Below are 144,179 nucleotides of genomic sequence, written 5' to 3' on the forward strand. Positions count from 1 at the left end.
AATGAATTGGGTCACCAGAGGGCCCCAGAGTTTTGCTCACAAAGAATGGCAGGCTCGGCTAAGGCAAGAACTTGGGCACTAGAATAGCAAGGGCAGAGGATTCACCAGATGAGGCGGGGTTGGACTCTGGAGAAATAAATTTCCAGTGGTGCTTGATCCATTCCTGCTGGTACTGGAGAGTCCTGTGGCCTGGTTCTGTGTCCAATCCCACTTCTGACACCAATTAATAACTGGACCAAAAAGGCCTCTAACCTATGGATGTCCAGAGCTAAACAAAGCAGGCTAGAGTCAGGAGAGTTAGGAATCAAACAAAAGTTTAATTTCAAAGTGAGGGAAATGACTTGCAAGCAAGGAGGTAAATTAGATATATGTGCTGGGGCTCCACCCAGGTGGGGGACCCACTTTAGTGTAGGCAGATCTCAATACTTATACTTATGGCTACTCATTGTGCTATAGCCCTGACAATGAGGAGTTAACAGCAATAATGTGACAAGTTTGATACACAGCAGGGTTTCATGACCAGAACTTGTCTTGTGCTTGTCCAAGTTCAGAGACACCTGGCGCTGGTCAAAGAAATACAATAATTATGTGATTTTGCCAGTGGGTGAGATCATTCAGAGGGTGAGCACAAAGGAGTCTTGTCATGCCAAACTCAAGACACAGTTTGCTTGCTGGGCCTTAGCTCTGGAAAACAGGGTATATCCTAATATCTTGACAGAATGAACAAACACACATGCATATATAGACACATATAAATGTGTATTTATATACATATGTGTGTATACATATATGTATATTTATAGAATTAAAATAATTTCAATTTGCAATTTATTATAGTGTATTTTGACCCATTTTGAAATAGGTCTTAAGTCTTAGATTCTTAATATCTAGCCAATAGCTCACTAACGTTCAGACTCCTTAAGAGTCTGCCCAATATGACTGGATGTTCTAATAAACCTTGTCTTTGGCTGAAAGAAGGCTTAGGTTGAATTCTTTTGGGCAGGACTCACGTGTTGTGATTTTGGGGTCCTAGCACCCTTCAACCCCTAAAACTCATCATTTTGGTGGCCTGTATGGGGAAACTGCCTAACTCCAGTTCTCCTCTAGACAAGACTAGAAGGTATGTAAGCCTCCCCACCCCTTTCTTGCTCTGCAGTTGGTGTCGCTCTCCAAGCACCAAAGCTTGGAGGTGCTTTTTGGGCAGACAGTTAAGAGACTATCTCGCACTTGGCTTGATGCTCTCAGGCTCTCGGTCCACTGGGTCAGTTTGAGGCCATTGACCTAGGTGCACCTTCTGAAGTATAGAGGACAAGGACAGATGCCCTATCTGGAAGTGTATGCCCAATTCTGTCAGTTGTCTTGGTGCTAGCAACTGCAGTTGCTTCTTGGTTCCTTGAGGTTTACTTACTCCCTTCCCTCTACACCCCTGAATTCTACTTCATGGAGGTTACAGGAAAAGTTAGAACAGCTAAAAATATCTTGGGATATTCTAGAAGTTTAGTTATTGATCATTAAGGAGTTTGAAACTCCTCCTTACAACCCAGGTCACTCTTTTCTCCCTCCCTTCTCTTGAGTCAAGAGGGCATCTATTAACCCCTCTCATAGGAGAAGAGAGTTTCACCCTTTACCCCTCACCTTTGATTCTACCCTCACCCACTTGGGAAAGGAAAGAGGGAGGAGGGGCAGCAGCTACAGTGTGGATGCCCATGGCAATGGCCTTGGGCCCTCAGGCAATCTTTGCCTGGAAGCATCACCCAGGTTCAGCGTATCCTGCTCAGGGTAAAGAAGCTAGCCTCCGAACTTGGATAAGCACACTCTTCTTAAAGTTGTAGTTTTAAATGTTAATGATGAGATGTTGATTCTCTGGGTAAAGTAATTTGGAAATGAATTTAACAAAATTGAAGTCATCTGATTGGTAATGAGTTTATTTCAAGTTTCGAATTGGTGAACTTTTTGTATCAGTTATGTCAAGCAACTTTTCATAATTTGGTTACCGCTAAAATAATTTGGCTATTGTTGGTTATTGTTTTGATGTGTACACTAGCCAAAAAACTAGTTTAGATTATGAATGACTTGCTGAGAATTTGCAAGTGTATAGAAATCTCTAATGATTGGCTTTTTACACCAGGACAAATTTAAGTTTGAGATGTAAATCCTGGAAAAGTTTTTCCTAAGCTGTGATTAGTGAAACTTGCTGTTTGAAGTAAAAGCTCATGGGATTTTATTTTGAGTTGTTTGAAAGGTCATAATCCATCATAATCAATAATCCACCATCTGAGAGAAATGCCACAAGCTACTCAGAGAATGTGATACTGGCGGGAAGTCAGCATTGGGGAAAAAGCTGAGAGGACAATTTTAGCCTTAGTCTAAGATGGGATCCTCCTGGCTCAGTTTCCCCTTTATGCTCCTTTGAAAAAGAATGTTACCCACCTGGCTATTCCTGAGTCTGGCTATGAGGTAAATTAGATACTGCATGAATTTTCTGAATCCAAATAGAGTTAAAGATGTTTTATCCTCTCATATTTGGGCCCTAAATCTAGTTCCTGCTTTATATCTGGGCCCTGTAGTCTTTTCTGTCAGATTGGTAGACTACAGGCCATTCACCTACAGTTGGTAGCAAACAGTGGGTCCCAGCCAACATCCCATCATTCTCTGGATGCAGCCTGTGATCAGTTCCAATCAACTTCCTCTTTGGGGCCCCCTTGAGGCAGGGACAGCTCTATGCCCCTTGCCAGCAGGAAGCAGTTTCAGAAGCCAAGACCCTCACCCCTTACCCCAAAAGAATTTGGGTCTCATTTGTTTGAGAGGAGAATAATGAGGATGGGATCTGGACCCCAAAAAGTAAAAACCCTGGACTTTTCCACATTGCCAAATCTCTGTTGTTTGCCTGAGGCTATAATCCTATCAACTGGCCTTTCATTGTGGCTACACCCAATCTCCCAATTCTGTTACCCTTAATCTAGCCTAGTCCTCCATTGTCTTACCTCCCTATGGCCCCTGGCCATTTCCCACCCTAATCCTAGCTAGGCTCCATTCTCCAGGTCCCTGGCATTCTATTACCTCACAGTATCCCCGCCCCACCCCCCCCAGACTATTTGGCCACTCCTATATCCCTTCTCACAGTCTTTCTGTATATAAGGTCCATCTTGTCTCCATTAAGATGCTTAGATCCTTAAAATCTAGCCAATAGCTCACTAACATTCAGACTCCTTAAGAGTCTGACCAATATGACTGGATGTTCTAATAAACCTTGTCTTTGGCTGAAAAAATAAGAAATAAGTCTTGAGTTTTTTTTTGAATATTTGTTGGCTTTTGTGGTTAACACTTTTTAAAATAAAAAACCCTGAGATCAGTATCATTTCCCAAACCAGGTTTTAAACCCTTAAATAGGATCATTGTGAGGCAGTCATTTTGAAACCCTTTAAATAATAAATATACTTCCTATTTTATTTTTCATGGCACCTAATAGATCTATAAATCCCTCTACAGGAAGAGAGAGAAAACCAGTTAACAAGAACCAGCCAAAGCAATTCATCAGCAGCTTCATGACAGATGGCCCTAAAACAAGACAGGTCATTGTTAAAGTCTTACCATCTTAACATTTTGTCCTTTCCATGCATATCATGGAACTGGAAGTTAATGAAGGAGAGTCCACATCATAAAATAACACCCATGAATTGTGAGTTGCTCGATGCTTTCATATGAAGTTTGTTTGAAAAATGAAAGAAATGTATTTAGCAGTGTTTTTCTTAGAACTAACAATGCTGCCTTTGTCTTTGAATTCATATGGGAAAGTCATGTGAAGGTATAACATTGAATATTTCCTATGTGAATTAGTGCTTCTGCAAACTGGCAGAATGAAGAATGTTTTCTGAGCCTTAGCAGAATGTAAAAATATTTACAACATCAATGCTCTAAAAGCTGTTTCCTGAGGTAAAAATGACAGTCCAGTGTTTATTTTGCAGTTGTTTAAGGGTATGAGAAAATGTAAGAGAACAAAAGTGTGCAAATTAATTTGATATGAGAAGATATACTAGAATACAAAATGATGAAGCATAGCAATATTTAGGTTTAGGGGTGCTGGGACCCCAAAGTATCGACACACTGGTCCTGCCCAAATAAATTTGACCCAAACTTTCTTTCAGCCAAAGACAAAGTTTATTAATGATTCACCATATTGGACAGACTCTTAAGGAATCTGAACATTTGTGACAAGTGGGCTAGAGTCAGTATTGGCTAGATTTTAAGAATCTGAGCACCTTAACAGAGACAAGATGGATCTTATATACAGAAAAACTGTGGGAGGGATCTAGGAGTGGCCAGGTAGTTTGGGCTGACTGGAGGAGGGGTCTAGGGACGATCTTGATGATAGTGATTGGGAGGTAGAATGGGTTCTAGATAGGATTAAGGGTGGGAAATAGCCAGGAGTTATCCATGACAGACAATAGAGGGCTGGGCTAGGTTAAGGGTAACAGAATTGGGAGAGAATTGAGTATAGAATTGGGAGATTGGGTGTAGATGCAAGGAAAGGCCAGTTGAGTGGATTATAGCCTCAGGAGAAGGCTAGAGACTTCCTTGATCAAGTAGGAAAAATCTAGGAGAGTTGAAGGAGGGGGTTTCCATCAGTAAGGCAGAACAGGGTAAGAAGATGGCATCAGATGCTAGGTCAATGGTGAAAGAAAAGTAAGGAGGATGCCAAAAGAAAGTAGTTGAGTACACTTGAGTGTTTGCATTATGGAATTGGCTGAAATCTGTTCATTTCAGATCAAAAGCATTTGTGCAAGTTGGGTCAGCTAACGTAGAAAAAAGGCAGAAATTGTACTCTAGTGCCAGGTGATAATTACAAGTGCACAAAATGTGTTTTGATATCCCCTGTAGGAGAAAAAGTGAAAGAAATGAAAGAATGACTCATGGTTATCAGAAAGATTGAAATTTTTTTTAATCTCTACAAAGTACTTTCTTCCTTCTTCCCTTCCTTCTTTTCTTCCTTCTTCCCTTCCTTCTTTTCTTCCTTCTTTCCTGACACATTTTGTTTTGACATGTCAATCAGTTCCCAATAAATAATACCTCCAACCTTCTAGCTTCTCATAAAAAAAATAGCTAAGCAAAACTATATAATATGGTGGCTTCAAATGACAATTGATATTGCCTTCCATTCCTATAGCTTATCATTTCTTAATGGAAAGGAAGTGATTTAAAATTTCACTTCTCTTTCAGCTCTAACCCTAATTCTCCAGACCTTTCTGATATTCCCCAGTAGGCTTTTCACTTCTGTGTCCTTGAAGATCCCTCTGCATTGTAGCCCCCTGTTGTGATTGGTCAGTGCTTCCTAAACCTCCACTTTGAGAAAAGTGCCCAGGCCAGTTCCATGTATACACTTTCACTCCTTTCCATAATCCTGACTCTCTAGACTTTTCTTCCATGACTCCATTGGGTACTTCCCTCCCAGTTCAGGTCCCTTTCCTGTGCTGTTTTCCTTCCTTAAAATGTAAATTCCTTGAAAGCAAGGACTATCTTTTTTTGTTTGTTTGTTTGTTTGTTTTTGTATTCCTAGCACATTTCCTGGCACAGAATAAATACTTAATAAATGCTTGATCACTTAACCTAGGTCTTCTGGAGCCTACATTGGTCATTGTATTTGACTTGAATGCTATTTCTTTTAGGATTATCTCCATTTGCATTATTGTCATAAAAGAGGTGGGTGGGAAAGACTCTAATCAAATGGGGAGTTTTCTTAAACCAACTGCCAGCATAATAGTGGCACAATGAGCCATTTAGTTGATGAGCAGATTTAAGAAGTTTCTGAATCAACCTGCTGAGATATTTGAGGGTAGGTCATTGGAAAAGGAAACTAATGAGACATTGGAAACTTCTAATACTTGACTAAGGGGATGACCAAACCCCTTGTGGGAGACATAAAAAGGAGACTAGTACACTTCCACATAGTTGTGAAGATGTTTAATTTTAGGAGTCAACCCTAAGGGAAGGACTTAACTCTTTAGGACTCATTTGTATTTCAGGGAGGGAATTCCTTTCTCTTAGACCAGGCCTTTACAACATATGGCCCGATGGTCTGCCAAGGTATTTCAGGTGGCCCCGGGGAAAAATGTAGGGTTACCCCATGGCAACCAACCATCATCAATCTGTCTCTAGCCTAACCTATCTGCAGCCCAAAGAAGTTTAGTCTATTTTAGTTTTGGCTCCTACCTACTGCCAAGTTGTGCAGGTCTGTCTTAGACCTTTATCAGTAGTGACATCCTTCATGTGGCTGCAGGAGACATGTGCTTACCTGTAGTCTGAGAGGATAATTCCAAAATATTGCTTCCAGAACCAGGGGAAGGTTATAAGAGAAAGCTCTTGGTGACTAAGCCAGGGATCCTAATTGCTTAGGAGATAGCAAGGTTCTGAGTGAACTCCAAAGGAATAGAACTGGAGAAGCTTCCTGTTAGTCCTAGTGATGGGGTTGAGATCTAGACCCCAGAAAGGAAAAACCCTGGATTTTCCCACCAAATCTTTTCCCTGAGGCTATAATCCCATCAACTGGCCTTTCACTGTGGCTACACCCAATGTCCCTTCCATTGTCTTGCCTCCCTATGGCCCCAGGCCACTTCCCAACCTTGGTAATTCTATTATCTCATGGACTACTTGGCCACTCCTAGATCCCTCCCATAATCTTTCTGTATATAAGGTTTATCTTGTCTCCATTAAGATGCTGGGATTCTTATAATCTGCCACTGCTTAGATTCTTAAAATCTAGCCACTGCTGGGATTCTTATAATCTAGCCATGGCTCTGATTCTTAAAATCTAGCCACTGGTCAGATTCTTATAATCTAGCCAATAGTTTATTAATGTTCAGACTCTTTAAGAGTCTGCCCAATATGGTGGATGTTCTAATAAACCTTGTCTTTTGCTGAAAGAAGACTTGGGTCAAATTCTTTTGGGCAGGATCCACGTGTTGTGATTTTGGGGTCCCAAGGCCCCGAACCCCTTAACTGCATCACTAGGGTAAAGGTCCTAGTTCTTTGTGTGAGAACCTAGCCTTTCCATGCCCAAAAGGCTATAAAACTATGCATACCCTTTGACCCAACAACAGCACTTTTATGTCTATATCCCAAAGAGATCATACAAATGGGAAAAAGACTCACATGTACAAAAATATTTATAGTAGCTCTTTTTGTGGTGTCAAAGAATTGGAAATTGAGGGGAGGCCTATCAGTTGGGGAATGGCTGAACAAGTTGTGGTATATGAATGTAATGGAATACTACTGTGCTACCAGAAATGATGAGCAGGCAGAATTCAGAAAAACCTGGAAAGACTTATAAGAACTGATGCTGCTTGAAGTAAGCAGAACCAGGAAAACATTGTACACAGCAACAGCCACAGTGTGTGATGACTAACTTGACAGATTCATCTCTTCTTAAGAATGCAAGGATTCAAAACAACTCCAAAAGACTCATGATGGAAAATGCTGTCCACATCCAGAAAAAGAACTATGGAGTCTGAATGCAGATCAAAGCATATTATTTGCTCTCTCTCTTTCTTTTTTTTGTTTTTTGTTTTTTCTTTTTTCTGGTTTCTCCCATTGGCTCTAATTCTTCTTTACAACATGACTAATGTGACAATAGGTTTAATATGAATGTATATGTAGAGCCTATATGAAATTGCACACCATCTTGGGGTGGGGGAAGAAGAGAGATGGGGAGAAAATTTGGAACTCAAAATCTTATGGAAGTGAATGCTGTAAACTAAACTAAAAAAAAAAGAAGAAGAAAAAGAACCTAGCAGTTCCTTAGCTAAGGGTTTCCCTTTAGTCTATGGAGCATGTAGAAACTTTGGCTAACTAACTTGGCAATGTGCCCAGTGGAGTAGTCCTACTGAGTCTTGCAAAGAAACACACTTAGGCAAGATATCTTGCCTAGCAAGGAACATTTTATGAGACATCATGAGAAGAAATTAGGAACCAAGCATCAATTGTGTGAGATGCCCATCCACATGTGGTTATCCTTTGTGCACCCCTCTTGTGTGTTCGCTCACTCACCCCATTAATGCTATGGTTATTTGTTGGAGAGTATGCCATAAGTTTAAGGGGAGAAAAGGTTCCACTGTAGATCTTATAATTCTATTCCAGTAAATGCCTTTGCTTTGAGTTAATTTTGTTCTCTAGGTTACTATTAAAAGACGAACATATTAATGTGACCCAATATACTATAGTGTTAGGAGTTCATGCTTCAAGAGAACCTGAAACCTAAGGTAACGATTTTCTGGGGAACTTCCCCTATAAGATGAGGAGTAGCTTAAAGAGTTTCTACATAATTACATGATTATTGTGTAAATTGTTATTTTGGTTCAGCTTTGTAATGTGGCATACTGGTTAGAAAGTGTGACTTAAAAGCTGGAAGGCCTAAAGTCAAGTTCTGCCTCTGACAAATGCTGTGGAGCTCTGGGCAGGTCACTTAACTTCTCAGCACATTAGCAGTCTCTAAGACTATAATTTGCAGAAAAGATGCTGACTTGTACTGTTAGAGTTAATTTCCATATCTAGGAGTCCCTTCCAACAATTACAGTTATCTCTTCCACATTGTGAGGGTTAGGTGCATGGTACCCCTAGAAGCTGGAAAATCTGAGTAAAATTTTTTGGCCTTCCCTTTAACCCTTTTGACCCTTCCTTTTGACAGAATTCAGAGAAGAATTCTGATTTTTTTTCTTTTTCTTTTATGGGGTGTATATAGTATCTTTTAGTAAAATTTGGGTTAAGTATTTGGTTATAGCCTCTGTGTCATCTGCTGGTCTTCACATGTCATTTGCAGCTTCCACAAAACTCCTAAAAAATTCCCATTTAACTTCTTATGCCAACCCATGATATATTGAAACTATGATGGGGAAAGTTGTGATGTGGAAGGGATAACTATAAAGCAGGTCTACTCTCTATTTCTATCTTCTTGCACCAATTCATATGTCTTCCTCCATTTCTATTAATTCTTCAAAAAGAAATGTTTTGTTTTTGAAGAGGAAATTGGGATTAAGTGACTTGCCCAGGGTCACCCAGCTTGTAAGTGTCAAGTGTCTGAGGCCAGATTTGAACTCAGCTTCTCCTGACTCCAGGGCTGATGCTCTTTCCACTGCACCACCTAACTGCCCTAAGAAGTGTTTCTTAAAAGAAGAAAAAAGTACTACAAGGTAAAACCAAAAAAGACAAAGAATCCAAAGAAGAAATAGGAAATCCAGACCTGTGAGAATAGAAAGTGAATGAATATAGTAAAGAAAAAGAAGGAAAATAGAACCAATAGGCTTTTGAAACTGTGTAATAGCTTCCACACTCTTCCAACAGAAGACCTGGATCTTTGAGGAAGAAGTAGCATCATGTTGATTTTTCAAAGATATACAGAATATAGGAGTAACCACAGGTATTAGGATGAATACAAAAGAGTGGAACAGGACTGTGGGAAAAATACTTATGGGATTTTGAACAGTAAGGCACCTTAGATATCATCTAGTTCTACTCCCTAATTTTAAGGATGAGGAAACTGAGGCTGAGAGGCTAGATGATTTGGATAAGATCAACAGGTAATAAGTAGCAGAGCCAGGGTTTGAATCTGGGGTTTCTGACTTCAAAAAAAGTTCTTTTTTCCACCCAAATGGGCCAGATCTCAGAGCTTGTTCAAATTTGTGGCAGGTCCTAAGGACAAGAAAAAGGTGCTATAATTGATTTTATTAAAAGCTACAATGATGTCAGGAGGACACTGAGGTAGAATTAGCTCCATAGCATGGGGTAGATGGTACAATGATAACAAGTGATAAGAGCAGGAAGAACAACTATTTAGCTCCTATAGTACTTTGTTTCTGTTTTCTATCTATCAAAGAGAATGATCTTTATACTAGTACATACAGAGCAAAAGTTGAAAGGAATTGAAACCCAATATAAGTAATCAGATAGAGAGCACCTAGCTGTTTTCAATGATTTCAAGTTACCAGGCCCTCATGAACTACACTTCTCCAAATGCCAAAAAAATTAATCATTGGTGAGCTCCTGTCAGTGATCTTTGAAGACAAGTAGTATAGTGAAGTCAGGATAGGGACCATAAACTTACAGACAGGAAGACCTAGATTTCAATCTCACCTAAGATACTTATTAGATGTGTGACCCTGGGCTAGTCCCTCAGTCAATAAACATTTATGAACCACCTACTGTGTTCCAGGCACTGTGTTAAGTGCTGGGGATACAAAGCAAGGCCTCAGTTTCCTCATTTATGAGTTGAAATAGATAGACTTTAAGATTCCTTTCAATCTGACATCCCTGTGATCTTATGGAGCATTGTGTTTAGGAAAGATGCTATCCTAGGAAGGACAATGTCAATAAAGCAGCAAATACTTACTGAGTATATGTGTTAGAAACTGTACTAGGATCTAGCTGTCCGGAGGAGGGCACAGACAGTGTTTAAGGGGACTTGAAACTATCGCATAGGAGAACTGGCTGAAGGAACTTATGTATATTTTCTCTGAAGAACAGCACATGACATAAATCCCTTAGGGAGGGCAGAGAGTATTATGATAGTTATATTTGAATATAGGGAAGATTGTGCTATAGAATAGGGATTAGATTTGTTTTGCTTACTTTAAGAGGGCCAGAACTAGAGGTAATGCATTCAATTTGCAGAGAGGCAGACTTTGGTTTGCTCTAAGCAGAGACTTATTAACAATTAGAACTATTCAAAAGGGAAAAGGACTTCTCCATGAGAGAATGAGTTCTCTGTAGCAAAAGATAATGCAAGATAATTACTTATCAAGGATGTTTCAGAGGGAATTCCTGCTTAATGTAAGGCTTGTATTAGATGATTTCTTAGATCTCTTTCATCTCTGAAAGTCTGTGATTATGTAGTGAGAGAAGAGTCATATACTTAGAATGTCAATGGAGGGAAAATGACTATTCCACCATAATGTATTTCAATCAAGTTGCCCCAATTCGACAATTTTATATTTCAGTTATAACACCTCCTCTTCAGGCTCTCTCTCAACTAGGTAAGCACTCTATTTCACAGATTGGGACTCCAAAAAGCTGTATAACTATTCTGGATTCAAATTTTAGCCCTGAGGGCTGGATTTCTAGTACTGTCATTCACAAGCACTGGATTTTCCTGTTGATCTTAAGCCAGTAACCTGAATTAACTTTTAGCAAATATTTACTTAGGTAGTATAGTAAGAAAATTTTAAAGATATTTTCTTTAAACCCAGAAATGATTCCCTCTCAGGGATTTGATTAGAACTTTTCCATGACTAGATTGGATCTGCCACAGGACTGGAAGATTCCTAGCTGGCTTATTGTTTGACACATAGGCCTAGAAGTGTGTTTGATTTTTTTTTTAGCTAGTCACAAGATATTTACTGGGATCATCTGTCTATATCTAATTATCCCAACATTTTCTCAAACTGATTAAGCACCTGTTTGTTCATAACTGGATTATGTTTTTGATTGAATGATACAATTGAACTTTCTGTGATTACATTAATAGGAAGACATAGTATTTCAATAACTTTAATAATATTATTAAATCAACAATTGCTTTAAAAAGTATACAAATGTTCTTTAAAAGAGGAGAACTCAATGGGTAGCTAGGTGACACAGTGGACAGAGCACTGGCCCTAGAGTCAGGAAGACCTGAGTTCAAATGCAGCCTCAAACACATAATACTCACTAGCTGTGTGATTCTAGACAAGTCACTTAACCCCAATTGCCTTATCAAAAATAAAAAAAGAGTAGAGCTCAAGTGATTGTTTTTCCTAGTGCACAATATAATTCAAGAAATATTTATTAAATGCCCACTACTGAAATTTCATAAAAAAAAAAATTGGGTGAAGCACTGAAATCTTGTGTCTTGATAGTCGTTGACATTGTTCAGCTTCTGCTGAAACCTCATACTTCTATCTAGTTTTCAACAACTGTTAAATAAGCAAGAAACAAAAACCAATGAAGATAATTGCCAAACATCACACCTATTGCCATCCATCCTCACTGCTGTCTCCTTATTTCAGTGATATTTTTATGGTTTTTGTATTTGTTATAGCTTTATTATTCCTATTATCTTGGGCTATACATTTGAGAGCAATATTGTAATTTATATTATATGAAATGAAATCAATTTGCTAGTAATAAATCAGGTCTAAAAAGAGCTTGTCTTGGAAGATTTTCTGTTGATTCTAAGTGGCACTTGTATGGATTAGCTTTCCTCTTTGACTGAGGCAAATAATGTTCTACATTCAGCAATGGTTCAATGAACAACTCAACACATGTTACAGCAATATCCTTTGGGCTACTTAGAACTATTTCTCCATCATACCTTTCTCAGTTGGATATAAAATCAGTGAAATAGAACATTGTCACAGAACCCATGTTAATGACTTTAAAAAGCAAACATCTTTCAATAAACAATTGGGTCATATAATCACTGGTTTAGAAATTTTTTTTTTAAATTAGAAGCAAACATGAACTTAATTTCTGAAATTATCTCATAGCAGGAGGCCATTATCTTACAAAATTTATGTGCTTCATCATGACTGTCACTTAATTATTTAAGAAGGTACATGTTCTTGATAAATATGAATGTCCTTATACATTCTTTATTTTTTATTAAGGGGGAGCTCACATAATAAAGGAAGAGGAATTTAAAACATGAATGGATTAAATAATGTTTTTCAGGCTGGTGAATATAAACAGTTATTTGGAAGTATAACTGTTTTCTAAATAATTATTTTGTTCCAGCTTGTTAACGTTGCAAATAGGCAAATAAAGTTTCTATCCTATTTCATTTATGGTAAAATGTTCCTTCTTTTTAAAACTCATAATTGAAATAAATTGATGAAATTATGGCTTTTGAATATGCTATTAAAATTTAATACATTCATTTCTGGGGAGAATTTTTTAAATGTGAAAATAAAAATTTTATTCCTTCCCTGACATTAAAAAAAACGAAAACCACAATCTTTTGTTGTTTTCCTTTTGGTCTAGACTTGTGATTTGGTCAGCAACTCCTATATAATTTATGCTCCAAGAAAATTACCTAGGGCACTGAGAGGTTAAGTACATTGGCTGTGGTGACACTACTAGTGTCAGAGGTAGAGAAAGAAAGAAAGCTATCAAGAAGAAAGAAATTCTCAGACAATCCCAAAATCTTCAGTTAATGACTTCAATCCTGTCTCCCTGAAAAACTTTGAACAATATGGGTAACAAATATAACTAATTTAAAATTTATTTTCATTTTCAATTTTCATTCTCTGTGGATATGCTAATGGCCCAAAGGCAATTTAGAAGAAAGCAGATTTGCACAATCCATAAATTGGATAACAAGTCTTTGAATAAAACTTACAATGCTTGAAATTGGTGTTGAATGGCAGTATCTGAAATTTACCATCAGATAATATAAAAATAAATAGAAATGAGAACATCTGGGAATAATATTTACTGAAGATTTATCAGGAATGGAGTTATAACTAGCATGGAGCTAATGGGCCTTTGCCCAAGGTACTATCATGGGACAAACTGATCCAAATGGTTGCTCTTACACACCTTTCCTTTATTGTTAATTTTTTTTTTCAATTTCCATTCTCCCTACTGGGGAAAGGAAAGGAAGGGGGAGAAATGCTTATAATAAATATTCATAGTCAAGTTGAACAAATTCATTTATTGGCCATGTCCAAAATTACCTAGGGCAATCTCCCTCTGTATAATTTTGTCTATCACCTCTTGATCAACAGGGGGGTAGCACTTGTCATCATTGATCTGGAATCATGGTTAGTCATTTCATGGATCAGAGTTCTTAAGTGTTCCAAAATCATTCATTTTTACAATGCTGTTGTTTCTAACATAAATTGTTCTCCTTGTTCTACATCAACTCATACAAATCTTCCTAGATTTCCCTGAAACCATCCCTTTTGTCACTTCTTATAATACAACAGTATTGTATTACATCCATAAACTATAACATGCTTAGTTATTCCAGAATAGATTCTGACCTCTTTAGTTTTCAGTTATTTTCCACAATAAAATAAGCCGCTATGAATATTTTTGAGCATGAAACATTTTCCTATTTCTTTGATCTCTTGGGGCTCATAGAGCTAGTAATAGTATCTCTGGGTCAAAGGATATGTATTGTTTAGTAACTTTGGGGGCATAGTCTATATTGCTTTCCAAAATGGCTGGGCCAATTCACAGATCCATCACTAGTGTTCCTATTTTGTTTGTTTTCCTGCATCCCTTCCAACATTTATCATTTTCCTTTTTGGTCACCTTTGTCTACCTAATAATAACACTAATGATAGCTAGCATTTACATAGTTCTTTAATGTTTACAAAGCACTTTACACATTATCTCATTATATCCTCACAACATCTGTGGGAGATAGGTACTATTGTTATCACTATTTTACAGATGAAGAAACTGAAACAGATATAGGTTAAATGACTTACCCAGAGTCATGTATGCAGAGTAAATGCTCTATCCACTACACCACTTAGATGCCTAGCTGATGTGTTTGAGGTTGAACTTCAGAGTTGCTTTAATTTGTATTTATATAATTATTAGTAATTTGGAGCATTTTTTTCATATGGCTATTGATAGCTTGGATTTCTTTCCTTTGACCACTTGGCAATTGGGTAATGGGTCTTATCAATTTATATTAGTAGATTAAATATCTTGGAAATGAGAAGTTTATCTGACATACTTGTTTCAAAGTTTTTTTTTTTTGAGTTACCTCTCTCTCCTCTAATTTTTGCTGCATTGGTTATGTCTACACAAAAATTTTAAAATGGTGTAATATTCAAAATTGTCCATCTGTGCTTCTCTATATTCTTTTTTGGCCATTACTCTTCCCCATCTATAGATTGCAAAAATAATTTCTTCCTTACTCTCTTGTTTGTTTATGAGGTAAACTTTCAGATCTAAGCAATTTAATTCATGTATCCACCTGGATCTTATCTTGGCAAATGTACACTCCTTTCCTGAGACCCTCTTTCTTCAGGCACTATACTTGCAGGATTGTCCCTAGCTATTGCAGACTGCTCATATTATGTTGTTAGGTCCGGGGAACAATGGTGTCCAAGACACTCAGGATCAATGGCAGGAAATACAATTTTGGGTGAATACTGGCCTCCCCATCTGCAACTTCAGGATCATTGCTGTCTACTATCCCAACCAAATTTGCCCTAGTTACTATATTTCCTTAACTTCTTCACACCAGTATGTCTTATTAGTACTCTCTCCTCTCCAACTTCCAGTATTTTTAAAAATCAATTTCACTCCTTTTGAATAAAGTATACTTTTCAAAAGCCATATTATTGATCATGGGTGCCATCCCAGCAAGCCTTAATAATACCTTAATAATGTGTTCCATAGGTCAGAATGTGCCCATCTCCCCAACAAGGGACCACAGCTGAGGACTCATGTAGGTTAGTTTCATGCTAATGACTCCAAAGCAATCCAGACTAATTAATAGGTCTTCTCAATCCATAAATTGAGTAATAAGCCAAAATTTCCATTGCTTAGAAATTAGTGTTGAATGGCAATATCTAAGTTCACCAAGAAAATGATTACACAATAAGTAGAAATTAGAACATCTGGAAATATACTCTTTGAAGTTATCAGCCACAGAGCTATGACTAATATGACCCTAAAGTAAGGGGAGCAGCCTACTCTTACACTCTCTGGATGATTGAAGTCTTATGTCAATGTGTATTAGTATAGTGCATGCTCTGTGGCAACTATCTCAATCTCCACTTGCACTAACAGTCTGGATGCCCAGAGCTCAGTTGCTGCTTGTCCCCTCAGAGTCTAGAGATAGTTCTGAGCAACTGGGAGATGTTTTTTCCTAATGCATAACTCGCAAGCCTACACCAGGATGCTCTCCCCTCATGATAATCTGTTGATATTAATTATCCAAATTTAGTTACCTTTTAGAAAGTGTAGGATTTATTAAGGGGCATTTAGGGGAAGATGCAGCTAGGTGGCTCAGTGGATGGAATGCTTGGCCTAGACTCAGAAAGACCTGAGTTCAAATCTGACCTCAGACATCAGTAGCTGTGTGACTCTGGACAAGTCACTTAACCTCTGATTACCTTAGTCCAATGCTGGAGAAGCAAATGGCAAATCACTGCAGTACCTTTGCCAGGAAAACCTCAAGGCCTGTATTATTGTGCTATGCTTCACAGGGTCATGAAGAGTTGGACATGAGTGAATGACTGAACAACAATTTTGTAAAACATAAAGCACTATAAAATATAGTTGTTATTTTTAGGGCAGCCAGGTAGAGCAGTGTATAAAGTGCAATTGGAGGATGCCAGTGGCTAGCTGGAAACATATAGAATATAAGTAGGTCAGAAATTTAAATCTCATTAGGGCAAGGAAGCTAGGCAGGGCAGTAAATAGAGTGCCAGCCCTAAGTCAGGAAGACTCATTTTCCTGAGTTCAAATCTGACCTCAGACACTTACTAGCTGTGTGACCCTGAGCAAGTAACTTAACTCTTTTTGTCTCAGTTTCCTCATCTGTAAAATGAGCTGGAGAAGGAAATGGCAAACCACTCTAGTATCTTTGCTAAGAGAACCCCAAATGGGGTCACAAAGAGTCAGACACAACTGAAAAATGACTCAACAACAAAAATTTAGAGTAGAATTTAGAAATGTACTAAGTTGGTAGTATGAACAGTAAGTATCCCTCCTCCCCCAAAGTCTGTAATACACTCCCCAACCAGAACAACTTAACCAGAGGAAAGTGGACTCAGGTTTAGAGAACACATGTGACAAAGGGGTACCATAGCTCCAAGTCCCTGGAAGGGATAGTACAGTTTTCTGCTGTGCTCTTTGTAGAGCCTCTTTTCTGGTCCAATCTGTCCTTGGCTTCAGCTGCAGACATTCTTGTTGGCTGTTCTGGGAATGCTGCTAGGATGCTTATGAGAAGATGGGAAACATAAAATCCTCTGCATCTTTCAAAACTTACAAGGTCCTATTTCTACCTAAAGTGAAGAGGTGGGGAGGAGACTGAGAATACTTCCCCTTCCCCTGCCCAAGTAGTTTTTTTCTCAGGAGTTTGACAGGAACTTTCTCTCCTGTCTTACTGTTCAGTGGAATTCCAAATTCCAACTAGATCTCTGGCTTTAACCAGAGCCTACAGAGCATCACCAATCTAAACAGACTTTTGCATTTAGGGAGATATCCAGACCTGTTCACATCTAGTGATGTGTTCTCATCTGATAAATATATTAGGGTATAATGTTTTATCATTTTCTTTAAGCAGTAAAGGTGATTTGATTAATTTGCTCAATTGATTCCAACTTTAGAGTATTATTATCTGCTATAATTAATGAGGTAGAATGGGAAGGGCACAGGATTAACCACTGGAAGATTGTTGTTGTTGTCAATGACCTCTGAAGGGTGATGTGTTGACTTGCAAGTGCATTGGATTTAAGTGAGGTAGGGCTGTGCAAAGTTATCAGCCTTACTCTTTCCTCCAGAATCATCAGAGTCCAGTGGCAAGTCTTAGGTCAGGATGACTGGCTATGCCTCTAGATGCAGTGGGAGACCCTGGCCTTTTTAAGCTGAGGTCTTTCCCAGCACTGACCCTGGAATCAGGAGGACCTGTGTTTAAATCTGTCCTCAGACACTTACTAGCTGTGTGGCCCTGGGCAAGTCTCTTAGTCCTGATTGCCTCAAAAAAAAAAATTAGAAGGCCTCTGGGAGAGGATTCTGGGAAGATGGAGGAAGCCAGAAAATTCTGAGCTCTTCAGATTTCCCCCACAAACAAGACAAAATAGCATCTCAGGACAAATGTAAAGTAATAAAAATAAAAAAATAAATAAAAATTAAAAAAAGAATTGGGGCAGAACAGTGGTCCTCCTGGGATAACTGGAGAATATCTGAAGAAAAATATCATGACTGAGGTTTGGTCTCTGTGAAGTGTAAACAATTCCAGGTTAGTTCCATTGAAACAACAAGTGGCAAGCCCTGGGGCTAGCTGGGTTGGGAGGTAGCCTCAGCTCTAGCAATAGGAATTTTCACCTCCTGGACCATGTGAGGAGTCACCAGTCTGAGTGAGGGAAATTTGAGGGAACCTCTGCTGATAAGGGATGCCTGGCCCAGCTGTGCTGCCCAGATGTGGTTCTGAGCAAGAAGGAACCAATACAGGCCTGGTGAATGCAGAAGCAGTGGGAGAGAGATGCTCTTACTATGGGTACTTACAGTAGGGTGGAGCTCCAGGTTTCTGTTCCAGGCTAGAGAGGAGAACTGAAAGAGCATCTGAAGCCAGAGGCACCTTCTCCCAAGGACTAGAGGTGATTGTAATAGTAAGCTGCTACAAATAATTTTTAAAAAATGAGCAAGCAAAGGAGAAAAAAACCTAACTATAGAAAGTTATTATGTGAATAGAGAAGACCCAGGTTCAGCTTCAGAGGAGGACTCTGAAGCAAAACAAAAAAAAAAAGCTGCTCCTACCTCAAAAAGTAATGTCAAATGGTCATCTGCCCAAAAATCATTCATAGAAAACTTTTAAAAGATTTTAAAAATCAAATGAGCATGATTGAGGAAAAAAAAAAAAGAACAATCCAAGAAAAACAAGAAGATTATGAAAAGAAAGTCAAACAATTAGAAAAGGAGATCCAGAATCTTAAGGAAGAAAATAACTTCTTGAAAATTAGAATTGGGCAAGGGGAAGCCAGTGAAGTTATAAGAGACCAAGAAATAACAAAAAAATATATAAAAAATGAAAAAAATAGAAGAGAATGTGAAACATCTCATAATAAAAACTGGATCTGGAGAACAGATCAAGAAGAGAAAACATAATAATCAGACTCCCTGAAAACTAAGATAAAAAAAAAATCTCAATACAATAGTACAAGAAATAATTAAAGAAAATTGTCCTGAAGCATTAGAACAAGGGGAAAAGTAGAAGCGTAAAAAGTCCTCTGATCACCACCTGAAAGAGATCCTATGAGGAAAACTTACAGAAATATATAGTCAAATTCTGAAATCTCCAGCTCCAGGAGAAAATGTTACAAGTAAAAAAAAAAATTCAAATATAGTGGTGCCACAATTAGAATCACACAAGACCTAGCAGTGGCAACACTAGAAGATCACAGGCCATGGAACATTCTATATCAAAGAGCAAAAGAACTGGGGTTGCAACCAAAAATATCATACTCAGCAAAGTTAAGCATAATCCTGCATGAAAAAAAATTGACATTCAATGAATTTTCAGACTTTCAGGATTTTCTTGCAAATAAAAACCTGAACTTAATAGAAAATTTGACATATGGGACCCGAGAGAAATATAAGGTACACATCAAAGACTAATTACATGAGTATCAATAAGGAGAGACAGTTTACTTTTTTATGAGGAAATGTAAAGACATATGTCTGAGATTGTTTTTAGTAATTGGGTGGTTTGAAAGGAAGATTGGGGTAGATCTGAGTTTTATGTGATTATAAAAAGTAAAACCGCTTAGGAAAAAGTAAAAAGAATATCTTATACAAATGAGTTGCTTGAGCGAGAACTGACACAGAGGAATGAGATGGAGGAGGAGGGCTGGTAGCTCTGGAATCCTACTTTCATCAGGAATGGGTTAAAGAGGGAACAATACACATATACCTAGAAAAGTATAAAAATCTTCTAAATTAAGAGAGAAATAAAAAGCTCAGAGGATAGGGAGGGGAGAAAGGATAGTGGAGGGATTTTTAGAGGGAAACCTACTCACATCAGATCTGGGTTAAAGGGAGAACAATATATACATTCAGAATAGAATAAAAGTCTCCTAAATTTATAAAGACATAAAAGGGTGAGGGAATAGGATAAGGGAGGTAATAGAAGGATGTCTAGATTAATGGGAATGGCATAAAAAGGGAATAACATATATTTGGAAGGCTATAAAAATCTTCTAAATTCAGATAGAAACATGGGGAAAGGATGGGGGCAGTATAAGGGAGGGATCTTTGGGGAGAATAGGTTAAGTAAAGAAGAGCAAGGTAGCTGGTAGAGGTAAAGTAGAGGAGTCAGGAGGGATAGAAAATAGATTAAACATAAAATAAAGATCAGGAGTAGAATTTATCAGGGGAAAAAAAAGCAGGGTAGTAATCATGATCTCAGACAAAGTTAAAGTTAAAATAGATTTAATCAAAAGAGAAAAATAGGGAAACTACAGTATATGTCAGTCATATTAACCAATATTGTTTTAGACTATTTGAAATAGCTAGACAGTATATGGGTTGAAATATTGCTGTGGTGTATAAAATGATGACTTGGTAGACTTAGAAAAATATAGAGAGACTTGGATTTATGAAGGAAGATGTTATCTATCCTCAAAGAAACAGAGGACAAACAAGTATAGTACAGTCATATAAATGCATATGAATATATGTCTATATATGAAGATGATTATAGATATCTAAGTATATATATGTGTAAGTATACATATGCATGTGTATATGTATGTATATGTTTGTGTGTATATGTGTGTGTGTATATGATGTGTGTATATCTGTCCTTAATTGTAGCCTTCTTGGGGGAGGGGGAGGAGGAAGAACAAAGTTAAAAGTTCACAGCAGAGAACAAAAGAAAACTCACAAGGAAGCAAAGGAAAGATGGACAGATCTGAACACAATGTAAAGTATTTATTATATAGACTTTCTTAAAATGGAAATTTATTGCTATATCTTTTGAATCCTTTCTTACACTCTGTTGTGCATATGGCAATGCTTTTTTTCTTTTCTTATTTTGTATTTGTTTATAATATATTTCTGTTTCTTTTCTTATATGTAGTTAAGTTTTAGTATTTAAATTTAAAATAAATTAATAATAAAATAAAATCAAAGGAAGAGATCTCCTGTGACAATGACTTTGGCTCAAGAGTTGGGGCAGCTAGGTGGTGCAGTGGATAGAGCACCGGCCCTGAAGTCAGGAGTACCTGAGTTCAAATCTGGCCTCAGACCAAACACTTGATACTTAATAGCTGTGTGACCCTGGGCAAGTCACTTAACCCCAGTTGCCAAAAATAAATTAATTAATTAAATTAAATTAAAACAAACCAAAAAAAGTATTTAAAAAAAATTTTTTAAAATGGGGGCAGCTAGGTGGTGCAGTGGATAGAGCACCCGCCCTGAGTTCAAATCCGGCCTCAGACACATGACACTTACTAGCTGTGTGACCCTGGGCAAGTCACTTAACCCCCATTGCCCAACAAAAACAAAACAAAACAACAAAAAAAAGAGTCTCTGGGAATCCATTGCTTATGTGGAAAATGAGGGGGCTGAATTTGATGGACTCTGAGGTCTCTTTCAGCTCTAGATCCATGATTATTTGATTCTAAGATATAGGTTCTAGCTGTGTTACTTGACTTCTTAGGGCCCCAGTTTTCTTATTTGTAAAATGGGAACAATAGTACCAATTCCAAGGGTTAGTGTGAGGCTGGGGGTAAGACAATGGAGGTCAAGAGCCTTGCAAATATTTAAAGAATATAAAAGTGTTAGTTGTTTTGCTTGGGCCCAGAGAGAAGGAGGAGCAATGAAGTACAGTTTTAGAGAGGCACGTTTCAGCTTCATGTGACGAGAAAACTTCTTAACAATCCAAGCTGTCCAAGATGTGGAATGGATTTTTTTCAAAAGATTGTGAGTTCCCCATCTCTCTGTCTTCCAACCAAGGCCAAATGACCATATGTCAGGAATTCTGTAGAAGGATTCTTGTTCATGTAGAGTTTCTATCAGGTGAGCTCTTTAGTCCTTCCAACTCTGTATTTTGTGATAGTCTGGTCCCAGTTCTACTATTACCTTAGGGGCAAGGGGGAAGAAAACATCATTCCATTGCACCACATCTCCTGCCCTCTAGGGGAAGAGGAGAAACACCATGCCATCACATCTCCTGTCTGGTCTCTGTCTTAGGGGAAAATGAGTAATACCATTTTTTCAGCTCCCCCAACTTCTCCCTTTACCTGAGCTGCCTAAAGTCCTGAGAGAACTCTGCTCTAAGGCCAATTATGTAAGGATGTTGATAACCTACCTCAGTTCATTTCTCAGTGATTGACAAATTCCCACCTAGTCATATCCTCCCCATCCCAGTGATCCTGAATCCTTGGCTGTTATTATACAAACCACTTTTCCAACCCTCCCTGGCTTATCTCTTATTCATATTCCCTTCAACCCAACCTCTTCAATGTACCACCCTAAAGCTATCTACCTCTTTCATTGTACTCTCTAGAATGCCTGCTCCATAGATAAAAAACTTGTTTTCATCTTACAACTTTTTCTTTCCCACTCCTTATATCTTCTGACTGTCATGGACACCTGGGTCCTTCCTCATGACAAAGCCTCAGCGGTCTTCCACTCCAGCACTGGCTTCACTTTCACTCGTTTCCCCAACTCATTAGTCAAGGTAAGGGGAGTTGGTATACTGCTTCCTACCTATTTCCATGTGGGAGGAAAATAGGAACCACAATTATTTTGCTACATCTTGATGAACTAACTCCTCAACTAATATTAGAAAGTCCCCAACCACTATTGAAAAAGAAATATAATAAACTATACAAGGTATATACAAGTTATATACATAGTAAAGCAGATGGTCTCAGTCACTGATATAACAACTACTAACTGTCTTTGAGTAAAAGATCTTGCAGTTTTGCCTAAAAGGAACTCTTTCATAGTTGTAAAAGTACTTGGTCATTTCCCCTTGACTCTTGCTCTTGAGTAGGAAAAGTTTTCTTAGAATAAATCTTGCAAATTGCATTCCAAATACTTCCCTTTTCTCCCTTATCTGATCTTCCTCTTTCCCTATCCCTCCCTCTCCTGTGAAATACTTTACTAATCTATCCTAAATTGCTGCAAAATGCTGCTAATTGACTGTATATTCTAAGCAGGCCAAAGAGATTAAAAACTAAATCTGTACCTTACTATTCTGTGAGAGTAGTCTTCCTTATAATGTTAATACATATCTTTGCTTTCCATTTAGCTTCCTATCTTTGATTTATAGTTATTAAACCCCATCCCCCCCCAGGGATAGGTATGTCTTTCCCAAGAGATCCTATTCCTCTCAGTCAAGAGAAGTCCCCCTACAATCACTTTCAGGTTCTCCCTTTATCACTATCACTCAGTAACTTCTCCTCTGAGGTTCACTCAATTCATATTTATCACCCAATCAAAATTCTTGTAACTATTTTCTACCAACCTAGACTTTCTGGTCTTTTTTACATCTTACATACCTCCATGTACTCCACTGACATTGGCTTCCTTGCTGTTTCTTGCACAAGACACTCCATCTGTGCTCTGAGCATTTCTACTGCTGCCCCTCATGCCCAAAATCTTGCCCCCCCCATCTCTGCCTCCTGGCTTCCCTGGCTTCCTTCAAGTCCCAGCTAAAATACTACCTTTTATAGGAAGTCTCTTCTTTAATTGTAATGCCTTCTTCTCTCTCTTGGTTAATTCCAAGTTGTCCTCTTTATAGCTTATTTATACACAGTGATTTTCATGTCTCCTCCATTAGATTGTGAACTTCTTGAGAGTAGGGATCATCTTTTGCCTTTCTTTGTATCTGTTAGTCATGAGAACAAACCCCAAAATCTGAAATAGTTTTAGAAAGAAATGTATTAAGTCATTTGATAGGAAGAGAGTCAGAAAGGTGTGGCTCCTTCCTGAAGTCTTTGTGAGGTTACAGTATATAGAATTCAGGCAAAGGCATAAGGACATTTGCTTGATTGGCCTCAAGTAGCTAGTAGGTTATGGGAGAGAAGAGGATGGTAGTGAGAGATGTTGTGGAAGTATAATCTACAAGATTTGATAACTGAATGTGGGGGATAAAATAGAGACAAGAATGAAGGATGCTTCCAAAATTACAAACATGGATGACTAGGAGGAGGATGATGTCTTCAATAGAAGTAAAGAGGTTTAGAGCATAGGAAAGTTTAGAAGAGAGAAAATCATGAGTTTCATTTTAGACAAAGTGAATTGGAGATTCAAAAGGGATATCTAAGAGATTAGTTCATCAATTAGCTATGCTCTCTCCCCCTTGATATTTCTTAGGTCATACTTAATTTGTGCACATGTTACATCCCCCCTCCCAGAATGTATTTCTTGAAGGCAGGGATTATTTCATTTTTCTCATTGTGTTACCAATGTCTAGAACAAAGCTTTGCATATACTATATGATTAATAAATGTTTGTTGGATTGAATTTAATTGAAATATGTCACTAAAGTTCAGTAGAGTGATTAGAGCTAGATTTCAGAGTCATCTGCATACAGATAAGATGGGAGATGACAAAATCATAAAGAGAGAACCTGTAGGGAGAAAATAGAAGCATGGCCAAGGCAAAACTCTGGGGAAAACTCCAGCTAAGAGGAAGAGACAGATGATGATCCAGTAAAGAAAACTTAGAAAGTTAAATAGCCAGGAGGAGAACAAGTAGAGAGCTGTATCAAGGAAGCCAATAGAAGAAAGGATTCAAGAGGAAGGGGAGTCAATATTGACCAAAGCTTTAGAGAGGTAAAAGAGGATGGGGACTGAGAAGAGACTCTAGATTTATCAATGAAAAAATTATTGGAAGACTTTGACAGAGCACTTTCAGCATGATTAAGGCAGAAATCACATTGTAAGGATTTGAGAAGTGACTGGTTGGTAAAGAAATGGTATAGGTAACTGGATGTACATGACTCAGATAAATGATTTATAAGCATCCTATTTTCAAGGTTAGCTTTTTTTCAAAGTCATCTCTTTCTTCTCTTCTACTAAATCAGCCACTCCTGTTTTTTGTTTTTGTTTTTTAATTCCAAGTCTATTATTTTCTTCTTTCAGAATCTTTATTATTTTGGAGATACTCTGTCATGTGTCCTCTGTGATTTTTTTTGTTCATTTTTTTTTGAGAATTCTTATTTCTGACCCAGTTACTATCATAATTTCATCTTTTGAAATTCATAAGTAGCATTTCTATATTTTTACCAACAAAACTTGCAAAAGAGAGCTGTATCTGTATCTTAAAACAATCATATGCTGAAGTTTTAAGCAGAAAAGGTATTGCCTCTGGATTCCTTGTTCACCAATCATTTGAACTGGTTGTTGCATATAATAAAGACTTCATCACTTGAAATATCTGTTTCTGATCCCTCTTCTGGATCCAGCAGTCATTGTGTGACAGACAGCTGATTTGTAGCACTTTGAGTCTACTGAGGTAAGTGTCCATCAGTCTCAACTTCTCAATCAGGGAGTCCAACTAATTCACAATTGGCATGTTCTCATTGCCATTGAGGCAGTTGCTAGGGGAGGTAAGAGGCTACCTGAGTTCCAAGAAAGAAGAGAGAGAAGAGAGAGAGAGAGAGAGAGAAGTCAAAGTGAATTCAGTCCTCTTAGAATTCAGTGAGTGAGCAACTCGTGCTGGTTCTTTAACATAGCCCTAATTATGGGAAAACCCAAAGAGTAACCAGATGCCTCTGTTCATATCCTTTAGCAAGGGGCTAAGGTGTAGGTCCATCCACACACATACTTCATGAGATAGTCCCAGGCCAAAAGATCAAGATGCTACCCTGATTGTCACCATTACATCTAAGTCAAAACTGATTCCTTACCTTAGGGTGTCAAGTTCACCTCATTCACTAGCCACATTTTGTGCAATTGTTTTTAGAGATCTGAGACTAAGGGTTTTTACTGCTGACTTTTTTCTTAGACTCTTTCTTTCGTGATTTACTGAGCATCTCTATTGCTATTTTTTTCCAACATGGTAGCTATTCTTTTTAGTAACTAGCTTGATAAACATCAATAAGCAATTTTCTTCTTCTTCATTTTAAATTAAAGCCCTTTGGATTAGATTTACAAGATTCTAGACAAATGCATTTTAACCAGCCCTTGTTAGGTTTGCTGTATTCCTGACCAAGAGCCCAACATATTTTAAATCTTAAGCCACGGTCTAGATATCCAAATCTGGCCCTCAGACAACATCTTCTTAACCAGAAGTCTCCTTTTCAATTTTCCTGTTTCTTCAGAAACTTCTGTCTTAAATTGGCAGCAATGATGAAAAAACACAATGTATACTTTTGGTCTATCATTTAGAATTACCTACCCTATTCCAGATACATCCAGTGTTTCAATGATTCCTGCCACAAGCCAATCTCAAGCATGGCCTATACTTTTCAAGTCCATGTCCCCAATCATCATGAAAGTGTAGGAGGTGCTGCTGGGTTTGGGGAGGTGATTAGAACATTTCTAGTAGTTTTTTGAGTGGGATAGCTACAGGCAGAGCTAAGCAGGTAGTATGATTCAAGCAAGGGAAACAGCCTAAACAAATGAATGTAGGGAGGAGATGGAGTACTAATAGTGGGGAATAGATAATTGCATAATTTGGTTAGAATGTGGCATTCATGAACTGAATTAATATGAAATAAAGCAGGAAATGGAGGTAGGTGCCAGATATTGGAAGGCTTTAAGTACCAGGTTTATAAGTTAATGTTTATTCTAAAAGCCAAAAGGAGCCACTTATGCTTTTGGAGCAGGTGAATGACATGGCAAAACCTGTAATTTAAGAAGATTATTAAAGTGGAAGACTGATTGGAGGGTGTGGTATGGGAAGTCCAGAAGCAGAGAAACCATTTAGAAAGCTATTGCAACAGTTCAGGCAAGAGGTAATAGAGTGTAATTAAAATGCTCAGGTTGTGGGTCTACTTGAAAGTGGTAAAGTATCATTCTAGACTTCTTGATAGCAGCCAAAGATAACATTTTTTGATAAGTGTGTTTCCAAAGTCCATGTGATATGGACCATGGTAGAAAGTTCATACACTAAGAAATATTTTTACATAGTACCTTAGCAACTTTGGAAGCTTTCTATTTCCTGGTGCCACACCCATGCATGTCTAATGAAGTGGTCAGTCATCACCAATATATGACTTATGTTCTTGCTGTCTCTTTCCAAAGACAGTCAATGTAGGGAAGTTCCAAAAATTTACTAATACTTATATTTTGCAAATATGCAGCACGAGTTGGCAATTCTTTTCTTTGAACATAAGTCTCATACCTCTTGGGGATATCTGAAGCCATTTTTAGGTAAGCAAAATCTGTTTCTTAGTACCTCTCAAGTCCTTTCTTGTCCTATGTGTCCTAAATCATCATTGAAAGATTGTGGTCACAGAGATATGAATTTGGTAGCACCAACTACTTGCTGGTACTCTGTGTGTGAACATTGACCGTCCAGTCCAGTATTACATTGCATACCTCCAACTCCTGCCATTATCTCAATAGTATGATGTATTCAACTGACTAGTTTTGACTTCATGGAACTGCTTCTTGGTTAATATAACTTTATATGATCATTTATCAGCCTTTTGCTCTTTTCACCAACTATCCATTCTCTTTGCCACAGGCAACTGAGGCAAAAAGGTTGGTTACATGAAGTGAAATTCATATATGCTGCTAGTATGCAGTCTAGTTGAAGCCCCAAACTCTCATCTCTACTTCCAGTTACTTGTATATAATTCATTTCTTTGGGTGTCTCATATAGTTTTTACTAATTCTATTGGTTTCACCATAGCTTTGGTTTTATGTGGCTTACTGGATAGGAGATATACATCCACATTGGTCTTTCTTGGTTGGTAGTGAATACTCAAGTCAAAGTTGAATTCATCTCTGACAAACAGTATCCAATTAGGCACTGGTCAAAATATATCAATAGAATGCTATCAGTCCATATTTGCAACTTTGCTTCATATGTAATATTGAATTTCCCAGTAACAGCCCACACCCCATGCACGGGTAAAGATCTGTGTAATCAGGGTATAAAGCTCTAGGGGAAAAAATTCTGTCTGCAGACAGAGGTGAACAAAAAAGGGATGGGAGAAGATGCCTCAGCCTCTTGCTTATGCAAGCAAGGGTGAAAAGCCCATTACCTCTTGATTATATTTCACTCCAGATACTATTTTCCCTGAAGGCTTGAGCCTTATGTCCCTGCAGCCTAGTCTTGTTCCAATAGTCTCTTATTTCTTCATTCTGCCCAAATCCATCATCCTTCTCATCCCATCCCATCTCCTGTAGCCATGATAAAATTACCTCTCGCTGAAAAAACTATAACATCTTTCCCTGGAAGATTATAGGAAAGGCCCCATCATGAATCTAAAATAATTACAAAAGGATAGGGAATATCTAAAAAAGGAAAGATCACAATGAGACAATATGTCTTCATCAGAAACAGATAATGTCAGTTCTAAATCTAGGATCTTATATTATGTCAGACTTATCTTATTTACTTTTTTGGGGGGACAGGGCTATTAATTTAATAGACCAGCAGAATTTTGTAGATACAGTTTATCTGGAATTTAGCAAAACATTTAGTAACCTACTTTATGCTTTACTACGAAAAACATGGAGAGATGTTAGCTAGGCAATAGTTCAATTAGGTGGATTCATAGCACATTGAATGTCTGGGTTCCACAAGTCATCACTAATCATTTGATGCCATCTCAAAAGATTTCCATTGTAGGACCCCAGGGATTCGTGCTTGGCCCTTTATTACTTAAGATTACTACCAATGGCTTAAATAAAGACATGAACAGCACTCTTCTCATCTGAAGATGACCCAGGTTGGGAAGGATACCTAACACATCAAATGTTAGAGTCAGGACCCAAAAAGATCTTGAAAGGCTAGAATATTAGATTGAATATGAAAGATGAAATTTAATAGTAACAAATGTAAAGTCATACACTTGGGTTCAAAAACTTGACTTTATAAGTAAAAAAAAGGTGTGGCTAGGAACCAGTTCAGCTGAAAAAGAAGGAGATTACAAACTTGATGTGAATAAAAAGAAACTAATGTGACAGACTAGGCTATATCAAGAAAGGTAATGCTTCAACTATAATCTAACTAGGGAAGAGTATAGCAGAATGATAATTTCCTTTGTTCTGTGTTTGCTTCTATTAATTCAGCCTAAAATCACATTTGCTTTTGGGGCTATCATGTCACCTTGTAAGCTCATATTGAATTTACAGCAACTAAAACTTCCATATCTTTTCCTCATGAACTACTATCTGGCTCTGCTGCCTCCATCTTCAACTTGTATAGTAGACTTGACTCAGATACTTGAGTAGAGCAGTAGGTAAAGACAGTGATCTCCATATACTGGTAAAGCCAGCCTTAACAATTTAGGAAAATGTAATTAATATGATTCAGGAAAATGGAAGAGACTAGATAGGAATATGTCAGGACCAAGAACAGAACAGAGATCTCTAGGCAAGAGATACCTGTGAGGTAACTATAAGACAACTTAAAGACCAGGGAGAGAACCTCTCCTCCTCTTTTAAACTCCTCTTAGCCTAATTTCTAGAGAAAAAAATATTAGTTTACATTTGATATCTCCACTTGAGTTCCTCAAGTAAAAAGGGCCATGCCATTATTTAACTACCAGGTATTGTCGCTAGCTACTCACATGATTCTGTTCTGCAAAAAAGGATTTGTCTCTGGGGAGCATCATGACTATTTTAGTAGCTATTCACTTCCACTGCACTGGGCAGGGGTGCTGAAATCTTTGTAATTTAGAGAAGTATGGGGAACCTTCTAGCCCTCAGCTCACCTTTCTCTGAGGGGTTATGTCTCTTCAATATTTGTGTGTGCGCATGCATGTGTGCGTGTGTGTGTGTGTGTACTGTTGTACTATTGTGAATTTACTCGATCTGAATCAACTTCTGAATACCTGCCTCTACCAAATCCTATTTCTTCCCACTCTATTTCACAGAACCCTAATTTGTGACATAGTTCTATGTGTTGATGTAGCAGGTGAGCAGACAAACTATGTTTAAATGCAGATAGCATTTTATTCTTGACATAGAATCATTAAGAGCAAATAAACAATAAATAATAGCAATCCATAACATTTAAGGCTTGGCTGTGCTCCTATTACATCTTCCAGATTTCCCATGAACTTAAACCTGCCAAAAGGCTAAATGAAGAATGAGGAATTTAGGGGCAGCTAGGTGGTGCAGTGGATACAGATCTACTCTTGGAGACAGGAGGACCTGAATTCAAATCCAGCCTCAGACACTTGACACTTACTAGCTGTGTGACCCTGGGCAAGTCACTTAACCCAAATTATCTCACCAAAAAGCAAAAAAGAAAGAATGAGGAATTTAGGATTAAGGATCTCTTTGAGCAAGCACAATAGAATTTGGGATCTGGTGCAAATAGAACTCCTGAAGGCTAGTGCATTTCTTGATTTGGGTCATTCTGTGTCATGGAGAGACTTTACTTCTTGTGGCTGGCTTATTGTTAGTGAAGCAGAGGAATAGGCAAGCGCAACTAGACATGGAGAAAAACTCTATTCTGTTAGTCATCTTGTCTTCTCAATCCCCAATCTCCAACAATATTTAAATACTCTAACTTAAGCCTGCATAACCTGTGGCCCACCAGAAAGGATTTTGGGTGGCTGGCAAAAAATGTAAAGGAAAAGCTTTTAGCCTGCTGCAAACTGCCCATGGGCTGCAGGTTGTGTAGGCCTGCTCTAATTCCCCTTTCCCTTGGTATGTCACATCCCCTCTGTCTCTTTGACACTTAGGATTTGTCAATTTAAAGGTCAAAGCACAAAGCTTTGATATTATTGAGGCATATATTTAGCCTCCATTATACTGATTTTACTGACAATAGGGCAGGAGTAAGTTGGGAACATGTGTCCTATTCAGAGTTGATCTAAGTGGAAAGAAACCAAATTAAAAAAAAAAAAAAGATGATGACTATGGAAGAGAGTAGACAAATCAAAGGGTTCCTGGGAGACAAGAGAAAGGTGAAGCTTAAATGAGAGATAGGCCAGGACTAAGATTGTCCCCAAAGGACTTAGACTGGTGGAATTCTCCACAATTTCTTCACAGAATTCTCTTTTGAAAAAGCATGGTTATTCAATTCTAAGGTTTAAAAACTTTTTAAACATATTTTTCACCTTGGAAAAGTGAAGAATATTTTTGGCTAACTGTCACCTCTGTTTACTGGGCTTAATCTAGGCATTTCATGCTAATTAGCTGCAGCATAAACCAGAATGATTTTATAGCTAACTGGGAATTGTGTCTAGATGTTTTACTTTGACCTATTTGGGGATGGAAATTATTTCAAGACCAGCTGTAAACATTAAAAAAGCAGGGATGTACACAGAATCCACATGCAAATTCAAGTCAAAATTCAAGATCTAAACATGATTATTTTTTCATGATATGAATCAGCTATAAAAAGGCTATCAGGGACTTATAATCATTTCCTTACTGCACCCTTAACTCACTTAGATTTACTCTCTCCATCTATAAAAAGAGAATGGAAATGTTCTTTTAACTTAAGTAATTTTGATTTACTGAGTATACAACTTAGAGGCCATCAAAATCCAGTCATCTCATTTTACAGGTGAGGATATAGGCTGCGAGGTTCAGTGACTTCCCTGGAATACCACAGCTAGAAAATGTCTGTAGGGGCAGCTAGGTGGCGCAGTGGATAGAGCACTGGCCCTGAAGTCAGGAGGACCCCAGTTCAAATTTGGCCTCACACCAAACACTTGACGTTTAACTAGCTAACTAAGTGGGCAAGTCACTTAACCTCAATTGACAAAAAAAAAAAAGAAAATGTCTGTGGCAATAACTTGGGCTTGTAGAACTTCTAGGCTCAAAGCAGTCAATTTCAACTTATACTACACAGGCTAACTATACTGCATGGTTTGCTATTGTTATTTTTATAATGCAAGAAGTAATAGGAATAAAAAACAATGAATATTTACTTTTTTTTTTACAATGTCTTATATAAGCATAGACTTAATAAACATTTTAAGGTGATTCAAATTATTCATCTCTACAAGATTTTATGCTATGGAAAAAAGTATTTTATTTTTATCTTTTTTATTGTTCGTTTTAATATGAGGATTTGGAATCTGGAAGACTTGAGTTCAAATCCTGCCTCTAACACTAATTGCATGACACTTATTAATTAATTGCAAGTCACTTAATCACTGTCTGCCTCAGTTTCCTTATCTATAAAATGGGAATGATAATATAAGCACCTACCTCCCACAATGGTTGGGAGGATAAAATGAGATATATTTATAAAGTTCTTTATAAACCTTAAACCTATAAATAAGTGCTAGCTATTATTATTGATTTACCAGCTCTCTGACTGACCACAAGAGCTGTTTTACAGTAGTGTTGGTTCTTAGATGGTCAAGTTTGTTGGATTAACATTTTTTTAAGATCCATTTTAGCTGTTTACCTCTTCTATGCTGCCAAATATAGATTTATAATACTTTTTAAAAAGCAGATGCAAACACTTAAGAATCTAAAGAATGTTTTATGATCACATAAGTAGTTATCGTAAGAACGAACCAAAATGAAGGAAATATTTTAAACTAATAAGGAAAAGTTCAATTTCCATTCAAATTCACTTTTGAGATCAGAAAAAGAAAAGGAAGAATACACTTGTAGTGAAAGAAAGATTTTAGTACTATTCAATACAACTAAACAAAACTTAATAATTGTTTATTAAGCACCTACTATATGCAAAGAATTGTACTAAATGGTACCGACAAAAAGGGTAAAAACATACTAGCCCTTGGCCTTAACAAGCTTACTAACATAATATTTGTATTTTTTGGCACGGTGCCTGGCACATAATAGGTGCTTGATAAATGCTTTTCCCCTTCTCTCCTTTTTCCCCTATTTGGGGATAAAACATGCACATGGATAAATAAATACAAGTTAATTTGAAATGGAAAAGAACACTAACATCTCAGTGCATCTGGGAGGATTTCAAGATGAATGTGAAGGAATGTATTACAGCTTATACAAATGCACAGAGGAAGGAGATGCCAATTTGCCTGAAATGTGGAATGTATGAAGTGGAATAAATAGCTTGGTGTTAAGGTTTGAAAGGTAGGTGGGAGCCAATTTGTGCAGGCCTCAAGGACCAAGCTGTATATTTTCCACAGCTAGTTTAAATTGGAATCAGGAAGATCTGAGTTCAAATTTGGCCTCAGATACTTACCGTGTAATCCTAGGCAAGTCACTTCATCTCAGTTTACCTCAGTTTATTCTTCTATAAAATAGGGATAATAATAGCACCCACCTCCAAGGGTACTTATGAGGATCAAATGAAATAAGTGGAAAGTGCTTAGCACAGCACCTGGCTCATAGTAATTGCCACGTATGTTGTTGTTCAGTTGTTTTTCAGTCGTGTCTAATTGTCCAGGACCCCATTTTCTGTTACCTCTTGATAAGCTTGTATATACAGAAACCTATGTTTCTCTGGAAATGAAAAGTTTGGAAAACATTAGTTAATACAGGTTGGTGGGGGTAGAATAGTCACCAAGTCTTGTTGATTTTTCCTTCATACTCCTCAATCTATATATCCTGTTACCTTTTAGAAGGATCTGGGTTCAAGTCCCAGTACTAGCTGTGACACTGATTTAGTCAATTCACTTAACCTTTCAGGGTCCCTGGCAATTCTCTATGTCTACTATGAGTTGCAAATGAGCTGCTCATCTGCACCAGTGGAGGGAGGTTCCATACCAGTAATTCTCTAAAACAGATGACATCATAGGTCTGTATACACACACACACACACACACACACACACACACACACACACTCCAAATAAATGTGCTCCTTTTTAATTCTAATTTCCACTAGCCTAATCTAAATTCTTATTATTGGGGCTATTAAAATAGTCACCCATCAGGTCTCCTTGTCTCTGCCCACTCTTTCTTTCTCTCCCAATCCAATCTCTGTGATGTTACTAAGTAGGAAACTATAGCAAGATGAGAAATAATGAGTGTACTTAACAGAACAACTAAAAATGTTTTTTTGATATTCATAAAGGAGATAAATCCTCTGCCAAGTAGTTTGCTAAGATTAGGATGAATTGAATTTAGTAGATTTTTGAATTTTAGGTATTTTTCTTGAGAATTATCTTAATCATTCACCAGAATTAACATGAAGCATAAAAATCTGGTAGGAAAAAATATAGAAGGGCATATTCTTTTAATGTAGAAGAACAACAACAACAAAAGCAGAACCAGGAGAACGATATGCATAATGACAATAATGTGAATGAAAACAAAACTAAAAGGTAGTTGAATTCCAATTAAATGCAATGACCAATATTGCTTCCAGAGCTCAGTTGGTAAAATATACTTCCTTCCCTGATGAAGAGAAGAGAGAGCTGGGGCACATTAGGGATGATGAATGTTGTATACCATGACAGTTATACCCAACCTATCAGTTTTGGTGAACTGATTTTCTTTGTTTCAAGGTAGAACAGTATGTATATATGGGGTAGCTATATTTGTAAATAAATGTGGTATAAAAAACATGAATAAAACTTTAAAAAAAACTTTTACTGAAAAAATATAAACATTACCTAGAATTATAATTTTCTCATTTTCTTTTAACTCATTTTTTCTGAGATATAAAGACTATTCTATTAGATTTTATTTATTCTACTATAAAATTTCTATTTTTGTGCCTATGATGTCATCAGACTGCAGTGTAAGTTAAATATATTTATAAAAGGGAACTATATTTTGAATATGCAAAAATGCTATTATTTTAAATATTTTTTATTATGACTAACAATATTATTAGCAAAATAACATACATTTCAACAGAATGATTAGTTGAATATTTATAAGCCAACCTGTCAAATGAAATTAGCATTAATGAAAAGTTCTAATTTAGCAGCACAGGAGGAAACAAATGTCTATTATTTATATAAACAAAATATTAGAAAAGCTCTGTCTCATAAAAATCAATTAATAGTTGCGCCTCATTTAAAACAAATCTATGTTTATAAAAACACACTATAATTTGTGCCTCAATATCTGATCTCTGAGCACTTGATTTGATCTTGAGTGCCTCTCTCTCTCTCTCTCCCCCATCTTTATAGTTCAACCCCCACCCAGGCTTTTGCCTGGAAATGTCAGAATCTAGTTTGTGTCTTTCCCTTTAAGTCCCCCAGGCATTACTGATGCTAACAGAACAGTAAACAAAGAAGAGGGCTATTCTAGAAAAAATAGGGAGCTGAACATAGAAGTAGACCCCTTTCAAGTAGCTTCTCTTCCCCAAAGGCTCAGCTCTGTCCCTCCCAATCAACTAAGTGAATAGATCCAAGGACCTTGCCAAAGGGTCGTTGCTCTCTCACTTCCCTGCTCCCCTCCCACTACTGTTGCTTCTAGTATGCTTGACATGTCTTGGTCTATGGTCAGTTTTTCATCTCCAATCTCTCTTCAGCATTCACTTTCAGCAGGAGTGTGCTGATATACATATAATAACCTATTTTCAGAAAATAACATATTTTTAAGTTTAATCTGCATTATTAACATTTTCTTCATCACTTGCTTAAATCTAGATAATCACAAAAACAAGTCAAGCCCTAATTTGTAGGATTTGCCTATTTTTGAGGCTAATGGCATTGCAATTGCTCCCCACTTTCAAACTTCAAAATTTAATTCTCCCTCAAAAGAATGGGCTTCTGGTTTGCTCTTGGCTGGACAAAAGGAGGGGGAGGAGCTACTTGATTTAAGCTGCATGGTCCCTTCAGAGTCACACATTTCCTCCCACTGTGCATTCTGGCAAGCTGCCCCCCCAGACCTGCAATCTTCAGGTCCAGACTTCATCTTCTTCTTTCAGAACCATTATAATACAACATAAACTAAGGGATGATCACATACTTTGTCCTGTAGGGGAAAAGAATAATAATTTATATCCTTATTATTTATATTGTTATTCTATCCTCTAATACCTACTACCAGCCAAGCACTGTGCTAAGCACTTTTTACAAATATTATCTCATTTGGTCCTCAAAACAACTCTGAAAGGTAGGTGCTATTATTATCACCATTTTACAGTTGAGGAAATTGAGGCAAACAGAGGTTAAATGACTTGCCCAGAGTCACACAACTAGTGTCTGATTCAAACACAGGTCTTCCTGACTGCAGGCCCTGTGGTCTGAGGGAATGGATGTTTGACTCTAGCATCCCTGCAGGCTTTCTTTCATTGGACGGGATAGAGGTCATTAAAAATACTACACAGTTTCTCAAAAGCAATACAAGTTAATCTCTATCTCTTATTTGGTTCTGGGCAAAATTCACTGTCCATCTATAATGTGCATCCCAGCTTTATGAGTATTTATAAAATGACCTATAGCTTAGATAACTGGCCTTCTTTATTTATCCATTTGATTGCTCAAGGGTAGGTGGTTAGGCCAAACTCTTTCAAATGGTTATGATTCTCATTTAGGAGGTTCTGCAATGTTTTAGGGTTGAAGCAACCAGCAGGATGTCATCCACAAACAGTAGCATTTTAAGTATTGCATCATGTACAAGGAATTCTTCTTCCATTTAGATTCTGTACTGGATATTGCTGAGATTTGAACTCAGGAAAATTGAGACCTGGGCTCAAATCCTGCTTTAATTACTTACTGGTTGTGTGAACTTGGGCAAGTCTCTTAACCTCTGTCTGCCTCAGTTTTCTCATTTGTAAAATGGGGATAATAATAGAACCTACCTCCCAGAGCTGTTGTAAAGATATGAATGTAAAGATGTAATGAATGTAAAGATAAAAATGGAATGAGGTAATGTTTGTAAAATGTCTTTTGCAAATCATAAAGCATTACATAAACATTATTATTATTACTATTATCAATGACAAGTTCTATTCTGATGCCTCATCATATCATGCAGATAATCCTGGATTTTTGAAGGCCAAGGGAACATAAGCTTTTACTGTTCATATTGACCTGGAAAGGCTTTAAGAACAGGACTCTGGTATGTGTATAGTCCAAAGGTGGTATAATAGAAAGAGCACAGGGTTCAGAATCAAAAGACCTGGATTCAAATCCAAGTGATGAAAGTTACTAGCTGTGTGTTTGGGCAAGTCACTTAGTCTCTATGAGCCTCAGTTTCCATAATGATAAAATGGTAGCATTGGACTAGATGATCTTTGAGGTCTCTTATAGAGAGAGATACAAAATCTATGACCCTATAACCATCCTAGCTAAGTTCAGAGAGGATAATCACCAGAAGAGTTACCAAGAATTAATGAGTTTTTATGCTACAACTTGGGAGACTGACTACCATGGCATTGAAAGATTGCACTTTACATTGTTGGAAGAAGTGCAAAAAACAGAATCATAGATCCTTAAAGTATTAACATGTTTTCAGAAATATTTAAAACAGAGTCCTGTAAACCTGGAAGAAAAAGGTCTCATGAATTATATAGAGGATTTAAAAGTAATTTTTCCAAATGACTAGCAATTTTCTCAGGAAATATAATCACATATAAAAGGAAGCTAGCTATTGAAATGATATTATTCCTCATGGAAGCAGCTTGTAATTCTTATATAATTGGCTTTGGTGGTAGTGCTCAAGGCATGGAAATGTTTGTTTTTTCTTTCCTACTTGATTGTTTGAATTTTTCTTTTCTGATTCTCTTTTCTCTACTCTTCTGTCCTTACCCTTCCCTTTTTTCTCTTTCTTTTGGTAAGTGGCATTTTCCCTATATCATGGTTAAACTGTCACAACAGTGATAAGAATTATTTGTTAACAGCAATGTGAAAAGAACTCAATCTTGAAAGACCCGTAAGATTCTCTTGAACCTGGGGAGAGGGTTTTTAATGATTATTTGAATCATATTTTAAGAGACCCAGTTTTAGTTCCCAATAGCTTAAAAAAAGAGAAAGAAGCAAAAAAGGAAAAGTCTAATTTCAGATTTTGAGTAAAGACAGGGTTTTTATTGAGGCAGCAGTATAAGTGAATTAATATCATGGAACTAGTAAGATAGTTCATTGTCCTAAGAGGACAACCTGGAAACAGAACTTGAATCTACACCTGGATCTCCTACCTTTCTCTTTTCATAGTTGTACTATTTGTACCACTAACCTTAATTAGATATGAATGCTAATTTCAATATCTCTGTGTTTCCTCTGGTTTGATAAGCTAAAAGTGATTGCCAAAATCCTGCCTACTTTACTTTTATTTTTAGTTAGTCCAAGAAAAGGTATCACCCATGCACTGATCTTGCTTTATGAAGTCTGAATTACTAACAATGAAAAGAGTGCTTTTCTTCCCCAAGAATAATTCTTTGGTGAATATATTACACCTGCAACAATCACAAATAAATTATAGAATAGGATTTCTGAAGTAGAGTAAATGCATTTTAAATTCCCTAATATCCTTAGGGCCTTCAATACACTACCCACTGAACATGTAAATCTTCTATTACAGAAAACTTTCAGAATTTTTCTTCTAATCCCTAGTATAAAATTCTTCAACTAAAATATGCATGTTCTGGTCATCCTGAATGTGAGTGATTTTCAACAAACAATTTTTAAATGAATGAAGGGATTAAAATGACTAACTATGAATGTGAGAATGCTTTGACTTATCATTTCTGTAAATAAGCTGGATTTTAAAACCCCTTAAAAAATCCACATGGGTGGTTATTATCTTTTCAATGCACATGTGTAACATCTATTAACATTTACTGTAATCATTTTAGGAATCACTCCCCTCTCTATGTCAACAGATAATGCATCAGTGGAATTATTTCAGACACCAATGTACATTATAAGCAGTTTACTAAGAGGCAACAATCAAAGACAAGGTGATATAAAGGAGATTTATTTTGTGCCATTAAAAATGTGAGCACATGTTCACTGAAAATATTTACTTTTATCCCAAGAATTCATGTGTGATTACAGAGAAGATAGTCTTAAGTAAGCATTGTAAGACATGCAAGGTCACATATAGCAATAACCTGGTAGCAGATGGAAACTGGAATCCAATTCACAATATAGTGCTTTATCTAAACCAAACTATGTCTTTACCATACTAGGCATAATAAATGTTTGTTGAATTTTATTTTGGATTTTAAACAACTTTCCCCCCAGCATTCACCATTTAGTATCCATTCCTTCATGGGACCCAGATTCTCCCTTCTGTATGGATATTTTAAGGGAAATGGGAATTCTTAAAGTGAAAAGTGAACTAAATTCCTATGAACAACCAATTATGGCCTCTCTGCTTTGTGATCTATTTCTTGTCCTTCCCCCAATCCCACCTTCAGGATTTCTTTTCTGTTTGGAGCTACTTCATTCACATTAGGGAGTCAATGTGGCATATACTAAAAAGCTATGATTTAGGAGTTGAGATATTAGTGATCTTATCTTTACTAAGTAAGTGACTGGCAGTGTAACTTTTAGCAAGTTATTTAATTTCCCTAGCTTTCAGTTTTTTCATATGAGAAAAGATGAGGTTGAGTTAAATCTAGGATTTTCAAACTTTTTGCAGTCATAAAATATTTTCTTATTTCAAAAAATTAAAGCTAACCTTAACTTTGGATTTTTAGTGATCATTATAAAACAATTTGACATACCATATCTTTATATACATCATCATTTACATATGGCATTTGATATGTATGTTTATGCATTAAAAATAATGTATATGTGTAATGGAAATAAAGGAAAATCTATATTAATTTGTAACTAATGACCCATGTTAAGGAGGGGGGAAGTGGCTTGAAATATCAATTATCCTTTCTTATTAGTAAGAATATTAATAAAAATTAATTTCTCCACTTCAGTACAACAGTTACGACTCATTATGGCACAGAGATTCTCAAAGACAATGCCAGAGAAGTACAGGGTCTAGCCCATCCCATTTAGCTAGACAGGCTCTAAGTACAAGCCTTGAAAAGGATTCTATATTTTTCCAGGGACCAGTGTAGTTGAGTCTGAAGATGCTCACCACCAGAGTTAGTTGACATGATTTATTTTTTTTCAGCCACAACAATTGTTGATGACAATCAACTAAAATGGAAAGAGGTTGCATTATACCAATGCCAATAAAACTGTGGCCTTATAAAGTGTTGAACTAAGTCAATGTTAGATTAGTAGGGCTGGAGATAGAGGTTCTAGGAAATGTAGTAAAAATTCTTTCCTTATATTTTATTCTGTCTGGTTCACAATAAAACCCATTTAATAATGTTCTATGAGTTGCTAACAACATTTTTAAATATCACCTAGCAGAGTGACCAATATATGTTGATTGCAATGGGTAATAGACCAGCAGATGTTCAGCAAACATATCATTCTATTTTCCCCAAACTGTATTATTGACCATTACTACACTATGAGAGAGCTAGAGGTAGGAAAAAAAATAAAAGTACAGGGATATAAGCAGTAGCTAAATCAATGAACTGGCAAGAATGACCCATCCCTGGGTTTAGTCTACAATTTTAAAATTGTAGATTAGAAACTAAAAACAAAAATAACCTTGCTCTTAGAAAATAGTAAAGAGAGGCAAGAAAAGAATTGGGAGAAGATCTTTTCTTGCCTCTCTTTACTATTTTCTAAGAGCAGGAATTGTTTTTTCTTCCCAGTGTCTCTGGAATTAATGAAAATTGGTTGAGAAATTGGCCTTTCACACAGAACTTGTAGATTCAAACTTCTTTGCTTGTTTTCTCCCTCCCTCAGTTCTATCATAGTGCATATTTATCTTGTATTGCAAATTTTTCCTTAAAACAAAAACAAACATTTTAAAACTACTGGCTGTGACTTAAGAGTAGATTCAGTGACATCTCTTTTCTTTCTTTCTTTCTTTTTTTTTTTGGTCTAGGCAATTGGGGTTAAGAGACTTGCCCACAGTCACACAGCTAGTAAGTGTTATGTGTCTGAGGCCAGATTTGAAATCAGGTTCTCCTGATTCCACGGCCGGCTCTCTATCTCTCTATCCACTGCTTCACCTAGCTGCCCCCATTGTGACATCTCTTTTCTTATTTTTGATTGGTATTGGTATTGGTATTTTTAATATTTGTAATCTGGATTCTTAGTGGTATTGAATTACATTTCGCAGCTAGGTGACCCAGTGCGTAGAGCCCTGGACTTAGAGTCAGGAAGACCTGAGTTCAAATCCTTTCTCAACCACTTTAGGTGTGTGACACTTAACATTTCTATGCTTCAATTTCTCTATCTACAAAATGGAGATAATAATAGTACCTAGCTCACAGAGTTTTTGTGAAGATCAAGTGAGATAACATATATAAAATACTTTACAAACCTTAAAATCTTAAAATGAGATAGCATATATAAAGTGCTTTAAAACCTCTAAACTATAAAGTTATAGAAATGCCAGCTATTATTATCTTATGTTTGCACAAGTAATCCCCCAATTTAGAAAGGAGTTAGTTAACAAAAGTTCTTACATAAGTTAGCTTGGAACTTGGAACATATTTTCTCATAGAGATTATGTTATAAATGGAGTTTAGGTTTCCAAGCTATCCTATAAAACTTATTTAACCAATAATGGAGTTGAACTGTAGTATTAATAGTATTAGCCTAAACTCTGAGTCTTTCCTGGAAGAAGGGGACTATGTGGTGGAGAAGGGATGATAGAAAAAAAAAATTCTATCCCCTTTCCTGGACTTTGGTTTGTCTTTAGTAACTTTCTACCTCCTTTTCTATATCACCCTCCACCTCTTCCTTCTTTTTCAATTTTGTAGGTAGCCAGTGCCCTAATGTTGCCCTAAGACCCCAATGCCTCAGCTAATCTAGACCACTATTATCCTCAAAGTGTTCAGTGCTCTAAAATTGTGTTCCCTTCCCCCCCTTAGAGCTCCTATTATTTATCAGTACAATTGATCTCATTTAAATGTTAAAAGAAAAGTATTCTTATTGAATTGATTTATGTTAAGTGACACCTTCACAGATGGCTTATTCTGATCCCTCATCATGGTTCATAAAGCCTTACACCATTAGAGGCTATACCAGTGGAGCATAGATTCTACCAAGGTCCTACAAAACTGGAAGAAGGGCTTTGGATACTGGCCCAGTGATGGAGCACTCTAGCTAAGAACAGAGAGGATCATCACTAGAAGGTAGGTTGGACACTAAGTGAAGATTTTTTTTGGTCACAAGAACTCAAGAAAAGTAATGCTGCTTAGATTTGCATGAACCATGGGAGTACCCATAGCACTGAATTACAGATGTTTTGAAATGTTGAAGTAAGACATGAAAAGCCTCTTCACTTTTGCAGAAGTATTTGCATTTTTAAAAAGATTCCCCCCAAATGGAATGAGTAATTGGTGTAATTTCAAGAACCAAGTGAAAAATTCCAGGGAGTGTGGGGAGAGGTTTGGGGAAAGGAGTAAGTGGGAACCTGTTGTAGGTAGTTTAAGAGTCTGTCACAGGATGTTCAGCTACCATGAAGGTAGTCAGAATCTATCCCAGGGGTTAAACAATTACAACTGTCCACAATTTCCTCCCTTTTTCCAATTCCAAACCCATAGATTCCCTACATAGTGCAAGTTTATTTAAAACTATTATTAGGTCAGGGGAAGTGGAGGTACTTGGAGAGAAAGGTTGGGGAGTGGACACTTGTTTGCCTAGATCACGTGTAATTCAGGGGCTAGCTTTGGAGGCAAAACACATACTTATATAGTTCAACTTTTACAATGGGTTGGAATTTGGGATCATAGCTCTAGTTTAGAGTCGTGTACAAAATGTTCTCCATTAATAAAGAGAGGATTCATCTGACTATTCTGAGATTTTGTTTTCCAAATTTACTATTCTGTTCTACTGATCTAAAAATGAAAAGTCTGCATACTTTTTGTATTTTATTTAGCTTATCTCTATTAAACCTGATCATTCCTGCCGATGCATGCTGGACTTCCTGACAATGCCTGATATGCTCACCTGCCAACACTTGCTTGTTAAGACCTGTCAGTGGACTTGACCACTGATTGGTTATAATTTGCATTTTGTGTGTTTATTTGGAAAACAATGTAATCACTATGATTTTAATTATATTACACAACAGATGAAAAGTACAAACAGTTTTTCAAAATTTTGTTCTCTTCTCTTCTTTCTTTATGCTCCTTCAGTCCCCTTATTTTTATTCAATGTCCCCTAATTGCACCTGAAGCTACTACCACCCCCTTGGGTCATTCCAGCACCACTCAGGGAACAGTATCACCCACTTTGGGAACCTCTGAATAATGACTGTATCTACTGGATGCTATGAATCAAAGATCAATTGGGAATTGTGTTGTGTTTACTATACTCCTTTGCACATTCCCAGGAGAAGAGGTTATGGAGAAAGGAGGAAGAAGAAGAACTAAATAGCTAAACTGAACTATGTCTTTCTCATAACTTTTGAGGGTGGAGAATATCTATATATGCTTTCAAGTAGCAGCCTGAGTCTAGGAGATGCTATGAACATGCATTATTAATCCTATGCAAAAAAAAGTAAAACACTGTAGGTCTATTCACAAGACCAATTCCATTATGCCAAGGTTTTATTATTAGATTTATATTGCTAGAGTCAGAGAAGAGTCAGAAATATATGGTAGGCTGGAGTTCAGAGCTAATTCTGATTGGATAAATCCATACTAACCATACATCTTAGACTAAGGAAACAGTATGGCCATTCAGAAAAAGGTGGAGCTTGGGAAAGAAGATTGCCCAAGCTCTGAGAACCATAGAAAGGTTGGCTTTTCCCCGTGCTTCCTTTCAGTGAGTTGGAATGCATAATGACTAGTCTGAGTGCCGGACTTCCCAGAGTGTGTGTGTGTGTGTGTGTGTGTGTGTGTGAATAAAATTAGGTTAATGACCAGCAGTATCATTTAATGGTTAAAACTGCAATGTAGGAAGATGAATAAAGGCCACTTAGTCTGCAGATTGAAATCATCTCTCCCTTCTGTCAGTCCTCAGCATCCCAGGAAATAAAAGACATAGAGTTGGGCCTGATAATAGATAAGACCCCTGGTAAAGTCTCAGTTTGTTGGTAATATTTTCTCAGTTTATTTCTCTCCTTGCCACTTAGTCTTTTGAAGTTCAATTCTGTGGCTGTCAGATTTTGCCTGAGTTTAAAAGTGTTACCTAACTAATTGGAAGCAACAGTGTCTGACCAGGTGCAAATACACTCCCAAAAGCTTTAATGTAGTTTAAAGCTATTAAAGCTTAAAACTGCATTAAAACTTTTGAGACATCCTATATGTTATCGTGTCCTGATGGTGAAAAAAAAAAGGACAATATGTTGCGATAAAGCATGATCTTGCATATACTAGAAATATGGAAATTTTGTTCAATCTCCATGTTGAGAACTACTTCCCATAGTCTCAATCTCCATTCTGTTCTCCAACCTTGGTATTCCTGGCTATTTAATCATGAAAACTATTATGTGTTTTCTTCCTAATATCTTTTTAGCTGTAACTAAATCCACTATCCATTCAAATATTTTTCCAGATTAAGCAAATTTTTCTACTAAAATAACTCTGTCTTCTAGAGTGTTTTCACTAAAATGGAATGTTGGAAATTGGGGATGTCATAGGACACAGCAAGAGAGAAAGTTTTGAATATAGGGAATGTGTTAGGAAATAGTAAAAGGATGAAATAATGTTTATTAAAAATACATAGTAATTAAGCAACAATTCTATTTTTAATTTTATATTTAAATTTGATTTATTATGTAGATGACATGTTTAACTTATATTTATATTAATAATAATCAAAACATAAAGATTCAAATATTTGTTGAATAGAACAAAAAGTACGGTGGAACCAGATTCTGAATGAATAATGATGCAAACTATTCTAAAGGTATTTACAGAACACTTAATATAGTCCTACTATATGAGGGTCTATAAGAAATGCAACATTATTTTTTTATCCTCAAAGAGACTAACATATTGAATTTACAATCAATAACTTGTATTTTACAATGGGGGGGGGATAATGACTAGATAGGTAGCCTTGGAGTCAGGAAGACTTGGGTTCAAATCCTACATTTGACACATTCTGGCTATGTAACTGTGAGCAAATTTGTTTAAATTTTCAGTTTCCCAGGAAATTCTTTAAACTATAAGTTGCAGAGAGTCTCTGAGCTACATCAATGAAGAGAGTTTCTACAACAAGAGTTTCTCACACTGTTGTAATCACAGGTTGAGACCAAAATGTGTTGTCTAAGAATTAACATATAATTTTTAAAAGTAATAATAAACATTTCAAAAGTGTTAAGGATTTAAGCATACATATTATGTCTTAGTTAATTATTCCATATTGGAAAACATTGATATATAGAATAAATCAATTTTAATCAATGTAACTAAATGTTCTGATCAATAATGCTTCCAGGGTTGCACAACATAAATTTTTATAGTTTAAGGAGACTTTATTTTGTAAACAGGTTTTATGCTGAACAAAATAATGACATATTTCAGCTGATTATGAAATGTCATAAGCTAGATTACATTAGTAATAAAGGAAAATTTTTCATAATAAGTTTCTGTTTACTGAACTCAAATGTTTTTGCATAGGATTTAGTCTTTTTTGGATCAGTTATAGTAATAAGATTGATTATAATCAGCAGTACCTGAAGAGTACACATTTAATTATAGAGTAGCCAAGTCTTTCCATTTCATTGTTACCATATTTTAAAATATGTCATGGAGGTATGGTTGGCTTTATGGCTCAAGAATGCATCTGAATAGCAAATTGTGAAAGGTTATTCAAACATAATCTTTGCTTAGTCATTCATCTACCAAAAAAAAAAAAAAAACATGGTGGAATAGGGTGTAGTGGGGAGAGGGAATGGAGAATTGAAATGAGGAAGGAGAATGATTTTTTTTTAAGATAAACCTTGATCCCAAGTACCCCTTCTAATCTGAAGTTTTATTTATACATCAGGCCCTGAAACCTAAAGGGGATTCTCAAACTACCTGTAGATAAGTAAGAAACAGGCAGTTTTCTAGGAAAGCTTTTTTGGTTCAATGTGTAAAAATAATGTACTAAGCAGCAAGCAATTCAAGAGCTGGTAATTTTAATGCCTACTACTCCATCAATTCTTTTGAATGACCTTCTAACAGTTACTTACCCAAGATTTTCAACTGAAAAATTGTGGTAACATTATTTTCTAAGCTATCTCAAAGGATTATTGTTAGCAATAATTGTCCTTCATTTTGTTTTTTTTACTCATTCCATCAATTCAATAAATTCTTTTCAAGCATCTACAATATACAAGGCACTGTGTTAGGCAAATAACTAAAAATACTTTTGAATAAAATGAATTTTAATAAAATTATGACTTTGGAATTACATATGGCTACAACAAAAAAATCGCTTTTCTTAAATATAGTTAAGAGAATATAGACAAAGAAGTAGCTGTGGCACAATTGAAAGAATCTTGGACTTGGAGTCAGACATTTGTTTAAGCCTTTGCTCAGTCATTTACTATACTTATGCCTCTGTTGGAGCCTCAACTTCCTCATCTCTAAAACAAGGATAATAATATTTGTACTATCTATTTCACAGGATTGCTATGAGAAAAGAAATTTGAAAGCTGTAAGGGTAGATTTGACAGATATTCATTCAATTGAGTCATCCCACCCCACCTCCCTTGAAGTAAATTGACATGCCCAATCAATTCTGTTTGCTAATTGAGGGCTTGGAGTGAATATGACTGGACTCTCAAATTTTTTTAACTCCCTAAAACAGCAGAAGAGGGAACCATAAGGTCCTGAAGGGCCATTATATGTTCCCTAGGCTTTAAAAAAGCAAACTATTATAATTTGCTTTAATAAATGTTGTATTTGTTTTAATATATGTTCTTTAATAATGTTCTATTATAATTTGCATTAATAAAAGTACAATGAAAATGAGAGAATTATATTTTGTGATTATGACTCCAGTTAATAAAGGAACGGGAGACAGGAAGAGAGAGATAGGAGGAGTAAGAGGGAGAAAGACCAATGAATAATGAAATATGTCAATGTGATACTTTTGGTGGAATGTTGTCTGTAGAAGTGGGAAGCTGAAAGTCAAGACTATTCTGATTACATTATTATTTAAATGGAATAAATTCACTTTATTCCAGCTTTTAGAAAATGACACAAAAAATTAGTTATCTTATAATAAAGTACAATGCATGCTAATTTGGTTAATTCAGAAATTCAGTTAATTCAGTTTCTTGTGTAGGAATAATGTTTGGAGATCCCTAATTTCATTGGTGAGAGTACTCCCTTCAAAAATTCAGATGCAGTTACTCTGCCACTTTGTAGAGAATTCATGATTTGTTATAACTAAAAAGCAGTTTATCACTTAAGGGCCACCTTTCTGGAGATGAGCCTCAGAAGTCAGACAAAAGGTTTAGGGTTCTTACTGGAAGCTTTTTTATAGTAGTAAGAGATATAAGAGTTTGTACTTTCTTTTCATACTCTTCAAGAATCCAGGGTCAGCACCATGCTATCACGTTTCATAGGAGGACTTTGGTCAAGGTTCAAAAATAAACACAATGAAAATCAAACAGACTCATACCTTGTTGTAAGCATTATGAGAATGTTTTAAGCAGAGAACTTTTTCTGTATGTAAACAAGGTATCATTTCTCAAAAAGAAAAAAAAGGAGCTTCATTCTTTACTGTAATATGGGTAAATTTAATAATAAAAAAAGAGCATCAATGAAAATTCTTTAAAAATACACAAAATAGAGAAGGAATTTCAGGAGACAGCAGCAAGTTTTGTTACTACCATGTTAAATTTAATATATACTTTAAAAACTACATATAAGTTCACAGTTTCATATACAACCTTCTTTTCTATAATTATTTGTAAATTGAACTAACATACATTTATATGTAAAAAAAGGAAAGCAATGCTTTCAAAATCACATTGTTTATGACACAATTCTTCTGTGTATACTTGGTCTTTTCCAGCTACTCTTCCCAATTTCATCTTCTTGATCGACATTTCCATATCCACACTGGCTAATGAGGTATTAGAGTCCAAATGTTGTGGTTTCACGATCCTCAATTATATAGACACACTATAAAATCTATCTTATTTTTATTTCATTTGTTATCTTTCCCATTTTTCTATAAATCTCTATAAATTCCCTATAAATGCTCTTGGGATGATCTGGCTTACTTCAGTATCATATCAATTTTTCTTCAGACTTGTTTTCCTCTCTAATATTTTTCCCTGTTTTGTGAAGTGATACTGCTTATAATTTTCCACCATCTTCCTCCAAAATATGTTGCCAACTAATTTTTAAACTAGTGCTGTTCTTGGCTGCTATATCTCTTGATTTGGAAAGGAAAATGAGTCTTTGCTGGGTGAGGTGATTTCTCTGATTCTTTAGCCTCTTTGTTATGGTTCATTTATGCTATATCAGTTAACTTCTGTAGAAAATCATGATAATTCTTTACTTCCTATTTTAAAAAATCATTTATAGCTTATTTAAATTAGCTAGTTTGGAACTATTGTCAATCAGTCAGTTAGTAAACATTTATTAAGTTCCAACTATATGCCAAGCACTGTGCTAATCACTGAAGATACAAAGAAAGTTAAAAGATAGTCCCTGCTCTCTAGGTGCTTACAGTCAAATGAGAAACAACATGCAAATAACTATCTACAAACAAGCTATATACATGATAAATTATAAATATTAAACAGAGAGAAAGCATTAAAAATTAAGAAGAATTAAAAGGAATTAGGAAAGGCTTCCTGTAAAAGGTAGGATTTTAGCTTAGACTTGAAGGAAGCATGAAGTGTATTTATCATTTCTTTCAACTTCATGCAAATGTTGACTCTAATTAGTTGATGGTCTGATCAGAAATATGATGGCACTTTCAAGTAATGGGCTTCAGTTTTCTTCATTTTTAAAATAAAAAAAATTTGAACTAAATGATCTTTAAGTTCCTTTTCAGCACTATCAATCATGTCTGTGATTTTTATACTGCACACTAAAGAAACTGAACATAATAGCTGACATTTCTATAATGCCACAAGATTTATAAAGCACTTCACATATTCATATGCCATCCTCAAAATAACTTTAGGTTACGGATGAGGCAACTGAGACTTAAAGATATTAGGAGACCTGCTCATGGTCACAGAACCAGTAAACATCACAGGCAGGTAAGTATAAGTCTGCCTTATTTATAAGTCTAGCAATCTTTCCATTACACCATTCTGTGTCCCAGTAAGAGAAGCATTACCCTCATATAGTAGTCATACCTTATACAAAGACTCTTGATTATCTTTCCATTAGAAAAAATGCAACATTAAATCTCATTCTGTACTAATAAATGGGAGAGCTTAACTTTTCTTTTTCCAGAAAAATTAGTTTGGAAGGATTAAATGAGGAAGTTAAGAAATAGGATCTAAGAAAGCAGGAATCTTTCTTGAAATCAGAATGTGGAACAAGTTTTCAGACTCTGATTAGAAAAATTAATTTGTTTGTTAGTTCATTTATTTAACAAACATATACTGAAAATTTGCTATGTAGGAAACAACACGCTTAGCGTCTGAAGGTTTCAAAAGTAGATAAAGACATATTTCCTGTGTTGATGGGGCTTGCTCTCTAGTAGAGGGGATAGGGCATGTAGGTAAATAACTGTAATATAGTATGTAAAAGTACAATAGAAGATGTACAAAGTGATATGTTAGTCTAAAGGAGGAAGACAATTCTTCCTACTGGGAGGAAAGGGGAAAGCTTTTTGGGAAAGAGAACATTCTATTGGGCCTTGGAGAAAGGGTTTGACATGGACAGGTGAGCCTGGTAATAGAATGAAGGACTGACTGCACCCTACTTGGCTCCATGCCCATAGAGAATGCTTGGGTACATACAGCTCTGATGGGAACTGTTCATTCTCTGCTATATATAAAGTTACAAATTTCTCTAATGCAATAATGGCATCATGCCTGGACTACGATCATGGCTTTTAAATAATAATAATGATAATAATAACTCATTTATACAGTGTGTTAAGATTGAAGTAAATTCTAGAACTAGATTTGTTTTTAAAATATAGTATCTAAGATCTGACAATCTTTTAAAATTATAAATAGATTGATGCACTACTCTGGAAAAATTGAGACATTACTTTTTGGACTTCTTGAAAGTTTTTTTTTTTAATTTTACTCTTACAGATCTATTATATGCTTAGGACTATATTCAGGATAAGGCATTTGTCGGCTTGAAAATTTCAACTCATTCCCTGCTTTTGACAATTAGATCTGTATGTATTATTGTCTATCAGAGATTTTTGACCTATCACTGCAACAGATACAATTTGATATAAGAAATTCAATATGTCATAGGAGATATGATTATCTGGAATGAAAAATATATGTATGCATAAAAAGTAGTATTAAAATTATCCCTTTTTATAGTCCAGGTAGCTGTCTTTCCTACTCAATAACTATAGCACTGTAAATCATAGTAGTAGCTCCCATTTGCCTTTTTTCCTTTGCAAGGGAGACAATTTGCTTTTTTTTTTTTAACCATTGAGAAGGATAAACAGTTATTGAAAACAGTAACTGTTTCTAGCTATGTCTGTATATATAGCACTTGGTCTTGTTTTGTTCAATATTTTTTTTCATTGCATGGATGAAGACATGAAGGTCATGTTTTTCAAATGGATAACATAAAACTGTAACAGGTAGTTAAACACTGGATGACAAAATCGGTATCCAAAAATATCTTGACAGGATATAGCAGGTCAAATCTAAGAAGCAATAGGAGGGACAGTGACTTAATTTGCCAGATGAAAATGGGGAGGTGGTTAATAGTGAGAAAATGTGTGAATGGGAGTGGGGAGAATTTTTCTTGTCATCTATTTTGCTTTCATGTTTAAATATCTCGATTTGAAATATTTTAAATCTAGTCTATCCAGTAGAAGAATTACATCAGTGGGGGCTCAGGAGCCAGTGTTTTAAATAGATATTGACAGTTTAAATGGATGCTATCATATCCTCAAGCATAGAATAGCTTTAGGTGCACCCATATGTGAGGGGAAGCCCCAGTACTATATAATGATGAAGAGGACCAGAAAGGTTAAGTGATTTGCTCAAAGGGACAGAGTTAGTATGTAGCACAGTCAGAATGTCAGGTGTCACATGATAATAAATGATTAATAATAATTAAATGTCACCGTCCCATGGTAATTGACATTCTGATAGAACTCAAAGTCCCAAGGTAAAGGAATGAAATTCCAGGATGAATTTCAGGTATCAGTTAGTAGATAAGGTATTTGAAGTATACATAAGGACTTCTTAGTATTTCTGAATCATACCTCCACAGAAGGTCAACTTTGTAGGGGGCTTTTATTTATCAAGAAGACCCCAGTTGGATGAACTATAAATTCTTTCAGGAAGGAAGGGAGTCTTAAGATCCTGATTCCATCTACTCTTGACATTGTTTAGCACCAAGGGTGGGGAACCTGTGGCCTCGAGGCCACATGTGGCCCTCTAGGACCTCAAGTTTGGATTCAGTCAAAGGGCTGCACTTGAGGACCTAGAGGGCCACATGTAGCCTCAAGGCCGCAGGTTCCCCACCTCTGAAAGGGAATGATTCCCTACAACTCATCAGTGCCTTTGAATCAGGGCAACCCTTAATGTGACATTTCTCTTTTGTTTGCAGTACAGAGCTCTAGAGAGCTCAAAGATGAACAGAATAAGAGGTTGGAAATTGGAAAAGATAAAGGGAGCTCTTTATCATTTCAGTAGGGACTTTTTCTATTTTCTGAAGTAACAGATATCTTTCAATATACATCTTCAGGGAATTGCTAGGCTTTGCATCTATATTCATTTAATGTTATTCAACAAACATTTCTTAAATACCTTCTACATACAAGATGCTGAGGATATAAAGCTAAAAAACAATCCAGTCCCAGCCTTCGTGGAATTTGCGGTCTAATAAGATGATTGGACATACGCAAAATAAAAATGATATAAAATAAAATGTAATGAAATGAAAGAACAAATAAACATACATTGAGTTCTTAACATGTGCAAGGCACTAGGAATATAAATACAAATAGTTTCTAATCTCAAGGAACTTACATTATAAAATCATATATTTAGAGTTGGAAAGGTCCTTGGAAGCTATCACGTCCAATCTCTCATTTTACAGATAAGGAAATAAAGACTGAGAGGATGAATAACCTGCTTGAGGACACAATTAGTATGAGGCAGGATTTGAATTAAGGTCTGACTCCAAATCCAGCATGCTACCTACTGTACCACCTAGCTATCTAATGGGGCAAACAATACATATACGAAGTTTCAACTGCAATTCAGATGAAAAGGCCCAATGATTGTAGGGTACATGGCACAGCTAATGGTAATAATTATAATAGCTAACATTTATATAGTACTTACTAGGTTCCAGGTACTGTGCTAAGTGCTTTATAAATATTATCCCATTTGATCCTCACAATAAGCCTGGAAGGTCAGTTCTATTATTATTACCATTTTACAGATGAGTAAATGGTAACTTGCCTAGGGACATACAGTTAGTGTCTGAGGCCAAATTTGAATTTGTCATCCTGACTCCAAGCCCAGAACTCTATTCACTGAATTTATAAAATTATATCTGCTTCTATTGTTGGATCACTTGACAATACCAAAGATTTTGGTGTCAGTGCTTTCTTTTTCAACTTTCTTTTTCAACCCAGCTATGGCTACTGAAGAGGCAAGAGTTACAATATCTGCAGAGACAATTGCCAGGCTGCATCTTCACAAGGGTTGTTTCATTGAATGACAGCTGGTTTCATTGAATGACAGAAGGTGGTCCAATGACTTATAAGGTTTTCTAAGGATGGGGGGGAGGGATGTAGTGTTTATATTGAACAGCTAGCTCTACTCCAAAGATAAGAGACCATGCCTGGGGGATTTAACCCATTCGGTTCTGGAACACCCCCCTCTCCCCACTCCCAGGCTGTATATTGTCCTGACTCTCAAACATCTCACACGGTAGCTCTAAATTTATGTTATTTAATTATAACTAGGCCCTCACTGCAGCAAATCGATCTTTTTCTTCCGAAATAATTCTCTATCCCATTGTCCACAGTGAGTGCTCTTAACCTTTTCTTCTTTCCTTAATCATCCCAAAGTATACCCTCCTCTATCCCAGAGCTATTCTCATCTCCTACTTTATTTAAAAAATCAAGAGTTCCTTCTTGATTTTTTGTCATATATCCCCCACATACATCATCTTGCAACCTCTTGATATTATCATTTATATCATTGATATTCCCTCTTTTACTCCAGTCTCTGATGAAGAGGCAGCCCTTCTTTTTACCAAGATTAACCTCTCTACATATGCTCGTGATTCTATTCCCTCCAGTCTTCTCTAGCAGATTGTCCCCCAAATCACTACTCTCCTCTCTAATCTTCAATACTTCCCTATCTACTGGTTTCTTCCCTGTTGTCTGCAAATATTCCAAAATCTTTCTCCATCTCTAAAATACCTTCAGTTAGATCCCATCATTCCTGCTAGCTATCATCCTATATCCTCACTTTCTCAGCCAAATTCAGCCTCTACTTCCCCTCTTCTTAATCTCTTTCAAATCATTTGCAATCTGTCTTCCAACCTTACCATTAAACTGAAACTTCATTGTTTTCAAACTTACTAATGATCGTAATTGTTCATCCTTCTTGACCTTTCTACAGCATTTGACATGGTTGGCCACTCCTTCCTCCTAAATACTCTCTTCTCTTGGTTTTTGCAACACTTTCCTGATTTCTTCTTTTACCTGACTGCTCCTTCTCAGTTTCCTAAATACATTCATCATCCATGTCATGGTCTCTAACTGTGAGTATAGCCCAAGGCTCTATCTTAAGCACTTCTCTCTTTTTCTCTACAATGTTACACTTGTGGCCTTCATCAATTCCTATGGTTTCAACTGCTATCTCTATGTGGATAATTTTCATGTCTATATATCCAGCTTTAGTCTCTCTCCTGAACTCCAATTCCTCATCACTAGCTATTTATTGGACATTTCAGACTGGACATCCCCATGGCATACAAACTAAGTATATGCAAAACAGAACATTAATCTCACATTCTCCTCTCCCCCCATCCCCATCCACCCTTTTTCTGAACTTCCCTTTTCTTTGGACAGCACCACCATTCTTCCAATCACCCAGGTTTTTGCAAATTTGGTATAATCATCCCGGACTCTTCACATCATTTACCCCACTTTTCTAATTGCTAAATCTTGTAATTTCTATTTCCAGAACATGTCTTCCTTATTACTCATATAGTCACCACTCTTAGTTTAGGCCCCTCATCATCTCGTTTGGTTGGTGCAATAGCCTTCTATTTGAAGAATCTGCTGTCTTCAATCTATACTCTACATGATCACTGAAGTGGTTTTCCTAAAGCACAGGTGTGACCATGTCATCATCTTATTCAACAAATTCCAATGGCTTCCCGATACTTCTAGGACCAAATATAAATTCTTCTTTTTGGCATTTAAATCTCATCACAACTAGGACCCTTTTTACTTTTCCAAACTTATACATTATTCCTCCCTGCCCCACTTCTCATTTCCACCCCATACTCTCCTTCAGCCATAAGCTACTTGTTCTTCTACACACACAATAATCTATTTCTATGCATTTGCACTGACTGTCCTTCCGTGCCTGGTATGTCCTCCCTCCTCACGTTTGCCATTAGGAATCTCTAGTTTACTTCAAAGCTCACCTTCTATATGAAGCCTTTCTTGATACCCCCAGGTGCTAGTACACTCCCACTTGAAACTACTTTTTGTTCATCTTATAAATATTATGTATATATTCATACATGTTATCTCCCCCATTAGAATGTAAGATCCTTTAGGGTAGGAATGGTTATACTTTTGTTTTTAGCATCCCCAGGGTTTAGCATAGTGTCTGGCACATAATAGGTGCTTAATAACAACTTAATGATTGATGATAAAGTCCACCATCTTTAGCTTGCCCCAGTCATACTTCACTTGAAACTGCAGCCAACTCCACTGCCATTTCTGTGTTCTATCCCCCTCTTTTCTGGATATAGTTTCATTATCAAATCAGTACCTGTCATTACTACTGAAAAGGGTATACCAATCTACTCCTCTATGACTCCATTCATCATTCCTGATCCAAACTAAAAGAACGCTTCCTGGCCATAATCTTACTTGCTTATTTACTTGTTTTCTTTCCATATTTGTACTGTCATTCATTGAGGACTGAAACTAGCTTGACTTTCTGTTTGTATTATCAGCAGTTAGCCCAATGTTTAACATATAGTAAACAACTAATAAAGGCTTATTCTTTCATTCATTAGAGAATGAAGAAAAGGAATCAACAGACTGAATATTAGACCTAGAGGGGAGGTGATTGTGGAGGCAGTCTGCTACTAGAGATAGGAAATGATAGGATTACGTAGAGGAAGATGTCCTTGATGAGGAAATTAATTTCATTAGAGCATGGAAAAGAGGAAAGAACATAGCTTCACTGGAAGAATTATGGTATTAAAAAAAAAAGACAGGTTTTTTGTGGTAGGAGCAGCTTGAGATCTTCTTAAGTAATACCTAATTTCCCAAATGCAACTGAGGCCACTTTCCTCTTTCTATTCAATTTTAGGCTCCACTTACTGTCCTTCTATGGTACCTGCCTAAGATGGTGGACTAACTCAATGGGCTGTCCATCTAAGTACATGTCACAATCTAGATAATTATCATACTTTATACACAATTTTTTCCCTGTATGGATTGCTAAACTAATCTCTTTTGAGTGACTATGGATCGTATTGGGGAAGTCGTATAGTATTCTGAGTTTAAATGAAATCAGAAGAATGTGATCTACAAACAAGAGTATCTAGAGGGCCTCACTATCAGGGAATCCCTCTTCTATTTGGGTTAGGTGCACAATAGGACATCTTCTAAGAGAGTAGTGCTTTGGCTATTGTTTGTCTCTCAGTTTTTGTGCCTTGTTTAACATTAACAAGCAGAGGATTATTGAACAAAGCTATCTCTATGATCACTTTTAGCAAAGAATTTGTAGGATCTTAATATATGTATGGGAGATACTTTAGCGGGGGAGAATGTTAAAGGTTGCGTTCTTCTTTAAGAAGCTAAATGCTGTCCTTCAATTAATAAATAATAAATATTGCAAGATCCTGTATTCACTATAACTTTTAGTCAGTTGTGTGAAGATGTAGTTTGCTGTAGAAAATTCATTGAAGATTTTCCCATTCTTTCTTGTATTTTTATTAAGGATAACCTCTTCAAAGAGATTTTAGAGAGGTGAAATTAAACGCCTTAAAAGGTAGTAGTTTTTGGCAGCTAGGTACTATAGTATAATTGTATCAAACTAAAATAGAAAGGAGTATTCATTGAACTGTATGTAGGATCCCTGTGGACTGCATATTTAGTTTAAAAGTGTAATTTTTTATTACACCATAATTATCTACATTTTATTTTATCCTGTTAAATGGTTTCCAACTACATTAAAATGTTTAAAATTATTTATTTTTAATACTTTTAAAATTTTTAGTTCAAAATTCTCTCCCTTCTCAGCACCTTCTGCATGTACTAAGAAGGCAAGCAATATGTCAATTATATATGTGAAATCATGGAAAACATATTTTCATATTAGCCATATTTTTTAAAAAAAACAAGAAAAATAAAGTGAGAAAATTATATTTCAATTTGTCCTCAGTTCATTAGTTCTTTCTCTGAAGGTGGATAGCATTTTTTCATCATGAGTCCTTTGGAATTATCTTCGATCACTGAATTGAACAGAGTAGCCAAGTCTTTCACAGTTGATAATCATTACAACATTGCTATTACTATGTACAATGATCTCCTGGTTCTTCTCACTTCACTTTGTATTGGTTCATATAGGTCTTGCCATGTTTTTCTGAAACTGTCTCCTTTGTCATTTCCCACAGCATAATAATACTCTATTACAATTATATGCCAGAACTTGTTCAGCCATTGCCCAATTAACAGACATGCCCTCAATTTCCAGTTTTTTGCCACCACAAAGAGTTACTAGAAATGTTTCTGTATATATAGGTCCTTGTCCTTTTTCTTTGGTCTCTTTGTGATACAGACCTAGTAATGATATTGATGGGTAAAAGCATATGCACAGTTTTATAGTCCTTTGGGCCTAATTCCAAATTGTTCTCCAGAATGTTTGGACCAGTTCACTACTCCACTAACAATTCATTAGTTTACCTATTTTTCCCTCATCCTTTCTAGCATTCATCATTTCTGATAGATGTGAGATGATACCTCAGAGTTGTTTTAATTTTCCTTTCTCTGGTCAATAGTGGTTTGGGATTTTTTTTTTTCATATGACTATAGATAGCTTCAATTTCTTCTTCTCAAAACTGCCTGTTTATACCCTTTAATCATTTATCAATGGGGGAATAGTTCTTATTTTTATAAATTTGATTCAGTTCTATATTTAGTATATATTTGAGAAAAAAGAACTTTATCAGAGAAACTTGCTGTAAAAAATGTTTATTTTACTTCATTGTCTGTGATGCCTTTTTAGCAAACTGTAGTTCCCTGATTATCCCTTTAAATTAGGTCTATTTTTTGCATTTGCTTTGTCTGAGATCAAGATTGCTACAACTTTTTTTTTAAGCTCAGCTGAAGCATATTAGATTCTGCTCTAGCTTTTTAACTCTGTGTGTCTTTCTAAACAATTTATTGTTGAATTCTGGTTTCTAATCCATTCTGCTATATGCTTCTGTTTTATAGGTGAGCTCATCCCATTTACATTCACAGTTATGATTACTGTGTATTTTCCTCCATTCCATTTTCTTCTGTTTCTTCTTCTCTCCCTCTTTTCATCATGTCCCTCCTCAAAAGTCTCTTCTGCTTTTAAGTACTGCCTCCCTTAATCTGTCCTCCTTTTTATCATTTCTCAGCCCCTTTCTCAGTTTTGCTGGGTATATTATTCTTAGTTGTAATCCTAGCTCCTTTGCCTTCCAGAGTATCATATTCCAAGCCCTCTGCTCCTTAAACATGGAAACTGCTACATCTTGTGTGATCCTGACTGTGGCTCTGTTGGAGTCTAAGGGTGCTGGGAACCCTGAAATTCAAGAGCAAAAGACAAGAGTTCTGCCTGGAAAGAATTGGACTCCAGCCTTCTTTCAGTCAGAGACAGGGTTTACTGTTTAGCCAATAGAAGCAGGTGGGACTTTGAAGAACCAGCTCATTATGTTATGCTAAGGGCCAGACTTAAGGAATCTGAGTCATCTAATGGGGGCAAGATGGATACATATACAGTGGTCATGGAGTGGGTCTATATGGAATCAAGTGGTAGTGGTCTAGGCTGGGGTCAAGTGCAGACAATGAGGGCAACTATGAAAGGGCAGTTAAAAGGATTATTAGCTCATGCCTCTGTTGAATGCCAGGGATCTAAGTTCTAGGGCTGAGTTTCTGGAATTCGTGGAAAAGTTCAAAGGAGTAGGAGTCCAAAGCTCATACCCTGTCCGCTCCACAATATTTGAATTTTTTCTTTTTGGTTACTTTAAATATTTTCTCTTCCTGGGAGTTTTCATTTTGGTATCTCTTTCAGTAGGTTAATGCTGGATTCTTTCAATTTCCATTTTACTCTCTGGATCTAAGATTTTTTGACAGTTTTCCTTGATAATTTCTTGAAATATGATGTCTAGGCTCTTTCTTTGATTGTGACTTTCACTCTCCTTAATCTATTTTTTAGGTGAGTTGTTTTTCTGATATTTCACATTTCCTTTTTTTTAAAAATTCTTTTGACTTTGTCTTATTGTCTCCTAATGTTGGAGTTATTTTCTTCAGTGATATTTTGAACCTCTTTTTCCATTTGGCCACATCTGCTCTTTAAGGAGTTCTTTTCTTCAGTGAATTTTGTGCCTCTTTTACCATTTGGCAAATTACGATTTTTAAGGTGTTATTTTCTTCAGCACTTTTGTGTCTCTTTTTGCCAAGCTATTAATTCTCTTAATTTTCTAACATCACTTTCTTTTCTCCTTCCAATTTTTTCTGTACAATTCTTGTCTCTTTCTTGAATTCTTCCAGGAAATTTTGTTGGGTTGGGGTCCACAGCATTTTTCTTTGAGGCTTTGTTTGTAGCTATTTTCACATTGTTGTCTTCTTCTGAGTTTATGTCTCGAGAAATATGTTGTAAAGTGAATTTCAAACCTTAAAGTAAATGCTGTTATTATCAATTTTCTTCTATCCTTTGAAATTTGTATCAGATTTTTTTTACATTATATTGCCTTTATCCTTGCATTTATTCTACCCTTCCTTGTATTATAATTGAGTGAATATCTTCCTTCCCCATTCCTACACTCTTATTCCAGGACTGCAGAATCTTTGTTCCTTTATTTTTGTAATCCAAGTGAAGAGGAGGGGGGGTTTGGGGTGCTCCTAGATGCACAGAGGCACCCCAAGTTAGCGGGAGGTTTTGGGGTGCTGAACCCAAAATCACAGCATGGATCTGCTTGAATGAATTCAACCCAGATCTTCTTCCAGCCAGAGCAAAAGTTTATTAAAGATAAAGCATATAGGACAGACTCCCAAGGAACCCAAACATCAGTGATCTAAATGGGAGCTAAGGAGGTCAGGTGACGCTGGTAAGGAGGAACAAGCGAGGGGCATGAGAAATTCCTAGCATCTGAGTGGGGGCTGGGGTGGATAGGCCATGTGACGCCCATGAGGACTAGCGGGTGAGAGCCTCAGCCTCTAGGCTTGAGAACAGCCCAGCATCAGAATGGGGCAAACATGAGTCTTACGTACAGAAAGATTGGGGGAGGGGTCTAGGAGTGGCCAAGCAGTTTGGAGTGACGGGAGAAGGGGTCTAAGGAGATATGGATGGGAGTGGCTAGTAAGCTGGGGTGAACAGAACTCCTGAGTCCTGGCGCCTAGCTAGGACTAAGGGTGAGAAATGACCAAAGGCCATAGGAAGGTGAAACAATGGAAGGCAGATTGGGTGTAGCCACAATGCAAGGCCAGCTGAAGGGGGGAGGTGATAACGAAAAAGGGCCCAGGTGGGAGTTCTGTTTGGAATGTCTGAGAGATTTGAACAGACAATGAGAATAGATAATGAAGGGAGCTGGAAGGGGAAGTTTGCTTTCACGGGGCTTTTAAAGGGAAATAAGGCAGTTTCTAAAACTTTAAGGCATTCCTGGGACCAGCAGACAAACTGAAGCCAGGTTCTTTTTGGGGCCAGGAAGGAAAGCACATTTGAATAACATTTCAAAGAGAGAATCTAAAAGTTTTAAGGTTTTTCTGGGAATTGTAAACAAAGGAGCCTAATTCCTTTTGAAAAGGGGCAAAAAGGGAAAAAGGGCAAAGGTAAACCTCTTCCTAAGCACCTAAATTAGTGGATCCCCAGTGCTTGATTTGTTTGTTGAACTGAATTGAATGCCCCTAGTTACTTTAGTCACAAATCCTATGCACTTAATCCTCTTCAAAAGGTGTAGAAAGGTCAGAAGTCCAATACATGTAAATTGCTTTGCAAACTTTTAAAGCTAGGTAAGTATCAGTAGTTGTTATTAATAACATTTCCCAGTCACTTCAGCAATTTGTATTATAATCACCCTCTCCATCCCATACAATAACAGGTATTGGTTTATCACTAAATTAAATCAATGTCATCCTTTAAATGAAATGTAGTAACTAAAGTATATCTGAAAACACCAAACAATACTAAAAGTGACAGTACTCAACCTTGTGATTAAGAGAAACTTGTTTGCTCCAGTAGTGGTCCAATGAAATTAATCCTATATAAACTACTGAATGTGTTTTACAAATACTGAATTAAGGGTTTATCCCTTTTATAATCTTAAACCATTATGATTTCAAAGTACTCTGCGCTATTGGTTTGTTATGCAAAGGATAAAGATAAATTAGCCATTTTAAAAAATAACCAACCCCAGTACAAAAGCCCCATTTTTATACAATCATTAGTATTTTACATAATCTCAAGCCATTCAAGAAATATAATTTAAAAATCAGTAATTCTCCGATATAAATTTGAACAATTCATCTTTCATTTCTTTAATTAAAACTGTAGTATCTTGTTTACTCTACTGACACCTCAGAAAAGAACACAAGTGCAGAGGTGCCATGACTGTATATTAGGTATTAGGACCTCACCCCAGAAATACAGATTAACAGTTAAGAAAAGAAATAAGAAAGTAGACAACAAAAACACTAGAAAAAAAAATCTATTGTCGCCGTTGTTGAGGGTTGATCATCGTTTAAGTGGATCCTGACCACTGAACTAATTAACAATAAGTATAAAGGGAAGGCTGGGAAGACAAGGCTCCCCAAAAGAAAGAGGGCAGATATTGGGGGTGGGGTGGGGGGGAAGTTACCAATTTACAATTGTGATTCATGTCTGGGAATTAGTGACATATCCATTTGTAAAAGTGTATTCGTATACAACTTCTAAAATATCAAAACAAAGCAATAATACGAGGCAGAAGAAATCAATGAATTTGATAAAGCAAATTAAAAAAAGGCTATGTACTAAGCTACGGGGAATAAAAGCCTCTTTCAGCAGTGGCACCCTGTTTCAAACAGTACGCATTGTACAAGCTGTTTTCTTGCTCTCCTCCTATCTTATCCTTTCCTCCCTAACCCAGGCAGTCAATGCCTCTCTACCCACTCCAGCCCGAGCAGGTTCTGACACTGGGCGCTGGTGCTCTGAGCTGGGATGTGGCCGCTTCTGGAAAAGTCTAAGCAAGGTGCGATGAACTTGGCATTGTTGGCCCGGGTGGCTCCTGGCAGCTGGAGGTGAGGGGAAAGGGCGAGGCAGGTGATGCAGAAGGGAAGTTGGAGCTTGTAGATGGAATGAGGAGTTTTGTTTTGTTTTGTTTTGTTTTTTTTTTTTGGTGTGGCCGAGGGTAAATCAAAGAGAAGAGAGGAGGCTGAGGTAAGAAGTAGAAAATGAGGACTGGATACAAAAGGAGCTGGGGGAAAGCGTGTGCGAAACGGGACGCTCCAGCCTGAGCTCGAGGAAGGGGCCGGCCCTCCCTCCTTCTTGGCTCCCCCTCTCACCCCCCACTTCTTTTCCAGCAGCCGGGCAGAGCTGCGGGCGCGCCTCCTCCCCTGGCCCGGGCTGTCCTCTTCCTCGTCCCCGGGCCGCGTGCCCGTGAGTGCTCGCGCTCCGCCGTGGGTGCCTCCGCGCCGGGGCTGAGCCGCTGGGAGGCGGCTGCGGGCTGCCTGCCTGCGTGCCCCCCGCGCCCCTCGGGAGCGGAGGACGAGGACAGGGAAGAGAGGAGGAGGAAGGGAAGAAGGAGGAGGAGTTGAGCAAGAGGAGGAGGAGGAGGAAGAGAAGAAGGAGGAGGAAGGGAGGAGAGCAGCGGCGGCAGCAGCGCCAGCGCCGGGGCGCGGAGCCGGAGCGGGAGGAGGAGGAGGAGGAGGAGGAGGCGGAGGGAGCCGGGCGCCGGAGCCGGGCCCCGCTGCAGGGTAAGTGTCCTCCTCCCTCCTCGAGTAGCCGCGGATGGGAGGGGAGGGGAGGGGAGGCTCAGCTTAGCTCCTTCCCGTCTCCGCCGGGCGCTCGCGGCAGGGAAAGATGGACGGGATGGAAATCGGGGCGCCTGTCTGTGGGATCGGGGGAGCACGGGAGCAGCGGCGCCCCTCCACGCCGGGGCTCAGGAGCGTGCCCCAGCCGGGGCCCCGAGCTTCGGCCCTGTCCCGAGGAGCCGGGGCGGCGGCGGCGGCCCGGCGGAGTGCGGCCTGGTGCTGGCGGCGCTTCCGCTGTTTGTTTGGGTTTCGCCCCCTCCCTGCCGGGCTCCCTCCGAGGCCGCCCGCGAGGCCCGGCCTGCCGCCGTCTTGTGGCCGGCGTGCGTAGGTCTCCTTGTGGCCCGCAGGCCCCTAAGAGAGGCCGGGGCCTCGGTGCGGCCTCTGGGCCGGAGCGGGCAGGGAGCCCCGGGCTGCAGTGCGGGGCCCGAGCTGGGAGGCTTTGAGGAAGAAGGAGCAGGAGGAGGAACTAACTCTGGGGCCGGAGACTCCCCGCGCTCACCTCCTCCTCCTCTACCTCCTCACCTTGTTCCTGGGGGTATAGGAGGGAGGAAGAAAGAGCCCTCGAGAGGACGGCACAGAAGTGGAATTATTGCAATGAGAAAGTAGGGAGGACTCCCTGCACCTCCCCCCAGCTACCTGCACCCCGTATGTCTGCACACATCCCCACCCCGTGACTGCACCGCCCCCTCCCCCCATCTGCCCTGCCTTCGTGGTGACCAACCACCCTCCCCCAACACACACACACTCTCACACACTCTCACACCGTAACTACTTTGCAGATAATGTTTAAAGTGCCCAGGTAAAACTGGCTGGAGAGGCGTCCCTGATGAAAGAGCACTTTCTTTCCAGTGTAAAACTGCTCCCAGTACGTGGCTGGAAGGAACTGGGACTTAGGGGGTAGAAGTGTGTTAGTTAAACAGACGCAACACAGTTTTCGGCTGTTCTGGGAACTGAGGCAGGCATTCCTTAACACTGGGTCTCCTGGATGGTTGTAGACTTTGCATCAGTACCCTGTGTATACCTGAACTCTTGAAATTTTGATGAAGGACCTGGTACTTGGTTGGTTGTATGCCAACTTAACATTTTAAGGCCTTGTGTCAAATCGGTGTTCCCCTCCTCCTACAGATAGGATCTAAGGGAAGAGGAAGCACAAGTTGGAGCAGAGGGGTAAGAAAAAGTTGTATGATAGTCCACCAAAGCACAGCGTTCTACATGCACCTATGGAGGATTAGGGAGAGACTTGTTTTTAACTTTAGCAGTTCTCACAAAGGGAGAATCCATTTATGGCTAGTTGGGTTGAAGGAGCTGTGCTGTTGTATTTATCATTTAGGGTACTTTTTCTACGTTATCCTAGCTTCCTTTAAAGCCATAAGTGACATCTGTACAGTACCAGTTTTTAAAATATTCATAACTCAGAAAACCAGTCTCCTAGTTTCACTTGCAGATTTCAACTACTGGTATTTGTTAGTTTACGTCACATTGCCAAACCTTGCATTTTGCCCTCACCCTTTCCTACCTGTACCTTCTTCCTAATCCTTTCTTTGAAACTGAAACTAGAACCTTATAGTTGGACTGGTAGTCAGAGCTGGTCATGCTGGGTAGTCAAAACATGTTTTGATCATAAGGGGAAAGTTGATAGAGTGGTATGATTCCTTTCCATTTAAATGTTTGTTTATTTTACCCATTCATAAGCCATAAAGCTGGTAAGAAATAGTTACTTGTGTTCCAGCATCTGTGGGAAAGGTGTTCTGTCAGACAAATAGACTTGAACAGGCTGTTAGAATAGGTGAAGTGATTCCTAGCAGATCCTGTCTGTTATGATGAGCCTGAGGTAGAGGAGCTAAGGATATCTGGAAATTGCTTTTCACATTATCAGTAGGTGTAAAGGCCAGCTTTTTCAGTCACCTGGAACTTCTCCAATACTGAGGAAGCAAATACATGACTGGATTGCTGTTGATTGTGACTGAAAGAAGTATAGGATGCACACTGCAAGAATCCCTAACTTTTCTGTTCTGAGGAGCTGTCTTTCTTAACTGAAGTCTTTCAGGAAGGAGGAGGAATTATTGATAATACAGAAAGTGCTGCCTACGTTTCAGTAAGCAAGGAATAAGCAAGGTAGAATAGGCAGAAACTACTCTCTATGCCATCTGTGTGTTGATGACATTTCTGATGGCACAGTGAGCCACAGGGGTCACCTTTCCCACAGCCAGAGCTAGGGAGGGGAGGGAAAGGGAGTCTCATAATACTTGCTCAAGATAGACCAGTTGGAGATAACCTGCTTTATAGCTGTATACTGGTTATTCTCTCCCTCAACCCCTTGCCCCTTTTCTCTGTATTGTAAAACATTGCTTTAGAATTTGAGAGGATATTTTCATGAGTTGTCCTTTTTAATATAACAGTACTAAGGTACTTGGTTTATGTAATGCCAGCTATGCATATATTATCTCATGGGATCCATTTAACAGCTCTGTGAGGTAAGTAGGGAGAATATTATTTCCAAGACAAGGAAACTAAAGCTAAGAGAGGTTAAGTGGCCTTATCCAAGTTGATGTCTCTAGGCAGCTAGTGGTACAATGTGTAAGACCTCTGGTCTTGAAATCCAGAAGACCAGAGTTCAAATTTGGCCTCAGATCCTTACTAGCTGCCTGGCAAGTCACTTGACCTCTGTTTGCCTCAGGTTCTTCAACTGTAAAATAGGGATAATAGTGCCTACCTCCCAGGGTCTTTGTGAGACTCATTTTTGTTGTTGTTCAGTTGGTCTGACCCTTTGTGACCCCATTTGGAGTTTTCTTGGCAAAGATACTGGAGTGGTTTGTCACTTCCTTCTCATTTTACAAATAAGGAAACTGAGGCAAACAGGGTTAAGTGACTTGCTCAGGGTCACACTAGTAGTAAGTGTCTGAGGCTGGATTTGAACTCTGGAAGATGAGTCTTCCTGATTCCAGGCCCAGCACTCTTATCTGCTTTACCACCTAGCTGGGTCGTAGGGGACAGTAATTGTATGGCTTTTTGCACAGTATCTCGAACATTATAAACACTATATAAATGTTAGCTACTGTCAGTAGTGGTAGTGGTAATAGTAGTAGTAGTGGTGGTGGTGGTGGTGGTGGTGGTGGTGGTGGTCTTATGATAACCAAATCTAGTCTTCTTTCCACTGTGCTGGGCTATCTATGTTTTATGGAAGATTAAATTAGAACTTCAAGACTTTTCAGTAACTCTTCCTTTTCAAAATCTTTTAGTATTTCCTTGTTCTCAGAGAAAAAAGGCAATGTAATACTGCTACTTATGAGAAAACTAGTTTTTCTTAAATATTTGTATTCAAATTTGCGTGTTTATTTTGCTCAGCCCAATAGCTTTAATGCATCAAAGGTATGACATAGTAAATAATATTATATGTGTGTAAATTCTTTGGAAAAAAACTAAAAAATTTTGGTTTGGAATTTGGGGAAAAAATTTTTTTGTGTTCATTTAGGAAAGTTTTTAAATGAGATAATATTTGTAAAGTGATTAGTATAGTGCCAGGCACATAGTATGCTCTTAATAAATATTTGTTCCCTTCCCATTTAGGAATTGGTAATGTTCTTGCTATATTAATCCAGTTTGTAACAAGAACCTTATCAGTAAGAAATGATAATGAGGTATGTGATTTTACTAAATAAATAGCCAAAGGAAGACTCATAAGCTTCACTATCCTATAACAATGAACATTTATATGGTTTTTTTACAATTATAGAATGCTTTCCTCACAATGTAATACAAATCAAGCTACCCAATTGACCTGCAGCTAATAATTTACCCTCCATTTGATTCCCTCTAACTGGGGAGGAGAGGTATGGGGGGCAGCATATCTATTTCAGATTGCCCGTCTCTCTTTCTCTATTCTCCTAATCCCTCCACCATAAATATATATGTTGTTGTTTTCAGATGTGTCCAACTCTTTGTGACCCCATTTGAGGTTTGCCATTTCCTTCTCCAGCTCATTTTATAGATGTGTAAAACGGAGACAAGCAGGATTAAGTGATTTGCCCAGAGTCACACAGCTAGTAAGTTATAGTTGGACTGGTAGTCAGAGCTGGTCATGCTGGCCTAATTTGAACTCAGTTCTTGCTGACTCCAGGCCCAGTACTCTATCTACTGTGCCACCTAACTGCCCCACATACATATGTACTCCTCCCCACATTTTCTGGTGGTCTTACCAACAGCCATTAGTACCTCAGTGTTTTTGATGTCTGTAAACATTTTTGGGAAAGTGTGTATGTGTGTGTATTTTTTTTTTTTTTAAGGAGACTTAGATTGGACTTGGGGTTTTTTTTTGTTGTTTTGTTTTTTGCAATTAACGTAAGAGAGAAACTTTCTTTTGTTAATAGCTCATTTCAGTTCTTCCCTTTGAATTATAAGAGAACTAATGATGGAGTATGTTTTGGGTTATGGTCAAAAGTGGAATTGTCATGAACATTTTGAAGGAAGTTCATTATGGCTATTTAGCACTTTGAATTATTTCAGAGGGAGTAAAAATCTAAAAAGACGCATTTTACTTTGAAATGATTTCATGTCCTGTATTGGTAGACAAGCAAACACAAGTTAAGTTGGGACAATTTTAAAGTAAGTAGCTTTTATAATGATATTTGTATTCTCCAGAGTTTAGCTATTAGGTCTTTCATAAGACTGAGTCTTTTTTTTGTAATAAGAGTGGACATTCTTATCTAGTGCTTTAAAGATTTCACTTTCCATGTAAAATATATTATAGATTTTCATACAGAGTTGACCTGAGCAGTTTGGATAATTTTGAATTTTGTTTATTCATCCAAGTCTGAATTCAGCAGACCATAAAAGGGGTCTTGGTGATAACGAATGAAGCCAAAGTTATCTCCATAAGGATAGTATAACCTGAGTTACCCATCCTGTAGCCTATGATACCTAGGGCAGCTGGGAACCCATTAACATAAAACAAACAACCCTCCCCCCCCCAATCCTTTGTAGCTAAGGAAAAACAATTGAGCATAGAGCTTCAAGAAGGTAGCCAAGAGAAGTCTGGATACTGAAAATGAGCACTTTAGCTGATGGTACCCATAATAATCTATCCTTTTTGTGTGAAAGCTGAGATGCCAAGTATAAGCGGCAGAGGATAAGCTATAGGGAAATGAGGGAAGGCAGGATACAGCTACAGATAGCAAGAAGGCAATGGTGAAAGCAGCATAGGCACCTTATAAATGTAACTTTTGGGGCCATCTCCAATAGCAAAGAAGACATCAAATAACAAAGAAGATAGGAGAATTCTGAGGTTTGAGGGTGGATTGGAGTTGACGAACAGTCTCCTGTACTTAGTAGTTCTGAGGGCATGGCTGTCAGGCTGAAGGCAGACTAGCCTATGCAATCTAGCTGTGTGGAGAGGTGTTCATTGTATACTGTACTTTAGTGACAAACTCACTGAATAAATATTTATATTTATAACTCACTTTAGTTTATGTTTATGTTAATATACTATAGGAAGATGAAAATTTGCCATATATTTGAAAGGTTTACATTAAAAAATTAAGAATGAATTGATTTAGACTGTAAAAGATAATATCTTAAGCTACACAACTGCTTATTCCTTGATGGCTTTTTAATAGGAGTCTAAATAGTACCGTTTTTATATAAGATGGATAGTTCATTTAATTATTCTAGCTTTCTCTTGATATTACCTGGGCTTCTTCTAGAAACTCATGATTTAGAGCAGTGTTTCTTAGCTGTTGAACCGCAATAAATTTTTACTACTCCACACTTTTATGTTTTGTGTCATCAAGGGTACTGCTTGAAATTGTGTGCTGCTCTTCTTCTCCCCTCCTCTCCTTTCCATCCCCCCTCCCCCAGGTTTCTTCCTTCACCTAGGTTCTCAGTACTCTCTCATGGCTCCCATCAGTACTCTCAGTTGATTGGAGAACTAGAGGATAAACTACTCCTTTCGTATCCTCTCGTTATAGAAGGCACAAAGTACCAGTTACGTCTTCATTTGCCACCAGCTATTCTGCTTGGTTTTGATTCCATTATCGTCTTCATCATGTCTCTTGAAACTGGCACTCCTCTTCTCCCCACCCCCTTTAGCTGCCTTTTATGCATTGTCTTCCTCATTATATTGTAAGCTTCTTGAGGTCAAAGACTGTCTTTCTAATTTGTATCCCCAGTGCTTAACATAGTGCCTGGCACATAGCAGTTGTTTAATAAATTTTTATCATATTGCAGCCCACATTCAAGACCCTTGAACCTTCAATAAGAGAGGAGACCTGGAGTAGATAATTTTGATATTTGATATGATCAGGGATGTGAAATATTGGTTTAGAGAAAATGTAATAGTACTGAACCTTGCACATAGTAGATTTTCAATAAATGTAGATTTGAATTAAATAGTGCACATTGGAAAGAATGCTGGCTCTAGCATATGTGTTTAAAGCCTGCCTCTGATAACCTACTACCTTTTCTGCTTCAGGCAAGTCATTAAATCTCTCTGCACCACAGTTTCCTCATCTGTAAAATGAGTGGATTGACTCCAAATCTGTGATCCTATGAACCTATCTTTGATTCAATAAATCTCAAATTTTGAAGTCCTTGAAAGTATAGAATGTCCCTTGTGTGGGGGTTAGGCAATATATCACTATAATCCTTTACAAGTATATTACAGTGAAGTTACACAAGTGGATATGGATAGGGGTAGGAGTAAAACTCATTTCTTTGGCTACAGCATTTTAATGACAAGCTAAAAGTATATACTACCTTTTTTAGGAAGACCTCCATAATAGTTTCATTCATTCAGCAAGCTTTTGTATCAGCGCTTACCACATGCCAGTACTGAGGATACAAAGATAAAAGAGAAACAGGTCTTTTAAGGAGCTTATGTTTTACTCGGGGGGGAAATGTTAAAAAAAAAAAATTGAGTCATGGTCATGAGATTAGTTCTTAGAGATCCTTTAATCCATGGGTTTTTAACCTGGTATTCCTTGAATTGGTTTTTTGTTTTTTTTTTTTTTTAAATTAATAACTGCAATTCAGTATAATAGGTTTCCTTTGTAATCTTATATATTTTATGCATTTAAAAACATTTTTCTGAGAAGGGATCCATAAGCTTCATCAGAGTGCCAAAGGTGTCCATGATACAAAACAGATTAAGAAGTCCTGTTTTAACCCAGCCCGATCGTTTTGTAGAAGAAAATGAGTCCTAGAGAAGAAAAACCACCAGTTTAACTTGAATAGTGAATTTGTAGTAGAGGTAGGCTTAGAACCCATTCCTTAGAACTCCTACCTTAGAATTCAGTGATTCCCAGTCCAGTGTTCTCTCTACTGTAACATAATCCTTTTGCACTTATATTCCATTTTCTATTAATAATTTCGTTCATTCATTCATTCATTCATTTAAAGGTCTGCTGTTTGAAGAACACTTTGTCAGGTGCTCTGGGAAATACAAAGTATAGATTATTGGATCATAGATTTAGAACTAGGATGGACCATAGATGTCACCTAGTCTAATCTTCTCATTTTACATTTTAATTCTACTATTTGAAGAGGAAGTGCAACATATTGGATAAATAATCCACCTTGTAGTGAAGACTTGGGTTCAAGTTCTAGTTTTAACATGTGAATTATATGAGCCTGAGCAAGTCACTTAATTTCTTGGTGTTACACATAACTCTCAAGACCTTACGTTTCAGAAAATTTGCAGATCTGCCTTAGTAGGAGGAGTTTCCTCAGGAGGAATTATTACCTAAAGAAATGGTTCTCAAAGTTTGGTGTTGGAACCTTGGGGGTCTCCAGGGTTATTTCAGGGGGTCCACAAAGTTGTAACTATATTTGCCTAATAAGCTGTTTTAATTTCTAACATGGTAAATGTTGATAGATAACTAGTTTTGGGGAGTGGGTTCCTCAGTAATTTTTAAGAGTGAAAAGAGGTTCTGAGACCATCAACTTTGAAAAGCTACCCTAAAGCAATGACATTACAGGTCCAAACCACTAACGCTGTCACCTGTCTGGAAAATTATATTTCCATGATTTTATTCTAAGAAATTTTTTTCTATTTTTTTCTTTCTACTTCCTAAAGTTGTTCATGTAGTTATGGTGTGATATATGCTATCTGACTACTGCCGTAAAATGCTGTATAATTTCAGCATTGGGAAAAATTTGTACACTTCCTTTGAAAGGAAAATAGACAATAACAATTAGAAAGTTTTTGCATGATTTCCCTTTTTTAGTTTTATTTTTAGTTGCCTTAAGGGGGTTTTCACACCAGAAATTCCTTACACTGTTGAAATCATAGGTTCAGACCATCCTCCCCAGCACTACCCTTCCCCCCAATTTCTTTTTTCTTAAAGCAAATTAAAGTAAGAAAGTTAACATTAAAACCAGTATAGTTTTTCAGGACTCTAAGGAACTTTGTTTTGCCTAATTCACAAATACTGCAGATATCCTGTGTGTGTGTGTGTGTGTGTGTGTGTGTGTGTGTGTGTGTGTGTATACATACATATGCACTAGCACTAATTCCTAATGATATAAGAGAATTTTGTTTTAGATCTAGAAAGATTTTTATAAGATCATCTTATTATTTATTTATTAATCTGCCCCTCCCACTATGCAAGTATATTTGTCTCTTTTTGCATTGTAGTTCCTCACCTCTCTGTCAAACTGGTGTGTTTCATCCTCATTCTTTTGGATCTATTTATCATTGTTTTGATCAGAGTTCTTAAGTCTTTCAAGATTGTTTTTCTCTATGCTATATTAATTGTATGATTTGTTCTCCTAGTTTTGCTCACTTTGCTTTGCATCATTTCTCAAAGGTCTTCCCAATTTTCTCTGAAGCTGCCTATTTCATTATTTATTATGACACAATAATAATCTATTAAATAAACACCACATTTTGTTGAGGCATTCCCTAATGGAATACTCCCTTAGTGTCCAATTTTGGTTACCATGAAAAGAGCTGCTATAAACATTTTTGTGTGTATAGATCCTTTTCCTCTTTGTTTTCTTTGGGTTATAGGCCTAGTAGTGGTTTAGCTAGCTAGATCACAGAATATGCAGCACATCATATTTAATTTTTGGATGTAGTTTCAAATCATCTTCTAAAATGGTATACCATTTCAAAGCTCCACAATGAGTGCAGTATTATACCTGTTTTCTTACAGCCCCTCCAACATTTGTCACTTTCTTCTTTTGTCTTGTGTGTTTTAATTTCCATTTCTCTAGTAGTGATTTAGAACTTTTTTTCATATGATTGTTGATGACTTAGATTCCTTTTTTTGAAAATTGTTTTTATCCTTTAACTATTTATATATTGAGGAAAGGGATGAGACCGAGGCACAGAGAGATTAAATGATTTACTTAAGGTCACACAACTAGCTGGGGATTGATCCAGAACTAAATTTGTCTCTATTGACTTTTAGTTAAGTGCTTTTCTTCTGGTTTTTCCTTCTTAGAATGAACAAATGAAAAAATGAGTGTATTATAAGCATTTATGTGATTTTTTTTTTAAGGTTTGCAAAATGTTTTACATGTTATCTTATTTGATTCTGACAACAACCATGTGAAGTAGGTGCTATTATTTTCCCCATTTTACTTATGAGGGACCTGAGACTGAGAGGTTAAATGATTTGCCCAGAAACACACAGCTAGCAAATATCTGAGGTAGGATTTGAACTCAGGTCTTCCTTATTCCATATTCAACATGTTAAACACTACACCACTTAGCTGCCTCATACTAAGCACTTATTGTGTGCCAAGCACTGTGCTAAGTCCTGAGGACATAAATAGAAAAAGAAAACAGTTCCTACTCCAGGGAGCTCACATTCTAATCAGAGATGCTATGCTTATAAGAGAGTTCATCATCAGGGCAAATGGGAAGGCCTCCAGAAGTATTAAGAATAGAAATAAAGGGCAAATGGTAAGGAATTCTGAAGATGTGTTGAGGTATTTGCCTTACAGGAGCAATAAGAAGTGGGCCCAAGGGTTAGTGTGGAGAGATGTTCTGATCTGTCCAACAGTGATAGATGGAACTCAGTGCTTCAGTGAACCTGTAATCTTACTGGTAGTGTGTACTCCCTCTACTGGTGGAGATCATATGTAACCCATGGAGCCTTATGTTGCATGATTCAGAATGTTCCTGTCTTTCTGTAATAATTCTGTTGGTTCTTTTGTGGCAGAGTCCAACAGCACCTTCTTTAATAGGTCTTACATATGCTTGATGATGTTTCTTAAACTATTTCTTTAGTTTATGAAGAATATGATTGTGTCAAATATTTATAAAATTTGAAAAATATTGTGGTTATAATAATAGCTAGTATTCATATAGTACTTAAGGGTTTTCAAAGTGCTTTTCAAATATTACCTCATTTTTATTCTCACAACAACCCTGGGAAGTAGGTACTATCATTATTGCTATTTTACATATGAAAAACCAAAATATGCACAAGTGTTTAAGTGACTCTTTCAGCATCACACAGCTATTAAGTGTCTAAGGCTAGATTTGAATTTAGGACTTTCTGACTTCAATTTCAACAACCCTTTATCCATTCTACCACCAAGCTGTCTACTGATTGTTATTGTATAATGTAGTAAAAATATCACAGATAGACCACATTTTGTTGCTCTAAATGTAGGAAAACAGTTCAACGGTTAAATTATCTGATATATCCAATCATGATTTCTATAAATGATGATAGCTGTAATGGAAATGACCAGAAGATAAGTAGGACTAAAAAATAGAACCTGATTTGTCCTACAGCCTCACTCATAATAAAAGTTGGTTGTGTTATTGTTATTTCTATTGTTATTCAGGTTCAGAAGATTTAACAGTTTTTTGACTAGTACAGATTTAATTTCATTTACCAGTGCCAGAAAATAAGGAACTGATTAATTTGACCTATAAGTGTGTAGCAATTTATTATTGCAGTATTTATCACTTACTAAATACAATGTATTTAGAACATAACATTAGTCATGGACTTTATTTTTTAAAATAAAGACCCACAATTCATAAATTTCAATTGTATACCCATAATTTACAGAAAGAATTGCAATCACTTTAACTCTTTCAAATATTACCCTAGAAAACATAAATTTAGACTTAAGGTTTTAGAATTCATTCAGTGAAGTTTCCCAGCCAATACAAAAATTATATTAACAATATTCTTGATTAGTGGTTATAGACATTCTCATTGAGTACTTTAATTAATAAGGACCTCACTGGTTAACTAACACTGCCTAACAAAGCAGCCAGCCCCTTCTGTTTAAAAAAAAAAATAGTATTTTATTTTTTCCCCAGTTACATGACGAGAAAATTTTTAGTTTTCATTTTTATAAGATTTTGAGTTCCAAATTTTTCTCCCTTCCCTCCCCTCTTCTGAAAATGGTAGACAGTTTGATATAGTTTATACAAGTGCTATCATGTAAAAATATTTCCATATTATTCACAGTTGTGAAAGAAGAAACAGATCAAAAGAAAAAAAAACCATGAGAAAGTATAAAATAAGTGAAGAAATATGCTTTGATCTGCATTTGGAGTCCATCACTTCTTTATGTGGATATGGTTAGCATTTTCCTTCATGAGTCCTTTGTACTTGTCTTTGATCATTGTGTTGCTGAGAAGAGCTGAGTCATTCAGAGTTGTTCATCACAGTGTTGTTGATACTGTGTACTATGTTTTCCTGGTTCTGCTCATTTCACTTTTGTGTCAGTTCATATAAGTCTTTCCAGGTTTTTCTGAAATCTACCTGTTCATCATTTCTTATTGCAAAATAGTATTCCATTACATTCATATACCACAGCTTGTTTAGCCATTCGGGCATCCCATCAATATTTTGCCACCACGAAGAAGGTTGCTATAAATATTTTTGCACATGTAGGTCCTTTCCCCTTTGTTGTGATCTCTTTGGGATACAGATCTACTAGTGGCATTACTGGATCAAAGGGTTTGTTTGCACTTAGTTCCAAATTGCTCCCCCGAATAGTTGGATCAGTTCACAACTCCACCAACAATGCATTAGTTTTCCAACATCCCCTCCAACATTTATCTTTTTCCTTTTCTATCATATTAGCCAACCTGATAGATGTGAAGTAGTACCTCAGAGTTGTTTTGATTTGCATTTCCCTAATCACAAGTGATTTAGAGCACTTCTTCATATGCCTATAGATAGCTTTGATTTCTTTATCTGAAAGCTGCCTGTTTATATCCTTTGACCATTTATCAGTTGAGTAGCCCTCTCCATGTTTGAGCAGAGTTAACAGAAAGTTTTTCTTGTTTTATACAGAAATGTATGTTCTTATAACTTCCTTCCTGGCAACTAAGTGGCACAGTGGATAGAGTGCTGGACCTGGAGTTAGAAAGAGTTATCTTCCTCAGTTCAAATCTGGCCTCAGACACTTACAAGATGTGTGACCCTGGATAAGTCGCTTAATCTTGTTTGTCTCAGTTTCCTCATCTGTAAAATGAGCTGGAGAAGGAAATGGCAAACTACCCAGTATCTTTGCCAAGAAAACCTCAAATGGGGTCACAAAGATGTGGACACAACTGAAACCACCGAACAGCAACAAAAACTTTTTTCCATTGCAGCTAATTCATAGGATCATAAATTGTGGGTTCATAGATTTAGAGCTGGAAGGGTCCTTTCAGGCAGTCCATCAAGTTGAAGCAGGTCCATAATTTTAAACATTAGGGAACTGAGGCACAGAGAGCTTAAGTGATTTATCAAGGATCTGAAGTAGGATTTAGTACCAGGGTTTGCTGACCAGGCAAGTCCTGTGCCCTACCCATTTTGTTTTCCTGCATCCTGGGGTTATGTGGACGTTGATGAGGGAATCAGCAAATATGCTAATCAAAGCATTAGCTTCAATAAAGTTCTAGGCTGCAAAATAAATCTTCAAAAATTAGCTGCATTTTAGTATTATAATGACAAACTATCAGAGGCAGTAATGGAAAGGAATATCCCATTCCAAATAACTACAAAATGCATAAAGTATTTTGGGATTCATCTATCATAGCACACAAAAGAACTGTATAGATTCAAGTACAATATGCTCCTTAAACAAAGAACAACTTAAATAGCTGGAGGAATATTCAATGCTCATGGCTGGGCCATGCCAGTATAGTAAAAATGGTGTTACCGTAATTAATTTATACTTTTAATGCTATCCAGTTATCAAAGGAATACTATATAGAACTAGATAAAACAGCAAAATTTATTTGGAAAAAACAAAAGATCTAGAATATCAAGGGAAATGATGAAAATGTGTAGGGAAGAGGGAGGATAGCTCTTCCTCTCTAAAAGCTATATTATAGGGCAGCAGTCATCAAAATCATCTATTACTAGTTAAAAAATAGAGAGGTAAAAGATAGGTATGGAGGAGAAATAGCATTTCTTGACTTCAAACTATTTTATAAATCAAGTCACCACAACCATTTGGTGTTAGTTAAAAAATAGATCAGTGGGACAAATGAGACCAGGGAGAATCAAAAACAATGTAACTCAATAACCAAATGTTTAGGAAAGCAGAAAACAGAAATTACTTAGGAAAGTATCATCTATTTGAGAAAAACTGCTGGAAACACTAGAAAGCAGACCGATAGAAATTAGACTTAGACCAATACCAAACGCCATATTCCACAATAAATTTTAAATAGGTATATAACCTTAAGATTATGCTCCTAAAAAATTAGAAGAGGAACAGATAATATACCTTTCACACCTATCAGTCAGAAATGTCTTCTTTTACTAAATAAGAGATAGGGGCATTCATAAAAGATAAAATAGATAATTTTGATTACATGAAACTGAAAAGCTTCTACACAGACAAAATATACCTGGGGCAATAAAAGAAGTTGTAGAATGGGAAAAATCCTTGTGTCAAATTTCTCTAAGAGTTTAGTATCTGAGATATATAAATAATTAACATATGTATGTAATCACATATAAACTCATGCATACGTACATGTATGTGACCAGTAGCCATTACCTGAGTAGATAAGTGGTCAAAAGATAAGAACAAACAGTTCTCGAAAGAAAGGTTAAAAAGTATTAAGAACCACATGAGAATGTTCCAAATCACTAAAAAGAGAAATGAAAATAACCTAATTCACCTTATATCCTATAAATTGGCAAAAATGACAAAATTTTAATAGTCAATGTTGGAAGGACTGTGCAAAGGTAAGTGTACTTGGTGCATTTTAGTGACCATGTGACGTAGGATAACCATTTTGGAAAGCAATTTGGAATTAGGCAAGTAATGAGTAAAATGTCCATATTCTTTGATCCTATGATTCCATTATAGGGCATATACCCTCAAGAAATTCATTGAACAGAAGAAAGTCCTCATATGCACCAAAACAGTAATTGCAGCACTTAATTATGATAACAGAGTTAGAAATTCCCCATTGATTGGGGAATGACTAAACAAATTATAGTACTTGGATGTAATAGTAGAATATTCCTGTGCTATATATAAGAAATGATGAATTTGGTGAATTCAGAGGAATATGGAAAGATATATAAGAAGGATGGTGGGAGGTCCATAGGTGTCGTACATTCCATGTTTTTAGACTTTTTCAATGTATTGATTAGTTGTGTTTTTTTTTTAACTTTTTCTTTTTTATCTTTTAAAAATAATATTTGCTATATGGGATAATTCTCTGGCAGAGAAGGGGAAGGGTACTGGGGAAACCGATGTAAAGTAAAAAACAAAAGACATAAATAAAAACGTATTTTATTTTATTATTTATTTTAAACTTAAATACTAAAACAAATACACAATAAAAAGAAAAAGAAAAGCATTAAAAACTTAAATACAAAATGAAAAAGAAAAAAACATTGCTATGTGTATAGAACTTCAGATGATTCAAAATATCTAGCAATAAGTTTCCATTTTAAGAAAACTTATATAATAAATATTACACATTGTGTTCAGAGCTGTCTATCTTTGCTTTCTCGTGAGTTTTCTTTTGTTCTCTGCTGTGCACTTTTTACTTTGTTCTGCCTCTCACCCCCCAAGGCTGCAATTAAGTGTGGATATGTGTGTGTGTGTGTGTGTGTGTGTGTGTGTGTATACAAACATATACACATACATGCACTTATATACATATACTTAATTATCTATAATTATACAAATATATAGACATAGTACTATACTTACTTGTCATCTGTTTCTCTGGGGATGGATAACATCTTCCTTCATAAGTCCAAGTCTTACCATATTTTTCTAAGTCCATTAACTCATCATTTCTTACATCACAGCAAGATTCCAACCTTATACTCTCTAGTTATTTTAAATAGTCTAAAACAATATTGATTAATATGGTAGACATATAGTGTAGTTTCCCTATTTTCCTCTTTTGATTAAATCTATTTTAGCTTTAACTTGGCTGAGATTGTGATTACTACCCCTTCCTTTTTTTTTCTAATAAATTCTACTCCTGATCTTTATTTTATATTTATGTGTATCTCTTTGTTTCCTGTTCCTCCTTACTCTTCTACTTTGCTTCTACCCACCACCTTGCCCTCCTATTACTTAACCTACCCCCCCACAAAAGATCCCTCCCTTATCTCTTCCTTAAACTGGCCCTCCCCTCCCCTTTCCCCTTATCCTCTTCTTCTTACCTGAATTTAGAAAACTTTTATAGTCTCCCAAATATATGTTATTCCCTCTTTATCTCATTCCTGTTAATCTAGACAGCTTTCTATACCCTTCCCCTATCCTATTCCTTCACTCTCTTATTTCTTTATAAATTTAGAAGACTTTTAACCCAGGTCTGATGTGAGTAGGATTCCTTCTGAAAATCCCTCTCTCCTATGCCCTTAGCTTTTTATTTCTTTCTGAATTTAGAATTTTATACCCTTATATATGTATTGTTCCCTCTTTAACCCATTCCTGAGGAAAGGGTTCCAGAACTACCAGCCCTCCTCCTCCCATCTAATTCCTTTGTGTCAGTTCTTCCTAGAGCACCTTTTCTTAAGCAGTTTTACTTTTTAGAATCACATCATACTCAGGTCTGCCCCAATCTTTCTTTCAAATTACCCAACTACTAATAACAATCTTGGACATCCGTTTTACATTTCCTCATAAAAAGTAAACTGTCCTTATTGAGACTCTTGTAATTAGTCTTTGATGTGTTATATTTCTTTTGGATCTCGTATGTCAAATTTTCTATTAAGTTCAGGTTTTGGGGTTTTTTTGCAACAAAATCTTGAAAGTCTGGCAATTCATTCAAGGATCTTTTTGTTTTTTTTTTTGTTTGTTTGTTTTTGGCTTTTGTTGTTGTTGTTGTTCAGGATTATGCTTAACTTTGCTGGGTATGATATTTTCAGCAGCAACCTCAGTTCTTTTGTTCTTTGATACATAGTGTTCCAAGACCTGAGGTTTTTTAGTGTTACTGTTGCTAGATCTTGTGTGATTCTTTCTGATTGTGGCACCACTATATTTGAATTGGTTTGGTTGGTTTTTTTTTTTTCTTGTTGCTCTTAATATTTTCTTCTTGAGCTGGGGGTTTTGGAATTTGACTCTGATATTCCTGTAGGTTTTCCTCATAAGATCTCTTTCAGGTGGTGAGCAGTGGATTTTTTCTGCTTCTACTTTCCCCTCTTGTTCTAACACTTCAGGACAATTTTCTTTAATTATTTAATGAATTATTTTTATCAAGATTTTTTTTTTTGATTGCAGCGTTTAGGTAGTGTGATTATTCTTATGTTTTCACTTCTTGATCTATTCTCCAGATCCATTATTTTTCTTATGAGATGTTTCACATTCTTTATATTTTATTATTTCTTGGTCTCTTGTAACTTCACTGGCTTCCTGTTGCCCAATTCTAATTTTCAAGGAGCTGTTTTCTTCCTGAAGATTCTGGATCTCCTTTTCCAGTTGGTTGACTTTCTTTTCATAATCTTGTTTTCCTTGGATTTTTTAAAAAAAAATTTTGTCAGTCTCTCATTTGCTTTTGTCTTTTTAAAGCTCTTCTATTTTATTTATTTTATTGTATTTATTATAAATATTAACATATATAATTATATAAATAATTGTGGATTTATTATATATATTTAAAGTTCTTTTGGGGCAGGTGACCATTTGACATTACTCTTTGGAGTAGGAGAGGCTTTTTTTGCTTCAATATCCTCCTCTGAGGAAGAACCCTGATCTTCTCTATTCCCATAGTAACTTTCTATAGTTGGGTTCTTTCTCAGTTCACTGCTCTTTTTAAAAATTTTTAAATATAATTTTTTTATTTTTAGCAGCTTATTATTGTAATCACCTCTAGTCCTGGGGTATGGGGGATGGTGCCTCTGGCTTCAGATCCTCCTTCAATTCTCAGAAACCAAGAACTCTGTCCTCCTATAAATGCTCACAGCCAGCAGAGTTCCTGCTCCACTGCTTCTGCACTTACCAGGTGTGTGCTGATTCCTTCTTGCTCAGGGCAGCACAATTGGGCTTAGTGTACCTTACTAGCAGAGGTTCTCTCAGTCTTCCTCAGCTCAGACACTGGACTCCCCACACCGTCCTGGAGGGGAAAATTCTTGTGGCTGCGGAGGCTACCTTCCAACTCAGCTAGCCCAGGGCTCGCTACTCACTCTTTCAGCAGAATTAACCAGGAGGGTTTACGTTTCATGGGGAACAAACCTCAGTCCTGGTATTTTTCTTTAGGCCTTCTTCAGGGGGACCACTGTTCTGCCCCAACTCTTTGTTTATTTTTAGTGCTCTGTGTTTGCCCTGAGGTGCTATTTTGTCTTGTTTCTGGGAGAAATCTGGAGAGCTTGGAATTTTCTGACCTGCTCCTCCATCTTCCCAGGTCTCTCTCCTCTAAAAACTATTTTAAAAAATAGTGATTGGGTTTAACCAAGTGATGCCTTTGGAGTCAAAAGACTTGGATTCATATCTTGGTTTGACAATTTTATGGCCATGTGACCTTGCACAGATGATTTAAACTTCTTGAGAGCCTCAGTTTCCTTCTCTTTAAAATAGGTACTATACTACATGCCCTGCTTTACCTCACAGGGTATGTAGTATGTGAGAGAATTTAACATTAAGAACTTCATAAATGTCAGCTTCTATTATTTTGGAGGCAAATTGGTCTAAATGTGAACTGTAGTTGAAATCAAGAATTGTTTTAATATTTAACTTGATGGGGACTCTTTGTTGCTTAGCTTCCAAGGTATGACCTCTGTAAAAATGAGGGGAAGTCTAACTTTGTTTATGGGAGTGTTTAGTGAACTATTTGTCTGTTATTATAGGACTTCTCTCTCCTCCTTCAAATTATCTAAAAGTATATCTCTTTATCTTCAAATATCTCTTTATTCTTCACTTTGTCTTGTAGCCATTTCATTAACTTCCTGCTATACTGTAAGTAGGCAAGAATATGTTTAGTCATAAGTTTTAATATTTCCACCATGTTAAATAGCAACCTTTTCATTGTTTCCTTTTTTATATCCTTACCATTCCTTAATACTCCAAAGGATGTGTGATCTTATCAATTCTTGAGTTAATTCCAGAGATGCAGATCACAGTCCATCCATGTTTGTCCATGGAGGTCAAGGTCTTACTCACTTTTTTCACACATTGCAAGAGAATCACTGTAGTGCTTTAGCTTTTTAATCTGTTATTCCTCATTCTTTCTACCTTGTTGTTATCCCGTCCTGACTTTTTACTTAAATTGTTTTTTTTGTTGTTAATTTTTTAAATTAATTTATTTTGAATTATCAGCAATTACTTCCATAAGCTTTTGAGTTTAAAATTTTTCTCCTCCTTCCTCCCCAAGACAGCATGCAATCTGATATAGGCTATACATATATATTCCTATTAAACATATTTTCACATTAGTGATGTTGTAAGTAAGAATTAGAACCAATAGGAGGAACCACCAGAAAGAGGAAACAAAACACAACAGAAGAAAAAACATAGCAAATAGTATGCTTCTATTTGCATTCAAACTGCATAGTTCTTTCTTCTTTGTGGGTAGCATTTTCTATCGTGAGGCCTTTGGAGATCTTTTAGATCCTTGTGTTGCTGAGAAGGGTTAAGTTTATCAATATTAGTCATCGCACAACGTGGCTGTTATTGTGTACAATGTTCTCCTGGTTCTGCTCATTTCATTCAGCATCAGACCATACAAGTCTTTCCAGGTTTTTCTGAAGTCAGCCTGTTCATCATTTCTTATAGCACAATAGTATTCCATTACATCCCACAACTTGTTCAGCCATTCCCCAATAGATGGGCATCCTCTCAATTTCCAATTCTTTGCCACCACAAAAAGAGCTACTGTAAATATTTTTGTACATGTGGGTCCTTTTCCCATTTGTATGATCTCTCTGGGATGTAGCCCTAGAAGTGCTATTGCTGGATCAAAGCGTATGCACATTTTTATAGCCCTTTGGGCATAGTTCCAAATTGCTCTCCAAAATGGTTGGATCATTTCACAACTCCACCAACAATGCATTAGTGTCCCAATTTTCTCACATCTTCTCCAACATTTATCATTTTCCTGTTTTGTCATGTTGGCCAATCTGATAGGTGTGATATGGTATCTCAGAGTTGTTTTGATTTGCATTTCTCTAATCAGTAGTGATTTAGAGCATTTTTTCATATGACTATAAATGACTTTAATTTCTTCATCTGAGAACTGCCTGTTCATATCCTTTGACCATTTATCAACTGAGGAATGACTTGTATTCTCATAAATTTGACTTAATTCTCTATATATTTTAGAAATGAGACCATTATCAGAGAGACTGGTTGTAAAAATTCTTTCCCAATTTTCTACTTTCCTTCTAATCTTGGTTTCATTGGCTTTGTTTGTGCAAAAACTTTTCAATTTGATGAAATTAAAGTTATCCTTTTTGTTTTTTGTAGTGTTCTCTATCTCCTGTTTGGTCATGAATTCTTCTGCTCTCCATGAATCTGATAGGTAAACTATTCCTTGATCTCCCAGTTTGCTTACGGTATAAATTGTTTTTCTTTAAACCATGTACAACTAACTCTCTTTAGTATACTGGTGTATCTTATTTAAGCACTCCTAGTATGAAAACGTTGTTTAATAAGTCAAATTAAATTAAAGGATGATAATTTCATTTATAAATGGACTTATCACCTTATTCCTTTAACTTTCCAGTCATCTTTACAGGAATACTTATGTTGTGAGACTAGGTATAACTCGGTCAGTGTCCAGTGGATCTGTGATTTATCAAAGTGAGTATCCTCTCTAGTAATTTATATTATATCTATACTCTATCCTATGGGACTCTCATCTATGCCCTCCTATAAATTTGCAACAGAGAGTCTCCCCAGTGTGCTGAGATGCTTCTTGCTCTGGTTATATGACTAGCCCATCTTTTCTGATTATATATTTTTTGGATCAAATCCTTTATCTCACATCTGGTATTTCCTTGTTTGTAATGTATTTTGTCTGCTCATACCAAAGGTGCACCTTTCCATTGCCTTGAGCTTCAAGTCTTTGAAGGTTATAGTTTTGTATGACTCAGTCGTTTTGTATATGGCATTTCTGCAAGGGTACCAATGAATAGTCTTTGTTTCAAGGAAAAGATTGGAGTCACCAAAGAACTTTCCGCATTTCACAAGGCAAAATTTCTTTTCTGGATTGCTTTTGGGAGAGGTATATAACATTGTAAAAACTCTTTGAAAATCTCATTAAAATTTGCCTCCCTTAAGTTTAACTTTCAGATCTTGTATATATATTCTTAATATTATTTAGTTGTAGAATGTTAGAGTTGGACGTGACATTTGAAATCATCTGTCTCATGGACAAAGAAACAAAGGTGCAAGAAAAAATACGAATTATTTGCCCAAGTTCACACAGCTAATTGTGAAATGAGAACTAAAAATTTCTAACTTCTAGTCAATTGCTTTTTCTCCTGTATTGTGCTTCTTTTATAACATTTTCACATTATCAAGGTTTTTACTCCCTGGACGTTTGGAGGGTTTTACTTCCATTTTCTGAAGAACATTTTGTAGACTGTCTAGCAAAATTTAAAGACCTTTTAACTTTATCACCTTTTATTTACTTAGTTTCATTACCCTTCTATCTCTGCCATTTATAGTTTATAAGTTTACAGTTCTTTAGAGTCCCCATCTCCTCTTGTTGGAAGTACCCTTAAAAAAAAAAAGACTACTTAATTACCATCTTAAATCCCATTGAATAGTTTTTGTTTTTGTTTTGCTTTTTGGTGAAGCAGTAGGGATTAAGTGACTTGCTCAGGGTCACACAGCTAGTTAAGTGTCAAATGTCTGAGGCAGGATTTGAACTTGGGTCCTCCTGATTCCAAGGTTGGAGCTCTATCCACCGCACCACCTACCTGCATCTCTGATGGATAGTTTTAACCAGATGGGCAGTGAAATATACAGAGAAAGGACAGCAGGACTTCTTTCTGAAAAGTGCTATCTTTCTCTAACTTGGACTGAGGATCAGCAAAATGTACATGGCGGGGAGTTTCTCTTTGTCAGTCACTTACACTATGACCTTTTGGGGGGGGAATGAGGAAGAAGAGAAATTATTTTCTAGGACATCCATGTTGAAATGTAGATAGAAAAATGTTTCAAAGTCAAATACAAATCATTTCTAAATTATATTACTACTGTTGTGGAAAGAACATTGGACTAATACTTTTTTTTTTCAAAGTTTTTGTAAGGTGAGTCCTTTGTAAACAATATTTGTTTATTCACATAATAATAATTATGATGATGATAATACTTATGAACTCATGCCTATTTGACTAAGGGATTGAACCCAGAGTACTTTTAGAAACTTGCTGGTGTTTCATTCCAATGAAGCGATTAAGGTTCAAGGAACATTTTGCTTCCCTAGAAAAATGAAATATCAGCGGTACTAATAGTAACAGAAACTTACAGTCATCTTAACACTTTATAATTGCAAAACATTTTGCATATATCATTTAATTTTATTCCCTCAATAACCATCTGAAATAGGTAATCGTCATCATCATCATTTTACATATGAGAGAAATAAAACTCAAAGAAGTAAAGTGATTTGCCAGTCTTACAGCTAGTAACTTAGTTGAACCAAGTCTTTTAACTTCAGATCCAGTTCACTTAATATGTTAGAGAGACATTGTCATTGAGGTTTGGTTTTGTTTTGTTTTGTTTATGAGACTGGGTCTCCCTATCTTGCCCGGGCTGAAAGTGCGCCAGCCACTATTCACCCTCTAATCTCACTACTTTGACCTGTACTGTTTCCTGCTTGGGCTGCTTGGCTCCTTCTTTGGCAGTCTGGTGGCTTCCTGCTCCTGAGAGCTGACCATGTGGGTGCTGGGCTTAGTAGCACTGGGCCAGCTGTAGTTTTATTGCAGCCAGAACTCTTGAACTCATCAACTAGCCTCAGCCTGCCCTGGTAGCAGGGATGTGCTACTATGCCTGACTTTCAGTCTTGATAGAATTATTGTCTGAAGATAAACTGAAACTAAATTGACTGTAGAATCATAGGGTTCTATTTAGGATATATGTGGAGAGTTTTAGAGCTTCTGTGCTTTGAAGAAGTAGCAGATAAATTTGATAAGAGAATGCATTTTGTCATTAAGATTAAAGAAATAACAAATAAAAATTCTGTACCATTTTATTACATTTTCCCTTATTTTAATTATGATAACTATCAATTGCATAGAGCTTAAAAGTTTGCAAAGTGCTTCACGTATTTTTATCTCATGTTGCTTACAACAACCCTGTGAAAGTAGGTGCTAACTGAGGCTGGGAGAAGTTAAGTGAAATGGCTTGGGATCCCACAACTAGTGTCTGTCTTAGTGTTTCTTCCACTATGCCATCAGCTGCCTATTTTTAGGATCATTGTAAGTTTTACTGTAGATATTTCTGCATTGTTTGTTGAGTTTTTCTGTTAGCCTACTTTCATTTTCATTTGTTTTATAATTTGGGTTGATGGATTGGGTATATAAACCACTATATGTGAATTAATCTCTAATAGAATTTATAAAAGAATCATGGAGAGACACCTAATTATAGTGTGTGAAATCAGAAAGAGCTGGGCTCCAGTCCTTTTTCAGGGACTTAACTTTTGGAAAGTCACTTTAACCTCTTGAGCCTTAGTTTCTTTATCTGTAAAGTGAGGTTAATAGTGACTTCATGGGGTTTTTGTGAGGGTAAAGCTCTTCTCAAATCTTAAAAGTGCTATGTAGATGTGAGCTATTATTCTTTTGGTTTCTAGATGTGAAGCCCAAGTGATCATTTTGTCAGACAGTAAGTGTTTACTGTGTACCAGGAACCTTGCTAAGCTCTGGGCAAAAGACAGTTCCTGTTGTCAGGGATTTCACGGTCTAAAGGGGGAGATAACATGTAAACAATTATATACAAAGAAGCTATTTGTATACGTGATAAATAGGAAGTAATCATCAGAAGGATGGCACTAGAATTAAGAGAGATTGGGAAAAGCTTCATGTAGAAGGAGGATCTTAGCTAGGACTTTCAAGGGAATCCACAAAGTGGTGATAAGGAGGGAGAACATTATAGATATGGGGGACGGCCAGTGAAAATGCCCAAAGTTGGGTGATAGAGTGTCTTGTGTGAGGAACAGCAAAGAGGCCAATATCACTGGATTGCAGAGTATGTGGGGAAGGGGAGGGAAAGAAATGAGGGAGGTGTAATAAGTTTAGAATGTTAGAGAGTTACGGTTATAAAGTATTTTAAATACCAAACAGAGGATTTTATGTTTGATTCTGGAGGTCATTAGGAGCTACTGGAATTTATTGAGTGGGGAGTGGAACTAGTGGTTAGGTAACATGGTCAGACCTGAGCTTTAGGTTTGCTTTGAAACTTGAACAGATCACACTGCACCTGACTGGAGGATGGAATTGAGTGGGGAGAGACTTGTGGTAGGCAGAGTGACCAGCAAAATGTTGTAGTAGTCGAGGAGATGAGGACCTGTCACCAAGGTGGTGGCAGTGTCAAAAGAGAATGGGACATTTTTAGAGAGACAATTGACAGGCCTTGACAACAGATTGGATATGGGAGGATGAGAGAAACTGAGGAGTCAAGAATCATATCTAGGTTGTGAGCCTGGTTGACTGGATGGATGGAGGTACCCTCAACATTAATAGAGAAGTTAGGAAGAGGGGAGAATTTTCGGGGAAAATATTGAATTCAGTTTTGGACATGTTGAGTTTGTTGAGTTTAATATGTCTACTGAACATTCAGTTTTAGATGTCCAGTAGGCAGCTGGAGATCCAAGACTGGAGGTTATAGAGAGGTTAGGGCTGGGTAAGTAGATCTGAAAATCATCTGTGTAGAGGAAATAATTGAATCCCTGGGAACTGATGAGATCACCAAATGAAATAGAGAAAGAAGAGAAGAGTCCCCAGGACAGTGTTTTGTGGGACACATTTGGTTAATGGCTAATGCAGAAATGAAGATTCAACAAAGGATCGGAAAAGAGGATGCTAGATAGGTAGGAGGACCTGAACCAGGAGAGAGTAGTGTCATGACAACCAAGGGAGAAGAGAGCATCAAGGAAAAGAGGATGATTGGCAGTGTCAAGAGCTGCAGAGAGCTCCAGAAAGCTGAAGTTCGAAAAAAACATATTAGATTTGGTAATTAAGACATCATGAAAGACTTTGGAGAGAGCAGTTTCAATTGAATGAGGTTGATACTAATTTCTCTTCCTATTAGAAATACATTTACATAAGGTCTTTAATGTTTCATAGCATTTTCTCATCATCACCATACTTTATTCTCTCAATAACATTGTCCGAATTGAGACATAAATTAGGTTAAGCAGCTTGGCCTAAGGTCTCAGGTTAGTTTGGGTAGAGCTGGAACTAGAATACACATATTCTGTCTCTGGCAAAAGAAAGTTGGTATATGTCCAGAAATGCTGATTATCTTTACTTTTCAAAGAGAAATGGGTGCTTGACGTACTCCTATCCTGTAACATGGATGAATGTGTTCCATTAAAATTTTTATACATATTTTGCCTTTTTAATCTATGATTTCTATTATACTCTACTTGGCTTCTTTATTTCTCTACATCCACATACTCTATAACTTACAGGTTTAAAATACAAAGGGGAGGGAATTAATTCAAATTTTGTTTTAACATCTTTCACATTCTCCCATTCTTTTATTCACACTAAACCTACTCTTAACCTTATCATGAACTCTGATACCTTGATACAGGGCTATTCTAGTCTATCTCCCCTTGCCACCATATTTATCAGTGATCCAATGGACATTCATTTTAACATTTCATTGGCTACCATCTTAGAATCCTTTGACCATCTGACCTGCTGCCATTCTTCACCTCATCTTCAATCTTCATCCATGGTACAACCCCCATCCAGTTTCTTATTTTTGCTATCTACCTATGATATCTCCCCAATTTAAAAAAGAAAGGCCTTCCTTTGATCATTTTACTTCTGTTTAACTACTTTCCAGTCACTCTTCTTCCCATCATTGTCAAACTTCTTGAAAAAGTTGTCTATATCTGATGCCACCATTTCCTCCTTATCCATTTTCTTCACAGTATTGCAATTTGTATCCCTCCGTCACATCTGAGAATAAAACTAGTTTCTAATTCAATGGCCTTTTAAAAAGTCTTCATTCAATATCTTTGACATCTTTGTAACATTTGTAATCTCTCCCTTCCGTCCCACTATATGCTATTCTCCCTTGGTTTTGGAGGCAACACTCTTAGTTCTCTTCTTCTGACTCCTTTGCAGGTTTCTTATCTTCTCCTGACCTCCTAATGTGGATGTTCTTCAAGAGTGTCTCATAAGATCTCTTCATCTCAGGGGCAGCTAGGTGGCTCAGTGGATAGAGCACCAGCCCTGAAGTCAGGAGTTCCTGAGTTCAAATGCGGCCCCAGACCAAACACTTGACACTTACTAGCTGTGTGACCCTGGACAAGTCACTTAACCCCAACTGCCTAAGCAAAAAAAAAAAAAAAAATCTCTTCATCTCTCTCTCTCTCTCTCTCTCTCTCTGTGTCTCCTTTCTCCATTCTCTCCTTTGGTAATTTCTCTCACTGTCATTGATTCAGCTACCACCTATATGTAGATAATTTCAAAATCACCATCTCTGATGGCTCTTCGGAACCCCAGGATTTCTACCTGTATATTTCCCTTTTTAGCTTTTTTCCATATTACTCTTCTCACACTGCATACTTCAGGCAAACTGAATAACTTTCTGTCCCCTGAACACTTTTCTGCTTCTGTGCCTATGTTTACAGTGTTTCCCCAAGCCTTGTATGCTGCCCTTACTCTTTAATGAATTACCACCCTCCTTTAAAGCCCAACCCAAATATTATCTTTGAAAACCTCTGATTTTCAGTAACCTCCCACCTTCCTTCTATCTTGTGATAACTTTGTATAACACAGGGCTTTGAGCATAATTGGTGATTAATACATATTAATTGAAAGAAAGAAAAAGCACTTAGGAAGTATTTACTGTTTGTAAAACATTATGAGGATAAGTAGTAAGGATACAAATAGAAAAAGAGACATACCCAGTCTTCAAGAAGTTCACATTCTAATAAAGGGTAGAAATAAAATTTTGTACAGAATGTTAAACAGATTTACCACTAAAAGGTGTGTCTGTAGTACAGAATATAGAAAAAAATTCAATAATTCTAAATATACTAAAATAATACAAATGTTTGAAAAAGAAACTTGGACATCTCTATTGGGAGTGTGTGTATGAGGAGGTAGAGAGGTTAGAATACTGTGATTTCATCAATGTGGGTGAAAATACCTTCCAGGAATATAGATAAATAACTTGTCTCTCATTTACAATTTTAGAAAGTTGTCTGGGGCCCTGACAGTTTAAATGACTTGCCCATATGATCACACACCTAATATTTGGCAGAGACAGAATTTGAAATCATCTTCTAGACTCCAAGGCCAGTCTTCTATCCATTTTTTGTTTGTTTGTTTCAAGATAAGCCCTTCGCGTAGAGTTTCTCCTCATTTATCTTTGTATTGTGGTAGAAAGTGAGTATTCCTTCAGAGGAATCATCCTGGACATGTCCATTTATTAATTCCTTTGCATATCATTATTGGGCTGCTTCTCAATTCTACAAAATGCAAATAATAGATTGAATAATACTTTTCATCCAGATACTTTCACATCTTCAGTCATATGTACAAATAACATACTCTGTAGAGCAGAAATAAACTAAACCACAGATATTTCTTTCCTTGGTTTTGCTGAACCCAAGCAAAGATAGTATGAATAATCATTCTTAAGATTTCTTGATTATATCTGTATACAGCTTCTCAGTCTGTGCTTGGAATATACCCAAAGTCCAACTGTAATTCCATAGTTATTACTTATCACTTTTAATTGTATGATACTTTTAATGTATGTCCTGGAACGCACATGGGGTTTGCCTGACTAACTTTATGAAAAGGGAACACTTTTTCAAAAGTGAAAAAAACATGTTTTTCAATCTTTGTTCTACACTACAGTAGCCTAAGATGATTTTGTGTGTGTGTGTGTGTGTGTGTGTGTGTGTGTGTGTGTGTAGAACATATGACTTTCCCCAAGTTTAAGAGAGCCACACCCAAGTCTTTATGATCACAGACTTTTACTGCCGCTCCATACGGCTTTTCATAGTTCTCTCCTCCATTTATGTTTGCAGCTGCATTCTAGTTATGTTAATTATCTGGCCCTGGTAACTCTCTTTCTTATGGTATACAGCTAGTCCCTTACCATGTTTTGTCAGTCTTCATTACTTCTGGAAGTCATCACCAAGCATTCGTTAAGCTCTTACTTATGTGCTGTACTAAGTTCTGTGAATACAAAGAAAGAGAATAGTCGCTGCCCTCAAGGAGCTCACACTTTCCAAATTTTATCCCCTTAAAGATAGCCCTAATTCTGTGAAGAGGGGAATGAAGAAGATTTGGGTCTAGAGTAGGATTTATAGTGTAACTAGAAAAATATATTCCCTAGCATGTTTACTTTTCATCTGACTTAGTATTACATAAACATAGTAAAGTTTGTTGATATTTTAAATAGGATCTCTTCACAGATTCTTTTTCCTTTTTAGAAATAGTAGCTATAAATTATAGACTTAACATTTTTCCTCAAATGCTATGGTTTCAATATAGGAATGCATTAAAATTTCTCTTTAAAAAATTAAATAAGAAAATTTGTGCTTTGAAGAACCATTTCCTGTCAATACTAATTGATAGCCACATAAATATATAAATGAAAATTGTTTTTTCATTTGCCTTTTATACATGTTTTACATATATGTGTAAATTCAGACTTTTATAGTTAGAAAAGTATTAAACGTTTTGTGATTATAGTGGCATGGGACAGATAGTAAGCCTATTAAAAAGACACTGTATGTTTCTAGAAAAGCAAACAGAAAAACACAATTTAATTCCAAATAACTTTTTTTTTTTTTTTTTTTTTTTTGTGAGATAATCCAGGTTACGTGTCTTGCCAAGCATCACACAGCTAATAAGACCTGATTTGAACTCAGGTCCTGCTGACTCCAGAGTCAGTGCTCTATCCATTGCACCACCTAGTTACCCCTCAAATAACTTTTTAATGCTCTGAAAAAGCATAAAGATCATGATGAAAATCCTAATAACACTTTGATTTCTAATGTCTAGTATTCTAGAAACAGCCCATTTTATTTCCTGATAAATATTTGCTTATGTTGCATATGAATTATGAATCAGTGAATGATTACTCAATAGTTGCTTAATCTATTGTTGAATTATGAGCCTTTATGTATTCTTCTCTAGCTTGATACAGAGTGTATCTGCCTATGTGGAGGTAGAACTAATTGAACCACAGGTTTTGATTTATTAATATGTGCAGGTTGTAGGGTAGGTGGGGAAATAAATACATTTCAGCCATTTAGGTCATAATGAAGATTTGTGATGATAAATCATTGTCAACAGGTTTTTAATTGCACTTATCTTTAGTTGTGCATGTAGCACCACTGCAAAAGTTTTCAAAAAAGTGTGAAGCCCTCAAGTTTTGTATTTGTTTTGGATATGCTTTCATCCCTCTGTCATTCAGTAACAAATACTTTTGTACCTGTTCTTTGTTTGGAGCCACCTTTCCCCAATTCCTACCTCACAAGGACTCATTGCACCTCATATGCTATGCCATAGCTGCCCAGGAATTTACTGTCATATTATTGGTTTAGAGTAAGACTTTGAAGCTGTTGACCTGGAATCTATTCCATTTTCTCCTCTTTAGTAGCTGTATAACATTTTAGAAATTTTAATTTTGTTTGCTCATCTTTTGAAGAAAGTGTTGGACTCTCTGACTTCTAGGATTCCTTTTAGATTTTATCTTTCTGTGATTCTGTCTTATTGAGGGCTGCCTTTTCCACTGTTTTATGCTCTGGATCTTTTCTGTCCCTGTTAAAACTTAATCTCTTTTTCCATCCCCCCCTCTCCTGTCTTATTTTTTGCAAAATAAAAAAAAATAATTACCACAGGTTCTCACACCTTTTTGGATTTTTTTTTATGAACTCCTACATGTTTTTCAAGAAACGTTCTATCAAAGTAATTCTTAGCTTTTATTTTATTGGAATAAAATTAACAATTTATTTCTGTCCCCATGAAAACTTATCTGTATCAGTGAATCTTAGGTGCTAGAGTTGGAAGAAACTTCAAGATATCATCTGGTCCAGAATCTGACTGAGGTATAATGGAAAGAGTGAAACTTATTATTAATTGGAAGAGGAGACAGTAATCAATTACTGAAAGTTATTGGAAACTTCCTAACAATTATAGCTATCAAAAAAGTGAAATGGAATTGCTTTTGGAGGTAAGGCATTCTCTCTTCCCCCCACATTAGAAATTTTCATGCACAGCCTGGATGACCACTGCAGATGTGTTATAGTGAGCATTTTTTTGGGGGGGGGTTATTGATTCATCTAGATGCTGCTGAGGTTCCTTCTAATTTTGAAGTTCTCTGATTCTCTGAATAGACACAGGTGGCATGGTCTAGTGGATAGAGTATAGGACTTGGAATCAAGAAGACTCAGGATTGAATCCCATCAACAACTTTCTTGTTGAGTGACTGTGGACAAGTCTCAGGGCTTGGAGTTCCTTTTTCTCTAAAATGAATGAGTTGGACTTGTCTCCTCTAGTTCTAAATCTATGATCCCAGTGTAGTCAGTGTACTTTGCTCTTAATCAGATTATGCATACTTTGTCATTGGTCCACTGTTTTAGGGCTAGGTTCTCTGCTAGGACTAATTTGATAATCTTAAGATATTAAAGACTGATTAATAGGTTCATATTATTCCTCTTTCTGTATAATTTATTTGTATTTAAAAGGAGTTTTCAGTATCTTAATTCAAAGGAGAGATTGAAAGTAGGGATTTTTGGTTCCTTAGTAAGCCAGTAGGCTAGTCACTTTGGGGGCATGGTGTGCCTGTCTTTTGTGTTTCTTTAAAGCATAATGCACAGGCTGCTTCTTTTTATGTCTGTGAACAAAGCCTGCCATGAATGTGTGTTATGTGCATGCATATACTAGTTCTTCTCTGTCTAGCGGTAAAAGTTATCCACATGTACTAGTTCTTCTCCGTCTAGCGGTAAAATTTATATTTCTCTAGCATTTTGAATATGGTTGATTCTTTTTAAAAACTTACAGTGAGCAAACTTTTAACTGTATCCTTATCTGCCATTTTCCATGGTTGTAATTGCAGTGATTGCTGTGCTTAAGGCAGTGACTTCTAAATTACATTTAGTAATGCCTCTCCCAAACCTCATTTTTTTTTTAAACAAAAAAATTGTCACAGGTTCCAACACCTTATAAAAACTTTTTCTTTTTTGTTATGAACCCTCCCCACATTTTTCTAGAACAAATATATAAAAGTAATTCGTAGCTCCTGTTTTATTTGAATAAAGTTAACAATTTATTTGAATTTTCACAGCGATCAAATTTTAAACAGTAAAAACACAAGATACACAATTATTTATTGATAAAATCCTTCACAGTTTTTATATTTATAACTTTGAAAATAACTGTGAGAAATAACTCATTCGGACTCAGGAAGGATAGCCCAGTTTATTATGCAGTTGCAAAAGTGGGTGTCCTAACATACATACCAAAGCAAGAGTTCACTATTTCTAATCCCGACCACAGAATCCCTCCTCTGTTTCTTCATTGGCTGAGTACTCCAGAGTGTACAACTTTCCAGCACATCTGTTACACATTTACTCCTTGACATGTTTCTCCTCCTCCTACATACATTGCAAATTCAGAAAATAGTGTCTTAACCCCGCCCAGAGGTGGAGAAGTTAGTATTCATGAGCCTATTAAGCATGCACACTGTAAATAAAGCCTAACATTTGTCCTACTTACTGACTTCTACCAGCAAAACAAGACTGACTGTATCCAGTTTTACTTAGTTATTTTTCTAGTGGTTGTTTCAATTTTATAGAAACAAACATTTTCGTTATATCTCTCAATAACCTTTAATGTGATAAATGGACTCTGGGTAGTTTCTTAAAAAGTAGTTGCATTGACTAAGATTAGAAGGAAAGTAGAAAATTGGGAAAGAATTTTTACAACCAGTCTCTGATAAGGGCCTCATTTCTAAAATATATAGAGAATTAAGTCAAATTTATAAGAATACAAGCCATTCCCCAGGTGATAAATGGTCAAAGGATATGAACAGACAGATCTCAGATGAAGAAATTAAAGTCATCTATAGTCATATGAAAAAATGCTTAAAATCATTATTGATTAGAGAAATGCAAATCAAAACAACTCTGAGGTACCACATCACACCTATCAGAATGGCCAACATGACAAAACAGGAAAATAATAAATGTTGGAGAAGATGTGGGAAAATTGGAACACTAATGCATTGTTGGTGGAGTTGTGAAATGATCCAACCATTTTGGAGAGCAATTTGGAACTATGCCCAAAGGGCTATAAAAATGTGCTTACCTGACCCAGCAATAGCACTTCTAGGACTATATTCCAAAGAGATCACACAAATGGGGAAAGGACTCTCACATGTACAGAAATATTCATGGCAGCTCTTTTTGTGGTAGCAAAGAATTGGAAATTGAGAGGATGCCCATCAATTGGAGAATGGCTGAGCAAGTTGTAGTATGTGAATGTGATGGAATACTGTTGTGCTATAAGAAATGATGAACAGGCTGACTTAAGAAAAACCTGGAAAGACTTACATGGTCTGATGCTGAATGAAGTGAGCAGAACCAGAAGAACATTGTCCACAATTACAGCCATATTGGGCGATGACTAATATTGATAGACTTAACCCTTCTCAGCAATACAAGGATCTAAGATATCTCCAAAGGCCTTATGATGGAAAATGCTATCCACATTCAAAGGAAGAACTATGGAGTTTGAATGCAGATCAAAGCATATGCTATTTGCTGTTTTTTTCTTCTTCTGTTGTGTTTTGTTTCCTCTTTCTGGCAGTTCCTCCTATTGGTTCTAATTCTTACCTACAACATCACTAATGTGAAAATATGTTTAATATGAATGTAAATGTATAACCTATATCAGATTGTGCGCGTCTTGGGGAGGGTGGTGGGGAGGAAGGGGGAGAAAAATTTTAAACTCAAAAGTATGTGGAAGTGATTATTGATAAATCAAAATAAATTAATAAAAAAAAGTAGTTGCATTGACAGTACTACTATGAATTATTTTTCAGTATCTAATTAAAATTGATATTTTATAATAGCTGCAGCAGAAAACCCCACTTTATACAAATAATGTTTAAAATGAGAATAAAATTTGTATTACTTTATTATGTCAGAGCACCTTTAGCCAACATAGAGTAAGAGTTATTTAGGTTTTAATTGTTGTTTCAATATAATATCTATCACAAAGCAAGTCTACTAATTATTCTTCAGTTGGAATAAGAACAAATATATTTGTCCATGCCAAATGAGTTCCTTATTCATTAATATTCAGAAATAACTAGGCCTTAAAAAGAAAACATTTTAAAAATTGGGAATTAGTGTCTGTAGCTCTTTTTTATAAATTAAATCACTTCATTTTTCCAGATCAGAGTATGAATTTGAGGATGTGGCATTAATTTATTAGAAATATTTTTTATAGGGCAACTAGGTGGTGCAGTGGATAGAGCACCGGCCCTGAGGTCAGGAGGACCTGAGTTCAAATCCAGTCTCAGACCAAACACTTGACACTTACTAGCTGTGTGACCCTGGGCAAGTCACTTAACCCCAATTGCCCAAAAAAAAGAAAAGAAAAAAAAAGAAATATTTTTTTTTGAACTTACACACAAAAAAATGTGTACATAGAGTAGAACACAAAAGGAGTATTTTTTTTTTTTTTTTTTTGGTGAAGCAATTGGAGTTAAGTGACTTGCCCAGAGTCACACAGCTAGTGAGTGTTATGTGTCACCACCTAGCTGCCCCATAAGGAGGATTCTTTATGAAACTGAATCTCCATTTCATACCACATGCTTTTTTTTTAAAAAGTTCATAAATTCTACATGTTATTTTCAAAGCTGTCCAGCTTGTCTCTCTTTCCTGCTTTAACTTCTTTCTTTTCTTTGTATTTTAAAAAATTTTTCAGTGGTCCTCTTTGAGTTGGCATCTCCATTGCGAATCCCCTTTCTTCTCCACTGCCCTTCCCCCCCATTAAAAACAGAAAGAAAGAGGGGAAAAAAAACATGACAACAAGCATAGTCAAGCAAAATGAATGTACACAGTGACTATATCCAAAATGTATTTTCTCTTTGCACCTTATGTCTACCACCTCTCTCAAGGAGGTAAATAACATTATTTACCATTGGTCTTTTGGAGATGTGGTTGATCCATTGCTTTGCCCAGAGTTGTTAGGTCTTTCAAAGCATTCTTTTACTTTATAATACTGCTGTTGTATAAATTATCCCCCTGGTTCTGTTTACTTCACTTTGCGTTATTTTGTATTACCCAGGATTTTCTGAAATTGTCTCTTAATACTTTCTTACAGCACAGTAATTTTCCATTGCATTCCTGTATCACAATTTGTTTCAGTCACTCCCCAGTTGTCTAAGAGGCAGTCTTAAAACACTCCCTTAGAATTTGGTTCTTTCCTTTCCTTTTTTTCTGCCTTTAATACCTTCTTCAAAATCAGGGAGTTTCTTTTGCTTGGGACTGTTCTCTCTCTGGAATCATCCTCCCTCATAACTAACTGTCCCTTAGGCCTATCTGTTTCCCTGTTGTGTTTGATATATCTACCAAATTCTTTTTTGTGTATTTAAGATGTTTGTGTGTGTTCATTCCATTTTTGTACATTTGAGATGAGTGAGGTTCACTTAATGCACACTTCCATAACTCTTCTTTCGTGTTTGTATCCTTCTCTTGTGTGCCCCACTTACGTGAAATATCAAGTTTCACAACTTTTTTCCTACTTTCTTTACTAGTGTATTCTTTCTTTTATCCTCCCTTCTCTTTCCCCTCTTAAAACCCAAAGAACAGAACCAGTTCACCCTCAGGACCTCTGTTTTTCTCATCTAACTCCCTCAGTAACTTTTGGAGACATTAAGGTTCTAAAAAAATACTTGTTTCTCCTCCGCCTATTTAGAATGTTAGCAGTGGATCCTCACAAAGCCTCTTACAATTGCTCATATACCTTTTTGGTTTCTCTTGATTCTTTATATTTGTATTTCAAAGTTCTATCCACTGTACCACCCAGCTGCCCCTAGAAAGTCTATTTCTTGAGTAAGGTTTACCACTTTTTACTTATTTAAAATAGAAATTTGGGGGGGCAGCTAGGTGGTGCAGTTGATAGAGCACCAGCCCTGGAGTCAGAAAGACCTGAGTTCAAATCTGGCCTCAGACACATAACATTCACTAGCTGTGTGAGTATGGGCAAGTCACTAAACCCCAATTGCCTCACCAAAAAAAAATTTTTTTTGGACATCTTTTGTTTGGGCCTAGATTTTCCCCTGTATCCCTCCCAGAGAACCGTCTTATATAATAAAGAATATTTTTAAAGGAAAAAAAATAAGGAAGAAAGGAGGGGGAGGATTTAGCAAAACCAATCAGTCTAATATCCCAAAGAGATCATAAAAAAGGGAAAAGGACTCACATGTACAAAAATATTTATAGCAGCTCTTTTTGTGGTGGCAAAGAAAATGGAAATTGAGGGGATGCCCATCAATTGAGGAATGGCTGATCAAGTTGTGGTATATGAATGTAATGAAATACTATTGTTCCATAAGAAATGATAAGCAGGCGGATTTCAGAAAAACTGGGAAAGATTTGTATGGACTGATGATGAGTGAAGTGAACAGGACCAGGAGAACATTGTACGCAGCAACATTGTGTGATGACCAACTTTCATAGACTTAACTCTTCTCAGCAATGCAGTGATCTAAGATACTTCCAAAAGATTGTGATGGAGAATGCTATCCACATGTAGAGAACGAGCCATGGAGTCTGAATGCGGATAAAAGCATATGATTTTCCCTTTTTTTTTAACTTTCTTGTGGTTTTTCCCTTTTGTTCTGATTCTTCTTTCACAACATGACTAATGTGGAAATATATTCACTATGATTGTACATGTATAGCCTATATCAGATTACATTCTGTCTTGGGGAGGGGGAACAAGAGGAAGGGGGGAAATTTAGAACTCAAACTCTTATAAAAGTGAATGTTGAAAACCAAAAATTAATCAGTTAATTAAAGAAAAACCAATCAGTCTATCCAAAAAATAAAATATATACAGTTACACGTCTGTGACCTTCCACCTCTGCAAAAGAATGGGGGGGAGGGAGATGTCTTCTCATAGCTCTTTGGGGCCATACCTTTTTGTAATGTAGCATCATTGATTTTTCTATTTTAAATTTATTTTATTTTTAATTTACGGAATAAAATAAACAATATTGACTTTCATTTGCTTGGTAACCACTTTCTCTTTGGAGCTACTTATTCTAACTCATTCCTCAAGAGTTTTTATTTCATTTTTCCTTTCTTAATTTCTTCTAGGAGACCTTGTTAAAAATCCATTTTTTTCCTCCAAGTTTCAACTTGTGGTTGTTACAGTTAATCATTTATTCTTTTGAGATGTCTCTAGATTTATAATATTCTTTGATACTAGTCAGTATTTACTTTTCATTTATAATACTCACTTCACTAGCTCTGTTTGTTGAATAGGACTAGATTCTTCTCCTTAATACGCATTGGGTAAGGAGTTGGGTGTTACTCAACCTTGCTTGGTCTCAGTCTTTGTCCCTTGAGTTCTGTGATCTTCATATCTTAGAGTCAGCCCGCCCTTCCCCACCTCCCGTGCCTTAAATCTTCTGGATACATATGGCTGGATTCAGTAAGCTTTAGTGGCTCCCTGTCTCTTTCAGCATCGCCCAGGGTAAATGTGAGGATCAAATCTGCTAATAGTTGTAGGAAGTGCTATATTAAGATTATTACTATTATTATTTTGAGGTTCAAAACCTTTCATAACTTGGCCCCCTCTTACATTTTCCTGGGATTCTCTTCCTCTGCCTCTGCCTCCTGGCTTCCGTGGCTTCCTTGACTTCAAGTTCCAGCTAAAATCCTACCTTCTACAATAAATCTTCCTGACACCCTTTGATACTAGTCTCTTTGTTGATTATTTCCTATTTTGTATATAGTTTGTATGTGTATGCTGTCTTATACTATCAAAATGTGAGCTCTTTTAAAAGACGACCTTTTACCTTTCTTTGTATCCCTAGCAGTTAGCACAGTGCCTGGCACATAATAAACATTTAAACCTTTAGAGTATAGATTCTCTAATTTCAGATACCTTGAAATCTAACAAAAATTGAAAAGACATGCTGAAAAACATACCTATAGGACACACTGGTAAAAACAAGATAAGTTGTCAGGAAAATTCATTGAGCAAAAAAACCAAACAAGTACTTGTGTATCCCAATGATAAATGGGGTAGATTGTATTTTCTGGATTGGAAATTTGGCTTAAAGACTGCTGTAAAATCCTAGTACTGTGATTTATCATTGTCAGACCTTCATACACATTTTCTTATACCAGTGAAATAACCTGAGAATTTGTTTTATCTTAGTTTAAGGGTTTATGACAGGCCTGCACAGCATATGGTCCATGGGCCATTTGCAGCCTGACAAAGGAATTCGGGTGCCCCCCCCACAAATGTAGGCTTACAACTGCGCCCTTTCCTGTTTGTCACGTGACCCATAGCAACCAGCTTTCGTCAGTCTGTCTCTAGTCTGACTTGTCTGTGGCCCAAAGAAGTTTACACGTTGTGCAGGTCTGGTTTACAGTAAACAGACATAATTTTTATTGCCTTTCAATTTATTGATATATACTATGTCATTCATTATGTCATTCATTATTATTAAACTAAGCCAGAAGAGATATATGTTTCCCAAAATGTTATGTAAAATTGAGAAACACGAAAAATAGCACTTACAGGTTCAGAAAAGTATAGAATCTATAAACTTGGGCTTAGTTATAATATACAAATTAGAAATTAAACCTGCTTTTCTGTTTGGTTTACTAGATGTATGATTTCATTGATATAGATATCTCTTAGAGAAGGAATTCCCTCTATTAATGCAGGTTTATACCTTCTCTGCAACTTATCAACTTAAAGGACTAAATTGAGAGATTCAGTGGCTTTCCCAGAATCACATAGCTGGTATGTGTTATTGGAAAGACTTGGTCCTAGGTCTTCTGAACTCCAAGGTTGACGCTATATCCAGCATACATAGAGACCTTGGCTTCTGATAGAAAATTTCTTTTTTTAAAATAAGTTTTTATTAATATTGTCTATTTCTTCTATCACCATAGTATCCCATGTATCTCTCCCCAAGAACCAGTCTATATCACAAATAGATTTTTTTGGAGATTAAAAAAAAAGTCAGTACAACTGATCAGTACATTGAAAGAGTCTGAAAACATACAGTGTATAACACCTGTGGACCTCCCACCTCCATGGCAGGGAAGTTGGGAATGTCTTGTCATATCTCATTTGAATTCTACTTGGTCTTTGTAATGGTTTTACATTTACTCCTTTCTTTCTTTCTTTCTTTCTTTCTTTCTTTCTTTCTTTCTTTCTTTCTTTCTTTCTTTCTTTCTTTCTTTCTTTCTTTCTTTCTTTCTTTCTTTCTTTCTTTCTTTCTTTCTTTCTGTTTTTAGGCAGTTGGGGTTAAGTGACTTGCCCAGTGTCACACTGCTAGTAAGTGTCAAGTGTTTGGTCTGAGGCCACTTTTGAACTCAGGTCCTCCTGACTTCAGGGCCAGTGCTCTATCCACTGTGCCACCTAGCTGCCCCTACTTTTTTATTTTTTGATGTGTCATTCTTTCTGTTTATATTGTTGGAATCACCATAGTTTTGTTGTTTTTTTTTTTGCTCTGCTTACTTCACTCTATATTAGTTCTTATAGATCTTTCTTCTATGTATTCATCACACAAATCCTTTCTTATAGCATAGTAGTAATTTATTACATTAATGTGCCTCAATTTTAGATATTCCCTAGTTGATAGGCACCTACTTTGTTTCCAATTTTTAGCTGTCCCAAAAAGTTTTGCTGTAAGTATTTTTGGAGTATATGGGGACTTTTTTCTTATTAGTGGTTTCCTTGGGTTATTAGTAATGAAGTCTCAGGTTCAAAGGGTATGGACATTTTAGTCACTTTATTTGCATAGTTCCAAATTGCTTTCCAAAATGGTTGTACCATTTCACATTTCCACCAACAATGTATTAGTATGCCTGTCATTCCACCACCCCTCCAACATTGACTATTGCCTTTTTTTTTTTTTTATTTTTGCCAGTTTGCTTTGTATGAGGTGAAAACTCAGGATCATTTGATTTGCATTTCTCTTTAGAGATTTAGAGCATTTTTTTTTCATGTGGCTGTAAATGCTTTGCAGTTTTATTTGTTCATGTCTTTTGACATTTATCTATTGGCGAATGGCTGCCAGTCTTTTATATTTATTTAATTATTTATATGTCTTGGATGCCAAACTGTTGTCAGAGAAATTTGATGCAAAGATTTTTTTTTTTCCACTTAAGTCACTTCCCTTCTGTCCTTGGTTCTTAAGGACCATGCCCTAAACCCAAATCACTTTGGCTGTCATTGATTGGCCAATAGGTCACCTCCCAAGCCTTTCTTGGTCTTTGTTTGGGACCACTTAGTTCAGAGTGAGTGTAAATAGCAATTGTTTCTATTTTTGACCAGAAACCCTGAGGGTCTTCCCTTCCCAAGATTGATGATGATAGGTACAACCTATCCTACATAAAAGGTCTAGGTCTCCTAGACCTTTTTTATAGAAAAAATCTATTGGGGTTTTTTGTTTGTTTGTTTTTTGACTAGGTAAGAGAGGCCATTCTTTGCCTCATTTCTTACCTAGCCTTATTCACTGAATAGGCATTGCTTCAGTCAGACTGAGCCCTGGGAAAGACTTTAGCTTAAAAAGGTCAAGGCCTCCCCACTGCATCAGGGGCCATCTCTGGTCGTGCTGATCTATATCTTGTCACTGGACCCAGATGGCTCTGGAGGAGTGAGGCTGGTGACTTGCACAGCTCTCCTCACTTAAATCCAATTCACTTGCAAGTCATGACATCACCTTCCTGATATCATGGTCAACAACAACACGGTGTAATAATTTTGTTTGTACAGAAGCCTTTTCAGTTTTAAGTTCCCTTTTCTGCTGTAAACAATATTGTGTTCTTTCTATTACTTCAATCTTTTTATAAGGTAGCCCTGTTCCCACTGACTTTTTCCCCTGACCTCTCCCACTTGATAGTTGCCCTTCCTTTCCTCCCCTTCAGGTAGTCCTATTCTTAGTTTTTAAATTTAATTTTTTTGCATCCCTTTCCAAAGGAGTTTCTCTCACTCTCTTCATTTTCCATCTTCTCTTTATGTTTATTTACACCAGGCCTTCATTCTCTGATTCATGTCCCCTACAATTATCTCATCTTTTCTCTGTATTCTTCATGTAATCAAAACTTCTAAAGGATTCTATTTTAGACTCTACCTTTGAGTCTTTCTGCCACTACCTTATAAGGCTTGCACCATATATTTCTATTTTCCGTTGTGCCTCATTTCCAGAACAGTGCCACTTATTACAGGTGTCAGAGGACACTACCCAATGATAAGGCCCTTCCCCCACCACATCCCTTATTACGCAGCCCACTAGTGATTAATACTTTTTCCTTTGGGCCTTTTTTCCTCCTATATCTGCCTAGAAATCACTCTTTGTTTTCCCACTTTTCCAGGTGCCAGTTGCCCCCAGGGGTTCTAACTCTCTTCCTCTCAGGACAAGTAGACTTTTTAGGCACCAAATCCCCCAGGCTTTATCCAGTGTAAGGTTAGTCCTCTCCCTTCACCAAACATCTCCAATCGTTCATCAGTGGAACCCCCTTCCCCCTCCAAAGTAAGGCCTTTTACCTTGTTCCCCCATTTTCAGACTCTCCATCCACTTATTTCCCTGTAGGCTCTTCTCTTTTTGAGACCACAGAGGTCACTTTCCCCTCATTGCTAGTCCTTGATTTAATCCCAGAGCATCACTCTTCTCTATCCCCCAGCTCTACTGTACTCCCCCTCCCCTTTATGTACCCTATCATGTAGACCCACAAAGAAGCATTCAAGGCGTTGCCAGGTTCTGTCCATAATACCTCCTATCTACCTCTTCATTGTTACCTTTACCAGATTTTTACATTCACCCCTATTTTCTTGTGTACACTTAGAAAGAAGTCTCTTACTGGTCACTGTCACCCTTTTGCTATTACTGTTCTTGCCTTCTTTATTGTATTCACTCCTGCATTTCTGTTTGGGATGTTTGAGAGGCAAATAATCTCTTTGTTACTGTTTTTCTTTCTAAAAAGTATTTCAAACTCTTCTGTATAATTGAATGTTCATCTTTTGTCCTGTATGATTAGGCTAAGATTTGTAGGATAGGTCATCATCTGTATCTCCAGTACTCTTTAGAACACATTATTCCATTCACTACTCCCCTTTTTCTAGTGGATGTGGAATAGTCTTGTTATTTGGATCTCCTTTTCTTTATTTTTGTATTCTTTGTCTTACTCCTGATGACTTGCAGAACTTGTTTCAGAATTAAATTGTTAAATTTAATTACTATGTCTTTTGGACTTTGCAGCCTTGGGATTTTGTTTTTGTTTTTTCCTGGAGGCAATCTGTGAATTCTTTTCATTGGAATTTCATTTTCTAAGTTGAGAAGTTCTGGGCACTTCTCTTCTATTATTTCCTTCATTATGGTGTTAAGGATTTTTTTTCCCCCTTGTGTATTTCTGGGAAACCTAATCCTTAGGTTATCCCTATCCTATCTTAGAGTTTAGTATGTTTTGCTTGCATATAGTGAACATATGTATTTTTTTAATGTTATGTTTTTTGCGTCTCTTCTTGTAGGTTGTCCTTAATTTCTATGCAATTGCATTCCCACCCAATCTTTTGTTTTCTCTTTTGTTTCTTTGGTGAGGCTTGCCATTGCAGATTCAAGTTTTTCTTTGCTGTTTGTTATTTTTGCTGTGAAAGACATTAATTCTGCTCTTAAAATTCTTATTTCTCTTTGCACCACTCAGGAATAGTGTGTTATGATTCCATAGTTGCCTCAAATCTCATAAAGTCCTCTGTCTCATCAAGTGTTTGGATTATTTTCCTTTATTTTGTAATGCTTATTCATAGATCACTAAACTCTTACTAGATCTGGAGGCCATATTTTCTTATGTTGTTACTGTGTTTCCTCTTGTTTTATCTGTTCATGCAAGGTCATTGATTTTTCTTCTTCCTGGAATCTTTGGTACTCTCAGTCTTTTTATCCCCTTATTTTCCTTGTCATTCACTTCCTTACTCCTTCCCCTCTGATGGTGTTTTCCTTAGTGGCTAGGTTTTAGAGTATCTCAGCCCTCTCCGACACTGGGCATTTCATGGTTCATTAGTCTAGATCTCTTCCCCAACTGATATTAGGGTGGTCAGAACCCTAGCTGAATACTGTGCTCTTTTCATCAGGCTTGATGGCATGCTGCACAACATCTCACACAAATGGAAAACCATCCTGGTGATCTGTCTCACTCCATCAGTTCCTCAGTTCTCTGGCCAAACATTAGAAATTCTGAATTTTGCAGTTCTGGTACTTCCACGTTGCAGCCCCCAGAAGGTTTTTGTTCCTCAAAGGCTATGGCCAAGGTGTCAATCAAGGCCCAAGCAAACTTCTCTAGCCTAGAGCTGGGGGCTCCATAGCACTGCAAAGAGGTTAGGGGAAACCAGGTTACAGGGGTGAGTTTTGATGTAAGCTTGTGTCATGTCTTTGGGTCTTCTACTAAAATTTGCTGTTGGTAGCATGGGAGATGGGAGAGGGGTGCTAAGTGAGCTCAGGGTCAGTGATCATCAGTTCCTAGATTGTTTTTTTTAAATGGATTCTGGTTGTCTATGGAGATAGATAATGTTGTTTTATCTTTGCTGCATAATTTCTATTTTAGAAAGGTTTGAGAGATTGTGGGGATCAGAGAAAATGCCTTGGCCACCATCTTGTTGCTCATGTGACCTGGAAATCCTGACAGCTTATTTTCAATTTAAAAAATAAACTCATACCTAGCTATATGAAACTGTAATTGCTACCATACTTCCTTTTTCCTTCACATTTTACTTAAATGACTAAATGAGACTGGTTGGTTAAATAGAAACATTGTATCATATCTTTTGGGATAAAGATAGAATCATAAAAAAAATCTTTGTGTAGACAATAATTCGCAGGTTCCTTATATACTTTTATGGCAGTAGTTGTATTATATAGTAAATATAATAGGCTCGTGATGCTTTGTAATAATGTTTTCTGATTAAGAAATATCTGCATAACCAAGATAAAGTCAAAATGGGTACACAATTTAGATATAAAGGCTGATACTATAAGCAGATTGGGAGAACAAGAAATGGTTTACCTGTCAGGCCAAACAAGAGATAGAGAACATTATGAAATGCAAAATGGATAATTTTGATTACATTAAATTGAAAAGTTTTTGCACAAACAAAACCAATGCAACCAAGATTAGGAGGGAAGCAGAAAACTGGGAAAGAATTTTTACAACCAGTGTCTCCGATAAGGACCTCATTTCTAAAATATATAGAGAATTAAGTCAAATTTATAAGAATACAAGTCATTCCCCAATTGATAAATGGTCAAAGGATATGAACAGGCAGTTTTCAGATGAAGAAATTAAAGCTATCTATAGTCATATGAAAAAATGCTCTAAATAACTATTTATTAGAGAAATGCAAATCAAAATGACTCTAAGGTACCACATCACACCTAAAAGATTGGTTAATATGACAAAACAGGAAAATGGTAAGTGTTGGAGAAGATGTGGGAAAATTGGAACACTAATGCATTAATAGCACTTCTAGGACTGTATCCCAAAGAGATCATAAAAATGAGAGAAGGACCCACATGTGCAAAAATATTTATAATGGCTCTTATTGTGGTGGCAGAGAAATTGGAAATTGAGAGGGTGCCCATCAGTTGAGGAGTGGCTGAACAAGTTGTTGTACATGAATGTAATGGAATACTATTGTGCTATAAGAAATGATGAGCAAGTGGACTTCAGAAAAACCAGGAAAGACTTGTATGGACTGATGTTGAGTGAAGTGAGCAGAACCTGGAGAACATTGTACACAGTAACAGCAACATTGTGCAATGACTAACTTTGATAGACTTATCTCTTCTCAGCAATGCAGGGATCTAAGACATCTCCAAGGGACTCATGGTGGAAAGTGTTATCCATATCCAGAGAGGAAACTGTGGAAACTGGATGCAGATCCAAGTAGACTATTTGCTCTTTTTTTTTCTTCTGTTTTGTTTTGTTTATTCTTTCTTATAGTCCCTCCTATTGGTTCTAATTCTTCTTTGTGGCATGAGTAACATGAAAATATGTTTAATAGGAATGTATGTGTAGAACCTATATCAGATTGTACACCGTCTTGGGGAGGGGGGAGGGAAGGAAGGGGGAGAAAATTGGGAACTCAGAAACATAGAGGTGAATGTTGAAAATTTAAAATAAATTAATTAATAATTATAAATTATTTTTATATGTAACTGGGGAAGAATAAATTGCTAAATAAATTTTTAAAAAAGAAATATTTGCATAATCCAACTATTTTGCATGTTTTAGGCAGCCCATGCCTTATCCAAGTCAATAATTACTTTTTTGGCATCTTTCCAATAGCAATACATGTATGTGGAGGGTCTTGATTTAAGGAACCTAGGAGGAGAAATAATATGGACACGTATAACTACAGATCAATATGTGGATGGTGTCATATGTGAAGTCGAGACCAAGTTCTATAGATGTTCAAAGGAAGAAAAGAGTGCTTCTGGCTAAGTTGATCTTTGTGTTTACTTGACAACACAAAGATACCAGTGGTGCACAAAAGCAGTCCATCTTTTATTTTTCATTCCCATCGTGTGATTCTCCTCCCTCCCTTTTTTTTTTAAATCATACCTTTCTTTAATGGCATGCTTTATACCATTTCTCTTGGTGTAATTGCAATAATTCTTTCTTTGTAATGTATTGTGGCCTGTTCATGCCCACCATCTGCTGTCCATCATCCTTTGGGTTATCCTCTAACTCGATTTCTTTAGAGAGTATAGTTTTATGTGACTCACAGCTATCCAATAGCATCAAAAATGTCAGTGTTAAAAAAAAGGTGGGCTTTTGTTTTAGGGAGAAACTTGGGATTATATAAAAAACTTGGTCAATTCCTAAATGGCAATCCTGCCTTCTGTTTTCCTCTTCTTATACCGTTCTAAACCAAATTAATTGATCATTTATGGTGCTTGATCAGCTTTGTTCCAGAACTGGTAGTTACTGTATTATCCACATCAAGGGGGTCTGGAGGATCTCATCTAGATGGAATCTTTTTGACTTGATTTAATGCTGGATCTATTCCATGACAGTAGTGAACGTGTTTGGCAAACGTACATCTGTTTTATATCTTGTTTGTTATTAATAATCACCAGCAGGCTGACCACTTAATGGTGAATTCTTTGGGTATGGCAGCCCATGAAAAAGAGAAAAAACATAGCCCTAAGTACTTTGTAGCGTTTTCTGCTATTGCAGTGAGAATGGCAGATGGGTGGAAAGGGGGACCAGAAGGGACAGTTTTTAGATCATCTATACATATTATAGCTGTTGGTATTGTAAATGTGAGAGAGATCCTTGTTCAAAGAGCAGTGATTGAGCAAGCTAATGGAGGAACTTAGTCATAACAGTCTTGACATAACTATGAATGAAACCAGAACACAAAAAGAAGTTGCAGGCAAATGAGAAGAAGGCATACAGGTTCTCTAGGGACAGAGACAAAAAGAGTTGGTGTTTTTAGTTTTATCATTCATCCAAAGGCAACAAGAAGCATGATGGGCTTGGGGCAACTGGGTATTTGAGTGTTTCATCTTGTAAGGTTTCATGGAAAGTATTTGTATAAAGATCACTGTGGAAATACTTGCAGTTCATGCATCTGTTGCAGATGGAGGGGTAGAAAAACTTTAAAGAACTCGAAATGACCTAAATTAAATCAATTTATACTTGGATATTTGGCAATTTCAGTGCAGAGATTGGCATGGGGAAGAAGACAAAGATGTTTGAAAATGTGGTTCAGGAGTAAGAAATAATAGAGAAAAAACACTGTAGACTATACCAATAGGCTACCTAGATACCTCATGCTTTGTGTATCTTGAATACTTTGAGAAAAGAATTGGAAGGCTCTTGACTTTGCAAACCCTGAATAACACCACAGAAGTGGAATTGATTATAATTTATCAAATAGAAAACAATTCTTTACTGATGTGGTAGTTATTCCTGAATGAGTTGGCTCCATATTTAGATGACTAACTTGTTAGAGCAAAAATAAAGATTAATACTAAACTTGAATATAATTTTTTAAAAAGATACAGCTTGCCATTAAAACAATTCTTGTCTGACTTATTAAATATGTTATTGAAGAAAACAAAGATAGGAAAAGCAGCTGGATTAGACCAAATATATACAAAGGAAGTCCATGCTAGAGACAAAATTTTGAGGGTGTTTAGGGATTGATTCTCAAGAATGGAAAGATACCAGAGACTTGGGGAGGATGGATCTCTGACCTTATTATATTAGAAATACTGACCAGGATATCAATCACTGCCAACCCTAATTTAACAACCATATAAATTTTTTAGGGGGAGGGGTGAGGCAGTCGGAGTTAAGTGACTTGCCCAGGGTCACACAGCTAGTGTCATTGTCTAAGGTCAGATTTGAACTCAGGTCTTCCTGACTCCAGGGCTGTTGCTTATCCACTGTGCCACTTTGCTGCCCCTCATATAAATTTTTTTATGAGAATAATGTACACACACTTGAGGGCATCCTTGATAAGAATATTAGAAGGAAGTAATATTTTAAAAGTGACATTCAATCAGTCACTAAGCACTTTTTTTTTCACTAAGCACTTTTTAAGCACTTAAAATTTGCCACAAAGCCAGTGCAACCAAGATTAGAAGGGAAGCAGAAAGCTGGGAAACAATTTTTACAGCCAGTGTCTTTGATAAAGGCCTCATTTCTAAATATGTAGAGAACTGAGTCAAATTTATAAGAATACAAGTCATTCTCTAATTGATAAATGGTCAAAGAATATGAACAGGCAGTTGATGAAGAAATTAAAACTATCAATATGAAAAAATACTTTAAATCACTATTGATTAGAGAAATACAAATTAAAACAACTCTGAGGTACCACCTCACACCTAAAAGATTGGTTAATATGACATAAAAAGAAAATGATAAATGTTGGGGAAGATGTAGCAAAATAGGAACAGTAATACACTGTTGATAGAGTTGTGAACTAATCCAATCATTCTGGATAGCAATTTGGAGCTGTGCCCAAAGGGTTCTAAAAATGGTGCATACCCTTTGATCCAGTAATACCACTTCTAAGTCTGTATCCCAAAGAGATCATAAAAAAGGGGAAAGGACCCACATGTACAGAAATATTTATAGCAGCTCTTATTGTGGTGGCAAAGAAATTGGAAATTGAGGGGATGCCCATCATTTGGGGAATGGCTGAACAAATTGTGGTATGTGAGTGTAGTGGAATACTATTGTTCTATAAGAAATGATGAGCAGGCAGATTTCAGAAAAACTGGGAAAGATTTGTATGGATTGATGATGAGTGAAGTGAGCAGAACCAGGACAGCATTGTACACAGTAACAGCAACACTGTGATAACCAATTTTGATAGACTTAGTTCTTCTCAGCAATGCAATGATCTAAGACAATTCCGAAAGACAAAGACATGTGATGGAAAATACTATCCACATCCAGAGAAAGAACTATGGAGTCTGAATGCAGATTGAAGCACACTATTTTCTCTCTTTTTTTTTCTTTTTTTTTTTTGGTGGCTTTTTCCTTTTCTGATTCTTCTTTCACAGCATGACTAATGTAGAAATATGTTTAATATGATTTTACGTGTATAGCCTATATCAGATTGCATGCTGTCTTGGGGCAGGGGGAGAAAATAATTTGGAACTCAAAATTTTATAAAAGTAATGTTGAAAACTATCTTTACATGTAATTGGAAAAATAAAATTCTATTAAGGAAAAATATGTGCTAGATGCTATACATAGTTAACTGCATCTTTACTGTCTTATACCTTTCTGAAAGACATAGAAAATTTAGAAGATCTAACTCTGCTTGTTGTAATTGTAGCACGTATTAACTTTGGGAACCATTATCCCAACTCCTACTCACATTGTTGAGTCAGGTCCCCAAGGCACTCTCTCCCTTTAGGGCTATAGGGGTAGCTCTGAGGAGTTCAGGGTCTATTTCTAATGCTGTGTATAGTCATGAGTCCCCACAAGTGTGCTTCCCCCATAAGTATCAGTTAAATGCAGTCTTAGTTAGCTTTAAAAATGGTTATTTTTCTGCAGTGAAATAGTGAGAACAGTTGATATAAAAAACTCCCCCAAAAGTCTATGACACATTTTTCCACCACTTCATACAAAACCCATGGAAAATTAGGCTCAGGCTTAGAGGGTTCATGTGGCAAAAGGTTAAACCACGGTACCTGGTTGCTGGAAATTCTTTATAAGTTCCCCTTAGGCATAGTATAGCTTTTCTTTGCGACTTCTCATAGAGCCTGGAATCTGTCTTTCCTCATAGCATCTAGATTTTTCAGCTTCCAAATGCAGACACTGCTGCCAACTGTTGCTGTCCCAGGGGCACTGCTAGGATACCAAGGGAAAAGTTCAAAACCGTTGTGCTGCTAGTCCTTCAAAGTGCTTGAGATAATTTTCAACAAAGGTGGAGAAGATAGGAAGGAGAGGAGGTCAAGGCCAAAGCTCTCCTCTCTCCTCCAGTGGTTCCTTCTCAGACATTTGGCTCTGGAATATTCTGTCGCAACTCACTGCTTGCTCAGACTCCATATTCTGCTTAGCTTAGTAGTTTTGTAGAAGTCTCAGAGAATGTGACCAAGCTCCTTAGCCAATCTGAACAGACTTTTGTCACACTGATGGAGGTGTCCAGGCTATGTTCAATCTAGTGAATGATCAAGATGCTCTCTCATCAGATAAATGTATCAGGGCTAAGTGGGGTGGGATGATTTTGACCTCAACCTTACGCATATTTGACGTCACTGATATGCATAATATTTTTTTAAAAAGCGTTTGATTTAATAGAACAAAAACAAACTTTAAAGAATCATCTAAAAAGATGACTCTTTATATGGCATCCTTCATATATGCCAAAATGATAGATATAACAACAAATGATTCCCTTTCTATTTCTCCAATCAGCTTATGCTGACCTGTGATATATTGATGTCACGATGTGGAAGGGTTAACTGTACTTAAATTTTAAAACTGTAGGATTCAGATCTGAAAAGGGACATTAAAGGTCTTCTTATCCATCCTTTTTATTTTACACATCAGGAATATGAGGGAGAGGACTTATCCCCAGACCTCAGTAGCAAAGCTGGAGTTTCAAACTCAGTTTTGCTAATTCTAAAACTAGTGCCCTTTTTTTTCTTGTCTGTCTCTATCTGGCCCTCTTTGGTATATTTAAATTTTTTCTCTTATTTTCTTCAAAATCTGCTCTTTCTTTTGACTTTCCTATCTCTTTTCACTTCTTGCCTGAACTATTGTAATAATTTCTTAATTGATTTGCTTAACTCCAGTGTCTTCTCTCCAATCTACTCTTCACACAGCTGCCAAATTGATACTTCTAAAGCACCATGTTATTTCTCTGTTCAAGAAGTTTCAGTGCTAAAACCCTTCACAATCTGGCACCAAACTGATCCACTTGCTGTTTTCCTTTGGTGTAAATTCTATCTCTTGCCTCTCAGTCCTTAGCTTAGTCAATAAGCATGTATAATATGTGTACTATGTGCCATACCTGTGTTAAGCCCTCGGGATGCAAATACAAAAAAAAAAGAAAGTCCCTGTGCTCAAGGAGTTCACAATCTAATGGGGGAAGACTACACACACAGTGAAAGGGGATGGTGGGGAAAAAATGATGAAGTCCAAAGAAATGAAGCCAGGGTGAGAAAGGAAGATAGATGACTTGGACTTCCCACTTAAATGGAGATTTTTGGGAGGAGCTCCTCATTCCACCCTCCATTCAGAAAAGTACCAAGGCAAATGAACCTTGAAGGATGATGAGGTTCCTTATCAAGCTCTCACTCCCTTCAAGTCTCAGCTTAGGTGCCAAATGCCACTACCACAAGAGATGTTGATGTTTTCCCCAGTTATTAATGTTCCCTCTCCCCAGATTTCTTTGTTTTGTATTACACACCAGAACTTTATAATAAGTGTTTTTTAATTGAATACATTTTTACCAATCAACTGAACTAGCTGTATTGTGATAGTGTTGCTGTTTGATATTTGCAAAGCACAGCTCTTGAGAATATAGTATTCCCATAGATGGAATAAAACATTAGTATGAATATATATGCACAGATAGTAAAGAAAACATAGCAATGATCAATTAAGGCAAGTGATAGGGAAAAAATCTTGCATGTGAGATGATTTTCAAAATGTCATTTCAAAATTATTCGTGTTTGGTTAGGACATATATTTTTGTTTCAGAATATATCATGGGAAGAGGCAAAAAAAAGTAGAAAGTAAAAATCTTCAAAAGTAAGTTAAAGCTAAAATAGATTTAATCAAAAGAGAAAAATAGAGAAACTATATGTTAGCCATATTAATCAACATTGTTTTAGACTATTTGAAATAACTAGACAGTATAAGGTTGGAATATTGCTGTGGTGTAGGAAATGGTGAGTTGGTGGACTTATAAAACTATGGAAAGAGTTGGACATATGAAGGAAGATGTTATCCACTCCCAGAGAAACAAAAGACAGGCCAGTCTATAACCTGAGAATGCTCAGAGCTGCAAAAAGCAGGCCTAGAGAATAGTGCCAGTAATTAAGTAGTTTAATTAAAATCAGTTCCAGAGTGAGGAATATTCCTCAGCTGAAGTAAAAGCACAGGTTATATACTTAGATCACAACTGGGGAAAGAGGGGGAAAGAGAAGGTGGATTACAAACAGTTATTTAGTGGTTTTCCATGAAAAACCTGCAAGTCCCACAATACAGTTCTGGAGTCAAGTCTTTGGGAGTTCTGACCACCTCCCCTAAAGTACAGAACCAGAGTTCTGTGATGGGAACAGGTTCTTCAATTTTTGATTCGCTTCACTTAAGGCCCAGTGATTGTGAGTCTTGTCAGAGTTTGGAGTAAACAGTTTAAGCTACATTTTGAGCTCTGACAACCAAGCCAGAGTCAGCTCTTGAGAAAACTAAATTATTGGTATATTCATTACATATATCATATCAATTAATATGAAAATTATAAATTACTTTCTCAATACATATACATATATATCCAAACTTAATTGTGGTCTTCTTGGGGGAGGGGAGAAAAAGAACAAAGTAAAAAGTGCAAAACAGAGAACAAAAGAAAACCTAAAAAGAAGCAAAGAAAAGATGGACAACTCTGAACACAATGTGTAGTATTTGTTATATATAGGCTTTCTTGAAATGGAAATTTATTGCTGTATATTTTGAATTCTTTCTTATGTTCTGCTGTTCACATGGCAATGCTTTTTTTTCTTATTGTGTATTTAAGTTTAAAATTAATAATAAAAAAGTAATATTCTGATCTGTCTTGTTTCAGATTCTAAGTATAATCCTGTTATGACTGCAATTTGTAACATGCTAGAGGGACTTCCATTGGGTTCATAGAAGGGACTCAGAAGCTGCCTATCTCATCTAGTTTGAGGGAACTGAGGTCCAGGGAAGTTAAAGGGATGGCCAAAAGCCACCCTGGTAGTGATCATCAGAAGCGGAATTTTAACCCACATCCTCTCATCTAGTCCTTTCTCCACAGTACCACACTACTTCCTGAAAGAAAGGATGACAGATTTGACCTGGCCTGTGCATCTTAAAAAAAAGAAGAAGAAGAAGAAGAAGAAATATTTAGTTATTTTTAAAAAAGAAAAGAGAAGATTTTATCTCTCAACCAGTGAGTGAACATAGAGGAAAAAATGTTAAAGGGGGTAAATGGGTAAATACCAGATGTAAATAGGAAAGGGAGACAGGCAATTCACAAACAAAACAAATTGCACAACAATAATAGATAATCCAAGTTTGTATAGTGCTTTTAGGTTGCAAAGCACTATAAAGATATTATCATTTAATCCTCACAACCCTGAAATAGGAGGTAGAATAGGATTTGCTGTGTGAGAAATACTGTACTACAAACACACAAAGGCATCTTCTTAGTGGGCCATTAAAAAAGGAGTAAATGAGGGTTAGAAAAATTTGGGGTATGGTTAACTTCTGTGATATTAACTTTCTCTTCTTTTTTTAATTTCTTTATAGGACATGGCTCTGAAAGTTAAATGAAACCAAGAAAACATACTAATAGAGTGTTGCTACATATTTTGGGAAGAGCGTATCAGAAAATAATTGATCAACTGGATTTGGTAACCAGTCATAATGAAGAAAATTAGTCTTAAGACCTTTAGAAAGTCTTTTAACTTGAATAAAAGTAAGGAGGAGAATGATTTTGTGGTAGTACAACAACCATCACTAACCACTGACTTTGGAAAAGATGATTCCTTGTTTAGTAGCTGCTATGGTAAAGATTTGGCCAGCTGTGAAATCAACAGTGAAGATGAGAAGAGTGGGAAAAATCGATCCAAAAGTGAAAGCTTAATGGGTACACTAAAAAGGCGACTTTCAGCAAAACAAAAGCAGAAAGGTAAGGGCAGCCCACCATCTGTGAACTCTGCAGATGAGGATACCTTCTCTTCTTCATCAGCTCCAATAGTCTTTAAAGATGTAAGAGCTCAAAGACCATTAAGGTCAACATCCCTTCGTAGTCATCATTATAGTCCTACTCCATGGCCTCTTCGTCCAACAAATTCAGAGGAAACCTGTATCAAAATGGAAGTAAGAGTCAAGGCTTTGGTTCACTCCTCCAATCCAAGCCCAGCACTGAATGGCGTTCGAAAAGATTTTCATGATTTGCAGTCTGATAGTGTGTTCCAAGAACAAAACAGTGCATTAAAAAGTACAGAATCTCAAAATGGAGACCTGCATCTTCACATCGATGATCATGTGCCTGTAGTTATTGGACTTATGCCTCAGGACTACATTCAGTATACTGTGCCTTTAGATGAGGGAATGTATCCTTTGGAAGGATCACGTAGTTATTGCCTGGACAGTTCCTCTCCCATGGAAGTTTCAGCTGTTCCTTCTCAAGTAGGAAGGAACTCATTCCATGAGGATGAGAGCCAGGTAGACCAGGACATAGTAGTTGCCCCAGATATCTTTGTGGATCAGGCAGTTAACGGCTTGTTGATTGGCACCACAGGAGTCATGTTGCAAAGCCCAAGAGTTAATCACAGTGATGTCCCTCCACTCTCACCATTGCTACCTCCAATGCAGAATAATCAAATCCAAAGGAACTTTAGTGGACTGAACGGCACAGATACACATGTGTCTGAAAGTATGCGTTGCCATTTGAATTTTGATCCTAACACTGCTCCTGGAGTTGGAAGAGTTTATGACTCTGTACAAAATAGTGGCCCTATGGTTGTGACAAGTCTCACAGAGGAACTGAAAAAACTTGCAAAACAGGGATGGTACTGGGGACCAATTACACGCTGGGAGGCAGAAGGAAAGCTGGCAAATGTGCCTGATGGTTCTTTTCTTGTTCGTGATAGTTCTGATGACCGTTACCTTTTAAGCTTGAGCTTTCGCTCCCATGGTAAGACACTTCACACTAGAATTGAACATTCGAATGGTAGGTTTAGCTTTTATGAACAACCAGATGTAGAAGGGCATACTTCTATAGTGGATCTAATTGAACATTCAATCAGGGACTCTGAAAATGGAGCTTTTTGCTATTCACGGTCTCGGTTGCCTGGATCTGCAACCTACCCTGTCAGACTGACCAATCCTGTATCACGGTTCATGCAAGTACGTTCATTGCAGTACCTGTGTCGTTTTGTCATACGTCAATACACCAGAATAGACTTGATTCAAAAACTGCCTTTGCCAAACAAAATGAAGGATTATTTACAAGAAAAGCACTACTGAAAGTTTATGGGAATTTTGCATCTTGCACTTTGGGAACAAGAAAAAGAGATTGAAATACAGTTTACAAACTTACATTGCTATCAGAATCTTTTGCTGCCATAACTATTTCAGTTTTATGTGTAAACAAGAGTAATGCATTGTTTTATTTGGGGACGGGAGGTGTTGGCAAGGTGTCTTAAGTTTATTTTTTGCTTTTTAAAGGAAAAATCTTGAGGTTTTTAGAAGTGTGAAATCTTTCATCAATGTGCAGAATAATCACAATGTGAATTATAAGATTATACTTAGTTTCCCCTCCAAATCCTTTGCTGCTATCCACTGTGATTTTTTTGCATTAAAAGCACATTTCATGTGTATTCAACCATAAGTAAAATTGAATTAAACTTTTTACTCGTCTCTTCAAAAAGACCCATTTTCAAAAGAATCTTTAAGAAACTAGTATAAAAAAATTAAAATTGGCGTCAGTATCTTATCTCATGCTTTAAAAAAGTACTCTTAATTTGGAATATATAAAATTATGTAACTAAAGGTAAATGGAACGTAGACAATGCAGCATATCTTTTGAAACAGTCATTTTTGTTTTGTTAATTATCTCTGAGTTTTTATTTGTTTTTTGATTCCAAGAAGCTAAATACTTCATTGCTTCCATTTTCATTTTATGGTTTACTTGGCTGCCAAAAAATGGCATTCCTTTTAAAAATCTTGAAAAATATGTTACTAGTATAGGACACGAAACCTCTTCTTTACTTAAACTCGGGCACAAATTGGTTAACATCAATTTTACCATGAAAGTAGAATATTAATTGAAGAAATACTTCATGATAATAGATCACATAGGATATTCTTTGCCAACATTGATTTTTATGTTACCTACATTGCCCTCTGGCAAAAATATTTTATATGTGATTTAATTTGTTTGACATTTTCTTGGTTAGAACTTGATTGTACAAATTATTCTCATTAATTTGATTATATTTCAACTCTAAAACTGATAAAAGTTTTAAAATGTACTATTTTGTATTTGAAATTAAGGTGACATTTTTTCACATGTGATTATGGAAAGGTGCTTGATTTATACAGAATTTCATTAGATGATAAACTGTGGGAAGTATGGAGTATATGTATTTAAGAATTAGCAAGCTTATATCAGGAGTACTGAGGTCCTAATGCCTCCCATTTCTACTGCCATTCGGAAAGTGGTTTGTAAATTCAGTAATCTGGGATGAAAAGAATTCAGCATCTGCTAGTCAGTGAAATATTTCTCTTTCATGGACCCTATACTACTCTGATGTAGAATTATACATTTTGTTTAAAGAACACTAGAACCTAATTGTGTTAAATAACTTTGATGTCCAATTCATAGCAAATCAAATAATTTTCATTTTTCTTAATGATGAAGAATTCTTTCCCTTCCACCTCTCCTTCCCTCAATTTGTAATGTCTATTGTTTTATCGTTACTTGGTGTTATAATGCACTGTTTTGGAATGGCTTAGAACAGACTTAATTAATTTTTGCAAGTTAAAAAGCTTTAAAGGAAACAATCCATTATCAGATGAAGATTTGGAGGCTTTTCCCTTGTTATTAAGCTGTCGTTTTTTTCCTCCTCCTATCTCTATATACTGTAGCATTTGCTGACTTTGTCAGTTAGATATATTTATGTAAACTTGCATCCTCATTTTTTTGTTTGCTTTTGGAGAATAAGAACTTCAAAGATTTTACCCAGTAAAGATATCCATGCTATTATGGCTTTTACTTGGAGCAAGGGAAGGATGGAATTGCATTTTTATGGAATTATACCTTGTTGAGAAGAAGCCTCTTTAATTTTCTTTACTTTAAAATGTATTTCACTTAATAAAATGGAGTAGATTTTAGTAATCCAAATGTTCACGTTAGTGATTTGAATTAAGAGTGATAAAAAGTTTTTGAACTCATGCAAGATTCTGTTATGGTGTACTGTTTTCTCCCCAGAGGACTGATTTTTAAACATCACATTTAAATTGATGCAAAAGGCCTGGTTCTAAATTCCTGTTGATGATGGGAATTACTAGAGAGATAATGCAAAGAAATTCTTTAGAAAAATATTGACAATGCCTTCCTCTTAAAGAAACATTTACTCATGCTACTACATATATGCCAGTTTATTAGGCCCCACTTAGCAGAAATGCCCAGTAACTTTTAGACCACCCTATATTTCAATTTGGTCACATGGAATAATTTTGAACATAGTCTGAAGCCTGTATTTTGAAATGATTTCATGTATTTACTGTGTTTGAGATCTGGTCATTGAATTCTGAATTAAGCTTGGTTTTTTTGGTTTTTTTTTTTTTGGCTTGGTTTAGCCAAGTGTTTTTATAATCCTCTTTTATGTTTTTGGAATACAAATAGTAATAGTCTTCTAATTCATATTGCCACTTCTTGATATGCTTTCACATGTGTCCTTAATATAAAATAATATTTTAAAGTAGTTTTATCCTTAAAGCTGACCTAACTGAAATTACTATAAACTGTCCTCAAAATTTAAAAAAAAAAAACACATGCCAAGAAATTAATGTATAATCATAAACATAACGGAGATTGAAGTACATTGCAGCTATTCAGTCATTGCAGGTCGAGGAAGTACAATCTAACTAGGAAGATTGTGTCTGTTGTGTTAAAGGAGGTTGGTTGAAAATGCTAAGACAAAGCCATCAGTCACCCAGTTATTGGGTTTGCATGATGCAGTTTGACTGGTCCCCCGTCCCCCCCCTCCCCCAGCCTAAACTGACTGACTTTTGAAGAACTATATCAAATGATAGCTTGTGTTTCACGTAGGCGTAACCCAAATCTATGCTGACAAAATCTTTGCTTATGAGAAGGAAGTAAAAAGGAAAGTTCTGTCAATTTTTGCCAATAATAAGAGATGAGGAAAATGAATCCTCATGAAACGTGTTAAATGACAAACGCTATTTTCATACTTCTAGTACACTACTGTGTAAAATGAATAATAACAGAATACTATTGAAAGTACTTGAAGATGTTTTAAAAAACAAACAAACCACAAAGGAAAAATTGTTCTCATTCAACTTGGTGCAATACTCTTAAAGTTTGGAAGGCAAACCTTTAGGTTAGGAAGTGACTGTAGAATGAAAAATAATTTTTAAATCTAGAATTTCTGAACCAGCCATTTAGATCAGCCATCTTGCTCTTAAAGAAAACAATGTGCCAAAAGGCTAAATTATTGGAATATGATGAATAACATAAATTACACATTAAACATTACTTTATAATTGCTGAGCCAGTATTATTAAAACAGGATGGAAATTAGTGAAGTCTTAAGTAGGGAATGAATATGCAATGTCTCGAATTTTGCTGGTGCCACAAAAGTCTAAATATTTTTCTTAAGATCACTGCTTTCAGAAATGCCAATTTTAAAATATTGTATATTTCATAGTTTTCATGATAAGAGATATTACTTTATGACTGATTCAGAAGAATAATTTTTATTTTAATCCTAACTGCATTTCATAGTATGTGAATTATGAATTTGAAAATGGAATCACACTACCAGCAATAGATAGTATTGTTGAATACACTAATAAGGAACAATCCCCTGTTCCAGGAATAACTTTTAAATCCTAAACTAAAATTATTGGTACGGTAGTAATCGCAAATTTGGTTTCTTTTAATACTTTTTTAATCCTGTAAAGAATGTTTTTTATAAACATCCTTTTTATTAATAGTTAATCATAATATGGAAAATGTTGTGTAGTTGCTGTATCTGAAAAGTGTTCCATACTCTACACCCACAGATCATGAAAAATTCTTATAGAATTTTGTATTAAGTATACATGTTGGGTTAAAGAAATTTTATAGTGGTGATGGAGTGCCATGAAATTAATACTTGCAATCCAGATTGCTGTAGTTTACACTTTTCTGTATGTCAAACCAGGTGTGTACCATTTGTACTGAGCACACCACAGAATGAGAATTATCCAAAGTCCATTGATTTTAATATGTGTTTTGGTTTGTAAACAAAATTATAGTAATTTCTTGCACATTTTTGGAAAATAATTGTATAAGAACTTATGTATCTGCTTCTAGATACAATGTGTAAATAAAAATTTCATTCACAAAATAATCTGCTTAGTATTCTATATTTAATAATCTGAATGAAGCAAATTTTAAACTTAATTTGTGTGGTTGCCCAAATTATTTCTGAATGTGTCCTGATCAGGAAACTTAAAGTAAAGAGATGAAATGTAATCAACTATATTTTTTATTTCTTATTTATATAGAAAATAAATATATCCCCTCATTTGTAGAAAATTAGAAAGAAAGGAAAAACTAGTTCAATATAAGTAAATGTATTGCTGCTTCCTTCCACTTTTCTACACTTTAAACTTCAAAATATTTTGTTACCTATTTTCATTTATTGGAAAAGGAAAAAGTAAAATTACAATTGAAATATTTTAGGAAACAGAATTTTATTCACTGAAATAAAAAAAGCAGTTGTTTTACAGGAGTCTTTCAGAATATTTGTAAGGGTCAAAAAGAGTTGGGAACCAGAAGTGAACACAGAGGAAGGAGCAAGTGGGATGAGCAGGTAATGAATAAATTTTTAAAACGTCTATGTATTTCCTCACTAATTGAGGAAAGACAGAATGAGTGCTAGCCTGAATGAATTAGTATGAATTACAGGACATTCTCAAATACAACGTGTTATTATCAAGTACAAGCATACAAAAGTGACAAGCAGTTATCCTGCTCTTAATGATATTGCAATCTAATTATACCCAATCTAAGGGTATAAGACATATTAAAATAAAAACAATAGCAAGGTAGAATGTAATAAGAGCAAAGAGTCAAAGTCCTATAAAAATTTGAGGAGGGGTTACTTTTAGGAAGAGAGAATCACAGATCTCTATGAGAATAGTTCTGAAAGCACTGGGCAAAACAATTTTACATAAGAACAATGTTTTTTATTACACTTTTAACACCCTATGTGATAAATTGTGGAAGTAACACTCTCATATCATAGATAAGAAAATGAAACCTCAGAAATTACTTGAACTTGGGGATCATACAGTAAGTAGTACTAAGTTGAGACTAGAATCCAAGTCATCTAACTATAGATCATATATGTCAAAAATTCTTAACTTGAGGTCTGTAAACTCATTTTGATAACTTTTAATATACTTCGTTTCCTTTGTAATCCTATGTGTTTTAATTGTTTAGTCAATAAGCATTTATAAAGCACCTGTTAATGTGCCATGCATAGTAAGTCCTGGGGATACAAAAAAGCACAAGACAGGTTCTGCCTTTGGGGAACTCACAGTGTAATGGGGGAGACAATATGCAAAGAAATATGATAAACAAGCAATGGCCAGGATAAACAGGAGATAATTAGCAGAGGGGAGGCACTAGAATTAAGAGGGATCAAGAAAGGCATCTTGTAGAAGGGTTGGATTTTAGCTTGAACTTGGAAACCAGGGAATCCAGGAGGCGGAGGTGAGAAAGGAGAGCATTCCATGCATGGGGGACAGCCAGAGAAAGTGCCTGGAGCCAAGAGATGGGGTGTCTTATTCAAGGAACAGCAAGAAAGGCAGTGTCACTGGATCTTAGAGATCATATTCATCAGACAGAAGAGTCCCTAATACAAAAAGGTTAACAACCCCTGCTCTATATATAACATCCTGTTCTCTTAGGAGGCCTCCCAGCCCATTGATTGTCTGAATTGACTGTGAGTGCCAATGTTGCATAAACTAAAAGTCTTATAGGTGAATCAACCACTTGCACGCTATGGTGAATTTAAATTTTATTCTTTGAAATGTGTCTATTTCTGGTTCCTCTTCAGGAGTCGGGTGCCAAAACATACATAACTACGTCTACTGTGTTCTGTCCATACTTTACTGATAAAGTGAGTTAAACTGATATGTCACCCCTTACCTATTCTCTCTCATCTGTGGACCTCACCTGTTTTACTGTGAAGATATAAGCCATGCATAATGAACTCCATGTTAGATTTTTATTCAAAATACCTCTCCAATTCTTTTCCCCTTGACTTCATCCTAGAGACAAAGAGGTTGTTGTCAAAGCCAACCTCTCTGATAGTGGTGTTGATTATAGCTTAGCCTTTCTGTCAACCTCTAAATTTAGTGGATCTTTCCCCTCTCCTAAAAGCATTCCCATCACTCTCATCCTTAAAAACCTTCATTTACAAAAACTATTATTCTGTAATTTACTCCACATTCACATCCAAATTCCTAAAAAAAAAAACAAGTCTCCTCTTCCTCATAATGATTCGTTTTCTATCTTCTTACGCCCCCCCCCCCCACCAAAACTATGCCCTCTAGGTTTAATGACATTTAAATTGCTAAATCCAGTAGACTTAACAGTCTTTATACTCCCTGGGTTCTTCAGCTTTCATGATCATACTTAGTTCTAGCTCTCCTCTTAACCTGTCATCCTGCTCCTCATGCTCTTTTCTTGGGTTATCCTCCTCCTCTGGGCTTGCTTGAGGGTATTCCCGAAAGTTCTGTTTTAGGCTCTTTTCTCTTGAAACATACTCTCACGTGGGGATCTTATAAGTTCCACAGATTCAATTATGTTTGTACAAATGATTCCAGAACCTATCTATCTCTAGCTCCATTCTTGCCTCTCTAGCTTTCTGCTTGGCAACTCCACCTTGATGTCCCACAGGGAACTTAAACTCAAGCTTGTACAGAGCAGAAATCATCTTCCACCTAAACCCAGCTGTGTTTCCAAGTTTCCTATTTTTGTTGAAGGCACTACCCACCTTCTAGTCTCTTAAGGTTCATGGCCTTGATGCCTTCCTTACCCTTATGTCCCACCTCCTACATTTTAATTAGTTGCCAGCTTTCATAAGTTCTTCACAACATTTCTTGCATATGTCAACTGTCCACTAATATGGTTACTAACTTAGTTCTTTGGCAGGTATGAAGAGGATGGATTAGAGTAGGGAAAGGCTTGAGGCAGGAAGACCAATTTGAAAGCTCAGAGGAGAGGTGATGAGGGTCTGTACTAATGTGCTGGTTTTGTAAGTGGAGAGAGGATTAGAGGTTGGAGAGATGTAGAGATAGGAACAAGATTTGGTGCCTTGAATATGTGGGGTGAGAGTGAGGAATCAAGTATGACTGAGGTTGATTGTCAACCTTAGGGCCTGGAATGATGTTGGTGCCCTAAACAGTAATAAGAAAGTTTGGCTGAGGGGTGGGAAAAATAGCTTACCCTACTCTATTTACTCTGCTCTACCCAAAATGAAAAAGGGAGACGAGGAAGCTCTTAATCATGCCTGGAGAGCATAACCCTCACTCCAAAGGGTATCTACCACAAACCTGAGGTAATGGGGAGGGGGAGGAGTGAGTATACCAGTTCTGGAAATTTTCCTAATGGTTACTTAACTGTTGCTGTGGAATGCTTAGGTCAGGGTTGGGTTATAACTAACCTTAGAAAAGGGAGGTTGGTAAGTTACACAGCAGAGGACAGAGGGAGAAGAGAGAGACAGTTGGGGAATGTTGGAGGATAAGGGTAGATGTGATTATCATGGATACAAACCTCACAAGTGACCATTATTATAGAGAGGGCAAGATTGCAACTTGTATTTCCCTCTAATTGGTTGATCACACAACACTTGTAGTCAGGTTCTGGTCCTCCACTTTGGAGATCACTGCTCTAAACAAAGGGGAGTCACTGGAATCTGAGCAAAGGTTGCCCATTTGACCACATTTCTACCAACTTCTAGGATATCTGTAAGATATGGTACTGAAATAGCTCTGGTAGTTTTTTTTTTCATTGTCTTGGTAATAATATTAGAATTCTTACAAAAGTATAAAGTAGTATATCAGCATCAGCTAGAAAAATCTATCTTTCTGTAAATCAATGAATCAATGAATGAAAAAGAATTTAGGTGCTTATTATGGGTCAAGCCCTGCATTGAGTGCTGGGAATACAAATACAAAAGCAAAGATAGTCCCTGACCTCATGCAGCTTGTGCTCTTTAAATTTCAATTTTATTTTACTTTCACAAACATCCACTTTTTCTCCCTCCCATCTCCCTCCTCCCCATTGAAAAAGCAAGAAGAACAAAACCTCTGTTAGAAATATGTATAATCAAGCAAAAATGAATATTTCTTCATTGGTCACATCAAAAAATAATGTACAATCCAATCTGCTCTTGGTCCGTCACCTCTCTATCAGGTGAGTAGCATGTTTCATCATGAATCTCTGGAATTCCAGTTGATTAGCATTTCTAAGTCCTTTTGTGTGTGTGTGTGTTTATTAATATTTAGTTTTCAACATTTACTTCCACAAGTTTTGAGTTCCAATTTTTATCCCATCTCCTCCCCTCACCCCAAGATGGCATGCATTCTAAATACCCCTTCCCCTTCTATCCCTCCCTCCCACCCTTCTCTTATCCCCTTCCCCTTCAATTTTCCAGTAGGGAAGGATAGATTTCTATAGCCCATTTCCTGTATATATTATTTCCCAGTTGCATGTGAAAACAATTTTTTTAACATTTTTTTTTTAAAACTTTGGGTCCCAAATTTTCTCCCTTCCTCCCTCCCCACCCACCCTCATTGAGAAGGCAAGCAACTCGATACAGGTTATACACATGTAGTCATGCAAAACACTTCCATAGTAGTCATGTTGTGAAAAGCTAACTATATTTCCCTTCATCCTATTCCACCCCCCCATTTATTCTGTTCTCTCCTTTGATCCTGTCCCTCATCAAAAGTGTTTGCTTCTGATTACTCCCTCCCCCAATCTGCCCTCCTTTCTATCATCCCTCCTCCCTTATACCCTTCCCTCCTATTTTTCTGTAGGGTAAGATAGATTTCTATACCCAATTGAGTATGTATGTTATTCTCTCCTTAAGCCAAGTCTGATAAGAGTAAGATTAATTCATTCCCTTTTACCTCTCCCCTCTTTCCCTCCATGGTAAAAGCTTTTTCTTCTCTCTTTTATGTGAGATAATTTACCCCATTCTACCTCTCCCTTTCTCCTCCCAGTACAATCCTCTGTCACCCCTTAATTTTACTTTTTAGATATCATCCCTTCATATTCAATTCGCCTTGTGCCCTCTGTCTATATATATTCCCTCCAACTACCCTAATACTGAGGAAGGACTCATGAGTTACAAATATCATCTTTCCATGTAGGAATGTAAACAATTTAATTTTAATAAGTCCCTTATGATTTCTCTTTCCTGTTTACCTCTTCATACTTCTCTTCAGTCTTGTATTTGAAAGTCAAATTTTCTATTCAGCTCTGGTCTTTTCATCAAGAATGCCTGAAAGTCCTCTATTTCACTGAATATCTATTTTTTTCCCCTGAAGGATTATACTCAGTTTTGCTGGGTAGGTGATTCTTGGTTGTAATCCTAGGTCCTTTGACCTCTGGAATATTATGTTACAAGCCCTCTGATCCCTTAATGTAGAAGCTGCTAAATCTTGTGTTATCCTGATTGTGTTTCCACAATACTTGAATTGTTTCTTTCTGGCTGCTTGCTCTAGTTTCTCCTTGACCTGGGAACTCTGGAATTTAGCTGTAATATTCCTAGGAGTTTTCCTTTGGGGATCTCTTTCAGGAGGTGATTGGTGGATTCATTCAATTTCTATTTTGCCCTCTGGTTCAAAAATGTCAGGGCAGTTTTCCTTGATAATTTCTTGAAAGATGATGTCTAGGCTCTTTTTTTGATCATGGCTTTCAGATAGTCCAATAATTTTTAAGTTCTTTATCCTGGATCTATTTTCCAGGTCAGTTGTTTTTCCAATATTTCACATTGTCTTCTGTTTTTTCATTCTTTTGGTTTTGTTTTATAATTTCTTGATTTCTCATAAAGCTTTTGTACTTCCTTTTCCATTTGGCCAATTCTACTTTTGAAGGTATTCTTTTCCTCATTGGCTTTTTGGACCTCTTTTGCCATTTGGATTATCTATTTTTTTTTATTTTTTATTTTATTTTATTTATTTTATTTTTTTGGCTAGGCAGTGGGGTTAAGTGACTTGCCCAGGGTCACATAGCTAGTAAGTGTTATGGGTCTGAGAATGGATTTGAACTCAAGTCCCCCTGAATCCAAGGCCAGTGCTCTATCCACTGCACCACCTAGCTGCCCTGGATTATCTATTTTTTAAGGTCTTATTTTCTTCAGTATTTTTTTAGGTCCCCTTTAGCAAACTGTTGACTTGTTTTTCATGATTTTCTTGCATCACTCTCATTTCTTTTCCCAGTTTTTCCTCTATTTCTCTTACTTGCTCCTCAAAATCCTTTTTGAGCTTTTCCATGCCTGGGACTGATTCATATTTTTCTTGGAGGCTTTGGATGTAGGAGCTTTGACTTTGTTGTCTTCTCGTTGTATGTTTTGATCTTCTTTGTCACCAAAGAAAGATTTTATGATCTGACTTTTTTTTTTTGTGCAGTTTGCTCATGATCCCAGCCAATTTCTTGAGTTTTAAACTCTTTGTTAAGGTAGAGGTCTGCTTCCAGTGTGGAGAATGAACTGTCCCAAGCTTTGAGGGTTTTGTGCAGCTGTTTTCAGAGATACTTCTAGGGACCTGTAAGTTTTCAGTTCTTCCAAGGTGGTACCACCAAGAGCGAGGTATTTACTCCTTTCCTGGCCTGTGCTCTGATCTATGAGTGACTACAAGCCCTCTTTTCTGCCTTGGAACTGTGAGGAGGATTCTCTCTCCACTGCCACTACAAGCTCCACCACGCCAGTGCTCCTCCTCACCCTAGGACTGCCACCCAGGACTATGATTCAGATCCAAGCACAGGTGAAGCAAGAGAATCCTGCCTCAGCACTGATAAGGAGATCCCTTTAACCCCTCTCTGGTCAGCTGCTTGATCCCACCACCATCTGTGGGCCAAGAGCTCCAGAAGTAGCCACTACACTGGGTCCAGGCTGCGCTCCTCTCTTACCCAGGTCCAACAGACCTTTTCTACTGACCTTCTAAGCTGTCTTTGGTGTTTGTGGGTTGAGAAGTCTGGAAACCACTACAACTGCTTGTGATTCAGTCCCCTGAGACCTGTTTCAGGTTTTCAGGGGCCCCGTCTTTGCTGTTGTGGCCCATGCTGAACTGTGCTCTTCTGCCAGCCTGGCACAATAGACCTTCCAAGTTTCCTTGGGCTGGAAATTTGTTTCACTCTGTCTTTTTGTGGGTTCTGCTGCTCTAGAATTTGTTTAGAGCCATTTTTTACAGGTATTTGGAGGGGTTTGGGGGAAAGCTCAAACAAGTCATTGCTTTTACTTTGACATCTTGGCTCCACCCCATGCCATTTCCCAATTGATGGGCATCCCCTCAGTTTCCAGTTCTTTGCCACCACAAAAAGAGCTGCTATAAATATTTTAGAACATAGAGGTCCTTTTCCTTTCCTTCAATCACCTTGGGAAACAGATCTAATGGTGTTATTGCTGGGTTAAAGTATATGCACAGTTTTATAACTCTTTAGGCATAATTCCAGATTACTCTCCAAAATGGTCAGATCAGTTCACAGTTCCACCAATAGTGTCCCTGCAGCTAGTGTTCTAAATACCACTTTCTACATGAGGTTTTTCCTGAAGTCCCTAGGCTGCTGGTGCTTCCTCTGCCACCACAAAAATTATTCTGTATTTACTCTGGATACATTTTGCATATGTGTACTTAGTTTCTTCTCATAAGAATGAGCTCCTTGAGGACAGAAACAATTTCATTTTTGTTTTTCTATCTCTAGAACCTAGTACAGTGCCTGAAACATTGTAGGTGCTTAATAAATGTTTGTTGATTGATTTATAAAGTTGTCTTTTTTCTCTGCCCTCATCAAAAACTTGCCAACATTTAGAAGATGCTTTCTTAACAATCTTCCCACACTGCCTACTTTTGCTAGAGGTATAGGAAAGACTGGAGTCACTCAGCCTTGGATCACATATAATGTAACTAGAATAATGGATCCCATCATTGGACCATAGATTAATTTAGAGCTGGAAGAGACTGTGATCCAACCTTCTCATTTTACAAATTAGAAAACTGGGGCTCAAGAGTGGTTAAATATCTTGCCCAATGTCACATACATAGTAAGTAGGAGAACAAAGATTTGACCTTGGGCCTTCTGACTCCAAATGCTCTTTTCAGGATACTTCATTGCTTGAAGTTGAGTTGAAAGAGAGTTGAGAGTACAACTGGGTGTTGAAACATTTTTGTATCTATATTTTCATCTTGTAAGATTTACTAGAATATTTTGCAGGGCAAAAATGAACCAACTATTTCATTTTGAGAGCATTTGACAGGATGATCTCTATGCCATAATTGTGCAAGGAGGATATATTCTGGGCCCATAGTAAGTACTTAATAAATGTTTGTTTACTTCTTTATTTTTTAATTTAAATTTTTATTTATTTTGTTTTTAATTTATGGAGTAAAGCATTTCCATTACATAATATGATAAAAAATATGATTGCATATGAAACTGCACATCTATTATGTACAACTTAGCTATTCCTTTTAAATATATAATAGTTATCATGTAAATTTATTTTTTTCCTTTTTTTCTTCCCTCCCCTCTCCACCCTAGAGATGGCTACCATTAGACATAAATAGGTATGTGTATATGTATATACATATATCCTCCTATACATCTATTTATAAGTTCTTTCTCTGCATGCAAATAGCAGTTTCCTTCATAAGTTCTTTGTAGTTAATTTGGGTATTTATAATAGAATAACTTATTCTCTCAGTCATTCTTAAGACAATATTGCTGTTACTATACACAACAGTCTCTTGATTCTGTTCATTTCACTCTTTATTATTTCATGCAAATCTGTCCATGTTTTTCTAGGATCATCAAGTTCATCATTTCTTATGCCACAGTTGTATTCCATTGTAATCATGTACCACAACTTGTTTAGCCATTTCCCAATTGATGGACATCCTCCCAATTTTCAGTTCTTTGCCACCACAAAGAGAGCTGCTATAAATATCTTAGAACTATCTCATTTGAACCTTACAACAACCCTGGGAGGTAAGTACTACAGGTAACCCCTTCTATAGACAGCTATTGGAGATAGAATGTGAAGACAGCATTTCCTGACTTGAGCTCTAGCACTCAGTTTACACAGCCACACAGCTACACAGCCATACAGCCTTACATTTGAACCAACATTTGCAATGTTTTGCTTATTTTTGATGTGCATATTGTTTCAGCATCTTTGGACCTAAACATTTGTCTAATGGCTTCCCTTTCTGGAAAGAATACTGAAGAGTTCCATAACCTCCTTCCTTTCCTCCTAAAAAAAAAAAGCAGTTTTACCAGTTTTATATCTATATACCTATATATTAGGCATATCACTATATGACATGATGAGACTGATACAAGGGTAGATGATTTTGAAAGAGAACATTGGCATAGAGGAGGAAAGCAATGGTGTGCCTGGAAGAACCAGTTAGATGGACTTTAATAGTCAAGTACTGCTATTTCCCTTTGGGGAAAACTCAACAGATCTTTTCCTAGTACTAAAGGAAGGAAAGAAACAAGCACTTATTAAGCATCTACTATGTGCCAGGCACTGTGCTAAATGCTTTGCAGGTATTATCTCATCTGATCCTCAAAACAGCCTTGGGAGGTTGGTACTATTATTATCTCCATTTTACAGTTGAGGAAGCTGAGGCATACAAACTTTAAGTGACTTGCCCAGGGTCACACAGCAACTAAGTATCTGAGGCCATGTTTGATCTCTGATCTTTCTGACTCCAGGCAAAGCACTCTATTCACTGCCTCACTTTAAGATGCCTCTGAAGACAGAGATACTGACAGATGCATTAACCTGATCTCATACAAGACAGAAAAGACACCAAGCTGAGGAGAAGTGAAACTGACCAGATGAAATTCATGTTTGTTCTCCTCCAGTTATTCATTCAATAGACATTTATTAAATACCAACTATGTGCAGGATGTTGTGCTGGGCATTGGAGATAGAAAGACAAGAATGGAAGAGTCCTTGCCATGCAGGCATTTCCATTCTGTTGAGAAAGGAAAACAGCATACACACAAATAAATACATATGAAACATGCATGAAGTCAATACAAAGTGATTCAAGGAGTTGTAACTGAGGATCATCCAAAGGTCAAGAGAGATACATGATGACTATGAGCTGACTATAGTACATTACAAAGAATTTCTTAAGACTATTGATTTAAAACATACGAAAGAAATGTATGATTAAAAAAGATGAGCTACTCATGTAGTAAGAATGAGAAGAAACTAATAGTCAGGCTTAAGACTACTGGTACACTGAAGAAATTATGAGGAAGATCTCAGTATGGCTGGAAGAGCTTTTGTGGCAAATTTTTGCAGCAAACTGAGAGAAAAAAATAAAAGGAGACTCCCACAGGATGGACAGAAGTAGATGGGTTGGAATATACATCCAACTGCATACTGAAATCCCAGATTCATTGGGATATTGGAGGAAATTCAAAGTAATTATGATGTGTGTGGAGGGGGTTGAGAAGGAGGGGGATTACGGAAGGCTTACACAGGAGTGGGGAACCTGCAACAAGGCTACATGTAGCCTTCTAGGTCCTTGGGTTTGACCTTTTGACTGAGTGCAAATTTTATAGAACAAATCTTTTTATTAAGGAGATTTGTTCTGTGAAGTTTGGATTTAGTCAGGGGGCCACACTTGAGGACTTAGAGGGACATATGTGGCCTTGAAGCCACAGGTTCTTCACCCCTAGCTTAGAGTAAGAGGTTGAACTTGTGTTTAGCCTTAAAAGGAACTACGGATTCCAAGTTGAGGAGATGGAAAAAGAGAGCATTCCAGCCACAGGGACAGCCTCTGCAAAGGTGGAGATAAGGGTAATTAGTCAAATTTTAATGGAACACTTAATTTATAAGGGACAGTAATGTGAAATTGGTCTGGAAAGATGGATCAGTGATTGCAAAGGGCTTTAAGTGCCAGATGAATTTTGTTTTGTCTTAGAGGTGATAGGGAGTTGAAACTTCCTAAGAGTGACTGACATGGTCATGTTAGTATTTTATGAACATCAGCTTGGTAGTTGTACTGTAGAGAAGAGAGAACACAGTTAGTGAAATAAATTAGGAGATTATTGTAATAGTCCAGATAAAAGGTAATGAGTTTCTAAACTAGACTGGTGGTGCTTTGAGTAGAGAGAAAGGGATGGATGCAAAAGATATTGCGTAGGTAAACCATTTGGATATGAGGGGAGGGCATTGAGGTAAAGTGAAAAGTTGAGGGTGACTTCAAGGTGATGAACCTGGTGACTGGAAGGATTGTGCCTGCTAGAGAATTTAGAAAGAAGGGTAGATTTAGGGGAAAAAATTGAGTTTTATTTTGGAAATGTTGAATTTGAGCTGCCTATGGGAACTTGGTTGCAGATGTACAACTGGAAGGTGGTAACTTGGAGCTCAGGAGAGGCTAGCAGTAGGTACATAGATATGGGAATCATTTGCAATTCAGCCTATGGGAGATGATGAGATCACCAAGGATATATACAGATAAAATTGGAGGGCTCTTGGCAGAGGTTTGGGGGTTAGCTACAATTAAGGTGTGGCACATGGATGATAATTTGGCAAAGGAGAATGAGAAAGAACAGCCAGATGGGCATGAGGAGGAACAGGAGGGCAGTGCACAAAGACCCAGGAAGGAGAGAGTATCTACAAAGAGAAAGTGGTCAACAGTATTAAATGCTACAAAGAAATAAAAAAGAATGAGGACTGAAAAAAACCAATCAAGAGATAATTGGGAACCTTGGATAAAGCAATTTCAATTAAGAGATGATATCAGTAGTCAAAATGCAACTGGTTGAAAAGAGTATGGGATGAATTCAGAGAGCTTTTTCTGTGAGTTGACTGTGAAAGAAGAGCAAGATAGGGATTATAAGATCAACTGAAGGATTTTAAGGTTGGGAATGTTCTGAGCAAGTTTCTTGGCATCAGGAAAAGGGCCAGTATACAGGGAGATAGTGAGGATTAGAGAGATATGGTTGAGGGGCAAGTAAAATTACACTGCCTAAGGAGGCATTTGGAAGAAATGGAAGGTACATACTGTATTTTTCCTATATCACTTAGTGCCTCAGATATCAAGCACATCTCCTCTCCTTCATGTGAGTTCAGGTATATAAATCTGGACTGTGCACTGAACTGTGAGTCAAAAAGACCTGGGTTCAAATCCCAACTCAGCTGTGTAACCTTGGGAAAGTAACTTCACTTTTCTGGGTTTCAAGTTTCCTGATCTGCAAAATGAAGGGGTTGGGCTGGGTGTCTTTAAAGTCCCTACCAGCTCTAAATCTATGATCCTATGATCTGATAATACTTCAGACCCTTTAGTGCTAGAATAAAAACTTTTGGATTTCCCCAAAGGGAAATAGGCTGCCTGGCGATCAAAGGCCCTAGGACTATGCTCTGACCCTGAGCATACTCAGTCTGAACTGTGTGGGCTTTGACTCTGGGCATTGTCATTTTGGGGCTGTGTTAACAGCACACTATATGTCCCATGAGATTGAGGATCTAAGGAAAAAAAAAATAAGCAGTTTGAAGAGGAAAGTACTCAGTCTCTGTGGATTCAACTTAAAATTTCCTCCAAACAATGAAAGGTAAAAATAAATAATTCAAATGATTGAACTTTTGTATTAAGATTTTAAAACAATTTTTTCCTCCTTTATACAATACAGTACTTATGCACAGATGTCACAGGCACATTCCTCATATGAATAAGATAAACTAAGAAGTGAAGCTGAAAATTTACGTGTTTTCTCTGTTGTTTCTGGGTCTCCGGATAACATGCCTTTGCATAATCCTAAATCATTTACTAGATAGCTTTTAAAGACTTTGACAGCTCTTTGAACTATTAGAACAGAACATGGCAAGGGTGTCTTCCAGCCATGTCTTCTAGTAGGGACCCCATCCTCACATTGTGTCATAAGGGTACATTTGCAGAAGTCCACAAGGATATGAAATTAAACTTCACTTTTCTTTCTCTTTTAATAATGTAGAGAACACAAATATAATTCACTTTGTGGCAAGCATGTACTTTTTAGAGCTTTAACCAAAAAATACTCTAAAAGCATATATATATGTAAAAATTTAGACATATACCTTTTGGGTCACACTGTAACAACTCCTACTTCCTGACCCTTTTCACTTAGTGGTTATTATCAGCATCCTAACCAGACTTTCTCAAATAACGATGGCTGGTGTGTAAGTAGTTTTAGAAAAGTAGTTTAGTTTCCTATGTTTTTTTTTCTACCTTCTGAGGAAATCATTTTTCATTGTTTAGATTTTTAAAACAATTGGTGGAATCCAGAAATATAGCAAATGTTAAGTAGAGGGGAAAATTTAAGCTTGTTTTTTTTTCAGACAATTGAATCAAATATTGGGTCCCCCCCCCTTTTTTGGTTTTATTTACTGAGGTATACATATACTTTTGTTGTTTCTAGTCATGCACTACATTTCAGGGAAAAAATATAGTTATCCCCCAGTAGTCCGTTATAGCAATTCAGTATGAATTGTACATTTAATTCATTTCCCAGTCTAGAATTATGAAATAAAGGATATGAATGAATGCTGGGCTGTTTTGTTTATAATTCATATGGATAACCTGCATTGATGTTACTTGATTTCTGAACTCCCTCAATAAATTTCTGAACTTTTTCAGTATGGCACAGTAGGATACATGAAGGAAACTTGTATTTTAACTTTCATCAATATAAACAGAAATTACTTAAACATATTACCAAATTGAGTCCAATGGAAAGATTGCCCTTCTTTATAAACTAAAAAGGCTACAGGAGGGTGAGAATGCATTTCTAGTATTCTCAGAGGAAATTAAAATGCAAGACAGGCTCTAAATGCATATATAACTTAAAAATGAATTGAAAATTCTGCTAGTAGAGATAAAATAAGTTCACTGCTCCTGGGTTCATTCTCATATTGGCTCACAACTCCATACTCCATTTCAATTTGTCAGGTGTTTGTCACTTGGCAGGTAATAAGAGCTAATAGGTTTGAGACCTAGATCACTCCTTGGGTGGGCATATATTGAAAAGGTCCATAAGGATATTAACCTTCCCTCCCCACTCCACCCCCCAATTGCATCACCTTCTTATCCTCTGGCTCATGATTAATTCTTTCTCAGTGTGCAACTCAGATTCTAAAGAAAAATCCCAAAGGTTCTAGGACTTTGTCTGAGACATACTCAGTGGCTACTTTGAGTATTCCAGGGAGATTCATGAAGTGTTGCCAGCATTCAATATCAAAATCCCACAGAGATGACGGAATCATTTTTTCCTTCCCTTCCAAAGGCTTGAAGTGACTGCCAGAAATCTTGCCCTGCTCTCATCTCACAGAAATGGCTTTTGCAGGCCTCCAGGAAGGCTGGCAACAGGATGCTTGTCACTATGAGAAAGGACTGGGAAAAGCCACGATTGTTGATTGTGGAATAGAAGAGAGAGAGAGAAAGCCAAAACTGTTGAGAGGAGTTGGAGGTAACTTACCTGGCCTGATTATGTAACAATCTCTTGGTAGTAGGATTCTTTTTTTTAAAGAATAAAAAGGATGTTTGGCTTTCTTTTAATTTTTATTTTTTTTAAGATCTCTCTACTTCTACAATCTATGATGTCGATGTGGATAAATCTTCTGAACTTCAAGACTTTACTCAAATCACTTCATTTCCTTGTGTCTTGGCTAGAGAATTAGATTAAAACCAGAACCTCAGTGAAAAGCAGATGGTATGTTTGATCTGAGCTTTCCTGGATGAAAAAAATTAAGATTTCTCTCCTCCCACTTAGTGAACTCCACACAATGATGCCTTATGTCATATCTGTGTAAACAACTGAACACTGTGCATGGAGCAAAAGCAGAACTCATCCTTGAGCACAGAACTGCCTCTTCCTTACAAAATGAATATTTTCTGAGTATGATTTTGTGTACGAAAAGACTAGGTAGGACTAATGTCTTCTCCTTAGCACAGCCAAATTGGATAATAATGGATAGATGGTTGATCTTGGAGTTAGCAAGACCTAGGTTGAAATCTTGCTTATTATATTTGCTAGTTCTCTGACCATGAACAAATCACTTCACTTTTCTGATTCTGAGTATCCTCATCTGTAAAAAATGGGTCTGATAATAAGTGTAGTGCCTACAGAGCTGCTGTGAGGCTCAAATGACATAATGTATATAAAATGCTTCACAAACTATAAATATATACACATACATATGAGTTAGCTATTGATATTATTATTGAGAGGTAGTGAGGGGAAGCGTATCGAAAGTTATCCTGGGAGTCAAAGAAACATGAGTTCAGGATCTGCTTTTGGCATGTACTGGCTCTGTGGCCATGGACAAGTCATCAAATCTTTAGCAGGCCCAGGTAGCTCTCTAAGATGATAAATTGCAGAATAGTTACTTTTCTGTATTAAAAGAAAGAGCTTCCTCAGGTTTCCCAAACCAATAAAATCACAAGGTCCAAACAAAAATAAAATACTATTATATTATATTAATCTGGTTATTTACATATTTTAATATATTATAAGAATATTGGCAAAGAACCTCTACTTGAACCACACTACCTCCCAAACACACTATACTCATTTCTGACTCTATGTCTTGCTCCTCCTTAAAATGCTCTTCTTTCCTTTTTTCTCTGTAAATTCCTATTGCTTCTTTAAGTCCACCTTAAACACAAGTGCTATATGTACAGTGAGGCCTTCCCCAAGCACTCCAGCCCTTGAGAATCTCTGGTGGATTCCTATAGCTCTTAATGTCTCTATCAATCATTTTGGCACTTAATCCCATGCTCACTCCTATTGTTATTTAGAATTTTCCTTTGTTTAAGTAATTTCCCCAACTACATTGTAAATGCCTATGAAAGAACCGCCTCTTCCCCTTTTCTCCCCAACCCCTCAGTACAACAACTTTCCCTTTGGCGTAGAATAGAGCTAATCATCTAAAAATAACTTGTTGAATCAGTTGTAACCCAGAAGACAAACCTCTTGAAATTTAGAGTTCTAAATTCATTGTCCTCTCTTAATCATTGAATCAAAGAATCACCAACTTTTAATGGTGGGAGGAGCCAGAGAGATTTTTTTCAATGGCTTCAAGAAACCCAAAGCTTAAAATGGGGATAAAGTCTTTGGTGCCCAGGTCAGGGAGTACACAGCAGGGTAATACTGGATCATAACTGAAAGAGCAATTGAGTCTCTTGCATTTTATAGTTGAGGAACCTGACATACAAAGAGATTAAATGACTTGCTCAGAGTCACATAGCTAGTAGGGGTTTGAGGCAGAATTCAAACTCAGGTCTTCCAGATGCCAGGTCCAGAGCCTTATGAACTATGCTACCTATCTGCCAATTGCTTCCAATACAGTACAAGAGTAATTCAAGGATCAGAAAAAGATAGCTCAGAGACTTTGGATAGAGTTTGAAGCAGTGCTGGAAATAATGGGGAAAGGGCAGAGTGTAGGTTCATTTTTAGTGACTCCTTCCCACCGAAATACCAAGAATTTAATAGCATGAAAAAATATGGAATACATCTTTCTCCTGTTCATTCTTCACCTGTGAGAACTTCGTGCCTGACATCTACCTGCCAGCCATGGACCCCAAATGTAACTGTGAGAATGGTGGCTCTTACACCTGTGCAGGCTCCTGCAAATGCAAATCATGCCAGTGTTTCTCCTGCAAGAAGAGCTGCTGCTCCTGCTGCCCAGGAGAATGTACCAAGTGTGCCCAGAGCTGTGTCTGCAAAGACCCCCAGACTGGGAGTTGCAGCTTCTGCCAATAATGTCCTCACTTCCCTTTGACTTTAAATAGAAGAATTTGTGCAGACCTGAATTTTCATACAGCATGGATGCGTTTTCTACTGTTTTTCTATGAAATGTATAAATTGAAATAAACTTGATAAATACCTTTAAAATAATATGAAACACCTGTCCAAATCTATTCTCTGTCCTCTAAATTCCCTAGGCTTTCTGGTACCATTGCATAGCGTATCTCATATCTGATTTTGTATTGTATATGTTTTATATATTTTTAGATATGTGTGTGTTCCCTAATAGAATGTAATCATCTTGAAGACAGGAACTTTTATTTTAGATTTTTTTGTCTCCAGCACTTAACATAATACTCGCTACATGGTAAGTGCTTAATAAATGCTTGTTGGGTGATTTTTGTAGGAAAAATCATTCCCTTGTTTCCATGTAGTTGTGCCATTTTAATTAATGTTGTACTTTGGAATGTCCCTAAAATGTATTTCCTGGCTGTCTTGATTATAGCTACAATCCTTTTCGCTCACCATGTTGAAACTACAATTATTTCTGAGATTTAAAGAATCATAAGACTACAGATTAGAGGTATAAGAGACCTCAGAGGTAAATTACTCCATTTTATAGATGAGGAAACTGAGACCCAGAGATATTAAGTGACTTGCCCAAGGTCACCTAGGTAGAGCAAGGATTTGAACCCAAGTCCTCTGATGCCAAATGTAGCTTCCCTTCTATTTTCTAACTTATTTGGATATGCTGTTCATTGTGGAATGGTGTGGCTCACAAAGAGGTGGTATGACTTAATGGATAACATTCTGGATTTGGAGTCAGGAATATTTGGGTTCAAATCCCACCTAAAACCCTTACTAGGCATGTAACTCTGAGTAAGTCAGCTTCTCTGCAGCTCAGTTTCCTCTTTGGTAAAATGGGATGATCAGAATAGATAACCCTTATTGCTCCTTCCAGCTTGAAGTCATTATTATCCCACAAATAAAAGACAAAGAATTGATATGCCAGGTCTTTGCCAGGACAGAGCAATGGATTGGGAATTTGGATTCCTGAGTTCTGGTTTAGGTTCTGCTACTAAGTAGCTGTGTCACTCTGGGAAGGTCATTTTACCTCTAGGAGCTTCAGTTTCTATAAAGTAAGTAGGTTGTATTTGATAGTATCTATCCTAGCTCTATATTGTATTTCCTACTTTAGAAAGATTGAAGGGAAAAGAAGAAGGGAACGGTAGAGGATGAGATGGATAGATAGTGTCATGGAAGCAACGGACATAATCTTGGACAGACTGGGAAATAATGGAGGATGGAAGGGCCTGATGTGCTGTGGTCCACAAACTAATGAAGAACGGGAGATGACTGAATGACTGAACAACAACAATAACAACAACAATTTTAGAAGGCATCTCAGAATTGCAGAATTTCAGAGTTGGAAAGTAATATAGAGGCTATCTAAGTCCACCTTTGCCTGAAAAATAATTCAGACTACAACATATTTGACAAATGGTCATCCAGTCTTTGCTTGAAGATCTCCCAAAAGGGAGAACCTAATGCCTCTCAGCCTATTCCATTTTTGAATGGCTCTATTTGTTAACAATTTTTTCCTTATGTCAGAACCAAATTTGTCTCTAAAATTCCACCTTCCATTTGATAGCTCTTCAAATACTTGAAAATAACTATCATGTCATCATCTTCTCTATGCTAACCATCCCTAATTCCTTCAAATAATCCTCATATAACATTAACTCAAGGCTTATCATCATCCTACTTGCTCTGCGCTAGATGCTTTCCTGCTTATCAATGTCCTTCCAAATGGCGCCAAGAGCTGGACACAATACTCTATATGGAGTCTGAGTAGAGCAGAGTTCAGAAAGACTATTACCTGCTTATTCCTGGACACTATGTTGAATGCATGAGGTAGCTTAAGATTTCATTTTAGCTTTCATTGCTGCCATATCATGCTCCTGATTAATAGTGTTCTTTCCATTCATCAAAACATCGAGATGGCCTTTCAGGCAAATTGCTGTCTATATTATCTTTCCAATTTCGTACAAACTAAAAACTTTACATTTATCCTCATTAAGTTTCTTCTTATTATAGTTCAGCATAGTATTCTAATCCATAAAGATCTTTTTGGATCTTGGCAACTGTCATCCAGTGTGTTATCTGTTCCTCCCAGTTTTGTATCATCTGAAAATTTATAAGCATGCCTTCAATGCCTTTTTTTAAGCCATTGATGCAAATATTCAATAGTACAAGGCCAAACTGAGCTTTAAAAAAAAGATAAAATGAATGAAAAAAAAGATTTAAGTGCTTATTATTACGAGGCATTGTGCTGGGAATGCAAATGTAATGTTGTTGGGTTTTGCTTTGGGCTGTGGAGTTAGCCCACTGGCATTGGATCATTTTTGCTCCCTCCTACTTACATGTTCAATGGGGGTTAATGGGAGGCAGGGGGGGCGATAGGTGAGTTCAGCAGCCCTGAATTCTTTGCAGATCTTTTCCTGTCTTCCCACTATGGAGTGGGAGATTAGTTTAGGGTAAAAAATTTTTTTCTCAAGTTATTGACCTCTCTTTTCTAACCCCTTTCTTATTGTAGATTTAATCAGGACACACTATTACAAGAAGTAACTAATTTTGTTTTCTCCTATAGGCAATATAATGGCCCTTAGGTCTATATGGTTCCTTTCTCTATTTTATGGCATTTATATCTGGTAAAAAGTTATTAATAGAATCCTAATAGCTCAAAATCCCTGGTTAGGAAAATTCCTAAATTCAGAAAGAGGTTTGGCTGTATCATTTAAGTTTTGTTTATCTCTATCCAAGGCCTGACCTCTTTATGTTTGAAAAGGACAAGGAGAAGGAGGAGAAAGAGGAGGAGGATAATTTTTGCTTTTTTCTCTGAACTACAAAGCCTGAGTGGCTAATCAGTTCTCAAACCCCCATTTAAAAACAGAACAAAACAAAACAAAACAAAAACAAAGACAAAAAAGTTAACTTCCTTCAAGAACTTAATCTGTGATAAGAGAAGACAATACATATAAGGAAATGGTGGGAGGAATGATTTCAGGGAAGTCACTGGGGTGGTGAATGGAGTCATAGGGAAGTAAATTGACATGTCCTGTCTGGGAATGGTCAAATTGATTTAATTGTTCTATTCTATTGCTGAACCTTGTCTCCTCATACCACACTCCCCTTCATGTACCCTTCAGTTCATCTATACTGGCTTCCTTGTAGTTTCTCTCATATCTTTGTTCCATCTCCCTTGCTTTCCCCTATTCCTGAAATGTTCTGCCTATCATCTCAGTTTTTAAGATTCTCTGGATTTCTTCGGGATTCAGTTAAAATTCTGCCTTCTGCAGGGGACCTGTCCCAGTCCCCGTAACTACTAATGCCTTCCTCTCTCAAATTTCCTTCCATCTACTCTGCTTATATATCATACAAAGATTTTTGTACGTTATCTCTCCTATTAGAATGTAAGCTTCTTGAGGACAGTGTTTCAACTTTTTTCTTATCTCCGATGTTTAGCATAGTGACTGGCACAAAATAAACATTTGACAAATATTTGTTGACTGACTGAAGGGATTGGGTAGGTGGGCAGCAAGATGGCAGGAAGATGGCCAGAGAGTAGCAAACATCATGGTAGGTAGGTTTGGGTTGGGCTGGCTCAGGAAAACTCACCAATCAGGAGCAAACAGGGACTCAGGGTGGGAGCTGGAGAATTGTGATACGGGTGAAAACTGAAAGGGAGCTTATAGGTCATCTAGCCTCAGTTCCAAGAGTTGTGATATGAGAGTGTTGGATTAGTCAATCAGTCAAAAGCATTCATTAAGTACTTATTATGTTCCAGGTACTGGGCTAAGTGCTGGGAATATAAAGAAAGGAAAAAACATGGTCCCTGAACAGGAGTTCACATTCTAATGGGGGGGACGGGCAATATGCATAATTATATGCATGCAACATACATACAGTGCAAATGGAGGGAAGGGAGTAGCAGTGGTGTGGTGGAAGGGAAGGAAACTCCTAAACAGCAGGGGTGGGGAATCATTTAATGTTGGAAAGCCAAATTGATATCTAGCTGTAATCAAATAAGGCCACATTCAAGAAACTTCAATTAGATATACTTAAAAATATATATTATTTTGTAAAAATCTAACTACTGTATACTGAATAATTTCAAAAAATGAAAACTATTTGTTAATTTTAAAGTTAACTAACCTTTTAATGACTTTGTTGTATCTGCTTTTTGTTGGAAAGCATTTGAATATTTGGTTGCAGCATGTAGGTCCTCTGTTTCACTTGATCCTCTAGATGGGTATCAGTCATTTGTGACCTTAAGGGTGTCTTGACTTGGGTTAGCTAGGAGAATGTAGATTTGAAGCAATAAGTAGTTGAAAAGCAAGAAAGCATTTTTTGGGCAAGTTGCCAAAGGTGTGGGTATTCTACTGAATTTTTCCATATTTCAATTGGATGTTTCTCAGCATCAAACAATGACTTCAAAATGTCATCTACTGAGAACTCAATTAATTCCATCTGTAGTTCTTTAGGTGCCTTGGTGATATCAACTAGGTGAGGCTAAAATGCTAATTTGACTGTGATGTCATGATTCTTAAAGTCAGTGAACCTGTCATTGTATTCTCCAATTAATGGATCTATAACTGCTGTGTATTCTTCAAATGATTCGCATATATCATCTGGCTCATCAATAACCTTTGTTATTGTACACCTGAAATTTCCTTTTGAAGAAGTGTTTTTGAAAAAAGATAGCTTTTTTTTCGAAATGCTTGGATTTTTTTTTTTTGCTGCATGTTATGTATAGACAGTTTTACCTTGCAAAGAAATATTCAAGTCATTTTGATTTGACATATCACACAGAAATGCAGTATTCCTATAGAAATCTTCTTTCAATAATTCACATTGCTGATTCTGTTCTTCATAAAATTTAACTATGTGTTCTTGCAGAGATAAAATTTTGGTTAACACCTGTCCCTGTGATAGCCGACACACTTTACAATGATATGGCAAATCCACGCTGAATTCTTCATCATTCAACTTTAGTATATTACAAAACTGATGATGCTGCATTGAATTTACATGAATATAGTTAATAATACTTATAATTTGTTGTAAAGTGTCACTTAAAATAGTAGCATTAGCACAGAAGTTTTGCTGATTCAAGATACAATGAAAAGAAATGACAGTATCTTGATCTGTTAATACTTTTTTTTTTAATCTGTGCAATAATCCTTCATATTTTCCTGTTGGGGAAGGTGCACCATCTGTACGTACACTCAAAAAATTTACCAAATCCAGTCCAACTTCATGACATTTATCTTGAAAGTTGTTGAAGATATCTGTTCATGTTCTGTTCACAATAGTGCCCAAAGCAAGCAACTCTTCATAGCAAAGAAAATCTTCTGTTATGACCCAAATGAAGCATAAAACCTGCCCCAAGCCAGTAGTATCAGTTAATTCATCCAAAACAATTGAATAATATATATTTTCCTTTTGAAGTATTGCATGAAGTTGTTCTGTTAAGTTGAAGACCAATTCATGATGCCAATCATCTATAGTTCTCCTTGAAAGAGGCAGTAGTTTGTATTTTGAAATGTTATTGCCGTCTAAGCATCCTACAACTTCAACTATGCATTCTTTCACAATTTCTATATCATTAAAAATGGCTTCCCTTTTTTCCCAAGTATATAGGGTACTTTGTAAGTTGCTTTGGTGGTATTTTTCCCAGGTCTTATTGCTATTTGAAATAATTGTCTTTGCTTTGACTTCTCCTCTTTTAACTTCTGCAATAAAACCTTTCACTCATCTCCCTCTAATTTAAAATGTTTGTGATCCTTATGAGTGTTATAATGCTGATGAGCATTGAATTTCTGTCACAAAGCAAGCAAATCATCTTATCTGTAGGAGAAACAAGATAATATTGCAATTCCCAGTCCTCAATAAAAAAATCTGTTTTCTTCCTTCAACGTTCTCTTGGTCTTTTTTTGACATGATGGGCTGTATAGCAGACAGAATGAAGAAATACTGTTGAGCTATGCAACTATTCACAAATTCCACTTGAAACACAAACATAGTGCACTGTTGTAAAAAAGATAACAGACTGGCATACTTGGCCCCCATAAACTCTTGCCAGCCAGCCTTATGTGGTAGTGGTGCCAGTCGGGGGGGGGGGTGGAGCTAGAACTAAGAGCTGCTAAGAGCTTAGCAGCCATCAATTTAGCCCTTATGACTTACTAATGTTCTAATTGTGCTGGTCAATCTGGAAGGATTATTTCATTGAAACTTATTTTATTCTTTGGTATTTTAAATATGTTCATTTAAAAAAATAAAATAAAAACATAAAAGATGAACAAAAATGTATTAATAAAAATAAAAGGATTTGTTCTGTAAAATTTGGATTTAATCAGAAGGCCACACTTAAGGACCTAGAAGGCCACATGTGGTCTTAAGGCCACAGGTTCCTCACTCCTGCTATAGAGGGTGGAAATTTACTAGAGCCTTGAAGGAAGCCAGGGAAGCCAGAAGGCAGAGATGAGGAGTGAAAGCATTTCAGGCATGGAGGACAACCAGGACAAAGGTATGGAGAGGGGAGACAGAGTGTAGTTTTTGAGGAATATTAAGTTGGCCATAGTCTCTGGATCATAGAAGGTGTGGAGGGAAGTACACTGTAATAAGACCTGAAAGGTAGGAAGAGATGAGGTTGTACAGGGTTTTAAATGCCAAATAGAGCATTTTATATTTGATCTTGGAGGTAATTGGCTCTGGGGAGCAATTGGAGTTCATCAAGGGGTGGGATGACAGGGTCAAATTTGAGTTTTAGATTGGAAAGATTGTGGTACCCTTAATAATAGTAGGAAAGCTGGGAAGAGAAAATGGTTTGGTTGGGGAGAGATAATGATTTCTGTTTTGGAGATGTTAAGTTTGATTTTTTTTTTAATATTTTTATTTTATTTTAGGCAATTGGGGTTAAGTGACTTGCCCAGGGTCACACAGCTAGTAAGTGTCAAGTGTTTGGTCTGAGGCAGGATTTGAACTCAGGTCCTCCTGACTTCAGGGCTGGTGCTCTATCCACTGTGCCACCTAGCTGTCCCAAGTTTGATTCTTCTAAGTTTTTTCTATCTCTAAATCTATGATCCTAGAGGACAGATGAAGGAAAGAGTAACTATTGAGTTATCAGGTTTCCAAAAAACAAACCAACAACAAAAAAAACCATAAAGAAAGAATCAGAGGCAGCGCAAAGGCTGTGACTGACCTGAGCTCTCCCCTCAAATCTTCCAAATACCTCTAAAAAATGACTTTAAACAGATTCTATTGCGGAAGAACCCACAAAAAAAACAGAGTGAAACAAATTTCAAGAAGACTTGGAAGTTTGGAAGGAAAGGTCTGCTGCACCAGGGTGAGAGAGGAGTATGGTTCTGTGCAGGCTGGGCCAGAGCAGACCAGACCCCAGCAAACCCAGAGCAGGTCTCAGGGTGACTGAATCATTGGCAGCAGTGGCTGTTTCCAGAACTCTCTGCCCACAGATGCCAAAGAAAACTTGGAAAGTCAGCAGGAAAAGTTTTTCACACCTGTGTGAGAGGGGAGCACAGTCTAGCT

At 36.8% G+C, this 144,179-nt stretch overlaps 1 protein-coding gene across 2 annotated transcripts; it reads left to right on the forward strand.

Annotated features, from left to right (window-relative positions):
• Window positions 1–62,181: 62,181 nt before the first annotated feature.
• SOCS6 (suppressor of cytokine signaling 6) lies at window positions 62,182–119,931 on the forward strand. Of its 2 annotated transcripts, XM_027852434.1 has the most exons (3): window positions 62,206–62,220; window positions 113,601–113,735; window positions 114,095–119,931. In XM_027852434.1, the coding sequence occupies exon 3, from the start codon at window positions 114,212–114,214 to the stop codon at window positions 115,817–115,819; it is 1,608 nt and encodes a 535-aa protein (XP_027708235.1). In that variant the 5' UTR covers window positions 62,206–62,220; window positions 113,601–113,735; window positions 114,095–114,211; the 3' UTR covers window positions 115,820–119,931. The 2 variants fall into 2 exon arrangements, with proteins under 2 accessions (XP_027708236.1, XP_027708235.1); XM_027852435.1 differs by lacking the exon at window positions 113,601–113,735 and having other exon boundaries at window positions 62,182–62,220.
• Window positions 119,932–144,179: the final 24,248 nt, after the last annotated feature.

The sequence above is a fragment of the Vombatus ursinus genome, unplaced genomic scaffold, assembly GCF_900497805.2.
Source record: "Vombatus ursinus unplaced genomic scaffold, bare-nosed wombat genome assembly UNPS02009573.1, whole genome shotgun sequence".
In the NCBI taxonomy this organism is placed as follows: Eukaryota; Metazoa; Chordata; class Mammalia; order Diprotodontia; family Vombatidae; genus Vombatus; species Vombatus ursinus.

What these genes read in the sequence shown, in the direction of transcription:
- SOCS6 (XM_027852435.1), top strand. Translation starts at nt 114,212, where the DNA reads ATGAAGAAAATTAGTCTTAAGACCTTTAGAAAGTCTTTTAACTTGAAT.